The following is a 144,179-nucleotide window of genomic DNA, read 5'->3' on the forward strand; positions in this document are numbered from 1 at the left end:
CGAAGGGATCCTCAGGTATCTGTGAGTCTAAGTCGTCGGCTGCTTCTACTGTAGCAGCTAACGGCAACTGCGGCTGCTGAGCTGAATCACAGACAGGCTCAGCGTCAGGGTCTGAACTAGCCAGAGCTGTATCCTCTAAAGTTAATAAATCAGCCGGTGGAGGCGGAAAATCTGAGTTAGCAAACACTTTATCGGTAGGGAGGAATGTTCTTAACGCCGTATATATGACACACCACGTTACGATATTATCGGGATTAACATCATGATCAATAATTAGTCGCACTTGCAAGCATTCTCCCACTTTCTGCCAGTCAGAAAGATCATAAGACCCATTGGGGGGATACCACGGACAATGATCCCGAATCCATACTAAAAGCTGTACAAGCTTAAGAGGCTGTAACTTTAATCCTTGTTCCTTAATGATTTTCATTAAAAGTGCTTTATGTATCTGCTGCGCTTTCATTGCAGACTGCCCCATTGTAATAATACCTTCCCTGGCCCCTCGCTGTGCTAACCTTATATCGTGCAGCGATGAGTATATAGGAGCTCCTTGGTGATCAATGTCTTCCGTCCGGCTCACGGGGGTACGCCACCGGTCCTTGATCACCATCGTGCTGAATCTTTAACCCTGTTCGGGCGCCATTTGTGGCATATGAAGAAATCACGGACTTGTAGGTCATGCAGTAAGCGAATCCAAATCCGACCTCCTTTATTGCTACACAGAGACACTTATATACACTAAGACACAAACCCACTCCCCTAGTAATGCCCAATCATGGACTTACAAAAATACTTTCTACCTTCTACTGAGCTTATCACAATAACAGTACTCTGCTAACAGGACAAGTTTCGGTTCCCAGGCTGTGTTCCGTTTTTGTCAGGATGAGCTTCAGGATGTGTAACTTATGCTTCTCATCCTCCCCTGCTCTCAAGGTCGCTACTGGCACACACTGTTGCTCCAGATGCACGTAAATCTTAGCTGTGTGAGTGAACTTTAACTGAACCCACAGGGTGCTAGCGTGCTGAGTACATTGGAGCACACAAAGTCTTACAGAGATGAGCCAGCAGCTCCTGAGATAATAGGAGCCAACAGGGAAACACCAGTGAAATACCCCAAAGCAATTAAGGTGTCTAAGAAGGTGACATGGCCAACAGCCCACCTGAAGTGCCTCTACACCAATGTATGCAGCATGGGCAACGAACAGGAGGAGTTGGAAGCCCCCATGCTGCTAGAAAGCTAAGACCTAGTTGCCATTACTGAAAATTGGTGGGACGAATCCCATGACTGGAGTGTGGCTATCAATGGCTACAGACTGTTCAGAAGGGACAGGCAAGGAAGGAGGGGCAGAGGTGTTGCCCTCTACATCAAGAAATGGATAGAGCGTGAAGAGCTCTCTCTGAAGAATAGCCAGGAGCAGGTTGAAAGACTATGGGTAAGGATTAGAGACTGAGGCAACAAAGGGAACCTTGTGGTTGGTGTCTACTACAGGCCAACTGATCAAGGGGAAACTATTGATGAAGCCTTCTTACTCCAGCTAAAGGAGGCATCGCGCTCACAGGCTCTCATCCTGCTCGGGGATTTCAACCACCCAGACATCTGCTGGAAAAGTAGCATGGCAAGCTGTAGGCAATCCAGGAGACTCCTGGAGTGCTTCGAGGATGACTTCTTAAGCCAGGTAATAGACAGCCCTACCAGAGGGGATGCGTTACTGGACCTGATGGTCCCCAACGCAAGTGAGCTCATCCGAGCTGTCAAGATTGGAGGCAGTCTGGGCTGCAGTGATCATGCACTGGTGGAGTTTGCAGTCCTGAGGGATATGGGACAGGTGAAGAGTAAAGCCAGGATCCTGAATTTCAGGAAAGCAAACTTCCAGTTCTTCAAGGAGTTACTCAATACAATCCCCTGGGAAACTGCCTTCAGGGACAAGGGAGAAGAACAGAGCCGGCAGATCTTTAAGGATGCTTTCCATAGAGTGCAAGAGCTCTCGATCCCCAGGGGTAAGAAATCAGGAAAGGAAGGCAAGAGACCAGCATGGCTGAGTCGAGACTTGCTGGTCAAACTAAAGGGCAAGAAGGAACTGCACAGGCAGTGGAAGCAGGGATAGGTATCCTGGGAAGAGTATAGGAACGCTGCCCGGTTGTGTAGGGATGGGGTCAGGAAGGCCAAGGCTCAACTGGAGCTGAACTTGGCAAGGGCCACAAAGAATAAGAAGAAGGGTTTCTATAGCTATGTCAACCAGAAAAGGAAGGTCAAAAAAAGCGGTACCCCCCAATGAACACAACTGACAAACTGCTAACAACGGATGAGGAGAAAGCTGAGGTACTCAACAACCTTTTTGCCTCAGTCTTCACTGGCAACCTCTCTTCCCACATCTCTCGAGTGGATGGACCGCAAGGCAGGGACTGGGGGAACAAAGTCCCTCCCACTGTAAGAGAAGATCAGGTTCGAGACCACCTGAGGAACCTGAACATACACAAGGAGCACCATCCCTGGAGGTATTCAAAAGACGGGTTGACATAGTGCTTAGTGACATGGTTTGTGATGTTTTTTTTTATCAGAGTTAGGTTGATGGTTGGACTAGATGATCTTAAAGGTCCCTTCCAACCTAGACAATTCTATGATTCTAAGTCTTTGGGACCTGACGAGATGCATCCCAGAGTCCTGAGGGAATTGGCTGATGTAGTTGCCAAGCCACTCTCCATGACATTTGAAAAGTCATGGCAGTCAGGTGAAGCCCCCAGTGACTGGAAAAGGGGAAACATTGCACCCATTTTATAATGGGTAGAAAGGAGGACCCTGGCAACTATTGACCTGTCAGCCTCACCTCTGTGCCTGGGAAGATCATGGAACAGATCCTCCTAGAAGCTATACTAAGGCACATGTAGAACAGGGAGGTGATTCAATATAGCCAGCATGGCTTCACCAAGGGCAAGTCCTGCCCAACCAACCTAGTGGCCTTCTGTGATGGAGTGACTACATCAGTGGACAAGGGAAGAGCTACAGATGTTGTTTATCTGGACTTCTGTAAGGCCTTTGACATGGTCTCCCACAACATCCTTCTCTCTAAATCGGAGAGATATAGATTTGATGGATGGACTGGTCAGTGGATAAGGAATTGGCTGGATGGTCTCATCCAGAGAGTAGCAGTCAACAGCTCAATGTCCATATGGAGATCAGTGACGAGTGGTGTGCCTCAGGGATCTGTATTGAGACCAGTACTGCTTAATATCTTCATCAATGATCTAGACAGTGGGATTGAGTGCACCCTCAGCAAATTTGCAGATGACACCAAGCTGAGTGGTGTGGTTGATACACCTGAGGGATGGAATGCCATCCAGAGGGACCTGGACATACTTAAGAAGTAGGCCCATGTGTACCTCATGAAGTTCAACAAGGCCAAGTGTAGGGTCCTGCACCTGGGTCAGGACAACTCCCAGTATCAATACAGGCTGGGGGATGAAGGGATTGAGAGCAGCCCTGTGGAGAAGGACTTGGGGTTACTGGTGGATGAAAAGCTGGACATGAGCTGGCAACGTGCTCTCGCAGCCCAGAAGGCGAACCACATCCTGGGCTTCATCAAAAGAAGTGTGACCAGCAGGTCGAGGTGATTCTTCCCCTCTACTCTGCTCTGGTGAGACCCCACCTGGAAAACTGCATCCAGGTCTCGATTCCCAGAAGACAAGTGTCCTGGCTTGAGGCAGAACATAACCAACCTTCTGTTCAGTAATTTTACTTCTTAGCTAAGCCTCTTCTAACTCTCTGAAATTAACAGCATATTGTGGAGAAAACTGTTTGTTCTCAGTGATAAGACCTGTTATAGATGTTTATAGTTAATACCAAGGAATGGTATGCAGAGAGAGGCCCTTGCTTATACTTATTACTATAACAACCAAGGTCAGCTAATTTTGTTATTTGCCCTGTTGGAGGGTTGGAAACGGAAAAGAGTAGAGGTGTCGTACCTGTGGGGAGGAGCGGACAGGACAGGTGACCCAAACCTGACCAACAGGGTATTCCATCGCATCTTCCCCATGCTCAGTGTAAAAGCTGAGGGATCAAAGGGTCAATCCTCTTTCTTCAATTGCCGATGTCCGAGGAGAACTCTGTCTGTTCTTTCAGCCTTTGATCCCAATCCGTGTGTTCCTGACTCCAGATCTGGAACCCAGTTCCCATCCATTGCTGAGTCTAGTCTGGGACTTCCCAGTGCCTGCCAGTGACATCATCCTGGGAGCTTGATACAGTTTTGTATATATTGTATCTATTTCATTATTTTCTTTTTATTTTATTATTACTATTTCATTAAAGTAGTTTAGTTCCTTCTAAACTCATAAATCTCTTTACATCTCCTCCTCCTCTCCTTGGAACAAGAGGTGGGGGAAGAGCATCTGTCTTCTCGTCATTGGCCAATTCGGCCTAAACCACAAGAAAGACATGGACCTATTGGAGCGGGTCCAGAGGAGGACCACAAAAATGATCAGAGGGATGGAACACCTTTCCTATGAGAAAGTTTGGGTTGTTCAGCCTGGAGAAGAGAAGGTTCCGGGGAGGCCTTATTGCAGCCTTTCAATACTTAAATGGGGCTTATAGGAAAGATGGGGACAGAATTTTTAATAGGGCCTGTAACAATACGACAAGGGGTAATGGTTTTAAACTAAAAGAGGGTGGATTCAGACTAGATATAAGGAATAAATATTCTATGATGAGGATGGTGAAACACTGGAACAGGTTGTCCAGAGAGGTGGTAAATGCTCCATCCCTGGAAACATTCAAGGTCAGGTTGGACAGGGCTCTGAGCAACCTGATCTAGCTGAAGATGTCCCTGCTCATTGCAGGGAGGTTGGACTAGATGACCTTTAAAGGTCCCTTCCAACCCAACCCATTCTATGAATCCAGGAATTTCTAGGAAAGCCAAGTATTTTTCATAAAATTTCTGAGTATTAATGAGAAGCTTATGAACCTTTAAGAAAATTAACAAGGTATAAAACATTTCCTTCCCATACATATGGAAAACCTTATTGATCTGCCACTAACTACCAATTCCAATCGTGGCTTAGCTGAATGAACAGAGAATACATTCATTACATCTGCTGACAACTGGAAGCTGTAAAAAGCTGCAGGCACTTTAGGGTCAAGAGAAAATTCAAAATACTCTGAACAAAATGGAGATACATTTTGAGAAAATGCAATGAAATTAATTACAAATGACAAAATCCAGTATTTAAGAATAATACATAACCACTAGACAAAGAATTGGCTGGGAAGCAACTCCGTAGTGGAGGTTCTGGAGTTTGAGGGGATTAGGACCTGAACACAAATCAATAATGCTAAACTGTAGAGAAAAAAGGGACTGTAATGAGACATGCAAACATTTTACCACTTTACTCAGTAGTGCCAAAAAAGTGGCTTCATATGAGACACTGAATGCACTGTGGGCAGTTGTCATGGGTGGAGCAATTAACTTTTAATGGGAATTATGGAGGGCTCACCCCGCTCCATGGTGTCGATTCCTCCCACCTGATAAGCTACTCAGCTGGTGATAGAATGGGGTGCATCTGTCAGGTCGGGTCCTAAATTTAAGAAAACTCCTGGACCCCAGTAGCCGCTGGCTTCATCCTGACTTAACATTATTCAGTTGCCACCACTTAAGCATACTCGCCAAGTATTCAGTTTCAGTTTCACAGGTATTTCTGTTTTATCTCTCTTGCAAATTTGTCAATTGCAAGGGATCTCAGGGGCTGGTTCTCGTAGTATGTCGCAGATTACCATCCTGAGGTCCCACAGTTATTTCTGTTTTAACAATGGGTCTGGCTTCATATTCAGGAGGATCTGTGGGGAACAAAGGAAAGTCGTATTCTGACTTGCTATCATCAGAATCACCCCAAATGTCTCCGTCCCAATCTTCAGAGGATACTATCAGTTTCCTAATCAGGGGGGCAGGGAGCCTGTATAAGCATCATTTTGAACTTTTCTCCCAATTTTTGCCTTTTCCCCTTTTCTTCCTCTATTTCCTTCTCTAGGTCCCGCTCTCTCCTATTTCTATTCTCTTTGTCTTAGTAAGCAGCTTCTAAACAGGTGTCTAACATCTTGCAGATAACCCTCTTACCTTTTCCATCCTTTGTGTGGGCCCTAATTGCTTTTAAGTGCTCTTCAACGACTTCCCAATTGTGCCAATTATCATGAGCCCATTCCCCTGAGAATCTGGGGCTTGGGTTCACTCCATGCCTCTGTAAATAATCAGTGATAACACCTGCCATCCTGCCGACTACACTAGGTTGTTGGGGGCATAGTGATTAATTTCACTTGTAAGAGAGAAGTAATGAAATATTTATTAATAGAAAACAGTGATTTAACAAAGTTGGCAGTGAATGTGACAGTGTTTTACGAGATCCAATAGCAAGGTACACTTGGTTATTTACTGCATAGAGGACAGGGTCAGACAAGCTGTCAGGGAGACCCTCCTGTTGAGTCACGAGGTTCAGAAAGGACCCCCTTGCTTTCTAAACTCCTTCTCAGAGAGGAGTCTACGTGCAGCTGGATCCAATCCTAGTCCCAGACTTGGTCAACAGTTTATGTCTAAAGGATTATATATGCACAATCAACCCTTTATATAACTTAGCTAAGATTTCAAAGTTTAGCATGCTCTTAGTCACTTACCAAGAATCTGTTGTGGCAAGGAATCTCTCAGCCTCGAGGAGTAACGTAACCTTAAGCAGGTGTCCCCACTCAAGGGGAGATCCTGGCATGCATCCCGCTGCCATACAGGAGAGCTCAAAGGGCTCTTGGGCTGTCCACTATTTATAGAGTAAGATAATTGACCTATAGTCATATTCTCATGGGAACAAAACATCTAGGTCCCCACTCCAGACAGTGTTTTGGCTATGTTGCCAGCCATCCCCCAAAGTCCAGGTGCAACTCATCACAACTCCCACTGATGGTTCTGGCTTGAGCAGGAGCTGGGGGGTAGGGGAAAGCACACCGCCACAGCAGTACACCTCAAGAAATGTGGACAATCAGAACAAGGCAGGGAAAAGCAAATAAATGATGATATGTCAGAAAACCTAAACCATAAAGGAAAACTGGAAAAATAAGAGGAGACAGGAGAAGATAATAAGCTTCAAATATAAAAGAAAGCTGTTGCAAGGGGAAAGGTCATAAACTGACTTCCGTGGCTGCTGGGAACAGGATAGGAAATATTGGGCTTAAATTATTGCAAGAATGTTTTTCTTGGATATTATGGAAATTTTTCTACTGCTAAGAATAAAGCATTGGAACAGATTGTATAGGGAGACTGTGGAATGTCTACCATAAAAGTAAGTCTGAAAAACTGTATTATTTTAGTTATATACTTAAAATCATCGAACACTGTCATGACACAGCATTTGCAAAGTTGGCAGTAATAAAAAACATTTGTCAATATACTGAATCCGCTAGAGTTCTATTTATAAAGAAATACTTTTCACTTCATTCATAAAGTTAAATAACTGACATAGGGAGGAGTTCTTTGCACAATATAATTAATGCCTTATTACAAAATTCAGATGTAGGATTACAATCCATTATAATACAACAATCCCCTTTTACATTGCAGCAAGTTTTATGAAATAATTTATGCTTTCAAATTTTGATCCACTACCCAAAATAAAGAAATAAATGCTGCATTTTGTTTCAAATGCTCTAAAATTATTCTTTAAACCCAACTTCTCAAATTTTACGTTTTTTCCATTGTGGTTTGTCTGTTTCATCATCTTCTGGTTCCGCTTCTGCAAAAGCTAGTTTTGGCTGTGTTCTAGGAAATATTAAAAAGATTAAAATAATGGTCAGGCTATAGTTCTTTATCAGAAACTTTATTAGACATGCACTAGACAGAAATGACATCCTTTCTATACTTAAAAAAAGAGCATCCTAGATTTGCCTGTTTTTCATTTTCAGCATAAACCTATCAAATAACCTTCTAAGAACTGAAGAAACTTGCAGCTCTCAGGCAAAGAACAAGCATAACAAAAATGCATCTTTTGCAAGTGTTATTTCCTCATCAGCTCACAGTCATTTTCTTTGTATTTCATAAATAAAATTTAGATAGAAGAGAGGAAAAAATCAATTTAACATAATGTTAGAAAAATAGTCACAGGTCTTCTTGTTCCATGATTGTAAAAAAGAAACCTCCATTTTGATACACTGTAGTATGACAGCAGCCACTAAGTGAAAACAGAACAGCTAAGCCAGGTTTCTGGCTTAGCCCATACATGAAAAAAACCACTTCTCCTCCAGAGACTTTATACAGCACTACCATAACATAAAAAAACTTATGATCTTCATATGAGAACACAGTGTATCCTACAGTCAAGCTTGATGGTATCTATTCCTCTGCTGTTTACATGTATTTTAAATAACACTGTTGTGGTTTAACCCCAGCCAGCAACTAAGCACCACACAGCCACTCACTCTCTCCCCTCAGTGGGATGAGGGAGAGAATCAGAAGAGTAAAAGTGAGAAAACTCATGAGTTGAGATAAAGACAGTTTAATAGGTAAAGCAAAAGCCTGGGGAAAAAACAGGAGGAAATGGAGCTCCGTCCCCAGTCAGAAAGATATGATATCATAGGAATAACTGAAACATGGTGGGACAACTCACACGACTGGAGGATCGTGATGGATGGCTATAGGCTGTTTCGTAAAGACAGGCAGAGAAGAAGAGGAGGCGGAGTCGCTCTCTGTGTTAAGGAGAACCTTGAATGCATAGAAGCCAACTATGTTGATTGTGGAAGCTCCATCGAATGCCTCTGGGTCAAGATCAGAGGGCTTGTCTCCAGGGGGGATCTTAGAGTAGGCATCTGCTACCAACCTCCAAACCAAGACAAAAAGGCCAACGAAACATTATTTGGGTCACCTAAGCAAGCTTCAAGTCAACAGAACCTGGTTCTTATGGGTGACTTCAAATACCCAGACCTTTGTTGGAAGAAGAATACAGCAGCTCACGTCATCTATCAAGTTCCTGGAATGCATAGAGGACTGCTTCCGCATACAAATGTCAGATGTGCCAACCAGGAACAAGGCACTGCTGGACTTGCTACTCACAAACCAAGAAAACCTGCTTTTTAATGTCTTAGTCAGTGGTAGCCTTGGCTGCAGTGATCACAATATTGTGGAGTTTGGAATCCTGCTAAGCACGCTGAAGGTTAGTACGAAGACAAAGGTTTTATATTTTAGAAGAGCAAACTTCAGCTCACTCTACAGCAGTAGCTGGGACACCTAGGGTGAGTCATATCCCTGACCATTTAAAAGACATAAGCATAGAAAACAGTGTTTTTGTTATAGCAATATCAACATTGATCATTTAATTTAAACACAAATTGTTCTGCTTAGTAACTGCACTGGAGATTCCTAGTGTAGTAGGAGTTTGCTACATGATTAATATTTATACAAAAAATATCAAAACAGGTTTAATACTTAAAAAAATTTTCATTTCTAAGTGCTAAATAATACACGTGGAAAGCAGTATTCTTTTTCCCCATCAAGTCTCTCAATTTTATTTATCCTTGACTTCAGGGGTTGATTTCAGTTTGTTAGGGATCTGCTTGGCAGATCCCATGGGAGATTTCCATGGAGGACAAAGGGGCCAAGGAGAGCTGGTAGATCTTTGAGGATAACCTCCTCAAAACACATTTCATCCTTTGTGCAGAAAGTCAAGGAAGTCTGGCAGAAGCCTAGTATGAATGCACAGGGCTCTCCTGACTGAGATAAACCACAAACAGGAAGAAAACAGACAGAAGAAGCAGGGACAGCCTTTGCTAAGAGGAACAGAGGCATCAAGTAAACATGTAGGAAAGGAGTTAGGAAAGCCAAAGCTCAGATGGAGTGGTGTGGTGGGTTGTCCCCGGCTAGATGCCAGTTGCCCACCAAAGCTGCTCTATCACTCCCCCTCCTCAGCTGGACAGGGGAGAGAAAATATAACAAAAGGCTCATGGGTCAAGATAAGGACAGGGAGATCACTCACCAATTACCATCACTGACAAAACAGACTCGATTTGGGGATAATTAATTTAATTTATTACCAATCAAATCAGAGGAGAATAATGAGAAATAAAAACTAAATCTTAAAACACCTTCCTCCCACTCCTTCCTTCTTCCCAGCCTTAACTTAACTCATGATTTTCTCTACCTCCTCCCCTTGAGCAGCGCAGGGGGACAGGGAATGGGGGTTGTGATCAGTTCATTACACATTGTCTCTGCTGCTCCTTCCTCCTCAGGGAGAGGACTCCTCACACTCTTCCCCTGCTCCAGCATAGGGTCCCTCCCATGGCAGACAGTCCTCCACAAACTTCTCCAACGTGAGTCCTTCCCATGGGCTGCAGTCCTTCATGAACTGCTCCAGCATGGGTCCCTACCATGGGCTGCAGTCCTTTACGAACAGACTGCTCCAGCATGGGGCCCCCACAGGGTCACAAGTCCTGCCAGGAAACCTGCTCCAGCGTGGGGCTCCTCTCTCTGCATAGGTCCACAGGTCCTGCCAGGAGCATGCTCCAGTGTGGGCTCTCCACAGGGTCACAGCCTCTTTCAGGCATCCATCTGCTCCAGGGTGGGGTCCTCCACAGGCTGCAGGTGGATATCTGCTCCACCATGGACCTCCATGGGCTGCAGGGAGACAACCTGCTTCACCATGGTCTTCATCACAGGCTGCAGGGGAATCTCTGCTCTGGTGCCTGGAGCACCTCCTCCCCCTCCTTCTTCACTGACCTTGGTGTCTGCAGAGTTGTTTCTCTCATATCCTCATTCCTCTCTCCCAGCTGTAGTTGTGCAGCAGTATTTTTCCCCCTTCTTAAATATGTTATCACAGAGGTGCTTCCACCATCGCTGATTGGCTCAGCCTTGGCCAGTGGCGAGTCTGTCTTGGAGCCAGCTGGCATTGACTCTATCAGACATAGGGGAATCTTCTGGCATCTTCTCACAGAAGCCACCCCTGTAGCCCCGCCTTGCTACCAAAACTTTGCCACGCAAACCCAATACAAGTTGAAAGTAGAAAGAAATGTAGAAGGCAACACTAAGGGCTTCTACAACTACAGTGATAACCAAAGGAATGCTGTGGAGGAAGAAGAAGCTGTGGATGTGGACCTGGGGAACAGCACTGATGACATCCTCGCACTGGAGGGCAGAAAACCATGGGAAGAGTAAACGGAGCAGCCAGTACACAGCTCCTGAGAGGGACAAGCAGGTGACATCCGCGTGCTGTCTTTGTGTATACCATATATGGAACATGTTGTGAAAACTATGATAAGGTAGTAGGACTGGGAAAGTACTGATGTGTTTTGTGAGACTAGGGAATGGAATAATACTCGCTGTGTGTTGAAAGATATATAAAGAGCTTTGTGATGCTAATAAACGTCTTCGCTTTACCCTCTGGCGGAGTCCGTGCCGTTGATTGCCACAGAATGCTAAGGAAAATATGCTCAATGGGGCAGGTAACCGACTACCTTAGGATATGGAAAAGGCCAAGGCACTCATTGCTTTTTTTGGCTTGGTTTTCCCTGAGAAGATCTCTGAGGACCTCTACACTACCAACAGAGTCTTTGGGAGGGAATGAGACATTACCAACAAAAAAGGAAGACAGAGACAGGGAGTACATAGCTCATTGGACATACTCAAATCCATGAGACCAGATGGGATTGGACCCAAAGGTACTGAGGAAGATGGCCAATGTCATTGCAAGGGCACTCTATCATCTTTGAGAGGTCATGGTCATCAGGGGAGGTTCTTGATGACTAGAAAAGGCAAACATATTCATCTTCATGAAGGGCAAAAGAAGGATTTGGGGAACTACAGGACAGTCTACCTAACCTCATTGCCTGGAAAGGCTATGGAACAAATCCTCATGGAAGGCATTTCCAGGCACACGAAGGACAAGAAGGTGATAGGGACCAGCCAGAATGGATTTAGCAAGGGCATACTGTGCCTGCCAACCTGACTGCTGGAAAAGGCAACCCAGAGAGGTTGTGGAATCTCCATCCTCGAGGATATTCAAACTTGGCTGGGGAAAGTCCCTGAGCAACCGGAGTCTAATTGGACCTGAGCAACCTGATCGAAGTGAACATGCTTTTAGCAGGAGGGAAAATTCACTTTCCCTATGGTACAGAAGAGAGCTATATCTGGGCCTGATTAGGCTCTCAGCGACAATGCTCAGTAATTCCTGCTGATCCTTTAGAGGGATATCTGAAGGCATTACAGTATCTCTGTACAGCTGTGTTAAAATAAACAGCTCACAAATAATGTAATTTTCAAACATTTACAACTGATGTCTCAAGTTCCTTTCCTGTAGTTCTTTATTTGAAATCTTCAATCTGTCCTTCCTTTCCTTTCACTCCACTGGAATGACTCTTGCCAAGGTCTCTAACAAGCTTTTTCCTGAAAATTCTCAAGGTCTTTTCTTTATCCTCATCCATTATGACTTTTCTGCTGCATTGATCACATCTTTTTTTGACACTTTATTCACATTGGGCTTCTGTGATAAGTCATCTTCTGATTCAGCATGTACTTCATGCATCGGTATCCTTTCAGCAGCATGTTTTTTCACCCATCCTTTTGCCACTTACTTTCTTCCCCCTCCTTTCTGTCTCAAATTATAGGAGAAACAGAAAGGTCAGGCTAATGATAACAAGCTTGAAAATAATTTCAAGTGATAAATAATGCAAATTACAATTTGGCTTCAAGAATAAATTTAACCTTTAACTCCAACAAAAAGGAAATATTTTTACATACCATGTATAAACTAAGCAAAATTCATGCCACAGGTATTTCTTAAAAGAAATATTAAAGTGAAAATACAATTAAAAAAAAAAAAAGCGTGAAATCAGTTATCTGATTTAGAATGACCTAATCACTATGAATCAGGACCAGACGAACTCTAACCTAGTCATCACAATCACAAATTTATGAAAACTCTGATCAACCAAAAAATGAGCGTTTCTTAGTCTTCTCAGTCTAAATTTATTTTATAACCATCACTGAAGAAAATTAAGTAACTATGGTTTCCTTAGACATTTTCTTAATAAGGAAAACAAAAAACTGTAAGTGAATAACCATCCATTAGATGACACAAAACCAAAAGCCTTGTCAAACGAGATACATGAAGTGGATACTTTTATACAATATTTAAGTGAAAAGTTACTACAAGAAATGTGAAAAACTGATAGTAGAAAAGTAATAAAAAGGATAAACACTATTGAAAAAACGGAAATATATTGTTTGTATGTTTTCTAGGTCTCAAGACTATGTAATTTTAAGTATGTATCTGAATATCACCTTTCTTAACTCTATATTATATCTTATGCTATAGCTAAAGGAGCCAATTTCCCTAGGTTTGTATATTGCTCATTATTATGAACTCCTGATTTTAACAAGGCCACCAGGGACGCTCTTACAATCCAATATTATGTGATAATTTTACATCAATTACTTGTACTTCGCATATTTTATTAAACATGCATCTGTAAGTGTGACGAAATGGGAAAAAGGACTTCACTGAGAGGTTCAAATTAACAATTTATTTGGACTTCACTCACAGGTCCAATACGTCACTATTGCGAGTTCTATGTGTACAATGGCAATTACACTATTGCAATTTAAAATCAATTCACGGAATACACTATTGCAACCACAAGCACGCTAGATATTAATAGCTTAAAAGAGTGCACAAATCACGATCTTAATAGCATGCCATATACCATACGTATGTTTCTTTATCACTTACCCCTTCTCTCAGGTAAGGTCGCTCAATCCCTGGGAAGTTACCCTGTACAGCGTCCTGGACAAGGTGGGGGATGAATCTCCTACAGGCCAGCTGTATCGTTGGAAGATTACCCCCATTTTCCTCCTCAAACCTTGCGGTTTATATTTCCTGATTCTGTGGGGGTGCAGGATTATGCCTGAGTGGATTACACTATCTGGGATATTTACCTCTGGTGGTGCAATGGCCGAGTCTCTGTTGCCAATTTTGTGATGTCTAGCACTCAAAGTCATGGGACTAGTGGTGGGATGGGACTCAGGGCATTTTATTTGTTAAGGGAGTTAAGGCTCCATTTGGTTTCGGTTCTTATTGTGATGCAATCTTGAGACAACCCCGGGCTGAGCCGTTTTTGCAGCTCCCCCCAAGTTATCTCTGCATAGACAAGGCAAGGCGGAGATGAAGCTGAGTTGGATGACAACCCCCTGCATCTCACCTATTGTGCTCTGAAACCGGTTTGGCTGGGTGCTCCCATACATTCCACCCCGTGACCTGAGTCACAGATCCACCACGGATATGTCATCATCACCCAATGTGTCTGTATAATTTTCATCTGAGTGTTTAAGTAGATCCAGGTATTCCCCAGTTTCCAGGTGGACCCTTACCTGAGAGATAGATTTTACAATAATTCTTTTGACACAACTAACGGCAATGCATACTACAATAATGCAAATTATGATAACAAACAATGTTTGCAACAAGTTAGTAATCCATCCAGTAAATACCCATCCTATTTTAGCGAAAATATTTCCCAACCAAGTGTCCTTCATTTGGTCCTGCAGCTCATGTGTCACTTCAGCTATCTTCTTCATCTTCTGGAGGTTTTCCCGGAGAGGTAGTGACACATTAGGAATTGTGACACAGCATTCTTCTTGTTCGTGGTTTGCCTTTAGGTATCCACACACTCCTTGTTCTTTGAGTAGTATCATGTCTAGCACGAGTCGGTTTTGAAGTGCAACTTTCGAAACAGCTTGCACTTGGGCATTGAGCAATTCAAAGTTGTCATTAGTAAGGTTTGCTAAAGTTTCTACTTGTGCAGTTAAATTGGACAACATAATTCTAGTTCTAAGGTGACCTATTCCTAATCCGAAGAATCCTTCCGCCCATACTGCTAATTTCTGGGATACAGTCCAACCAGTACCATCTGTACTTCATTTGGTACGGGGATGCCACAGTCCTTGAGAAATAAATTTTTCAGAGTAGTAAGAAGGACATAATGATGGTACTCCCAAAGTACATTGCAGACCAGGATGAATAGGGTTTAACATATCTGTAATAGTCCCATCTGAGCATATCCAAGTTAACTGGTGAGGAGCATATATAGGTGAGTCATCGCAATTGCCCATGGTTCGAGGGATCCGACAGGAGGATTTTTCTGAATATTTTAAGTCCTTATAGCTTATGCTGGTGTTACACCCCATTGCTGGAGGATATGGCTTTGTGTAATTTTGACACAAGCAGGCAACACTAATTAAATGCCGTAATGAAGGGATTAACCACACCCAACTGTTTTGTAGATTCCCACCAGTGGTACAATTGATAATATTTGTGCAATTCCACAGTGGGCTTTTTACACTGGGTTGTGTTGAGGTCTTTTGTTGAGACCTCCATGGATAGCAATCCTTCCTGTCATCTCTTTTCTCCTCATGGACGTGAGACCATAAACAATCAGCAGGTGGCCCCTGCATTACATTGAACCATGTACATGAATTACTGGGTGTTGAAGGAAACTCAAAGCACCACTGGGTGTTTACCGGTTCCACATACCTCAGGACTAAACGTTTCCCCCAGTACGGTTTCTCCCCATAACGCGTATCTGCCCAAGGGTGTTTGGAGCACGGCTGTTGGAAGAATTGTGGTTGTTTACCTCTACATCCCACAGTCTTATTGTCCAGACAAAGCGGGGCATAGGAACAGTTTAAACTCCAAACAGAAGTTCGATTTAGTGTATTGTTAAACGGCCACCTCCATTCAAATTCACCCCAAATAATAGACTTATTTTGATTCCAGAGCCAGTCTAAATTTTTACCCATATCCACGGGGAGAGCTGTTATGGGGAGCCCCTGAGTGGGGATATGTGGTAGAGGCAGACAGGTAGTTACATGAGAAAAATTAAGCATGCGGGCAAAGCCTTGTATCATCTTATAGATCACATTGTCTGGTTCAGCGTGATTTATAATTGGGGATCCATCAACATGTTGTTCAAAAGCCCGAGGCTGTCTATTCCATATTCTAGATTGCTTACTTATACTTATGATTATTATGGAGCTAATGACTATTATTACAAAAGGCCTTACAATCACTGCCATGATACAGTATCTAATATTAAAACTTAGGTTAACAAACAACCAAAATTATTCTTATCAAAACAAATATACAAAGATCAGAAAAAAAACCCAACAACTCAGAAAACAACCAAGAACTTCTGGTCCACTTTCAAGTTCTGCACAGTTTGTCCATTCCATGCAAGCACAGTTCATACTTCGGGTCGACGCATCTTAGGTCTCCACCCCGTCGTACTCCTCGTCCCTCCTTTTGTTGAGGCGCACCTGCAAGCAAATGGAAAAGTGCTGCTCGACCGTATATATGATCGACAATGAGTCAGTTAAAAATCTGGTATGATCCACCTACTACTTATTCGACGTATGCGGTCAGAGTTATCTTTTGCTTCCCATGCATGTGATCCCCTTGGATTGGTCAATGTCAGGGGTATAACTCCAGTTTGAGGTATTTTGACCATTACTGGTTGACCAGGATGCAATGGTACAGGGATTTCATCAATTTTTTGTGGTGCCTTGGAGATCATTTCTCTAGTAGGACAAAACGCTTTTATTTTTGCATTTCCATTTTCACCCCATCTGTTATTAACAGTATATACTGCTTCAGATAGTCTCAGGTTCCAATTTGATTCATGGACCTTTGCAAATCTTTTAATTAATCCATTGATCCGTTCTACCATTCCATTTGCCTGGGGGTAATAAGGGGTATGGAAGACCCAGTCAATACCTTCCCCTTTTGCCCATTCCTGGACGATGGCTGCTGTGAAATGCGAACCATTATCACTTTGGATGGCAGAAGGCATAGGTAAAGTACTAAACCATTCCTTTAGCACTCGAACAGTCCATTCTCCAGATGCTGTTGTGGTTGCGGTGGCTTGGGTCAATCCTGACACCACCTCTACACCTACTAGGATATATCTATAATGATTAGATGCTTTAAGTGGCCCAATATAATCAATTTGCCAAGTTTGCCAGAGTGTTTTCCCTGCCCTAATATGTAAAGGTGGGGCCTGATTTGGATGATTCATTTTTAATCGTAGGCGACACTGTGGACAGTGTGTTATTGTCCTTTCACAGTCTGCCAGTGTAGCAGGCCACCCTCTGGCTTGACATTCCTTATACAGATCAGCTTTCCCAGTGTGGCCATGCCTTTCATGTAACCATTCCCTTAACCTTACCCACTCCTGTGCATCTGTACTCTCATCCGCTTCTAATATATGTATGCGGGTGAGATAGTCAACTCTATTGTTCCAGTGGGCAACCTCAGTTATAGCTTTATCATGTGCCTTTACCCAGCCTATTCGCAGTGTCTTTTCCTTCCCCGCTTCTAATAGCTGCTTCCAGTCCTCTATTCTCCACACAGGCACTCGATTGACTTGCCAATCATTAGTTTCCCAATGCCCAATCCATTCGGTTGCCCCTTTGAACACTGCATAGGAGTCGGTATATATAGTTTGAGCTCCATGTTTCACAGCTAACAACACAGCCCGTAGCTCCCCTACTTGGGCACTACCCTCTCCTTTTTCAATCTCAGTTTTTCCTGTTTTTATCTCAAGAGCTACCACTGTGTATTGCCAAATCCGGGTTTTGCGGACTGCAGAAGCATCTGTAAACCATACTCCTGATTGATCCGATTCAGCTGTGAAAGGGGGTGCTTCTAAAATAGGTGATGGTTTGTTAGGTTTGACTAACATAGAAAGGTCGGCGTTAACATCCTTCTGTAATTTAGATATTTTTACCAGCCCTTCAGTAATGGTAACTAACTGACAAATACCTTCCAAATAGGAGTACCATTTCTGGACAGTGGGTTTTTGGGCAATTCCCTCAGGGGGAGGAGTCCCTTTCCTAACTGATTCCAGGAGAAGGAAAGGCCCCCGGACGACCATACCTTGGTTCATGCAAATCCTCTCAGCCTTTTTTATTGCCCGCACTAGTGATAACATACCTTTTTCCCAGTCAGTGTATCTCTGCTCAGTATCATTGAATGAATGAGAAGAGAACTCCAAGGGTCTATCGGGGCCTTCTGGTCCCCGTTGGTATAAATTACAACGAGAACCATGTTCACTGAATCCCCACTCGATCTGTATAGGATCTGTCTGGTGTATAGGGCCTAAAGTCTAATATATGCGAAGTTCATGAATCAGTAAATTCAAGGCTTCCTCATGCTGAAGGGTCCACTGCCACACAGCATTTTTCTTAATCAAATTATACAGGGGTCTAGCAATTATAGAAAATCCAGGGATATGTTTTCGCCAATAACCTAAAGTCCCAAGCATCTGTTGTAGTTCCCTTTTGTTCTCTGGAGCTTTACCAGCTTCTACCTTTTCCAGTGTATCAGCTGGTATAGCCACAGCTCCTCCTGACCACCAAACTCCTAAAAATTTAACCTCTTGACTTGGTTCCTGACATTTAGCAGGAGGGATTTCTAATCCCAGTGAAGTCAGTGTGTCCCAGACCTTACTGGACACTTTTCTGACTGCCTCTTCATTGTCCCCACCTATTAAGATGTCATCAATGTATTGGCACATGCTTACCCTATCTGGTACTTTTATCTCCTTCAATATTTTTGCTAATGCATTATGGGCAATAGTGGGAGAGTGTTTGTATCCCTGTGGGAGCCAATTAAAGGTATATTGCACTCCCTCCCACGTGAATGCAAATTGAGGTTTATCTTCCTCCTGAAGAGGAATCATAAAAAACATGTCCTTAACATCTAATGTGCACATCCATGTGTGGTGGTTAGCTTGAATCTGGGTAACCAAGTCAGCAATGCTAGGAACAGCGGCCGTAAGGGGCATTGCATTGCTATTAAGCCTCCTGTAGTCAACTGTGAGTCGCCATCTACCGTCCGCTTTACGTACGGGCCATACTGGGGAGTTATAGGGTGAGTGTGTCCTGATTATAATGCCACGGGCTTCCAGGTCTTTAATAACTTCCCTGATCCCCGTTTTGGCTGCGGCTGGTAGTGGATATTGATTAACGTTCGTTACCTGGGAAGGAGGCAGTCTAGTGGCTGTCTCCAGTAACCGAACTTCACATGGTGGGGCTCCAAAGCTCCACACTGTCCCGTCTGGCAACCTCCAGACTTTGTTTGCTAATACATCAAATCCCAAAATGTTATTACGATAAGGACCGATGACTACTTTTATCTTAGTCATTCGGTTTTCTCCTGGAAGCCAGACACACACCGTACCAATTGGTCTGATTTCAGGGACTCCAGTTACTCCTATTACATTTATTTTCTTCCGTGTGGGGACTAAACCTAACTTTTTTGCTGTTTTTTCAGTGATTACACTTATTTGAGCTCCAGTATCAATTAGAAAATTTACAGGTATTCGTCTGGGGCCAGTAGCTAAAGTAATATGTGGGTCACTTAAATGGTTAGGCCATTCTAAGTTAGATATTATGCGGGTGGGTTGGCCTAAAATACCCCCCGCACTTTCTAGTTTTTTAGAGCTATTAAATCCTTCCTTAAATCTGAGAAAGGATTCGCAGGAGCAGAGGGTTTATCTCTCTGTGTTTTAGCAGTATCAGTACGTTCTGTAGTCTTGCTAATAGGCTGCTCCACCAGGTTTACCATAATACGAATATTCTCTGTGGACTGCCCATGTAACATTGATCGGGGTATTCCTAATGCTAAAGCCTTTCTCCACAATTCATTACGCTGGGGGTCAAAGCGAGAATTAGTTTGTCGGGGAGGACGAGGATTATTATGCCCAACAAACTGTGCCTGGTGGACCCGGCGCTGTAAATGTGAGTCTTCCTCTAACCAACCCATGTCTCTACCAAAAATCACTATTTCTTGTAATAGTTCCCCCCTGTCGCGACGGAGGGAAGACAGAGACACTCAATATGAGTGATCAGCAAGCTTCGTTTATTGAATAGTACAGCCGTCTTTTATGCTTCGTTATAATTAGCTAATACATATTCTGCAATACATCTTTCTGATTGGCCTGTCCTCCAAACTTCAACCCCGCCCTTAGTTCCTTCTTTACAGTTACTTTCATCCTCTTTTCCCATGCCTGAGCAGCTGCAATCTCCCTGTTATCGTACAACAGTTACAGTCAAGGACAGGGTGTCCTTGCCAGCTCAGCAGTTACAGGAGCTGAGTCCGATGTTTCCCAAGCTCCCGCTCAGCCAGCTGGACCATGTCTACGTGACCCTTCTCAGCTAGCCAGTCTCCCACAATTCCCCCGTTTTTATTTTGGGCAAGCAATACCTTTTCGGTGACTTGTTCAACTTTCCCAACTACACATCCCAGTATTACACGTGCTGCTATCAAAATCAGTATAATGATACCAACCCAACGAAGACCTTCCTTAACAAGTCCTACCACCCATCCAGATAGACCACCAAACATAGACTGGAGCCAGGAATCAAACCAAGTGGTCTGTACCATGATCTTCTGTGTGTGCTGAAAGGGAGGTCCGAAGTAAGGACCATTCCCATTTGCGCCAGGATATCACGTCCTACCAGAGCGTGCACCCCTTCAGGCAATGGGATAATAGAAACACAGCAGTTTACCACCTTGTCCGTTATAGTCCATCGCAAAAGGGGTGACTTGCGAGCAAGAGTCAATCCCCCTACTCCCGCAACTGTGGCATTGGTCGGGTATGTTGGCCATTGAGCCGGCCATTTCCGTGTACCGATTATAGAAACATCGGCACCAGTATCCAAAAGTGCGACAAGTGAGATGGTTTGGTCGCCGTACTGCACCGTAACCGATCGTCGTGGCCGTTGGCGCAGGCCGATAGTTAGCAAGGCCATTTGTCCCGTAGATCCAAAACCACCTTGCCCTCGAAGTTGCTCCTGCAGCGGTTGAAGGGCCCCCGCAAGATGTGGCAGGGGAATCAACTGTGCCACCTTAGTGCCTTTAGCTACGAAAAGTGGTGGGAACAGCGTCTGAGCCATAATTTGAATCTCTCCGTAAAAGTCCTTATCAATCAGTCCCACCAAAACATTAAGTCCCAGCATAGTGGCAGATGAACGCCCTATAAGTAGCGCTCCGACCGCTTGTCCATTAATACAGATTGGTCCCTGTGTGCCGGTAGCAATTCTGACAGGTTTCGAGTCCAGTAGGGTGCAATCTACTGCTGTTGCCAGGTCCAGTCCGAGGCTTCCGCTTGTGGCTGGCCGGAGAGGAAGGGGTTGTGCGCTGCTGGGTAGGCAGCCGCTTTTTGTGTCGGCGCGGGGCGGCTTTTCCCGCTGGGTCATCCGTTTCCCGATCCAGCTCGACGACAGGCAGCTTCGTTGTGAGTGTCTGATCGACAGTTCTTGCACCACACGGAGTTGGCATTGCAGTCCCGCCTCATGTGTCCGGCGACGCCGCAACGGAAGCACCGCAAACGAGGTGGGCCGCGGGCATTTGATCGCCCAGCGGAGGTTTGCAAAGGAGCAAGGGCTGCTAAAACCTGACTCTGCGTAGCCTGCGCGTGTTCCTTTAAACTATTCCCTAGCTCCTTTACTGCCTCAACTAACATTGCCTGTGGCCCCACCGGTACCTGTGCCATTCTTTCTAGTCCTTCCTCGATGGTCCATGTCCCTGGCAATGTAGCCAAGATGTTACGCGTGGCCGGATTACTATTTTGTATAGCACACTGCTTTAGTATAGTGCCTTTGAGATAATCGGGCACCCCGGCCGCCTGTATGGCGTTTGCCACTCGATCGATAAACAAACCAAATGGCTCTTCTCTTCCTTGCTTAATACCCATATATGAAGGGATTCCTCCGGGCTCTCTTATGCGGTCGAGAGCTTGTCTAGCTAATTTCATTGCTTCCTTTGCCTTATCTGGCCCCATCAACGCTTGTGCTTCTGTTCGAAAATAAGGCCCTAGACCCATCAACTCCTGGAGAGTGACCCCGTGTAGCGGGTCCCCTGGTACTCTAACCACCGCTACTGACTCCTACTCTCCACTGGATTTTTATACTCCATTCCCTCGCCTGCCTCCTCATCCCCTAACAGGGGGGCCGAGGGCTCCGGAGGGGGCGGCGGGAAAGGCGGGTGGTCCCACGTCCCCGCCGCTCCCTGTGGAACCATTAGCGTACGCACTGAGGGAGGCAATGGGCAGCCTGAGGGAGAGCCAGAGTCCCCCTGCTGCGGGACAGCTGCAGCCCCGGTCGACACTCCCAACCTTTCGGAGGCTGCGGCAGCGGCTCTCTGCTCAGCTCGGTGTTGCAACAGGGCATTAGCGACTGCCCGCCACGGCTTTATCAACTTTTTGGCTGTTTTATTATCGCATATAACTTCGTCAAGCAATTTATCCCCATATTTACGCCATTCCTCGTGTTCAAAAACCGTATCTGGATTATCAAAGCAACCTCTCGCTACTCCATACGCTAATAAACCAGGCAACTCCCTTTTACAATCTATACCCTGAACGCTCCGCTTTTCTAAAAAGCATTTGAGCAAATTGTACGCCGCTTGTCTATTCATACCTTCGTCAGCGCTGTTGCAGCCTTTGCAAGACCTCGGCGGCGCGTGGCCGGCGGGACCCTCTGTAGGTGCTCCCGGGCGCGGGGATTAATCCCTTTCGCCGGGACCCTCTGTAGGTGCTCCCGGGCGCGGGGATTAGTCCCTTTCGCCGGGACCCTCTGTAGGTGCTCCCGGGCACGGGGATTAGTCCCTTTTGCCTCCTGCGCTGCTTTCAGGACCGGTACCCAGGCTCCGTCGACTCGTGGCTCGCAGGTTCAGCCCTCTCTAGGGTCCCTGTTTCGGGCGCCATTTGTCGCGACGGAGGGAAGACAGGGACACTCAATATGAGTGATCAGCAAGCTTCGTTTATTGAATAGTACAGCCGTCTTTTATGCTTCGTTATAATTAGCTAATACATATTCTGCAATACATCTTTCTGATTGGCCTGTCCTCCAAACTTCAACCCCGCCCTTAGTTCCTTCTTTACAGTTACTTTCATCCTCTTTTCCCATGCCTGAGCAGCTGCAATCTCCCTGTTATCGTACAACAGTTACAGTCAAGGACAGGGTGTCCTTGCCAGCTCAGCAGTTACAGGAGCTGAGTCCGATGTTTCCCAAGCTCCCGCTCAGCCAGCTGGACCATGTCTACGTGACCCTTCTCAGCTAGCCAGTCTCCCACACCCCCCAAGTCAAAACAGGCTGCTGCCGCTGGTGCGGGTTGCGAGTATTATGATTAATTGCCTGTGCAATCTTTTCCTTTAGGTTTTGCACATACATTTTCACGGAATCAGGGAGACCTCTAATAAATGGTTTAAGGTGGACCGGATCTACCGGAGCGGCAAGGGGAATGCCCTGCTCACCACACTAATACATGGCTTGTATACAGGCAGCCTTTTGTACAGACTCAGCTAGCCCAGACAGCCCAGCAGTTTTAATAGCCAGTGGCTCGCCCCGTTCTCTAGAATCTATCCCCCCTGCCCAGTGGGCGACTCTAAGTGTTAAGGGTTGATCCCCTACCGGACCCCTATCCAGAAATACGCCAGGACCCCAGTAACCTCTTGCTTCCTCCTCACTCAGCAAGATACGATCGCCTCCTTTTAGCGAAACATTCCATAAATATTCAGTTGCACTTTCCCCTGGCTTGCGTGAAAATTGTTCTTGCATTCGGGCAAGCTCGGGTCCGGACCATGGGGTGATACGTGTTGTAGTACATCTCCGATCATTTCTATCATTTGACTGCACCTCCGTTTTAATGAGGGGTCGAATTTCAATATTACTTGTCCCCTCGGGCTCCACATCTGGGTCACCCCAGATGTCCCCGTCCCAAGTATCAGGGTCGGCACACATAATTAAGTTCCTGACTTGGGTGGGAGAGGGGGTCGGAGCACTCGACAACAAAAGATCTAATTTTTCCTGTAACCTCCGATTCCTCTCCCTTTCAGCAGCTAATTCGTCTTTCAAAAACATGTTTTCAACTTCCAATTGTCCTTCATGGGCCCTTAAGGCCTCTTTTGTCTTTCGTTCTTCCTCTAAAGCAGCTTTGGTAGCCTCAACTTCAGCTTGCAATTCACACACCTTTTTACTACAATTAGTCAGCGCCTCTGCTTCCGAGTTAGCTACACCCATTTTCTTAACAGCCTCAGATTTCCGTGCCTCCTCCCGTGCACAGACTAAACATGCTCCAAAAACAGTACACAGAACACCTTTACCTTTTCCGTCTTTTTTCTTTTGTTCCTTCTGACACTGCTCTACCCATTCCACCACTTTCCCCTCACTTTTCCACAACCTCTTAGCCTTCTCCCTATCCGCGGGAGAAGGTTTACAACCATGTTTCTGCAATAGCTCGTCCATTATACACCCTGCTCGCTGCGCCATTTTTTGTGACGAAACGGGAAAAAGGACTTCACTGAGAGGTTCAAATTAACAATTTATTTGGACTTCACTCACAGGTCCAATACGTCACTATTGCGAGTTCTATGTGTACAATGGCGATTACACTATTGCAATTTAAAAGCAATTCGCGGAATACACTATTGCAACCTACAAGTGATCCCGAAAAGTAACACCACAAACCACAAGCGCGCTAGATATTAATACCTTAAAAGAGTGCACAAATCACGATCTTAATAGCATGCCATATACCATACGTATGTTTCTTTATCACTTACCCCTTCTCTCAGGTAAGGTCGCTCAATCCCTGGGAAGTTACTGACGTGCGGAAAGCAGACTCCACAGCCTGTGGGGTTGTAAAGTAGGTATGTTTATTCAGCGCCGGGCAGCACAGGGGGGTCGCCCCACCAAAATCGTGCGCACCCACCGCAGCAGTTAGCTTAGGATTTATACAATCAGATCTTACATATTCAAGGGGCGCCTATACATAACCATGACCTTTCCCCGAAAAGGCGGTCTTTATTACAATGAGTTACGAGAAATCATTTCCATGGTCTCCACCTTTAACTCCTCCCCGTTGCACATGCGCAGTGTCTCCTGGTGGTCGTGGGCCGGGGTCTCGGGGATGAAGGCCATGTCTTCCTCGCTGTGTACCTCTTGCTTTTAATGTTAGTGTGTTGCTCCAGGCCACGGGGTTGGGAAACCAGATGATCACTCTGTATACCAATTGTTCCCTTATCTCCCATCGAGGCTGACGTGACCACTTTATGGTTTCAACACATCCTTTCTTTTGCCTAAATACCTTATCAATGGCTTAAGGCGATAGATACACAGCTTAAACCAAGCAATGGCCCTGCCATTAACCCTTGAGTGTTATCTCCCTTATCATTACCCTGTACAGCGTCCTGGACAAGGGGGGGGACGAATCTCCTACAGGCCAGCTGTATCGTTGGAAGATTACCCCCATTTTCCTCCTCAAACCTTGCGGTTTATATTTCCTGATTCTGTGGGGGTGCAGGATTATGCCTGAGTGGATTACACTATCTGGGATATTTACCTCTGGTGGTGCAATGGCCGAGTCTCTGTTGCCAATTTTGTGATGTCTAGCACTCAAAGTCATGGGACTAGTGGTGGGATGGGACTCAGGGCATTTTATTTGTTAAGGGAGTTAAGGCTCCATTCGGTTTCGGTTCTTATTGTGATGCAATCTTGAGACAACCCCGGGCTGAGCCGTTTTTGCAGCTCCCCCCAAGTTATCTCTGCATAGACAAGGCAAGGCGGAGATGAAGCTGAGTTGGATGACAACCCCCTGCATCTCACCTATTGTGCTCTGAAACCGGTTTGGCTGGGTGCTCCCATACAGTAAGACACTTTATATACAAGATAGACATACATGCCCTGCAAAGTCCGATATCGGATATATAATTAATATAGCTCTATTTTATGAGTGTGTGCAGGCAAGCAGCTAATGAAACCTATGACTGCCATTGATCTGCAACTGTTAATATAGACCTCCATTTCTGAAAATTAGGAACATAACATAATTATAATGAAAGTTTTTGCACTTCAGTCCCTTAGCCTTAATTATTATTAATATTATTTAATATATTAATAATTTATTTATTAATAGTAGTAGTTTTAAAATACTCTTTGCATAGGGTACATCTTAAACTCAAGTTTTTAAAGCAAGGATAACGGCAGTTTCACTGGCATGAGATTTATCAACTGACCAAACCATCAAGGCAGCATGGTGTTGGCTGCAGTCCAACCCACCCACATACATATCACTGTCTCGTGTGTAAGTTAATAGCAATCTGGACTTGCATCCTCCCCACTTTTCAGTCAGCTCTCTTCTTCCCCTGTAGCTACATCTTTAAAAAGAAACCATAATATCTGCCCACCTGACACAGTAAGCCTTCTGCAATACAACTATGTTTTAAAACTTTCATGTCTACTACATTGCAGGTGTCAGGGATGAAAATTAATATACAATCAATGAAGTAACTGAGCCAAAAATATACTAAGGTGTCTATCTACCTGATGAAATGTGTGATCATATTTACTTTTGATAATGGATAGATGCATCTCTCAAATAAGACCAGGTACCTACATATTCAAAATTTCATCTCTAACAAACATGAATCCTCAATTAAAAATCAATATTTAGCATATTCATTACAACAACTGTTACAGAATTGGGCTTTCAAATATTTCTTCTCTGATACCAAGGATGATATTGTATAATGCATTGATTTGATGTACTTTACAATAATGCCATACTTATTAATTACCCAGTCAAAGCCAGTCTGGGTCACTGACATTCTCAAGCTGCTTTGGAGCAGCTATTCGGTTATCTTTGTGAATATGTGGGTCAAGTCAGAAAACGAGTGTCACCACTAGAAACAGCTATGATTCTTAATATACTTTGAGTTTCAGGAAAGAGATGATGGGTGTTGCACTAAAGAGCTAAAAACTAATAAAGAATATACAGTAAGTAAAGTACTAATGAAAGTACAGCCTAGGAGATAAAACACTGGGCTGCAAACAAGAAAAAAAAGTTTGTTATTGGCTCTGCCTGTTCTGTACAGACTATTTCATCTCTTCACAACCTTTTCCTTATGCATTTTGAAATTCTGAAATTTTGAATAGTATTTATTCTTAGAAACTAATAAAAAATGTTTGGTAGAAAGCATTAAAGCAGCATATTGCACAATTTTCATTGTAACACATACACACAAATACCACACTCATATATACAATTTAAACTGAGTAAGTTATCATCTGTGGGATTACCAAGATTTTACTACCATAATCTTGATGAAGCTGTTTAATTTATGTAAAAACAACTGAACACTTATTTCTTTATGTTGAATTTTTGGTAGGAGATTTTCATCAGTGCAATTTTTACAATTTCTATACCTGTAAGACCAAGTTAATTCAAGCAGGTACTCGGGTCCTTATGTAGAAAAAATTCAAATAAAAACTAATGACATTTGAGAATTAATATAAAATATGCTGTCATAACACCAATCTTGAAGGTTTAACCTAAGAATTATTCAGAACTAGAGGGCATATTAGAAAACATCATCACAGTCTGTCAATGGGACAATACCTTATTAAAAGGTATATTATGATTTGGAGAAGATTCTAAATTCTAATGAACTTAGAAAGCTTTAAAATAATTTTCTATCACTGACAGGTACATTGTCAAATTTCAACAATTTAACCTCCTGGAAACTCTTATATTCATTTAAGAGTATGACATATTCCTGGCAGCAATACAGAAAAGGCAAAGTATACCATTAAAAATGTGTGTCTTCTGTCTTTACCAAACTCCCACTGGCCTCCAAAAATATTACTTGTATTTTTAATTGTTTCCTTACTTAGCATATGCTGGAGCAACCTGGTACAGATTCTCCTCTACTTCCTTTGCATGACGTAAAATAACCTCTCGAGGGTTGTTATCATCTGTCTTATCCAGTGCAATATTCTTGACTATATATGATGACAAGGTATCTCTGTGAGTTCCAACATGGCCGCCATGACCTGTAGAAAAAAAAAAAAAAAAGAAAAAGATAGTATTTTAGAGAAAAATATTTAAGAAATAAACAGAGAAATGTTGTATTGTGTCTGTAACAGTGATCTGATACAAAGAAGCTATTTAATACTATAGGAAAAGTCTAATTTAGAGCTGCATTCACATAAGTGTTTTACTGATTATATAACTTAAAGTAAATCATTGCAATTATTAATTTATTCCATGCAAGCACTCCAATCAAAGACCAATGTCTTACAGTGCTGGACACTGCCCACACACATAGTAGAGTCACCACCCAAAAATGTTTGAATGCAAATTTGAACGAGTGTAGAACCCAAGCATGATGGTCCCTTTGGCATATGACAGTCTGAAATAATTATGCCTAGACTGCCTGGTCCTGCTACTGGAGGTTCAGGTTTGTGAAACTTCATGGGGTCTAGCCTATCCTTCTCTAGCTGTTTCCTGGTGCTTCACTATCATGGTTCACAGAACATCAGAAGTGCATGGGCTGAAGAGTCACAGTTTGGAGAAAAAGAAATGTTAGATATTCCATTATCTTTTTAAGGTTTTAATTACAATGGCAGACTGGGATTCTTCCATGCAATAGGAAAGGTAGCAGAAGCAAGCAGACTCCCAGTTCTTCTGTATCCAAGCAGTGGTTTACTGAGGTGTATTTTAGAGGGCTTCTTCCTGCTGAATTTTTCAAAGATGAAAGCAGTTAGATTTCCAGGGTTCCTTCAGGCAGCAGTCTTTCATCTGAAATACTGTTTGCAGAGTTTATGCATATTTAATTTATTGTTCTGTCATTCAGTTCTCAGCATTAGCATTGTGATGAACCAGTCGCTCTTTTCTGAACTTTCCATTTTCCTACAACTTTCTAATACTGTAACAGTGTGACAAAACCATAGATGCATTCTTGGATCTGAGACAGAGAGGGGAGGAATCCCCTCAATGATCCAAAAATATGATGTTTCTGCATATGAAGTAATAACCATGTTTTTCTTAAATGATGAGATTAATCAAGGTTGGAATAATAGCCATAACTGAGACAATTTGGCTAAATAATCAGGATTTAAAACTTCTATTTACTCATAAAACTGCTACAGTATCTTCAATCACAGTAATTTATCTATGTGCTTTGTGTAATTTATCAGTCTGCTCAGACAAAGGATGCATTTGTCAGCAACAAAGAAACACCATGTTAAAGAACACAGTTTTCTTGTGGTGAGGTTTAGCTCTCACATTCAGGTCTGCTGATTGCTGCTGTTTCCCAAAATGTGGGAAATTGTGTTAGGGTCAAAAGACCCAAGAAAGACAAAAAACAACCAAACAAATCTTACATTTAGGGGCACCAGCTCTATACTGTGTCGCGACGGAGGGAAGACAGGGCCACTCAATATGAGTGATCACAATACTGAATAAAAAAAAACAGAAGGCAGCATCCAGGGAACTGAAAAAACTTCATTTTTCCATCTTATTTCTGGAAGCCTGCTCAATGTATTAGACTGAGTGAAGTCATAGCCATGTGACACAGCAGTAGATCTTTGGGAATGAATGTTTAGGTTTCATTTTTGCAAATTTCATGAATTATGAAATGCCTGGGACAATTTGCTAGCAAGCACTAAGATTGATTTGTTTGCATGTTAATGCACAGATCCAAGCTTTTATCATTTGTAGAATCAAGGTTGCCCAAGGGAAACCCAAGCTTTGCATTCCTATGTTTTAAAAGTAACACCTAATCCCTCAAACAACATTCTTGCATTCTAAGTAGCCATTACAAGCAATCCTGAGATTAAAAAGCAGCTAGAAGTCTAAAGGCAAAAAAAAAAAAAAAGAGAGAAGGAAAAAGGGGTTGATTCACTTTGGAAAGGACTTCTGAGATCTTTAGTTCTTTTGAATTCTACCTGTAAGCTTAAAAGACAGACATATAACCTCTGAAAAGTTTCCAAAATATGTTTCAAACTTAAAAAAATTGTAAAGCAAATCCTTACAACATTTTTTTGCGTTGCTTTATATGGAAGTATCCTTATTTAGTTTCAAAATTATGTGGAAGAAACAGTTAAACAGCTAAAATTCAGTGATAAAATTTTGAAACTTTGCATAATTGGGACCTAAATCTTTGAATGGCATTTATCAATGCCATTGGATACACAAGTTCCATTGGATTTTAAGCAGAAAGGTTTTTTTCTTTTTTAAAAATCACAAAGGCTCTTTACAGTATAAACATTAAGGACAATGCACACAAAGTATTTAGATAATAGACCGTGTGCTGATATAGCCAAGGCTATAGTAAGGATGGAGTGAGATAAATATCCCTGATCTTTGCAGCTGCTACTTTACCCACTGCTACCCAAAAACGGGAGCTGCACATCTGCAGCAGTGAGGTAAGTAGGAGACAGCTGTGGCTGGAAAGTACCTGAGATAGGAACCCAGAACCAAAGTGCCTTGATATGGGCCTGGTTACCAAGACTGACCAGACTTTTTCATTCTAAACTTTCTTTTTGTTTATTATGCTGCCAAACAACTTCTTTGTTTTAGCTATTTCTAAGACCAAGAGTACTGGAGAACAGAGCTAAATCCAAACACTGTGGAACTGGAAAAGGAAGAGAAGCAGGACAGCACAGCCGTGTGACAGCTCTTACTTCACATGAGGAAACATTACATAGGGCAATGCTAATGGAGAGGGCCAAAATCTCTCAGTTGATCACTTTGTCCCCTTGTAAAATTAGCCCTTGGGAAAAGGCAGGTCACTAAACATTTTATAATAACAATGATAACTATTTCTTATACATCAGAGAGTCTTAATATGAACATGAGGTCTTATACAAGTATAACCCAAGGCTGGAGGATATTTAAGCTATTTAAACCCCCATATATCTCTGGGCAAATTCTAAATCTTGAAAAATCACTTGGAATTTGTTTAAGATCTATCACTAACGTCTCTGATTTTGCCACTGGTATTGTTGATGTTCCCAAGTAATAAAAAGCTTCCTAAACCCATCTATACTCACCAATTTAGTTACGCAAACCTGAAGATTTAAGAAAGGAAAAAGAGAATCTTGAAGCTTAATTTATTTTTGTTTAAAAAAACAACAAAATACTTATGAGGACAGGCCAACTTTTTTAAGACAATTGTCCTTTCAGGTGCATCAGAATCTAGAAACCAGTCATTATTAACAACTACAGAGCATACAGAATGGTTGTGCAAGGCTATAAATAAACTTGTATGAAGCACTAACATCTCACACCAATGCTCAATACTTAATGAAAATTTGCAAATTTTTAGAAGGGAAAATATAAAGCTAAATGATCTGCAAATAATAACATACCCGAGAAAGAGCTAAGGATGCTGCTATAAACATATGTTTAAATTCCTTACATGTTATAATGTAATCCTGCATAAGAGTCTCCGCTTGTCTCTCTTTTCATAATGTTTTGACCACGCATAATTTTGCTCCCCTAAGAGGAAACATACAGCAGTTCAGTTGGTCTGTTTATATCAGACAGCAACCATTTTTTATTCAAGACATAGTCTCAACTAAATTATGTAGTACTTTAAATATTCATGATGTGTGTGTCTTTGCCTGTCCATGCACATATGAAGGAGGGTAGAGAGGTTAGTGTTTCTGTTATAGAGCAGTTTATATGATGTGTAAATAAGGGTAGAAGATTCATTTTACACTTCATATATACACAGTACTTGTAGCATGCACATTGAAAGTGCTCCTCTCCAAACGCAGGCAATGATTTGCTCCTAGTACTCTTCCTAAGTATCAGACGTGGCAGTTATCTAACCAGAGGGGTCTGTAAGACTGCAGTGGGAAAGTCTGCGTAAGCCTGACCGTAGCAAGACTGATTTAAGCTGGTGGTATTTTCCTTCTCACAATAAGTACCAGGAAACAAACTGGGTGCAAAATGTAGCTAGGGCTCTTGTGGTCTGTGCCTAGGAGACTCAGGCATTCATCTGGAGAGAGAGCCAAACAATGATGACCAACCACTCTCTTGTTCTCTGAATTGACAAAGACCAGAAAAATAAAATTTCTTTCTGACAATCTTGTAAACCAGAGTTTATCTTCATATCCAAGTGGCCAGGTTACAGTAAGTATCCAGAAACTGAACTGTAACACAGTATGTTTTTGGATGCCAGTGAAACAAAGATGAGGGCATATAAGGGAACAACATCTTTTTCATACCACTCAGTGTAGATGAAGTGTACATTTTCCCCCTGCTGATAGGAAGGAAGCATGCCCCAGTTCTCCAGCCAATCCAGATGGTAAAAGCAAATTAATTGCAAAAGAAGTATTTATAGACTAGTTAAGTTCTCTTCATTATATGAATCATTACCACCTTTCCATTAGATGTACAGGAAAAATCCACATGTGATAGGAGGGGGTGGGTGAGGAGACAAGCAGAAAGATGGGAATGTGCTTCCTTGCCTTGCCCCCTCTCAAATTGGGTCTTCCAGCATTACTTTACAGACACTGAAGTTTAAGATAATGCTTCTAACCAAGATTTTTACTTCAGAAAAGAAAAGACAAAAAATATGAATAAATACAAAAAATATCCTTTCAATAACACCATATCAGCAACCTTCAAGAGATTAGATGGAAGGCTGGTTATTCTTACTGTAGATTTCATGCAATGCCAGCATACAGCACCATGAAAAGCCCAGAGGAAAACAAACTGCTTTTCTAAACCAAACTGGCTTTGGGTTTACTTTTTTTCTTTCTACTGTAACTAAATAAGTAAAATTCTGCAAAATAAATGTTTCTAAACCAATTTTTCTCATTTCTTAGTATAATTGGAGAATCGGAGAATTAGGCTACATTTGAGAAAAAATCATATTCTTAGTCATTAATCATGATTACATATCTCTGGCTTTTGACAGGATCATAGTACAGTTTTGCCAAACCATTTCCTGTACCAACCATGATCTGGTTCAGCTTGAGATGCCAAAGGCAATGAACAACACTCTGAAATAAAGCAACATATTGATAGTTAGTTGGTCATTCATCTAGATCTTAGAATTAATATTCATATTGTCAAATAGCAGATCAAAGTCACACTGTAGTAGGAACAAGCTTGAATACGTGAATGAATATGTGAATACACGAATGAATAAAAGTTCCTCTCCAGAGAGAATACAACGTAAAAGGAGTGACAACACATGGATATAGGCAGAGAAGGAAGTACAAATTGGTGGCAGTGTGATAACCAGTGGTTTCCATAGGCTAACTGCTCCAGGGTCTTCGTGGGCAAATGGAAATAGAAAGTTAAAGAGGGGTTTGAAGAACTATGAGGTGCTTCAGATATAGCAATGCAGGCCTTCATGACTTTCATATTTTTCTTTTTAACTCTTAATTCTTCCACCCTGCTCTTTTCTTTATCTGTTTTTCCCTTCTCACACAGTACTGACCTTTCACTTGCTGACTGCAGAAACATAGGAGTAGCTGATTTTCACTCTTGGTTCTTTCTTCCCAAGAACACTCAGAAGAACTTTGTATTTGAAGCCAATGTCTCACAGCTCTGTCATGTTTCTAGTCAGCACAGAAACTCATTTTCAGACATTAAAAGTATTGTTCTTTTATACACACAACATAGTTCTCCATGGGACTGATTGCTGTATTCAGTTTACATCAACAGGCCAACACAGAAACTCTGTAAGACTCGAGCTTCAGCAATCTGCCATGAAGGACAACACATCTTAATACAAACACAAAAACTTTATGTGCATCTGACTAACTGGGGGTGGGTGGGTGAGTGGGAAATAATGTATCTACTTTTGAGAGTAAATCTTTAAAAGGATACTGACCGAGACTGAAGACAGGTCTTGACAGTATTTGTGTTACCTGTGTAATAAACGTATCCAGAGCTAGCAGCATGCATCATTATGTTAGTATTTCACTGAATAATGCTCATTTTTCTAGCCCTTTTTTTCTCCAAGCTTACCACTTCTCCTTTCTCAAAAAAATAGGAATAAACTCTTCTTAAAGTGAATTAATAATTCAGTATTCAACCATTAACATCCATCTATCATTAAAGTATCTGTGTATGTATACATATATTTTTTTTTACATAATACAGAGCATGAAATTCACAAAATAGGAACCACTAATGTCTTAACAAGAGAAATACAAAAAAGCTAAAATATAATTAGGGGGGCAAGTGAAATATAGCTCTATAACTCGGGAGCTCTATAACTCTATAGCTCAATAACTAAGGACCTTCAGGCTGTAGCCCTGAGGCATGCTGGGGACACTGCACTGCAGTCAAAGTCTTATGGAGATGAACCAGCAGCTCCTGAGGTAGTTGAAGACAACAGAGAAACACCTGTGAGACATGTAAAGGGGTGTTCCCCTAAGAAGGTGGCACAGCCAACAGCCCAGCTGAAGTGCCTCTACACGAATGCACCCAGCATGGGCAACAAACAGGAAGAGTTGGAAGCTACCGTGCTGCTGGAAAGATATGATATAGCAGCCATTACTGAAACCTGGTGGGATGAATCCTACAATTGGAGTGTGGCTATTGAGGGCTACAGGCTGTTCAGAAGGGACAGGTGAGGAAGGAGGGGTGGAAGTGTCGCCCTCTATGTTAAGAAATGGATAGAGAGTGAGGAGATGTCCCTAAAGTTCTCCCTGGGGTAAGATGAAGAGAGAGTTGAGAGCTTATGGCTGAGGATTAAGGGGCGGGCCAATATGAGAGACACTGTTGTGGGTGTTTATTACAGGCCACCTGATCAGGATGGGGAAGCTGATGAGGCCTTCTACAGTCAGCTCAAAGTAGCCTCACAATCACAGGCCTTGGTTCTCATGGGGGACTTCAATCACTCTGATATCTGCTGGAAGGCTACACAGCCAGGCATGTACAGTCCAGGAGGTTCCTCCAGTGTATTGATGATAACCTTTTGACTCAGGTGGTGGAGGAGCCAACAAGGAGAGGTGTACTACTGGACCTAGTTCTGACAAACAAAGAGGGACTGGTGGAGGGCATTAAGGTTGGGGGCAGCCTTGGCTGCAGTGATCATGAAAAGATAGAGTTCAGGATCATGGGTAGTATGAGCAAAACAATGAGTACTATTGTAACCTTGGACTTCAGGAGGGCTAACTTCAACCTCTTCAAGAAACTGCTTGGAGAAATCCCATGGGTTAGGGCTCTGGAAGGTAGGGGAGCTCAAGAGAGATGGATGATATTCAAATATCGCTTTCTCCAAGCTCAGGATCGGTGCATCCCTAAGAGCAAAAAATCAGGCAAGGGAAGCAGGAGACCTGCATGGTTGAGCAGGGAGCTTCTGAAAAAGCTCAAGTGGAAGAAGGAAGTTTACAGTGTGTGGAAGACGTGACTGACCACCTGGGAAAATTACAAGAATGCCGTTAGAATATGCAGGGATGAAACGAGGAAAGCCAAGGCCTCCTTGGAATTAAAATTGGCAAGGGATGTCAAAGTCAACAAGAAGGGTTTTTTCAAGTATATTGGAGGCAAAAGGAAAACGAGAGAAAATGTGGGCCCGCTGTTGAATTAGACGGGTGCCATGGTGATAGAGGATTCAGAGAAGGCGGAGTCGCTGAATGCCTTCTTGTGTCAGGGATAATAGAGGATGGTCCGAGTGAGACACGATGGAAACTTACTAGTTAAACTAAGTCCAGTATACGTGCCGAGAAAAACAAGGGAACTCGGTATTGTTGTTGCCAAACTGTGTGCGTACCCATGAGAACCTGACCTTCAAAGAAGGAAAACAACCAGAAGAAGATGTGGTCGTGTATCGGGCAGCTGCTGTTAGCCAAGCTGGATCACGAGTCTGGTGAGGCTCACTGCATGCGCTGGCCATGCGTGCAGTGACATTACCTGGTACTTTCCCACTCACTCCAGTGCAGGATATAAGGGGGCTGTCTCGGGTGGAGGGAGAGAGACATGAGCGCACTTTGAAGTTACAGGGGGCACCCTGAAGGCGCTGTGCCTACCTCCCCCCCACTGTATCGATGTGGCTCCTCGCCATCCTGCTGCTCAGTGGTGCTGCTACTATCTTTGAGTTGGTAAGACTGCTGTTTGTTGGTAAAACTCTCCTAAGTAACTTTTGTTTGTTATCAAAACTCTTCTAAGTAACTTTCGGGACATTTGGGAATTGCTTATCAAGGCTTCACAATAAAGCCGAGTTAACATTTTTTCATGTGAGCTCTCGTTTGTACGTTGGAATCTCTCTAAAAGAACTGGTTACACTTCTTTACTTTAGTCTTTACTGCTCAGGTCAGCCCTCAGGAGTCCCACACTTTGGAGGAAACAGAGAAAGTCTGGAAAAAAGACGACTTCCCCTTGGTTGAGGAGGATCAAGTTAGAGAACAGTCAAGTAAACTGGATATCCGCAAGTCCATGGGCCCTGATGGGATGCACGCGCGACTGCTGAGGGAGCTGGCAGAAGTCATTGCTGGGCCGCTCTCCATCATCTGTGGAAGGAGATAAGATCCCCATAGTACATATAAGGAACTTGTTGAGAAAACCAGTCTGGGTTATTCCTTCCTCAGGAAACGATAAACCTATTCATGGGATTGTTTTTGCTTAAGGACCTGGGTGCACTTGGTGGGTAATGCAGAAGGATGGGGGAGTCCAATGTGTACCTCAAGGTGATTTAGTCCTGGGTGAAAATAATCCATGATTTGGGATGCATGTTGTGGGAATTACTACATCAGGAACCCCTTGTTGCTAGCCAGTCTAGGAGCAAGGGGAAGAGTTCATTGTAATGTTGAACCCTATAACCTGGCCCAAAGGGACCAGAGGTGGAGATTGTAATGGATATACCTTTAAATTGTTGTAACCCATGATTTGAGTTGCATGTTATAGGAATTACTATAGCAGGAACCACCTGAACCAATTGAGGACAAGCATCACAAGAAGGCGTGCAAGTGCAGCAGTGACCCAGCCTGAGCTGGCTTTGGTGCCCAATAACTCCATGCAACACACCACCTCTCCTGTCCTGAGTGACCACCATAACAGATGGTGTCCAAAGTCATGTACTAAGTGAACTCAATGGACATTTTGTGGACATTTGTGGACATTTATGGACATTTTACAGACATTGCACAGACATTTCACAGTCCATAGACTAAGGGAACGATACCTGTGTATTCTATCAAAGGATGGGAAGGGGGGTGGCGGTTAATGAAAATGTATTGGATAGTGTGGGACCTGAGCATTACATAAATGGTATGGAATAAGGGGTGGAGAATGTGCTGGTTTTGGCTGGGGTAGAGTTAATTTTCTTCATAGTAGCTAGTATGGGGCTGTGGTTTGGATTTGTGCTGGAAACAGTGTTGATAATACAGGGGTGTTTTTGTTATTGCTGAGCAGCGCTTACACAGAGTCAAGGCCTTTTCTATTTCTCACACTGCCCCAACAGCGAGTAGGCTGGGGATGCACAAGAAGTTGGGAGGAGACACAGCTGGGACAGCTGATCCCAACTGACCAAAGGGATATTCCATACCATATGACATCATGCTTAGCAATAAAACTAGGGGGAAGGTTGACGGGAGGGGCCGCTGCTCAGGAATGGCTGGGCATCGGTCAGTTGGTGGTGAGCATTTTTTTTCATTTGCATCACTTGTCTTTCTTGGGTTTATTTCTCTCTCTTTGTTAATCTCCTTTTCATTATTATTATTATTATTATTATTATTATTATTATATTTTATTTCAATTTTCACTTTTACCCTTCCAATTTTTTTCCCCCATCCTGCTGGGGGGAGAATGAGCGAGCAGCTGTATGGTGCTTTGTTGCCAGCTGGGGTTAAACCACAACACAGGGAAATTGAGGAGAGATGGTAGCCAGGTAAGAAAATCAGGAACAGCACTTTCATAATGTTGAATCTAAGTTGCCAGTTAAACATTCACAAAGTGATGTCAAGATAAACTAAGATGTTCAGCAGATAGAGAATGATGTACCTTTTCTTGGAAGGTAGTTTAATGGCATGAAACTAGTGGTAACCATGGTTGTGAATAAGATTTATAAAAACATATTGTAGAGAGAGAAGCTCAGGGACCAAGGGGATTAAGTAATGGTGAATAGCCAGCAAAACTGGGAGAAAGAGTGTGAATCGCACACCAGAGGGAACCATGAAGAAGGGAGCCAGCATGAGCCAGCCCCTCATTTGCCGAGGAGACCAGCCTCCAGTGTAGGTAAGTCCGCACTGGGGAAGGGAATCGTGGCAAAAAAGGGTCAGCAAGGAGCTCTTTTTGAGAGCTTTTTGAAGTCGGGCAAAGCAGCTAGTCTGTGCTGGAAGCCGGCAGCTCGTGGGCGGGCTGCTGAGGCGGCATGGGCAGAGCCAGCACCACCGGAGGCAGATTTAAACGAGACACCGGAGCACATCTACCGGGTTGCTGCATAGAGCAAGAAAGGAGTAGGTGGGCATCACCTGGGATCACCACAAGGGAGTCTGCACTGGAGAGGGCTGAAGGACTACCAACTTGGCCACAGAATAGCAATGGTATCCACACGGAAGAGGACCATGGCATCTGTGCGCTCTGCATGCACCACTTCTGATGCAGCTTCCCAGATGGAGCTCCTGTGGGAACATGCTGCCACTCAGACATCGGTCTGTGGGGTGTGACCTGCTCTTATGCCGGTGTCAGATAACATTGGTGGGCATGCCTGTGGGAGATGGGCCCAGGTAGAAGAGTTCCTCCACTTAGTGATGGAGCCCAGGGAGGAGGTAAGTAAGTTGAAGAAAATCAGGGAATGCAAGAGGGAGAAGGACTGCCAGAGTTGCACCCTGCCTCCCATAACAGAAACCAAGCAGGCAGGCAGAGCCCCTTCTACAGAGAATTCCCTGTCCTCTCTCTGCCAGGCTGAAGAAGGTAACCTAGAGGACAGGGGGCTGTGGGAACAAGTTCCTGCCCGGCAAAGCAGGCGTGTCTCCCCGGTAACTCCCCTACCTCCCCAGGTACCCTTAAAAAATAAATATGAGGCTCTGCAAAGGGAACCCAATCACGATGGGAAGGGTAATTCACTGTCTACGGAGGTGTGGCCAGTGTTAAGTCATACTAAACCCAGCATTAAGACATGCTCAGTTCAGAAAAAAAGACGGGTCATTGTTGTAGGCCACTCCATCCTGAAGGGAGCAGAGGGCCCGATATGCAGACCTGACCCACTTCTCAGGGAGGTCTGCTGCCTCCCTGGGGCCCGGGTTGAAGACATAAAAAGAAAACTTCCCTCCTTGGTAGGCCCCTCAGATTATTACCCCTTGTTCATTTTTCAGGCAGGCAGAGATGAGCTATTAACAAGAGACCCAAGGGCAATCAAAAGAGACTTCTGGGCCTTGGGACAAGTGGTCAAGGGGTCAGGAGCGCAGTCTCCTCTGTCATCCCAGTCGCAGGGAAGCATGAGGAAAGTAACAAGAAGAGCCAGCAGATCAATACCTGGCTCCAAGCCTGGTGTCAGAGGCACAACTTTGGGTTTTTTGAGCACAGGAAGGTTTACATGACACCAGGCCTACTGGAGACAGATGGTGTGTGAGCCGATGCAGGCAGGACGCAGGAACAACCACAAAACCATGGATTAAGGGCAAAGAACAAATTTAATCTCAATACCTCATGGATCAGGGAACCTCTGAAGCAGCACCTGGGCAGAGGCAGGCAAGCAGGGGACACAGGCACGGCGGAGCAAGAGTTCTTATTAGCAAGAGAGTCCTTGTTAGCAAGGGAGTGAGAGAGCGAGAGAGCTCCCACTTGCTGTTTGGGCCTGTATTTCAAGGATTCTGGCAGGCGTAGTTTTCTGCTGTGCTTTGATCTCTTCAACAGCAGGGCAGGAATCTCAGGTGTGTTCGATAAGGTGCCCCTGAGTCCATCCCAGGCCTGTTATCTAAGTGCAGATGTTCTACATGTTGAGCACACAAAACTAAGCAACAATTAGTGTGATAGATGTGTTTTCCAGCACCCCACATGTGAGTCACTTGGGCGTATTTACAGTCCTCCTCACCAATCTTCTGTTACTTTCCCACAGATAGGGTACACCTGTCTCAAAAGGGGAAGAGGGTCTTTGTACAGGAGTTGGCAGGCCTCATCAAATGGTCTTTAAACTAAGTTTGAAGGGGGGGGATCCATCAGCAGAGACGCAAGGGTCATCCATGGATTAGGAACTGTGGCTGAGCCTGGGAATGGTCAGGTAGAAGTTAGGCCTTCCTACACCAAAAAGGTGGTAGGACCGGTAGCCCAGCTGAAGTGCTTTTACACTAATGCGCGCAGCATGGGCAACAAACAGGAGGAGCTGGAAGCCATTGTGCAGCAGGAAAGCAATGATGTAGTCACCATCATGGAAACGTGGTGGGATGACTCACATGACGGGAGTGCTGCAATGGATGGCTACAAACTCTTCAGAAGGGACAGGCAAGGAAGGAGAGGAGGAGGGGTGGCCCTGTATGTTAGGGAGGGTTATGAATGTCAAGAACTAATTGAGGGTAATAGTAGGGTTGAGTGTTTATGGGTAAGAATCAGGGGGAGAGCCAGTAAGGCTGATATTGTGGTGGGAGTCTCTTACAGACTGCCCAATCAGGATGTAGAGGTAGATGAAATATTCTATAAGCAGCTGGGAGAGGTCTCAAGCTCGCTTGCCCTTGTCCTGGTGGGAGACTTCAACCTACCAGATATCAGCTGGGCACACAATACAGCTGAGAGGGAACAGTCTAGGAGGTTCCTGGAGTGTGTCAGGGATAGCTTCCTGACACAACTAGGGAGGGAGCCCTGCTGGATCTGCTGTTTGTAAATAGAGAAGGACTTGTGGGGGATGTGATGGTTGGAGGCCGTCTTGGGCACAGTGACCATGAAATGATAGAGTTCTCGATTCTCATGGAAGCAAGGAGGGGAGCCAGCAGGACTGCCACCATGGACTTGCGAAGGGCAGACTTTGGTCTTTTCAAGAGCCTGGTTGACAGAGTCCCTTGGGAGGCATCCCTGAAGGGCAAAGGAGTCCAGGAAGGCTGGATGTTTTTCAAGGAGGAAGTCTTAAAAGCGCAGGAGCAGGCCGTCCCTGTGTGCTGTAAAGCGAGCCGTCGGGGGAAAAGACCGGCCTGGCTGAACAAAGAGATATGGTCATAACTCGGAGAAAAAACGGAGAGTTTATGGCCTTTGGAAAACTGTATGGGTTTTTCCTGCCTTAGGCAAAGGCAAACCCATTCATGGGACTGTTTTTGCTCAAGGACCTGGATGTACTTGATGAGTGATGCTGAAGAATGGAGAAGTTCAATGTGTACCTCAAGGAAATTTGACCCTGTGTGAGAATGCTTAATTCTGAGATGTATGGTGTTAATTGTTATATAATACTAACAGTGTCCTATAAGTGATTTTCAGGATAACACAGCAATGATGAAACCTGAGCCGGATTCATCAAGTAGTTAGTGTCCAGTAAAACTTCTCCAAGATGGACATGCTACCCATGGGCACAGACCACAATGGATTTCATCTTTCCTGTCCTGAGAATTTGATATCATAGATGAAAACCTGCAGTTACAAACTAAATTGACTTAGCGAACCTTTGTATATAAAAATAAATCATGAGTGACCTGCATGTATCTATCTATATATGCGTGTGTATAGATCTGATAGTTAAAAGTATTAGTGATCTGACCATGATGCAAATGGTATGGAATAAGGGGTGGAACGTCCTGATTTGAGGTGAAAAGAACCAACTTTCTGTTCAGTAATTTTACTTCTTAGCTGGGCCTCTTCTAACTCTCTGAAATTAACGGCATGTTGTGGAGAAAACTGCTGTTCTCAGAGTGATAAGACCAATGTTTGTGCTACATGCCAAGGAATGGTATGCAGAGAGGCTTTTGCTTATAATTATTGCTATAACAACCAAGGTCAGCTAATTTCGTTATTTGCCCCGCTGGAGGGTCGGAAATGGAAAAGCATGGAGGGGTCCCACCTGCGGGGAGGAGTGGACAGGACAGGTGACCCAAACCTGACCAACTGGGGTATTCCATCCCATCTGCCCCATGCTCAGTATAAAAGCTGAGGGATCAAAGGGTCAGCCTTTCTTCAATGGCCGACGTCCGAGGAGAACCCTGTCTGTTCATCTGCCTTTGATCCCAATCTGTGTGTTCCTGACTCCAGATTTGGAACCCAGTTCCCATCCGTTGCTGAGTCCAGTCTGGGCCTTCCCCAGTGCCTGCTGGTGACATCATCTTGATATGCTTGATATGGTTTTGTATATTTTTTATCTCTTTCATTATTTTCTTTTAATTTTAATATTAATATTTCATTAAAGTAGTTTAGTTCCTTCTAAACTCATAAATCTCCTTATCTCTCCTACTCTCCTTGGAGCGAGAGGTGGGGCAGAGCATCTGTCATCTCGTCATTAGCCCATCCAGCCTAAACCATGACACCCATATGTACTTCTTCAGTCTAACAAAATTGGGTTTGATAATGGCTGTATTCCTGTGCAGCTGAAAAGTCTTTGATCTCAGAAAAAATTTCCCAAGCTGCATGAGAGTCTTTCCAGAAACCTGATTAATTTTCCCGTTGCCTTGCTTGTGCAGTGTAATATGAGTTACTGTTACCAATGAAACTTCAGGGATATATATTATTTCTTTTCCTCCTGACATTTTTGATACATAGGTGGGTATGAGAATGAATACATAGTCATAGGTGTTCTGAACAGTGTGCTTTCTAATATCTCATATCACAGCTTCTCCTTTCTATAGTAGTTATTGTAGAATAGAATACTTGATTCTGTTAACTGAATGTGTGATTAATCTGGAGATGCCCAGTTTTTCTGCATGTTAGTAATCATGAATGAAATGAATGGGGTTCAAAACTTCCATTTAAATTATAAAAGGGGTAAGTTTTTTGGAAACACATAAGAGGTTGCATCTGTTTAATTCATAAATCAAATATGTCACAGTGACATAATCGGTAAGTGGAGTTTAATTAGATTTAACTAGTTTTAGCGAGGGAAGGGGGGAGCGCGAGAGAATAGCCAGGGGTTGCTGAGAAATTAGGAAGCAACAGGGAAAAACTTGTGAATTGCCTCAAGGGAATTAGGGCAATCTCCTCTAAAAAGGGGTTGTGGCCAATAGCCCAGCTGAAGTGCATCTATACCAATGCATGCAGCATGGGAAACAAACAGAAAGAGGTGGTAGCTGCTGCCCAGATGGAAAACTATGACCTGATTGCTATCACAGAAACTTGGTGGGATGATTCGCACAATTGGAGTGCTGTGATTGATGACCATAAACTATTCAGAATGGACAGGCAAGGAAGGAGAAGTGGAGGAGTTGCCCTATATGCCAAAATCAGGATTGATTGCACAGAGCTATCTTTGAAGAACAGCAATGTGCAAGTCGAGAGCTTATGGTTGAAAATTAGAGACCAAGCCAACAAAGGCTGGCTGGTGATTGGTGTCTACTACAGGCCACCCTATCAAGGAGAGTTGGTGGATGAAAAGTTCTTTCTTCAACTGCAGGAAGCATCACGCTCACAGACCTTGATCCTGAACCACACGGACATCTGCTGGAAAAGCAGCACAGTGAACTGCAAGCAGTCTAGGAAACTAATAGAGTGCACTGAGGACCAGTGACTGAGGACTGAAAACTTACAGGAAAGGTAAAGATTGGAGATAGCTTGGGCTGCAGCAATCATGCCCTGGTGGAATTCTAAATATTGAGGGGTACAGGACAGGTAAAAAGTAGAGTCAGGTCCCTAAACCTCAGAAGGGCAAACTTCTGGCTGTTTAGGGTGCTAGTGTGTGGGATCCCTTGGGAAACTGCCCTCAGAGATAAAGGAGCAAACAAGAGCTGGGAGATATTTAAAGACGTTTTTCTTAGGGCACAAGAGCTCTCAATCCTGATGTGCAAGAAGTCAGGCAGGGGAGGCAGGAGGCCAGCTTGGATAAGTCAAGACCTCTTAGCCAAACTAAAACAGAAAACCAAAATGCATAGGCAGTGGAGGCAGGGATACACATCCTGGGGAGGTTATAGGGATATGGTCCAAGAGTGCAGGGAGGGGATCAGGAAAGCTAAGGCACAGCTGGAGCTGAACTTGGCTAGGGATGTGAAAAATAACAAGAATGGTTTCTTCAGCTACACAGGACAAAAAAGGAAGATGAAAGAAACATCTTTCAATGAGCAAATGGGGAGACCGGGCCACAACTGACATGGAGAAGGCTGAGGTACTCAAGAACTTTTTTGCCTCTGTCTTTTGCCTCTTGCCACTCTCCATCATATTTGAAAAGCTATGGCAGACTGGTAAAGTTCCCGGTGACTCAAAAAGGGGAAACATAATCCCCATTTTTAAAAAGGGAAAAAAGGAAGACCCAGGGAACTACAGGCCAGTCAGCCTCACCTCTGTGCCTGGCAAGATCATGGAGCAGATCCTCCTGGAAACTCTATTAAGGTACATGGAAAATAAGGAGGTGATTTGAGACAGCCAACATGGCTTCACCAAGGGCAAGTCATGCCTGACAAATTTGGTGGCCTTCTATGATGAGGTTACAGCGTTGGTGGATAAGGGAGGAGCGACCAGTGTCATCTACCTGGACTTGTGCAAAGCATTTGACAGTGTCCCACATGACATCTTTGTCTCTAAAATGGAGATACATGGATTTAACGGATGGACCACTCGTTGGATAAGGAATTGGCTGGAATGGTCACACTCAAAGAGTTGCAGTCAACGGTTCAATGTCTGGGTGGAGACCAGTGACGAGTGGGGTCCCTCAGGGGCCTATATTGGGACCAATATTATTTAACATCATTGTTGGGGACACGGACAGTGGGGTTGAGTGCAACCTAAGTGAGTTTGCGGATGACACAAAGCTGTGTGGTGTGGTTGATACTCTAGAGGGAAGGGATGCCATCCAGAGGGACCTGGACAGGCTTGAGAAGTGAGCCCATGCAAACCTCATGAAGTTCAACCAGGCCAAGTGCAGGGTCCTACACCTGGGTCGTGGCACTCCCAGGCACAAATACAGGCTGGGTGGAGAATGGATTGAGAGCAGCCCTGCTGAGAGGGACTTGGGGGTACTGGTGGAGGAAAAACTGGATGTGAGCCAGCAATGTGTGCTTGCAGCCCAGAAAGAAACACAAGCTTTCCTAGGTGTCATGGGTTTTTTGTAGAATGCATAAGTTATAGTGATTGTAATCCCTCTCTATCGAGTGACTCAGAAGAACAACTTTGAATGGGGCCCTGGGCAGCAGCAAGCCTTTGAACAAATTAAACAGGACATAGTTCGTGCAGTGGCACTTGGGCCAGTCCAGACAGGACAAGATGTGAAAAATGTGCTTTACACCTCACCGGGGGATAATGGCCCCACCCGGAGGGTGGAGTCAGGGACCTTTGGCTGGATCTCAAGAACAAAAGGAGAGTCTATGACCTTTGGAAGAGGGGGCAGGTCTCTCATGAAGACTATAAAGATGTAGTGAAGCTATGCAGGGAGAAAATTAGGAGAGCCAAAGCGCAGCTAGAGCTCAACCTAGCTACAGCTGTTAAGGATAATAAAAAATGTTTCTATAAATGCATTAACAACAAAAGGAGGATTAGGGAAAATCTCCCTCCCTTATTGGATGCAGAGGGAAACATAGTCACAAAGGATGAGGAAAAGGATGAGGTGCTCAACGCCTACTTTGCCTCAGTCTTTAGCAGTGGAACTAGCTGTTCCCTGGACACCCAGCCTCATGAGCTAGGAGACAGGGAGGGGAAGCAGAATGAGGTCATCACAATTAAAGAGGAAGTGATCAGTGACCTGCTACACCGCTTGGATGCACACAAGTCTATGGGACCGGATGGGTTACACCCAAGAGTGCTAAAAGAGTTGGAAGACGTGCTTGCCAAGCCACTTCCCATTATTTACCTGAAGTCATGGCTAACTGGGGAGGTCCCAATGGACTGGAGGGTAGCAAATGTAACACCCATCTACAAGAAAGGGAAAAAGGAGGATCCGGGAAACTGTAGACCTGTCAGTATGACCTCGGTACCAGGGATGGTCATGGAGCAGATCATCTTGAGTGCTATCACAAGCCAAATAATGGGCAACCAGGGGGTCAGGCCTAGTCAGCATGGGTTTATGAAAGGCAGGTCCTGCCAGACGAACCTGATCTCCTTCTATGACAAGATGACCCGATTATTGGATGAAGGAAAGGCTGTGGATGTTGTTTACCTGGACTTTCGAAAAGCATTTGACACTGTTCCCCATAGAATTCTCATGGAAAAACTGGCTGCTCATGGCCTGGATGAGCATACGATCTGCTGGATCAAGCACTGGCTGGCTGGATGGTCCCAAAGAGTGGTGGTCAATGGAGTTAAATCCAGCTGGCGGACGGTCACAAGTGGTGTTCCTCAGGGCTCAGTGTTGGGACCATTTCTGTTTAACATCTTTATTGATGATCTTGATAAGGACATAGAGTGTATCATCAGTAAGTTCGCAGATGACACCAAGTTAAGCGGGAGTGTTGATCTGCATGAGGATAGGGAGGCTCTACAGAGAGACTTGGATAGATGGGATCGATGGGCCAACATTAATGGTACGAGCTTCAACAAGGCCAAGTGCCAGGTCCTGCACTTGGGCCACAACAAGTGTGGCTGGAAAGCTGCCTGGCAGAAAAGGACCTGGCGGTTCTAATTGACAAGCGGCTGAATATGAGCCAGCAGTGTGCCCAGGTGGCCAAGAAAGCCAATGGCATCCTGGCTTGTATTAGAAATAGTGTGACCAGCAGAAGTAGGGAGGTGATTGTCCCCCTGTACTCAGCACTGGTGAGGCTACACCTGGAGTATTGTGTCCAGTTTTGGGCACCTCAATACAAGAGAGATATCGAGGTGCTGGAGCAAGTGCAGAGGAGGGCAACAAAGCTGGTGAAGGGCCTGGAGAATAAATCTTATGAAGAGTGATTGAAGGAGCTGGGACTGTTTAGTTTGAGGAAGAGGAGGCTGAGGGGAGACCTCATCACTCTCTACAACTACTTGAAAGGACATTGTAGAGAGGTTGGTGCTGGTCTCTTCTCACAGGTAATTAGCGATAGAACAAGAGGGAATGGCTTCAAGCTGCAACAGGGTAGGTTTAGACTGGACATTAGGAAAAAATTCTTCACAGAAAGAGTGGTCAGACATTGGAATAGGCTGCCCAGGGAGGTGGTTGAGTCACTATCCCTGAATGTGTTTAAGAGTCGTTTAGATGTGGTGTTGGGGGATATGGTGTAGGGGAGAACTTTGTAGAGTGTGGTTGATGGTTGGACTCGATGATCCCAAGGGTCTTTTCCAACCTGAATGATTCTATGATTCTGACGCAGTGAAAGACTCAATAACCGGAGTTATTAAGCAGGCATTCTTTATTTGCGGCGCCGGACACGTAGGGGATATTTTCTCCAAATACGCATACCAATGGTCAAGGGGTTCAGGCTTATATTTCAGCAGTACATGCATATTCATATTACTTCCCATAGCTGTTTAACATATTTGTTATCTTTATGAGAACTCATTATCATAGGTATTCACCCATATTCACATGTGTTGCGATGTCTAGGGTCGTCATGTACTCTGGTGGTCTTTGTAGTCTTGCTCCACGAGATTCGGCCTAAAGCGATTTTGCTCAACTGTGTCAGCTTTAGCAAGCTGCTACTTCCCTTATCTCTCAGGATGTTGTATTCTCTGCGATTGTGGCTCTTGCTCGCCCCAGCCCTCCCTGTCTAGCAAGCACAATTGCCTATCTGATCCTCCACTAAGGCCCCTGCTCTACGCCAGTTTCCCACATCAATTCTATGATTAATAAATTAATAAAATAATAAAAAAAGAAAACAATGAAAAATATACAATATGTACAAAAACGTATCAAGCTCCCAGGATAACGATCACGTCACCAACAGGCACAAGGAAAGTCACAGACTGGTCTCGGCGACGCCAACCATTGAAGAAAGAGAGCTGACCCTTTGATCCCTCAGATTTTATACTGAGCATGATGCAGATGGGATGGAATACCCTGTTGGTCAGTTTTAGGACACCTGTCCTGTCCGCCCCTCCCTGCAGGTGCGACCCCTCTACGCTTTTTCTGCTTCCAACCCTCCAGTGGGGCAAATAACAAAGTTAACTGACCTTGGTTGTTATAGCAATAAGTATAAGCAGGAGCCTCTCTGCGTACCATTCCTTGGCATAAATTACAAATAATCAGATCTTATCACTCTGAGAACGAACAGCTTCCTGACACAACTAGTGAGGGAGCCCTGCTGGATCTGCTGTTTGTAAATAGAGAAGGACTTGGGGGGGATGTGATGGTTGGAGGCCGTCTTGGGCACAGTGACCATGAAATGATAGAGTTCTCGATTCTCATGGAAGCAAGGAGGGGAGCCAGCAGGACTGCCACCATGGACTTGCGAAGGGCAGACTTTGGTCTTTTCAAGAGCCTGGTTGACGGAGTCCCTTGGGAGGCATCCCTGAAGGGCAAAGGAGTCCAGGAAGGCTGGATGTTTTTCAAGGAGGAAGTCTTAAAAGCGCAGGAGCAGGCCGTCCCTGTGTGCTATAAAGCGAGCCGTCGGGGGAAAAGACCGGCCTGGCTGAACAAAGAGATATGGTCATAACTCGGAGAAAAAACGGAGAGTTTGTGGCCTTTGGAAAAAGGGGCAGGCCACTCAGGAAGATTACAAAGGTGTTGTGAGGCTATGTAGGGAAAAGATTAGAAAGGCCAAAGCCCAACTAGAACTTAACCTGGCCTTGGATGTTAAAAACAATAAAAAGAATTTCTATAAATAGATTAGTAACAAGAGGAGGACTCAGGAGAATCTCCATCCTCTATTGGATGTGGGAGGTAACATAGTGACAGAGGATGAGGAGAAGGCTGAGGTACTTAATGCCTTCTTTGCCTCTGTCTTTAGTAGTAGAGTAGGTTGTTCCCTGAGTACCCAGACCCCTGAGCTAGCAGATCGGGGCGGGGACCAGAATGAAGCCCCCATAATCCAAAGGGAGGTGGTGAGGGACCTGCTCCAGCACCTGGATATAAACAAGTCTATGGGGCCAGATGGGATCCACCCGAGGGTACTGAGGGAGCTGGTGGAAGTGCTCACTGAGCCACTTTCCATCATTTACCAGCAGTCCTGGCAAACTGGGGAGGTCCCGGCTGACTGGCGTCTAGCAAATGTGACGCCCATCCACAAGAAGGGTTGGAAGGATGATCCGGGGAACTACAGGCCTGTCAGTCTGACCTTGGTGCCTGGGAAGATCATGGAACAGATTATCCTGAGTGGCATTATGCAGAGCATGAAGGACGCCCAGGTGATCAGGCCCAGCCAGCGCGGGTTCATGAGGGGCAGGTCCTGCTTGACAAACCTGACCTCCTTCTATGACAAAGCGACCTGCTTGGTGGATGAGGGAAAGGCTGTGGATGTTGTTTACCTGGACTTTAGTAAGGCCTTTGCTACAGTCTCCCACAGTATCCTCCTGGAGAAACTGGCTGCCCATGGCTTGGATGGGAGTACCCTCCGCTGGGTTAAAAACTGGCTGGTGGGCCGGGCCCAGAGAGTGGTGGTGAATGGAGTTAAATCCAGTTGGCGGCCAGTCACGAGTGGTGTCCCCCAGGGCTCGGTACTGGGGCCGGTTCTCTTTAAAATCTTTATCAATGATCTGGACGAGGGGATCGAGTGCACCCTCAGTAAGTTTGCAGTTAGGTGGGAGTGTCAACCTGCTTGAGGGTAGAAAGGCTTTGCAGAGGGACCTGGACAGGCTGGATCGATGGGCCGAGGCCAATGGGATGAGGTTCAACAAGGCCAAGTGCCGGGTCCTGCACTTGGGTCACAACAACCCCAGGCAGCGCTACAGGCTTGGGGAAGAGTGGCTGGAGAGCTGCCCTGCAGAAAAGGACCTGTGGGTGTTGGTCGACCGTCAGCTGAACATGAGCCAGCAGTGTGCCCAGGTGGCCAAGAAGGCCAACAGCATCCTGGCCTGTATCAGGAACAGTGTGGTGAGTAGGACTCGGGAGGCGATCGACCCCCTCTACTCGGCACTGGTGAGGCCCCACCTTGACTACTGTGTCCAGTTTTGGGCCCCTTACCACAAAAAAGACATTGAGGTGCTGGAGTGGGTCCAGAGAAGGGCAACGAAGCTGGTGAGGGGTCTGGAGAACAAGTCTTATGAGGAGAGGCTGAGGGAGCTGGGGTTTTTCAGCCTGGAGAAAAGGAGGCTGAGGGGAGACCTTATTGCTCTCTACAACTACCTGAAAGGAGGTTGTAGAGAGGCAGGGGTCAGTCTCTTCTCCCAAGTCACAGGTGATAGGACAAGAGGAAATGGCCTCAAGTTGTGCCAGGGGAGGTTCAGATTGGATATTAGGAAAAATTTTTACACTGAAAGCATTGGAATGGGCTGCCCAGGGAAGTGGTTGAGGCACCATCCCTGGAGGTATTTGAAAGATGGGTTGACATAGTGCTTAGTGACATGGTTTAGTGATGTTTTTTTATCAGTTAGGTTGATGTTTGGACTAGATGATCTTAAAGGTCCCTTCCAACCTAGACAATTCTATGATTCTATGATAACTACTTTTATTCAGTGCTAGCGGGAGTTTTCCAAGAGCACTAATGCTATGTAAATGTGGAGTATATAATTAATTCTATGAAAAAGTTAAATTTTGCATTCAGTCTCATTATGAAAGCCTATTCTGAAGCTTGTATGACATTTTTAAAAGGCTGTAGAAATATTTAGCTTCTTTACCTGTTAAATGTTAAAATGCAGGGTTCTCTATTTAAGTTTAGGAGTAGCAGCAGAATGCACAAAATGCTATAAAGAAATGTTTGCCTGGTCTTGAAATAAGCAAATTTTCTAATGTTTTGTTTGACGAACATCGACACACAAAGTTCCACTACAGGAAGCCCATGCTCCAGGCACTGACACTTCATGCTTGACATTTTCCTATGATGGTACTGTCCTTGCCAGTCAGCAAGGTAGATGATTAAAAGAACCCTTTGATGTGTTAAATCTTAGACAATTTTAACTTTAGTAAGTGAAATGGTTCAGTAAAAAAACCATTTAAATCGTATCATAATTGTTCATGATGGAGATAAGATAGTTAAATCAGATTTTACGGATTCAAACCTGAAGTGTTTTACAATTTACATCTTCTGTTTAGATACACCCTGCAATACTGTTCATGAAAGTACATTTTACAGCAGTTAAGCAATATTTTAAGAGAACTTTTCTGGTTATATTATGCAGTTCCTGATCTGTCTTCTTGTCTAGCATTAATAATACACTGAAAAGGAAATTATTAGCTTAAGTAAAAATAAAATAAGACCAATTCAATTATTTAGTTCTTTCCAGGAAGGTTACTGCCTCTCAGTAAGAGCATCTCTGTTCTGGAGTTATCAATTCCTCAAGCAGCTTTCTTATGCAATGTGCTTTTTTTGTTCTAATTGGAATTTTTATCTAATTTCTGTTATAAACATCAAGAGGTGATGACTGGAAGTGAGTTACCAAGATGTACTTGAATGGAAAAAAAATAGAAATGTCTACAGGACAGGAAATAAAAACTTTTTCAAACTTCAGATAAAACTTTTATTAAAAAAGTCTTCGAGAACAGAGCAAGTCTTGAGAAGGCAAAGACATATTTGAAGACTCATTCACTCCAGTATTAGATGTATTGGATAGGACAGTGTCTGCTTAAGACAGCTTTTCATATAGAGATATTTTTACCCACTATTTTGCAGGCAGGTGCAGGCATACAATCTGAGCTGTCTGGATGGAAACCAGCTGTAACCAGAAGCTATGTGTATGCATTAGTATGGCCCCAAGGCCAAATAAACAGGCCTAGGGAGAAGCATTGTATGTTAATGTCAGCTTGTCCTGGTTTGAGGTAAAACAGAACCAATTTTCCGTTCAGTAATTTTACTTTTTAGCTGAGCCTCTTCTATCTAACTGAACTCTGAAATTAACAGCATATTGTTCAGAAACTGTTCACTCTCAGAGTGATAAGACCTGATTATACCAAGGAATGGTATGCAGAGAGGCTCTTGCTTATACGTATTGCTATAACAACCAAGGTCAGCTAACTTTGTTATTTGCCCCGTTGGAGGGTTGGAAGTGGAAAAAGCATAGAGGGGTCATGTCGGAGTGGGAGACGGACCCGGAGTAACGATGAGTCTCAATATGAGTATGGTCGTTCTCTCTTTATTCAAGTTCACACAGAGTATATAAAGACAGACAAGCAGAGCACGCGCTAGCAACAGCTATACGATTGGCTTACAGTCTCTGTTCACGCGCCTAGAGCGCTCACACAATTAGTGCAGACCTCTTGTCCACGCGCAGCAGATGTTTCTCTATCTCCCGGAGGCAGTACTGCTTATCTCTTGCTTATCATGTAGCTACTTCTTCATACTTCTGTTTCTCAAGGAGAGTTCACAGCCTCCTCCGGGCTTTCATCCCTATCAAAGACTGGGTTGCTCATTGTAATCAAGTCGTGCCCTTTTTCACTCAGCCATTCCTCCACAATTCCCCCTTCTTGTTTTTGAGCAATCCAGGCTTGGTTTACTACTTTTAACACAGCTCTCTTAATACAACTAAGCACTAAACATAAGCATAGACCTATAATCATAAGGGTTATTATAATGCGCAAGCCTTCAACAAGCAAGCCTACTAACCATTGTGGCATATTCCCAAACAAGTTAGTCAGCCACCCATCTAAAAACCCATGGTTTTGATGAATTTTGTTTGCATGCTCTTTTAACCACTGCAATTGTTTATGAATTGATTCGCTGTGATCGGACAAATTCATACAGCACATGCCTTCAAAATCCTCGCAACCATGACCTTGAGCTAATAGCAAAAAGTCAATTGCCGCTCTATTCTGCAAAATTGCGTGGCGTAAGCTATTTTGATCTCCTAACAGAGTTTCTATTACCTCAGTGGTGACTTTAGCTTGTTTTTTCAGCCCAACAAGCTAATCGTCCTATCTCCTTCAAAGCTCTGCCTGCTGCTGCCCCAGGTACAAACAGGGATAAAAACACTCTCTCAGTGGGATTGAGTAAGGTAACTTCATCATTGCAATTTGGTGGGAGACCCGTGACCGCCCGTTTTGTACGTGTGGCGTTTTCTCCCTTGGTCACATTTTTCCACCAGTTTTGATTTGGGGCCAACAACGTTAATTTGCCAAGATAACATGGACCACCTATCGCATTTTTCGGAATTCCCTGCCATGCCCTGTCACCACATATCAAAAACACGTCTGGCGGCAAGGCTTTTGGGGTGCCATTGTTCCAAATTTGCTGTTCCCCTTTCGTTCCAACCCCAAGGGCTCCCAGTCCTTGTTTTGATGTGTCATTTGTGCCACAAAATGCGCCTTTATATCTATAGTCATAGTAGTTTGCTTTCGGAATGACGTTTGTCCACCCCGTCCAATTAAATGATCGATAATAATTTACGCCAGTAAAGGCAGGTCCTCCAAAAAATATGCAGGTTTGAGTCCAGTTCTGGGAGACATTTCCAATTCTCATTGATCCTAACAGTTCTAATTCTTGAGGGTCCCAAGGCAGCGTAACATTCAAGCTATTAAGGAGCGTGGCACTACAATTACTAACGCTCTGGGAATTAGTGCAGTTCTGCTTACTATACTTGCTAAAGTCTTCTACCTTAAAACCAGGTACTCCTATCAAACATGTCCGAAAAGGCTCTGTAGCAGAAGCAAGCGATAGACAAAAGGCTTGTTGTCCTGTCTTATTCGCCCAGGTAACCCACGTGTTTTCCCTAGGTTCAATCTTGTGGAGGGTCATTACCGCCGGGATCAATATCCCCAGGGTCAGGATCTTGAACATCTTGATTGTCAGGCGGATCATGTCGAGTCAGAGCAGGTTTTACAGCTCGACTGGGCACCCACACTGGACCGCAATCTGTGGAGACACACATATAACCTCGACCATTAAATATAACAGGAACAGGCCCCATCCAAATTCCAGAGACTGGATCTCTATACATCACTTTGAGTTGCGGGAGTATTGTTGAACTATTGAACTTAAGGTTTTGATGGTGAATCATCACTGGCGGTTCCTCTCGATCACCCATGAGACAGAGAAAGTTCAACGTAAAGAGCACACGATGTAGCCTTTGCTGGGCATCTGTCTCTACTCCCTTTTGTTTACCTAGATAGTCCTTCAATACTTGATGAGTGCGTTCCACTAATCCTTGTCCCGTAGGCGAATGTGGGATCCCTGTCGTGTGATCGACCCCCCATCTTAGCCAGAACTTTCTAACCTTTTGACTAACATAAGCAGGCCCATTATCAGTTTTAATGCATTCAGGCACTCCTAATACAGCAAAGCAAGCAAGCGTTTACAGACATGATGTGCCTTTTCTCCGGGCAATGCGGTTGTCCAGATCATTTTTGAAAAGGTGTCAATGGTCACATGTACATACTTCAAGCGACCAAACTCTGGGATATGTGTGACATCCATCTGCCATAACTCTAATGCCTTTAGTCCTTTTGGGTTCACTCCTAACCCTATTCCTGGGCCATGGCTCCCACATTTCGGGCAGTCTTGGATAATGCCTCGAGCCTCATTTTCTGTTAAATTAAATTGTCTTTTTAGCCCTTTTGCATTTTGGTGAAAATTCTCATGACTCTGCCTAGCTTGTTGAAATTTATCCATAGGGGGCACATGACACACTGAGCTAACCAGGCTGTCAGCAAGTTGATTGCCCTGGCCTAATCCAAGGTCTAGCTGATGACTACGAATATGGATAACACAACAGGCGGCTGTTCTTTGGTCAAGTACAGATCGCAACCGAATAAATAAACTCCCCAGCCTAGGATTAGCTGTCTCTCTAAGTAGAGCGTCTTCCAGGCGTGGCACTATTCCAGCCACATATAATGAGTCTGTTACTACATTCAAGGGAGTGTTTAGCCAATTGTTCAAGGCCCATACTACTGCGATTAGTTCCAATGTTTGAAGGGAATCTCGAGGTTGTCCCTCTATGATATGCTGACACCATTGACCTTTTTCCTGCCAAACACAGGCTGCACGCCGCAAGCGTTTGCCTGCATCTGTATACACAGTGATACCATCTGACAATGGGTCTCTCTGTACCTTGGGTCTTTCTAGCCACTGATTTCTTTTTAGAACTTGCCACAATTTCCCTTGTGGCTGTTGTGAATGCACTCTCCCACTGTAGCCTAACAAGGCCTTTTGCATAGCAGCGTCATTGCGCAGCCACCATTCTAAATCTACAGCGTTAACAGGTATGCTAATATCCTCTGGTTCTTTACCACTGATTTCTATGATTCGTGATCTTCCTTTTCGTATCAATTCACCTACTGCTTCAGTTCGCGTTTGAATGCTCGTTTTTGGTTGTACACTTAAGAACACCCATTCTAAGACATTGAACACATTCTCTTTTGTTACCTTCCCTTCGCATTTGTCAGTGGCATCACCAAAGGAGGAGAAGGGAGTAGCAAGTTCCCCCTTTTTGTTTTGCCATTGACAAATGACTGCATATGGTGAATCTTTCCCATTACATATTATCAGAGACACTGGCAACATTAAAATGCGTCGAGATGACCACGTCGATTGCAGTTTTTGTGCAATTTGTTGTAGCGCTGCTTGCTGCATCGCCGTCAGAGTAACGCCGTCGGCTGGATGATTGCTTCTCAATAATTCTGTTAAGGGTGCAATGTCGGTATTGGAGATGCCAACACAGTTCCGCACCCATTGAATGTCTCCAAGCAGGGTTTGGACGTCAGTCAGTGTGCGCAATGGAGTTGCGAGCTCGGTTTTTTGTGGTCGAATTTTGGAGTCTATGATGGACCATCCGAGATATTTCCAGGGAGCTGTGCGCTGCACCTTTTCGGGTGCGATAACAAGCCCTTTTCTTGATAATATGTCAGTTAATTGCTGCAAAGACTCTTCAGAGAAAGGCTCCTTTTGACAACAGAGAATATCATCCATATAATGATAGATTATTGTGTTCGGCCATTGGTTCCGAAGTGGTTGCAGTGCCCATGCTACGTAAAGTTGGCATAGCGTGGGTGAATTTTTCATCCCTTGTGGTAAAACAACCCATTCATAGCGGTCTGCAGGTGAGGCTTCATTTACTGCTGGTATAGAAAAGGCAAATCGCTGTGTATCTTGAGGGTGTAAGGGAATGGTAAAGAAACAGTCTTTCAAGTCCACTATCAATATATGCCATCCATCTGGTAACATATTAGGGGAAGGCATTCCAGGTTGTAATGCACCCATAGATTGCATTTGTGCATTAACCTTTCGTAGGTCATGGAGAAGTCGCCATTTCCCACTCTTTTTTGGGATTACAAAGATGGGCGTATTCCATGGGCTAACAGAAGGTTTTATGTGGCCAGCTGCAAGTTGCTCGGCAACTAGCTGTCTAGCGATCTGCAGTCGCTCTTCGGTCATGGGCCACTGGTCAACCCACACGGGTTCATTGGAGGTCCAAGTTAACGGTGGGTTGGGCGACTGCTCTCCAGTGCCCATGACTAAAAATGGCTTGTAGTTAAAACTGCTCCAATTTGGCTTAGAACATCATGGCCGATTAAGGCTTCTAATGTTCCAGGTAAGGGTAGCACGAATACCTTGAGACTTACTTGTTGGCCTTCTGGAAATTGCAAATGTATTGGCTGTTTACTGACATAAGGTGTAGACTGTCCTCCAACGCCTGCAATGGATGACGGTGGTAGCTCTACTGACCAACTTACAGGCCATATAGCTCGGCTTATAATTGTAACATTGGCTCCGGTATCTAGCATTGCCATAATTCGCTTAGACATGCCATGTTGTGAAATGGTTACACTCATCGTGGGGCGCTGGTCCATTTTCGTGGTAAAACACACCGCAGGCCCAGTGGACCCAAAGCCACGATCACCACGATAGACATCTGATTCTGGCAGATAACCCAATGGATTGTCAATAGCGACTATTTGTGCCATTCTGCTACCTTTTGGAATAAATAAAGACGGACAAACAGTGTAGGCCATAATGTGGACGCGACCAGTATAATCTGCGTCAATCACTCCGGGCAGTACAATCAGTCCCTTGATTCCTGCTGACGACCGGCCTAGTAACAGTCCTCCAATAGCACTGTTTTGATGAAATAAAGGCCCTACAGCGTTGCTAGGAACTTTCTGGACATTAGAGTCAATGAGGGTAACATCTATTGTGGTTTCCACGTCGATTCCCATGCTCCCTCGGGTTGGTGGTTGGTGCTGTTGTAGAAAACCTTTGTCTTGTTTTGAGGGTTTATTTGTTTCTGCACGCGGCCTCTCCCCGCGCTCGGCTTCCAGTTTCCCGTACAGACTTTCGTAGCATGAGTATTCTTTTGACACTTGTCGCACCATACGGCACCGCGACAGTTGGTTCTAACAACTCGCCGGTCGGCGAGGCGGCGGCAGCAGCACCGGCAGCACCGGCGACGAGGACTGAGGTGAGCACGCGGGGAGGGTTGGATCGCGCTGTACGGAGGGGTTTCCGAGCTCAGGGACCCCCCACTCACAGCCCGAGCCCCAGCCGGAACCCGGAAGTCCGCGTCAGCCAATCAGGCGCGGAGGGGGCGTGGCCGCGGGGATTTAAACGCGGTCAGAGCAGACACTCGGTCGGTCGGCGAGGCGGCGGCAGCCGACCGGTCTGGCAGGCGGCGCGCGACAGAAAAAAAAAAAAAAAAGAAAGTAGTCACTTGGCAGAAGAGATTTTTTGAATCATGGTTGGAACTCGGCCGAAGGCTATTAAAAAAACTGTGAGTACCCAAACTGAGGCCCCACACAAACATGCAGGCACCCAGGCAACTGGCTGCAGTGAGTGCTGGAACCTTGCAACAGAGGGTGGCAGAGACACCATCTGTGTTAGGTGTGAGCAGATCAGCGATCTGCTTAACATGGTGGCTGAACTAAGGGAAGAAGTCAATAGACTAAGATCCATAAGGGAATGCGAACAAGAACTAGATGTGTGGTATCAGGCACTGCAGACCCCTGTAGCAGAGGGAGGTGACCCAAGGAAGAAGGAGGAATGGATACAAGTGCCTGTTAGAAGAGGCAAAGGAAAACCCTCACAGCCCCCCTCTTCTCTCCATTTACCTCTGCACAACAAGTATGGGGCACTGGAGGTTGAGGGTGAGGCAAATGAGAAGGTAGAAGAAGCACCATCTGGGGAGTCACCTAAAGCAAATCAGTCTCCCCCTCGCATCAGAACCTCTACACTACAAAAAAAGAGGAAGGTTATTGTTATTGGTGACTCCCTTCTGAAGGGAACAGAGGGTCCCATATGTCGGCCGGATCCTTCCCACAGGGAAGTCTGCTGCCTCCCTGGGGCCCGGGTCAGAGACGTTACCAGAAGGCTGCCAAGTCTGGTACAGCCCTCTGACTACTATCCGTTAGTAGTTATTCAGGTGGGTAGCGATGAAGTCAACACTGGAAATTCAAAAACAATCAAAAAGGACTTTAAGACACTGGGGAAACTGGTTGAGGGATCAGGGGCACAGATAATTTTCTCGTCAGTACCCTTAGTCGCAGGTAGGAACACCGAGAGGAATAAAAAAATATGCATGATTAACAAGTGGCTCAGAAACTGGTGCCACCAACAAAATTTTGGGTTTTTTAATCTTGGGGAACTTTATACGGCACCAGGTCTCCTAGCAACGGATGGAATACATCTTTCTCAGAGGGGGAAAAAGATACTGGCATGTGAGTTGGCAGGGCTTGTTGAAAGGGCTTTAAACTAGGCTCGAAGGGGGAAGGGGTTAAACACAAGTCCAGCAGAAATAAGCCTAAGGAGAGCCTTCAGCCTGCCATCTCACTTGAAGTGGGAGATGCTGTAAATACTGTAACAAAGGCATGGTCTTGCAGAGAGGGACCGAGATCCCCTGAGACAATAGGGGACGGAAGTGTATTTGGCACAAAACATGTTGGGGGATCAGTGGAGTGCCCCTCTAAGAAGGAGACACAGCCAGCAGACCGACTAAAGTGTCTCTACACCAATGCACGCAGCATGGGAAACAAACAGGAAGAGTTGGAAGCCATCCTGCTACAGGAAAGCTACGACATAGTAGCAATTACGGAAACTTGGTGGGACGAGTCCTACGACTGGAGTGTGGCCATTGATGGCTACAAACTATTCAGAAGGGACAGGAGAGGAAGAAGGGGTGGAGGTGTTGCCCTCTATGTGAAGAAATGGCTAGAGTGTGAAGAGTTGTTGCTAAAGAATAGCCATGAGCAGGTAGAAAGCTTGTGGGTAGGAATTAGAGATCGGGACAACAATGGGAACCTTGTGGTAGGAGTCTACTACAGGCCCCCTGACCAGGCAGAGACTGTCGACGATGCCTTCTTACTCCAGCTGGAAGAGGCATCACGATCACAGGCTCTCATCCTGCTGGGTGACTTTAACCACCCTGACATCTGTTGGAAAAGCAACACGGCTGGCTGCAGGCACTCCAGGAAGCTTCTAGAGTGCCTAGACGACAACTTCTTGAGACAAGAAATCACCAGCCCTACTCGAGGAGATGCATTGTTGGACTTGTTGGTCACAAATGCAAGTGAGGCCATCAGGGATATCAAAGTTGAAGGCAGTCTGGGCTGCAGTGATCATGCTCTGGTGCAGTTCACTCTCTTAAGAAGTTTGAAGCCCAAGAGGAACACCATCAGGACGCTAAATTTTAAGAAAGCGAACTTCCAACTCTTCAAGGAGTTAGTAAATAGGACCCCATGGGAAACTGCCCTTAGGGACAAGGGAGCAGAACAAAGCTGGCAGATCTTTAAGGATGCTCTCCATAGAGCACAAAAGATCTCAATCCCAACATGTAGGAAATTGGGTAAGGAAGGCAAGAAACCACCATGGTTGAGCCGGGACCTGCTGGTCAAACTAAGGGGTAAGATGGGGCTACACAGGAAATGGAAGAAGGGACAGGCAACCTGGGAAGAGTATAGGGATGTTGCCCGGCTGTGTAGGGATGAGGTCAGGGAGGCCAAGGCACAGCTAGAATTGGACTTGGCAAGGGACATAAAGAAAAACAAGAAAGGCTTCTACAGGTACATTAACCAGAAAAGGAAGGTTAAAGAAAATGTACCCCCCCTAATGAGCAGCAATGGGGAACTTGTATCAATGGAGGAAGAGAAGGCGGAAGTTCTCAATAATTTTTTTGCCTCAGTCTTCACTGGCAACCCCTCTCCTCCTAGCTCTTGTATTGATGGCCCACAAGTTGAGGATCCAGGTGACAAAGTCCATCCCACTATAACTGAAGGCATGGTACGTGATCACCTAAGGAATCTAAAGATATACAAGTCCATGGGACCTGATGAAATCCATCCCAGAGTCCTGAAGGAACTGGCTGATGAAGTTGCAAAACCACTTTCCATGATATTCGAAAAGTCATGGCAGTCAGGTGAAGTCCCTGCAGACTGGAAGAAAGGAAACATCACACCCATTTTTAAAAAGGGAAGAAAGGAGGACCCTGGGAACTACCGACCTGTCAGCCTCACCTCTGTGCCTGGGAAGATCATGGAGCAGATCCTTCTGGACGCCATGCTTGGGCACATGGAGGACAGGGGGATGATTCAGGACAGCCAACATGGCTTTACTAGGGGCAAGTCCTGCCTGACTAACCTAGTGGCCTTCTATGATGAAGTGACTAGGTCAGTAGACAAGGGGCGACCTATGGATGTAATCTATCTGGACTTCTGTAAGGCCTTTGACACAGTTCCTCACAACATCCTGCTTGCCAAATTGGAGGGATACGGATTTGATGGGTGGACGGTTCGGTGGATAAGGAATTGGCTGAATGGTCGCACCCAGAGGGTGGTACTCAATGGCTTTAAGTCCAGATGGAGAGCAGTGACTAGTGGTGTCCCTCAAGGGTCCGTCCTGGGACCGGTACTGTTTAACATTTTTATCATAGACATAGACAGAGGGATTGAGAGCACCATCAGCAAGTTTGCAGATGACACCAAGCTGTGTGGTGTTGTCGATACACCGGAGGGACGGGATGTCATTCAGAGGGACCTGGACAGGCTGGAGAGGTGGGCCCAGATGAACCTCATGAGGTTCAACAAAAGCAAGTGCAGGATTCTGCACCTGGGAAGAAACAATCCTCAGTATAAATACAGCCTGGGGGATGAGGTATTAGAAAGCAGCCCTGAGGAAAGGGACTTGGGGGTGCTGATTGACGAGAAGCTGGACATGAGCAGGCAATGTGCTCTCGCAGCCCAGAAGGCCAATCACATCCTGGGCTGCATCAAAAGAAGTGTTGCCAGCAGATCCAGAGAGGTGATTCTGCCACTTTACTCTGCTCTGGTGAGACCTCACCTGGAGTACTGTGTGCAGGTCTGGAGCCCTCAATATAGAAAGGACATGGACCTGATGGAGCGGGTCCAGAGGAGGGCCACCAAAATGATCAGGGGGCTGGAGCACCTCTCCTATGAGGACAGACTGAGGGAGCTGGGGTTGTTTAGCTTGGAGAAGAGGAGGCTCCGGGGAGACCTCATAGCGGCCTTCCAGTACCTGAGGGGGGCCTACAGGAAGGCTGGGGAGGGTCTGTTTACAAAGGCCTGCAGTGACAGGACGAGGGGCAATGGTTTTAAGTTGGAGAAGGGGAGATTTAGATTGGATATTAGGAAAAAGTTCTTTACCATGAGGGTGGTGGAACACTGGAACAGGTTGCCCGGGGAGGTGGTTGAGGCCCCTTCCCTTGAGATATTCAAGGTGAAGCTCGACGAGGCCCTGGGCAGCCTGGTCTAGTTGGGGGTGTCCCTGCTGACTGTGGGGAGGTCGGACTAGATGACCTTTGGAGGTCCCTTCCGGCCTGGACCAATCTATGAATCTATGAACATGGCCAGACTCACCACAGCGGAAACAACTTCCACGGAAGGGTTGTTCAGGCGGCCGTACTTGCTTCTGCTGGACGATTGCGGCCAAGGGCTGCATGACTTCTCGGACAGCTCCTTGAACTGCTGCAGCGACTGTGGTGCTTTGTTTTTGAGCTTCAGCCCTTTCTACTCTCAATAACATTTCTTCAGCGCCTGCTCCTTTTGGTAGACTGGCTAGAATTTGTTTGGTGGTCTTATTGGCATTGTCAAAAGCCAATACTTTGAACATCTGTTGTTTACCGCTGTCATCTAAATCAGGGTGATTCATGATTGCTTCCCACAGTCGGTCAACAAAGTTACTATTTTTTTCTGTAGTTCCTTGCATCATGGTACCAAATGACGGAATAGTAGATCCTGGGAGGCCGAGAAACGCCTCCAGGGCAAGTTGCGCCGATCGCTGTAATAGGTTTGCTGGAAACGTCAACTGTACTTGCAAGTCACTAAATTTTCCGTGCCCTGCGAACATCTCTGCCGTGACTCCACGGAGGGGGTCTCCCTCCCCTTGTCTTCGAGCTGCTTCATTCATAGCTCGTTGTTGCCAGGAGGACTCCCACAACAAATATTGTGTTGGAGTAAGCAACAGTCTCATTAGGTTACGACAATCATATGGACACATCAGATCAGCAGAAAAAATCCAGCTGACAATTTGTCGGGTAGCCTCAGATTTTACTCCATAAGTTGAGATGGTGGTGCGAGCTTGTTGTAAAATTTTCCAATCATGTGGTTCCCGTTTGCCAGTATTGTTTACATGTACGACGGGACACGCGAGAGGTGGAGTTCCGCCCAGACTAGCGGCTGCTCCCCACTGTCCTTCTAATATAGCGTCTCTAATAATGCCATTCCAGCGTGCAGTTCTCGGAGGTGTTGAGGGATTCACTAGCCATGGAGGCATGTTATCATCCTTCCTCGCCACACGTAAATCTAACTCGTCGAGGCGCCTTAAAACTGTCTGTAACATTTTGTCTGTGGACAGTTTACGACTTGTCGGCAGGTGGAGTTGGCGGACCAGACGAATCACTGGAGGAGGGTAGCGGTGGATACAAGAGAGGCGGAGTTGCTGGAGGCGGTGCTGTGGGCGGAGGCCAACACGCTGCTCCTCCCAAATCGATGAGATCAGTAGACGTTTCAGGCCCCTCTCCTGCTGGAGTTTTCTGAGGAGGCACTTCCGCATGTGCATTACTTTTCTGTTTTGGTTTCGCATCACTCACTTCCGCTTTTCCCGAGTTTTGCAAGGGGTTCAGCGGTAAGTCTTTACTTTTCTCAGGAGGGTCAGAGTCCTCATTAGCTCGAATTTCAGCAACAGTTTTACACACAGTCCCGGTCATTCCCTTTACCGCGGGCAGCCCAAAGAACCGCGCAATAGGTCCAGGCTTACTTTGAGGTTTTAAGGCGGCCGCTCCTGGACCTAACATTTGAGCAGCTGCACAGGCTACTTCCCGCTCCGCTTTCATCGCTTTTAAAGTCTCTAGCACAGTATGCCACAGCTCGCGGACGGCCTTTATCTCCTTCTCCTCTTTTTCATCCCCCTCGATTGTTTTTTGCCACATCGTCCCTCCAAAATCCCACCATTCCGAAACAGAAAACAGCATAGGTGTGTCAGAAAAATGACCCCATCGCTGTCCTAATTTAATTAACTTTATCAACAGTTTCGCCGGTACTTCATTCCCTCTCTTAGAGAGGATTCCAGCGAGTAGCGTGGCCGCAGCTTCTACTTGCATCACTGCGCCTGGGAGGCGAGAGGCCACCTCGCACCGTTGTCTGCTCCCGCCTTTGCGCCCGAGCAGCACTTCTCCCAGCCGTGGTTTCCCACTCCCCTCCTCTAGCTGCTTACCGCAGACTCGGAGAACTCAGTCCCGCTGAGCTATCGATCTCTGGGCATCCTCTGCTACCAGATGTCGGAGTGGGAGACGGACCCGGAGTAACGATGAGTCTCAATATGAGTATGGTCGTTCTCTCTTTATTCAAGTTCACACAGAGTATATAAAGACAGACAAGCAGAGCACGCGCTAGCAACAGCTATACGATTGGCTTACAGTCTCTGTTCACGCGCCTAGAGCGCTCACACAATTAGTGCAGACCTCTTGTCCACGCGCAGCAGATGTTTCTCTATCTCCCGGAGGCAGTACCGCTTATCTCTTGCTTATCATGTAGCTACTTCTTCATACTTCTGTTTCTCAAGGAGAGTTCACAGCCTCCTCCGGGCTTTCATCCCTATCAAAGACTGGGTTGCTCATTGTAATCAAGTCGTGCCCTTTTTCACTCAGCCATTCCTCCACAGGGTCACACCTGTAGGGAGGAGCGGACAAGACAGGTGACCCATAACTGACCAATAGGGTATTCCATCCCATCTGCATCACGCTCAGTATAAAATCTGAGGGATCAAAGGGTCAACTTTCTTTCTTCAATGGCTGATGTCTGAGGAGGATCCTGTCTCTTTGTCTGCCTTTGATCCTGATCTGAGCATTCCTGACTCCATATCCAGAATCCAGCTCCTGTCTGTCACTGACTCCAGTCTGGGACTTTCCCTGTGCCTGCTGGTGACGAGATCGTGATCCTGGGAGCTTGATACTGTTTTCTATATATTGTATATATTTCATTGTGGCTTTTAAAAATTATTTTATTAATTTATTAATATTTTCATTAAAGTAGTTTAGTTTTTTTTGTAAACTCATAAGTCTCTCTCTCTTCCTCCTCTCTTTGGAGGGGGGGGTGGGAGGGTCCATCTGTGATTCTGATTGGCCAATTCAGCCAAAACCACAGCACAGCTCAATATTGTGCCTAACATATGTACAGGACATCTGATCGGTTTGGTACATAGACAGAATGAGATTACATATACAAAATACCACGATAGAGGTATTCATAGACTACAAACTTTCTGAAGTAGGAGCTGTGTCAAGCCGAGTGGTATAGCCTGTAATTGCTTTGTGTCCTTCCCCTCATTCTGTCTCTGATGAGTAGAGTGGCAGTGGTGGCTTTTACAGCGATGTGCAGATGCTATTACATGCTACCTCTCCAACTTCTTTGTATGTCTTACCACATTTCTAAGATTCCAAACATTATGTTCCCCAGATCACATCTTTTGGAGTAAGATGATGGTGGTCTTGTCCTTGACAGCCTTAGGCTTACTAGGGCATGCTAATTGCACTTGGATTTTTTCTTAATTGCTGTTCGGGCTCCTGGAGCTCTACTGCCACTCTACTCATCATGAATGAATCCTAAGTGAGTGAGGTAAAAACTCTCAACCTTGCTGGTCCTTACTGAACTGGACACTTACTTACTATGTGAGAATCTTCTCCTCTTTGGAAAGTAGGCGAACCATCTGTCTTTCTGTTCTGGTCTAAGTAAAATGCTGCAACTGTCTGCCAGTGGTGTTGCCCCCGAAAAATCCACACAGGCATATTTGATATGATTTAAAGAGAAATCTCAGTGTGCCTTTAAATATCAGCAGCAAACAAGGTTAATACTAATGTGAGGAATATTCAGTAGTGCTGTCTTGAAACCTTCATTTATGTAAATTCTCTTCTGTTTTGCATTTATGAATGTAGATTGCATATATGACTTCTGCTTATTTTAATTGTATGTGGCACTTTTCCTTGCCTGCTCTTCCTCCACTGTCTCCAGATTTTGTTTTGTGTTAAATAGACTTTCACTTACTTATGCTTTATCTATGACACTCTGCTCTAAGCTATATAAAATGATTGATTGTTTGCAGAATGTAAGACTGTACAGAAATTTGGCCCTCAGTGTGGTTAAAAGTGCTACCTTTTTCTAGTGTATTAAAAAAAAGAAAAGATCTCTGTGTGCTATGCTAAAGAATATATGCCATCTATCTGGTAACATATTTTTACACTGAAAGGGTTATTAAGCATTGGAATGGGCTGCCCAGGGAAGTGGTTGAGGCACCATCCCTGGAGGTATTTGAAAGATGGGTTGACATAGTGCTTAGTGACATGGTTTAGTCATGGGTTTTTATCAGAGTTAGGTTGATGTTTGGACTAGATGATCTTAAAGGTCCCTTCCAACCTAGACGATTCTATGTAAAAGGTGTACAGGAGATACTGGACCTCAAAAAACAATGAAGAAGGGGAATAGAAAATAGGCACTTTTTTAAAGGCTGATGAGAATGAGGATGAAATAGTGTCATCCAACTAATAGCATCGTTGGATTTGTCAGGGATAAATCTGTTGACTCAGGAAGGAATTTACGTAGATTTGCCAAGGAATGAAGGTGGAGGAGAAGGCAGTAATGGATGAAAAGGCCAAAGGTGAAGAAGAGCAATGGAAAGAGAGAGAAAGAAACACAGAGATATTTGGTGGAAAGTGGAACATGCAAATGAGATTTCTGAGATATGATCTTCACAAACAGCAATTTACATATGTCCCTGTGCTCTGAAGATGGCACTGCTGATGCAGAAGAAATATGAAGTTGCCAGGTATGAGTGTGAAATATTGGCAGGCTAGGATGAGAAATCGGAAGGAATCATTCCTTTTGTTGGATGGAGAAGAATTTAGGGATGCTAGTAGTGAAAGAGAATTATAGTCAGGAGAGGTACTACAGAGTGTCATAAAAAATGGAAGTAGGAAGACAAGAGAAAAGAGGGTTTTGAAGCAACATTAACAGTAGAGGAGAAACTAATTGCAGAATGAAAAATTCTGTAAGGATTCTGTACTCCTCAGAGACAAATGGGGACGGAGATATTGCAGTCCGTTTGAGGGAGTCTTGGATATCGATTAGGACATTTTTACATGTCCATACTTCTAATAATCAGATTATTATTTATATGATATGAAACAGAAGAGATTAATTTAAGGATGTTAATTCCAAACAAAGGAATGATATCCTCTCATATTTAAACAGTAATCTGTTGTTAATATCTCTTAAAAATGAAATTAATTTTAAAAGTCATCCACGATTCAAAGATATTCAGGAATCTCACTGTAGAACAGCAAGCCACATTTTTCTAAAAGGTATTACAAGTTTTTTTGCTCTACCTAATGCTTAGGTACTTGACTGCTGGTCTGTAGGCTAGCTTGGAAACTTGATATGACAGGGTGTTGTGCAGTGTAGACAGACAAATGCACAGTGTGTCTTAAAACTGAAACATTCATTATTAAGTCATTTCAACACTGAGTGTCAAAAATCAAATACAAGTACACCAGAGCATCATCTTGCAGAAGCAGTGAAATCTTGGTTTTAAATTTAACTTATTTTACAAAGTGCCTTTAATCATGAACTGGCAGACGAAGTTGCTAAGCCGCTTTCCATTATATTTGAAAAGTCGTGGCAGTCTGGAAAAGGGGAAACGTAACCCCCATTTTCAAAAAGGGAAAAAAGGAAGACCCGGGGAACTACAGGCCAGTCAGTCTCACCTCTGTGCCTGGCAGGATCATGGAGCAGATCCTCCTGGAAACTCTGCTAAGGTACATGGAAAATAAGGAGGTGATCGGTGACAGCCAACATGGCTTCACCAAGGGCAAGTCGTGCCTGACAAATCTGGTGGCCTTCTATGACAGGGTTACAGCGTTGGTGGATAAGGGGAGAGCAACAGACGTCATTACCTGGATTTATGCAAGGCATTTGACACTGTCCTACACGACATCCTGGTCTCTAAATTGGAGAGACACGGATTTGATGGATGGACCACTCGATGGATAAGGAGCTGGATGGATGGTCACATTCAAAGAGTTGCGGTCAACGGCTTGGTGTCCAAGTGGGAACGAGTGGCATTCTTCAGGGGCTGTTACTGGCACCGGTACTATTTAACATATTTGTTGGTGACATGGATTGAGTGCACCCTCAGCAAGTTTGCCAACAACACCAAACTGTGTGGCGTGGTCGATACGCTGGAGGGAAGGGATGCCATCCAGAGGGACCTGGACAGGCTTGAGAAGTGAGCCCATGCAAATCGCATGAAGTTCAGCTGGGCCAAGTGCAAGGTCCTGCACCTGGGTTGTGGCAATCCCAAGCACAAATACAGGCTGGGCGGAGAACAGATTGAGAACAGCCATGAGGAGAAGGACTTGGGGGTGTTGGTGGACAAGAAGCTCAACATGAGCCGACAATGGGTGCTTGCAGACCAGAAAGCCAACCGCATCCTGGGCTGCATCAAAAGAAGTGTGGACAGCAGGTCGCGGGAGGTGATTCTGCCCCTCCACTCCGCTCTCGTGAGACCCCACCTGGAGTACTGTGTCCAGCTCTGGAGCCCCCAACAGAAGAAGGACATGGACCTGTTGGAGCAGGTCCAGAGGAGGGCCACGAAGATGATCAGGGGGCTGGAGCACCTCTCCTATGAAGACAGGCTGAGAGAGTTGGGGTTGTTCAGCCTGGAGAAGAGAAGGCTCCGGGGAGACCTTATAGTGGCCTTCCAGTACCTGAGGGGGGCCTACAAGAAAGCTGGAGAGGGACTTTTTACAAGGGCATGTAGTGATAGGACAAGGGATAATGGCTTCAAACTCGAGGAGGGTGGATTTAGATTAGACATAAGGAAGCAATTCTTTACTGTGAGGGTGGTGAGGCACTGGAACAGGTTGCCCAGAGAAGTTGTGGATGCCCCATTCCTGGAAGCGTTCAAGGCCAGGTTGGATGAGACTTTGAGCAGCCTGGTCTAGTGGGAGGTGTCCCTGCCCATGGCAGGGGGGGGGTTGGAACTAGATGATCTTTAAGGTCCCTTCCAACTCTAACCATTCTATGATTCTATGATTTTAAGGTTGTGCCCTGCAATGGAACCCAAAATGAACAAGGTGGTACTTAAGTTTTAATTGCCACCTGAGGCAAGGGCTCAGGCTGGAAGCAATAACCTCAGCAGTTAAAAGCAAACTGTAAACTCTCACTCCACTTACCAAGGTAGTTTCATGCTTTTTCAGAGAAGTAAAAGAGGAACAGGGAATTAAATTGCCTAACAGTGCTTTATGGAAACCTATCACAAAAAAACTCAACTAACCATTAGTACTGGTTGTATGGATATTCTGTGGATGACAGCTTCAAGACTCGGAAAATAGAAACACCAGAACAACAAAGAACTTCAGTTAACTAATTCTAGATTCAGGCATTCAACACAGAAAGACTTAACCTGTTTCCTGCAACATTTAAAGCTGAAACAAGACAAATCTATGTAGATTCTTAAATCTGTAAAATTGTAGGTCATATCTCAGCTTTGCAAACGGAAAATAATGTTGTCTTATAACAAATATGTGATGATACATTCTGCATTTTATCATTCTTGAACATCTTCAACATTTAAAAAAAAATTTCTGTAATGGCCGGATGTTTTGGACAGCATATCTCTGGAGCATGAAGTCCTGGAAGACTGTCATAAAAGTCCTGAAAATAATTTTATCCATGGAACTGATGTGGCCAGCTTCGTGACCGTAAGATCTGAAAATACAGCACTTACAAAAGACAATTATTAGTAATGATTTAAAAGCTGTTTGCTGTTTTTGCTGTTGCAAAAGTATTAAGTTCTTCAAATAAAATCAATCTGAAAAGCCTTTGTCAAGGTCTGTTGCATATACAGAGTAGCCTGCACTGGGAAAAGATTATGAAAATATTTTTGTGAAGTCAGGCAGGGAGAATATTAAAGATGTTAACAGAAAAAAAAAAACACACACTCCAAATTTACCTCCTTCATCATCTCTGTGAAAGAAGTTAGGACAGATTCAGTGAGTGGTATTGATAGTAGGCCTTTGGCATTATTTTCAGGTAACAGATTATCTTCTTACCAGGTTGGTGCTGGTCTCTTCGCACAGGTAACTAATGACAGAACAAGAGGGAATGGCTTCAAGCTCCAACAGGGTAGGTTTAGACTGAACATTAGGAAAGAATTTTTCACAGAAAGAGTGGTCGGGCATTGGAATAGGCTGCCCAGGGAGGTGGTTGAGTCACCATCCCTGGATGTGTTTAAGAGACGTTTAGATGTGGTGTTGGGGGATATGATATAGGGGAGAACTTTGTAGTGTAGGGTAGATGGTTGGACTCGATGATCCCAAGGGTCTCTTCCAACCTGGATGATTCTATGATTCTATGATTCTATGATTCTAATACTGACTTAAACTGAAAATTGACAGAAAATTATCTATACAATTTTGAAGACATCTTTTTTTTCAATCTGGATGAAAATGCTTACCTTCTTAAATAACTGCCTAATAAAATAAGAACAGATTAGTGATTGTTCCTGAAACTAGCCATACCTTTTTCTAAAGTTGCTATACTATTATATTAAATAGGAAATATGAATTATCCATGAGGATAGTTGTTAGGGGAATGGGAACTTTCCCAGAATCACAGAATTGTAGGGATTGGAAGGGACCTTCAGAGATCATCTAGTCCAACCCCCCTGCCAAAGCAGATTCACCTAGAGCAGGTTGCACAGGAACATGTCCAGGTGGGTTTTGAATGTCTCCAGAGAAGGAGACTCCACAACCTCTCTGGGCAGCCTGTCCCAGTGCTCTGCCACCCTCAAAGTAAAGAAGTTTTTCCTCATGTTCAGATGGAACTTCCTGTGTTCTAGCTTGTGCCTGTTGCCCCTTGTCCTGTCACCGGGCACCACTGAGAAGAGTCTGGCCCCATCCTTTTGACACCCGCCCTTTAAATATTGATAAGCTTTGGTGAGATCCCCTCTCAGTCTTCTCCAGGCTAAACAGACCCAGGTCTCTCAGCCTTTCCTCATAACAGAGGTGCTCCATTCCCTTGATCATCTTCATAGACCTCCGCTGGACTCTCTCCAGTAGTTCCCTGTCCTTCTTGAACTGGGGGGCCCAGAACCGAACACAGTACTCCAGATGGGGCCTCAGCAGGGCAGAGTAGAGGGGGAGGGTGACCTCCCTCGACCTGCTGGTCACACTCTTTTTAATGTGCTTCAGGAGACCGTTGGCCTTCTTGGCCACAAGAGCACATTGCTGCCTCATGGTCAACTTGTCCACCAGGACTCCCAGGTCCCTCTCTACAGAGCTGCTTTCCAGCAGGTCAGCCCCTAACCTGTATCAGTGCATGGGGTTATTCCTCTCTAGGTTCAGGACCCTATGCTTGCCCTTGTTGAATTTTATTAGGTTCCTCAGTTTTCATTAGGTTCCTCAATTTTCCTTTCATTGAAAGCCTGATTGACTCTCCTGTATCTGATGTAGATTCTGCATTGGATAGGAGAGAGATGAGGCAGGGCTCAGCTGCAAGCACAAGGGAAAATGTGCTAAATTAAAGATAAAATAAGCAGTTAAGAAGCTGCTTGAGTGTTCCCAGTCTTACTCTTGTTGGGTATTATGTAGTAACTTGACAGAAACACAAGAAAGTGATATTTTTACACACTTGTAACTATGAAAGTAATTTTTTTCTAAATACAGTGAAGATAGTATTTGGGGAACATTTTCTTTGTTCAGCAGTGAAGAGGTAGGCATTAGGACTGAACTTAGGGTCCTATTATAAAAATTAAAAAAAAAAAAATTACTCCTGCTATGTACAGAATTTATGGAGGATTTTTTTGTCATAATATGAAACAATGATTTTATTAATTCTATGAATCTCATGATAATTGTTGGATGGTTCATTTATTTTCTTTGGCATGAATAGTATGCACACAGTGAAATCTCAATCAGTAAATGTATATAGGAAAATCAGTTCACCATAGTTAAACTCAGTAAAAAATATTCACCTCTAAGCCTGTAAGATAGCTTATGCAGATACATGCTTTCTTTTGACTTAAAAAATGAAGTTTTTCTGTTTCCTTTTGGTAAGGGTTTTTTTTGAGTTTTAGCTGTATTTCTCTATTTAAAATGTTCTTGAGGAAAAATAAAACATTTAATTTTGAAGTTGGTTTAAAAAGTAGAAACACCTTGAATACAGCTTTCTGTATATGCAAGGATTCTGCAGTAACATGTATAGTGACTACCTATTTTGTATAGCGTAATATATATTGCTCTTTATGGTAAATACAAATATTAGCATTTTAAAAATCAAATGGGTTTAAGTCAAGTAATACTTCTCAAGAGTTGAACACTGATGTTAATTTCAAACAATGCTAAAAATGCATTCATTAGCTTTAATAGGTATGATCATCTATTTGTAAAACTTGGAGCTGAAATGGTTTTCTCAAAGCCTTCCAGTATCCTTCGCTTCCATATGTGTAGAGAGGATGATATACTTAAATATTTGACCAGGCTGGTATGGATGCAGGTGATGGTGAGAGCTGTTCCAAGTATAAGTGCAGAATCCCTGATTTGTACCTTTCCCTCCCAAGGCCTTTGGCTCCAGGTGAGTGTGATACCAACCTGCAGTGCCTCAGAAGGCAATTCTTAAACTGTTGCGGCTCCTCTTGCAGAACCAGTGCAGAATGCAGAAGCATAGACCTTGTTCTGTAAGGTGTCTCTCATCACATGAGCCTTCACAGAAAGGCTCAGAGTTTATAAACAATGTATTCTGATGTTCCCTCATGTTAAGCCTTGTTATGCTGTGCCTTCCCTATGCTGTACTTTCTTTTTTAAAATCTCATTTCTTATATTTCTTTGCTTTCACCAATGATCTTCCCGAATTTTTGTTCTAGAGCTTTGCTTTCAACACAGGACTCCCTCTTAAAATAGAAGCTTCTTGACGGGTGTTGCTGATTTTGGACTTTTTGAGTTTCTGGCAACACTATTTTGGCAGCACTTTTGCTTCTTTTGGGCCTATTTGCATCCACGTATAGAATCATAGAATGTGTTGGGTTGGAAGGGACCTTTAAAGGTCATCTAGTTGAACCCTCCTGCAGTAAGCAGGGAGATACTTAACTAGAGCAGGTCGCTCAGAGCCTCATCAAGCCTGGCCTTGAATGTCTCCAACGATGGGGCCTCCACCACCTCTCTGGGCAACCTGTTCTGGTGTCTCACCACCCTCACAGTAAAGAACTTCTTCCTAATGTCTAATCTAAACCTACCCTGCTCTAGTTTAAAACCATTTCCCCTCATCCTATCACTACATGCCCTTGCAAACGGTCCCTCCCTAGCTTTTTTGTAGGCCCCCTTCAGGTATTAGAAGGCTGCTATAAGGTCTTCCCGGAGCCTTCTCATCCTCAGGCTGAACAACCCCAACTCTCCCAGCCCGTCTTCATAGGAGAGGGGCTCCGGCCCTCTGATCATCTTCGTGACCCTCCTCTGGACCCATTCCAACAGGTCCATGTCCTTCTTCTGTTGGGGGCTCCAGAGCTGGACACAGTACTAAAGGTGGAGTCTCATGAGAGCAGAGTAGAAGAGGAGAATCACCTCTCTCAATCTGCTGGCCATGCTTCTTTTGATGCAGCCCAGGATGCAATTGGCCTTTTGGGCTGTGAGCGCACATTGCTGGCTCACGTACAGCTTCTCATCCACCAACACCCCCAAGTCACAGAATCACAGAATCACAGAATCTTAGTGGTTGGAAGGGACCTTTGAGATCATCGAGTCCAACCACATTAAAATAAAAAAAAATAAAAAAAAAAAAAATAAAAAAAAAAAAAAACACAAAAACACACAAACAAACAAAAAAACACAACACAAAACCAAACAAACAACAACACCCCCCCCAAAAAAAAAAAAAAAAAAAAGCAAGCAGCATCCATCAACTAAACCCCACACACAACACCCCACCACAAACCAACAATCCCGGGCACTAGAGCATGCCCTGAAGAGCCACGTCTACACGTTTCTTAAATACCTCCAGGGATGGTGACTCCACCACCTCCCTGGGCAGGCTGTTCCAGTGCTTGACCACTCTCTCAGTAAAGTAATTCTTCCTAATATCTAATCTAAACCTCCCCTGCCGCAACTTCAGACCATTTCCTCTGGTCCTGTCGTTATTCCCTTGGGAGAAGAGGCCAACCCCCGCCTCTCTACAGTTTCCTTTCAGGTAGTTGTAGAGGGCAATGAGGTCTCCCCTCAGCCTCCTCTTCTCCAAACTAAACATGCCCAGTTCCCTCAGCCTCTCCTCATAGGACTTGTTCTCCAGACCCCTCACCAGCTTGGTGGCTCTCCTCTGGACACGCTCCAGCGCTTCAATGTCTTTCCTGTAGTGAGGGGCCCAAAACTGAACACAGTACTCTAGGTGAGGCCTCACCAGTGCCGAGTACAGAGGCACGATGACTTCCCTGCTCCTGCTGGCCACGCTATTCCTGATACAGGCCAGGATGCCGTTGGCCTTCTTGGCTGCCTGGGCACACTGCTGGCTCATGTTAAGCCGGCTGTCCACTAACACTCCCAGGTCCTTTTCTGCCAGGCAGCTTTCCAGCCACTCTTCCCCAAGCCTGTAGCATTGCCTGGGGTTGTTGTGGCCGAAATGCAGAACCCGGCACTTGGCCTTATTAAACCTCATCCCATTGGCCTTGGCCCATTGGTCCAACCTGTCCAGGTCCCTCTGTAGAGCCTGCCGACCCTCAAGCAGATCAACACTCCCACCTAGTTTGGTGTCATCCGCAAACTTACTGAGGGTGCACTCAATCCCCTTATCTAGATCATCAATGAAGATATTGAACAAGACTGGCCCCAAAACTGAGCCCTGAGGGACACCACTGATGACCGGCCGCCAACCAGATTTTGCTCCATTAATCACAACTCGCTGAGCACGGCCATCCAGCCAGTTTTTTATCCAGCGGAGGGTACACTTGTCTATGCCATGATTCTCCAGTTTCTCCAGGAGAATGCCATGAGGGACGGTGTCAAAGGCCTTACCAAAGTCCAGGTAGACAACGTCCACAGCCTTCCCCTCATCGAGAAAGCGGGTCACATGGTCATAGAAAGAGATCAAGTTGGTCAGGCAGGACCTCCCTCTCATAAACCCATGCTGGCTGGCCCTGATCCCTTGGCTGCCCTGCACATGCCTTGAGAGCTTGCACATGCCTTCTCCTCATGGCTGTTCTCAGTCTGTTCTCTGCCCAGCCTGTATTTGTGCTTGGGATTGCCGTGACCCAGGTGCAGGACCTTGCACTTGGCCTTGTTGAACTTCATGAGGTTTGCACAGGTCCACCTCTCTAGCTTGTCCAGGTCAATGTACTTGTCTTCCTGGTCAGAAAAGAAAAAAAATTAGATAAAATCTTTGTAGTATCAGTGCACTCACCTTATTTTGATTAAAAACTATTAGTAAAATGCCTATCCTTGTTCACCAGACTGTTTTTCTAGGACCTAATTGTTACCGCTTGATAAATCCAATGCTCAATACCATTGGCATAACAGTGTCTGACCTGATCATAGACTAGACCCTGTTTATTGGTATCCTTCTTATTAAAATGGCAAAGAATAGTTTGAAATGCTATTAAAAATGCTATAAAATATTTTAAAAATAGGCTTTGGAGAAGTCTGCTATCAAGAAAAATATTGAATGATCCCAATGGGCTATTTTGAGGACTTCATATTTAACTGCACAACTTTTGACTTTCTTTTTATGGTTTTGTTTAAGGGTAGCTATTTTGTTCACGTATGACGTAATTAAAAATAGATCAGTACTGCTACAGCTCTTGTAAAGAAGCCCCTTAAGAATCGATGGAAGGATGCTACTGGAAAAAATCCTTGATGTTGTGCAATGTTAATATATCTGTTTTCTTAGTGACAGTGATTTCAACTCCAAATGCAGATTAGAATCAGGAACTAATTTGCAACTCAGAAAATTTTAATTAAAAAGTTAATTTGGGCAAATCTTGTATTATTCTTAAAGATGATAAGAATTTCACAGCATTGGCCAGTTCATTCTACTAGCATTTCTCCATTTTCTTAATCAACTATTTCTGCACTATGTAAGACAGTGTTGATTTGAAACCAACCACAGCTTCTTGAGTCTTTCTAGAGTCTTCTTATTTTTTTAACCAGTCGATTACATTTTCTTGTTAGCAGAAGAGCTATATCTAAATGCCTGACTGCATCTCTCTTGCTAAAGCCTGGCAGGACTACAGCCTGAAGATCGTTTCAAGGTTCATTCCACTGGGAACAGAACAGCCTTGACTGCTAGCCTTAGATCTGTCCCCATCCATGAGATTTGCAGAGTGGCCAAATGTTATCCTTTGCATACATTTATAAAGTGATGGTGCTTTGGATCTAAAATTTAGACAATAAGTGGTTTTTGTTGGTGTTTTGGTTTTATTTTGTTGGGAGGGAAAAGGGTTGGTTCATATTACAAGACCAAATGCTTTGAAGTGCTTGGGATGGAGTCTACTGGGAATCAATAAGAAAACAGATATTCCCAAAATAGGGACTGAACACTTTTTCTTTCTTGTCATTTTTTAGCTTCTCAATAAACAGAAATATACTCTGTTCTAGATATCATTTATTTAAGTTGTTCACCTCTTAAAAATATTTTGTAGTAAGGAGTTATCCTAGTCTTTAATATAAACATACATGATGCAAGATGCCACACAGTACCCTGTAAAGAGTACTGCTGGCCTTGATTTTTTTTGTTACAGCATGTTACAATTTAATATTTTTTTTTTAACATTTTATTTCCAAGGCCTCCTTTGAGCTCTTAATCTCAAAGGCTGTGAATCTACAAAATACTTTTAGACATAAAAAATTACTTCCCTGCAAGGTTTGTGCTTTGGAAGGAAGCAGGTCTGTGGATTACCAGTCACTTGCCTACTTCTCCTCCTCGGTCAGGAAGATTTTTGTAACTCTTTGTCTAAAATTAATCTCTGGATATTTTTAAAGAGGATTGTTGTTTGAAAGTCCTTCTTTTCACCCTTGAAAGCCCTGAGGCACTTGTGTCAAATGCAAGGAGAGGTCTAGGTGCCTGAGTGAGGTACTTCAGGGCTCAAATTCTGTAGCTTGTCTCAGGATGAAAATATGTATCCCAGAGGAATGATCAGCAGAGATGTAAATCTCTCTGAGAATAACTAATCAATCTCTTTTTTCTTTTGTTCTCACTTTGTCATAACCTTTCAAAAGGGAATAAACTTTTACTGGCCTACAGTCACACCATGTTTATCAAACACAGATGAGAATTGTTATAAATGTCTTGCTGTAACCTCTATTTTGGCTTTTATGGCCAAAGGTATTGTGAAGGGGTGTGAAAAGGTTTTGTTATAGCAAGCGTGGTTTCATTTGCTTCCCTCCTCCCCCCTTCCCCTAGGATTTCCAGAACCTGTTCTCTGAACTGAGATTGCATTTTGTTACTGTTTACTTATTGAAGAAGGGGGAAGATTTCATGTGCCTTCCACTCTTCCTGATAATTTTTTCAGGGCAGGTAGAATACAGACACACAAAACTTGTTTAGCTTTTGATCTAGTCCATCCACAGTAACGTTTTAATTTTTTTTGATATCTTCAGCAAAAGTTACATTTACTCCTAATAGCAAAGCACCAATGCTAACACAGAATAAATTAGTGTTTGGGGAATCCGATTCTGCTGTGGATAATGGTTCTTGGTAGGAGGAATTGCCGTGATGGAGTTGAGCAACTGAGCAGAAGTTTCTGATCTACTGGAGTGCAGCAGGTGGAACTTCTCATCCTTGTGCTTTCATAGTCATTTAGAGACAAAAAACTTCCAAACCATCCCTATTCAGAATACTTCTACCGTATCATTCTGTTATTTTTGTGTCTGAATTAGAGGATGAAATTTTCTGCAAATGTCTAAATTCTTTAATTCTTTATTGCTAACTTTTGTCCCTTTTGTTTCATAGGAGATGACACTTTAAAGATATGGGATATTAGACAATTTAAAAAGCCTCTTAATTCAGTGGAAAGACTGCCTAGCTTCTTTCCAATGTAAGTAATTTATTACAGCTAGTAGAAATAGCAGTAGTTGTGCTGAGCAGGAGGGAGTCTACTGCAGTTTTCCTTCTCGGTTCTCACTAGATCCAGAACTGTGCAGAAAGAACTGCGCACAAGGAGGATTCTTGGCTACTTTAGGACTTCACATTGCTTTAAAATATCTCATTCTTTTTGATGATAATTCATAGTTAGCTTTGCTTGTTTTATGCAGTTTTTCAGTCTCATATATCATATGTCTAACTGGATTAGAAACTTTTCAGGAGGAGGCCAGTTCATTGCCTTATGTTTGTGCAATGAGATATATAAGTAAGCCTCATTCCTATTTGGTCTATGATTAATAAAAAAAAAGAGCTGGTTGAAAAGTAGACATAACATAAAGGTGCATGATATGAATTCAAGTTATGATGTTAGAAGTGCTAATGACTGTTCTTTGGTACTAAAATTTACTTTATTGTACTGTATAGAGCTAAGTATTGTATTTCATATTTTTATTTATTTTATTACCTGCGTTTCTATAGCTGTAGCATAGGCAAATCAAACTCTAAGGAAAATTTATACTTTTGAAATAAGATTTTAGAAAGGCAGGTTATGGACAGCTCAATTTTGACTGCATTTTGTAGCACAGAGGAAAAGTAAACAGACAAATATTTTTGGCCACCATAAAATCACACTGCTGTGCAGCACTGAAGGATATATCATCAGCAAAAACAGATTTCTTTCTTTTTTTTTTTTTACTGACTATTTTTTACTAACTATAGTAATAGATGACAGGTGACAAAAGATTGTTTTAAAGCTTTGTCTTAAAATTATTAACAAATATAAAGTATTATTTTTAAGGAGTGTAATTTATAAATGTTTCCTACACATTAATCATTCATTTGCTTAGTATGATGATTTGTCACAGGCACCTCTGTTAAGAAAGGTGATGGCAGTGGGAAGTTTTTTTTCTTTTATTGGGAGACATTCCAGAAGTTGTATGAGACAGAAGTTATGGATGCTGTATGTATTTTAGTTTTCTTTTATCCAATATTCAAAAAAAAATGAATGAAATCATATTCCTATGCTTTTTTCTGTTATACAGGTAATGACTTACACTACTGTAATTTTTATACTCCATATTTAAGAGAAGTATGACTAGAGGTAGAGTGGCCTGAATAGATGCTATTCTCCTTTCAATTAAAAAAATTAAAAGAAAATCTAAGGACAAGGTGTTTAAGCACTAGGAGAACCCTGCTTTGGCATTACCGTTGTGTTTCTCAAGGCTTTCTGTGAACCCTTCTGGAACTGTGAAGTGAGGCATAAATCCTAAAATTCTTATATGTTTATGCTGTTTACTCCACCAGTTCTCATGATGAAATGCTTTATTGTGACAAAACTCCTACTTGTCCCTGAAATCGGATTTGTGGTAACTATAGAATGTATTTCAGTGGACTCTAGCTTGTGTAAATGCAACAATTTTGTGGCAAAAAAGAAGGCATCATTAGGAATCCCTCCATCAAAAAATACCATTCTCACCAGTAATATAAAAACCTAAAATTGTGAATCTGTAATACAGAACAGTCTGTGTATGAGTTGAACTGCTTACCTATTCCCTTGTACAGAAGGAAAAAGCTAAATATCATAGTTGAAAAAAGATCCTTTCACTCTTATGGTGTACAGAAGTAAGCTTGTAGATTCTAAAAAACAGGAGTGGGAGAAATTCAAACAGAATTACAATTACTTAAGTATGAGACCTTCCCATTAGTTGTTGCAGTCTGTCAACTAGCAACTTTGTCACACTAGTGTTTCAGGATATTGTTTTCTTCTTCCGCACTTTTCTAGTCTTTCCTAGCACAGTAGACCAAAACTGCTTGTGCTGGAGTTTATGTATACAGAATTTGCATTTATATTTACTTTTCTTTTCAAATCCCACTTTTTTCTTCTAAATTCATCCTAAACCAAAATCTGCTCATGGATGAATTTGTTATATCTATCATTTCTGTTGCAGCAGTCTTGCAAATCAAAACTGCAGAATTCATGTTAAAGCAGAAAGCATGTGTTTTTCTGGAGGGGAAAAAAACCCCACCCTGTTTTTATTTTAAACATATTCTAAATACAGTTTTTATGACATTGGAAGTTTTATTTAGTGCTAAAGAATTTCTCCACGGATAACATAAATTGGATTTTAAATTTCCTGCCTATGGAACGTACCAAACCTCAACTTAACTCATAAGGATGTCTGGTGGATTTTTATTTTTTTCTGATACAAGTATTACAACCAAGTATTTATAACCTTTTTCTGAGACAAAACATGAATGCTTCAGTATCCCCTCTGAAACTTCATGACAGAGAAAAGGAAACCAGCTACATAAGATAAAGTGAGAGAAGCAGATTTTTATAGGAGTTCTTCTGTTCTTGGGCACAGGAAGCAAAATAGCTTAGCGGTTCCATTCACAATGAATATGGACTCCTTAGAGCTAAGGGTCTGGATGTGGTCATGGTGACATCTCCATTTACTGGTGGTGAAGTCAGTAACAGTGTACAGAAACTTCCCTTGAGCTTTAAGACTGCAAGAATGAGAAGCTTGAGAGGGATCCTGTATCTCCAAAAGAAATTAAAGAGTGAGAATTGCTGCTCACCAACCTACCTGTTTTGTGTTCAAAGGAAATATAATTTTGATTGGCCAACTTAGTCTCTTAGGTTCTTTAATCCTCTGAAATAGAGGGTCTGTTTACCTGCTGAGGTAGATAATGCTACATGAGAGTCCAGAAGAGATTGCTTCACTATCATGTTTTCTCAGAATTGAGAGCTAAAGTTCTGTTGCTTCAAAATGCAGAAGAGACATGGAGCTGAGAGCCAACAGTAGGAAATTGGGGGAAAAACAAAATCCATACCTTTTTCTAAAGTTGCTATACTATTATATTAAATAGGAAATATGAATTATCCAAACAATACATATTTTTCACTTTATTTTTAACATAAGCTTTAGACTCCCATTTCTTTTGAAATCAACTTCAAAGCTTAATAATATGGGGTAATCTTAAACCATAAAGCTCATAAATACGTAGAAAGGTGGCAGGCAAAGGTGATGATATCACTTTTCCCTCGAGTGCTATTCCACCTGCATTTCTTCTGAGACGTGCTCATCTGTTGATGACAGACATCTGATGATCCTTTGCATTCTTTAAAAGAATGTGGGTTTAGATCTTCTCTAAAAGATTTTGGCAAGTGAATGCCTCTAAAACAAAGCAGTACAATTATATTAAGAAGGAATCAGTTGCCTGGTGAAGGGCAGCATCATTTCTGCAGCATCTTGGTTTTCCTGAAAGTACTTTTTTTCAAACTGTTGCCTATATCATGGCACTATATGTTTGAAATATAGTGAGGTACCAGCATGAGGAGCAGTGTGAGCCTGAAGAGACGATGACTAGGAATGAGTCTTTGATAAAATAAGGAATATCTAAGTGAACCTTTTCTACATGAAACTGGAAAAAGAAAACTCAAAAGAAGACCGTACTCTTTCATATAACAAAACCTTAATTTTAGCAAAACAAATTGTCCATCTTAAACTTTGTCGTGGTTTGGGCCGAACTGGCTACTGAAATGAACGACAGATGCTCTCTGACCTCTCTCCCTTCAGAGAAGGGAGAGCATCTCCCTTCAGGGGTCTTTCTAAAATGCCATCTTTCTAAAATGGTTTCCCAATTTTTTTCTTGATGAATTAACTTAAGTAAGAAGAAATTGTTTCTGTGGTCAACAATATTCTTAGACATTGAAAGCTGTAAGTGGTGAAGGAAGGATGGGCAGATAGGAAGGACTTTCTCATCAATCCAGAGTGGTTCAGAGACATCTTTAAGGCAAGTCAGCCTGCTCGCTTCCTTGTTTGATCTAAAACCACATATAGTCAAATGTATCGGGTACTTTGCCTCATTGCCTTCCATGTAGATGTTAGAGGGTTTTTATTTATTTAGAAAAGTCAAGTTTTTATATCAATTGCAATTAACAAAATGCTAAATCATTTTTCACCTTGACCGGCTACGCTGCTGTAGGGCTTCTTTTCGAAGAATGCTGTTTTCCATAATATCCCAACATTTTCCAAGTAAGCATTTCACACGTGTGTTTTTATTTTGGTTCATAGTTTCATGATATAATGCATGATTCAAGGGACTAAAGATTTTATAGACTTTAAAAATAGTTTAGAGTTGTTATCTTTTCTAACTTATTTTTCTGGTTATGTAGGGGTTTTCATTGCAATACAATTGTTCAAGAAAAGCTGTAGAATATTAAAAAAAAAAAAAGCCAAGTCTCTTGTTTGTTCAGCAATTGCAAATAGCTAGGAAAACTTCTATATGAAATACATGTGAAAGATTATTGGAGGATATTGAACCACAGCTGAGTGTGAGAGAGAGGTAAACAAAGAAATCCCAGAGACTTGCTTTTCCCCAGAATATCAGCCCTCCACCTAGAAAAAGGCCTCAATTGCAACAGATGAGAATGTAACGGACACACAGGACAGTTAAATACAATTGCCAGTCAGATGTCCTGGTTATGGAAAATAAAGTTAGGTTACTGTATTCATAATTAGTTGATTAGGATTGAGAGAAATGAAGGAGTGTTTCAGGTCTGCTAATGATACATGAAAATGTCACTGAGTTTGAAAATCCCAGAGAAGAGCAAATCATGTAACAGTGTAATCATGTAAACACTAAAACCTCAACTTTCACAAGTTAATCTTTTTGTTTTGCGTCAATATGGTCATTACCGAAACAGCATCCATTTCTACACCATGGAAAGTGGTACTGAAGAGTTGTCAGATAAATTGAAAGCCCAGGGATCACGTTTATGGAGACTTAAGGAAAGCACCTGATGATAGTCTGTAACTACCTACTAAGGTAAAAAAATTGAGGAATTCCTGAATTCAGCTGGCATATGTAGACCTGATAATTTGTAAGTGATATACTCTACCCAGAAAGTACAGTTACATTTCTTTTCTGGATTATAACTGCAAGCAAAGCAAATATGCTTCGTTCAGTAGAGACGACTGAATGGGGATGGGGAAATAGCCATTTGGATAGTGTAACTCTTGCCCTGGGAACGTCTGTCTGGTCAGTTGTGAACACAGCTCTGATATTGCTGGCTGTTTCTGATGGGATCACCTTCAACACAGACCCAGACAGCTTTGCTCAGTTGTGACTAATAAGAAGGTCTCTGTTTTGGTGGTTGTGGTTTTTTTTCGGGGTGGTGGTTTCCTCCTTGCAGCTTTATAGCCTTTGCCACCTTGAAACTGGCCTATGATAATATATTTTCTTGGAAGGCTTTTATGCTTATTAAAAAATATCTTTTTTACAGTTGAATATTGTCAGTGTCAGTTAATTTATTTTGCTGAAAGTATCTTAGTCGGGTGAAATCAACGGTTTAAATCACCAGTTTAAAGCCATACGTGGCCTGGGACTTGCCTTTCTGGCATCTCTGCCCAGCTAGTCCTGCCCTTCTTCGTCATGTTTGAAACCAGCGTAAATCCTGATTTCCAGCTCTCTCAAGGAGCATTGGAAACTCTTCTTGATGTGAGAGGCGATAGCTGGTACACGAGCATGGGAGGCATCTCTAGAGATAGATGAGCTTCCCTGTTCAGAATAAACCTTCCCGGCGCTGCAATAAATTGGAGTAGATTGCATGCTGCTAATGGCATGCTAAGTATTGGATAGAGTTTCTTTTGCTGCAGACAGGATTGTAGTTGCATGGTTGATTGTGTTCACAGTAATAAAGGAGTAAAATTTTGTTACATGTCTGTAATAGAGAGAAAGATTGATATAGCAGAACAGTGAATCAGCAGAATCATGTAACAGTGTAATCATGTAAAACACTAAAGCCTCAACTTTCACAAGTTAATCTTTTTTTTGCATCAGTATGGTCATTACTGATACAGCATCCATTTCTACACCATGGAAAGTGTTATTCTAGGGGTTAAAACCTAAGCATGAATTCTGTGTGAGTTTTATCTTCTCATGAAAGCTTTATCAGTCATTTTAACATTTCCAGGTTGGGTTTAATTTTGAGTAATTCTAAAAATATTCTTGTTTTCTTTTACAGTTTTTGACATCACTTTTCAACACTATCTCATGTTGACGACAATTTTGGAGAGTTAGGCTCTTGACTTGCAAATTAGTTTAGCCTATTGTCTAGCTAATCTTGTATTGATACTTGAAATCACAGGAGTAGATAATATTTTCACAAATGTGAAAAAAGAAATCTTTTTGAAGGTAAATGTAAGGATTTTTAGTCGGTGAGATGCTTTCTGTTACTATCATTTTTGCATATAGCAATATACTCTTGTGTTTAACAGGCAAAGTGAAGAATAACCAAAGCAGATTTCTCAGCAAGCAAAAGCTAATTACCTCAACTGAAACTGTCCAGAGCACTTGGGTAACACCCTGACAGGAGTATGCAATGGAGAGAGGGTATTTTACAAGGTCAGCAAGAAAAGATTAAAATGATTTGTTGCACAGGAATGGAAAATTTACCCCTAAGATGAAACCATGCAGCTAGTAAGATCATAAAACTATAGACTGATGTCAAGGATTGAAAGAATTATCTTGGATCTTTGCTTATAAAGATGGTTCAAGACTGCAGCAGTAAAGGCAAAATTCAGTTCCCTGGCCCATGCTTCAGGTAAAAACATTGTTTTACAGCATGGATAGAGTGGATAAAGGATGGGAAGAGCAGTCTTAGGGGGGGTCAGTGCAGGTTGGAGGGAGGAAGGCAAGGACAAGTTAATAAATTCCAGCAAGAGGGACTAGGAAGGGTCAAAGAGGTTTCACATTGGAAAGAGGGACTGGCAGAGATTATGGGGGTTGTGAGAAGCTTCAGAGGGGAGGCACTATGGAAAACATAAATAAAGCATATTAAGAAAAAAAACTTGAGCAAATACAGCAAGAGTTCCCAGTTCCTACATATTATAGAATATGTATAGCCTTTACATAAATGTTAATTCTTATGCCTGAAATATTTTCCTGCCACATTCCAGAGCCTGAGCAGTTGTCGCGACGGAGGGAAGACAGGGCCACTCAATATGAGTGATCAGCAAGCTTCGTTTATTGATTCACACAGTGCCCTTTTATGTTCTAACATAATTAGCTCATACATATTACAAAAGTTAAGCTCATGATTGGTTAGTTCTTAGAAAGATCAACTCCACCCTTGGTTCCTCCTTTACAGTTACTTTCATCCTCTTTTCCCATGCCTGAGCAGCTGCAACCTCTCTGTTATCTTACAACAATTATAGTCAAGGACGAGGTGTCTTTACCAGCCCAGTAGTTACGGGGGCTGAATCCGATGTTTCTCAAGCTTTTGCTCGGCCAGCTGGATCATGTCTACGTGACCCTTCTCAGCTAGCCATTCTCCCACAATTCCCCCGTTTTTATTTTGAATGACATAGGCTTGGTTAAACATCCGTAACACAAGGGTTTTCATACAAGACAACACACAACTCACACAAAGCAATGCTATTAGTACAATGATTAAGACTAGCAATCCCGTCTGTAAAAGGTTTCTCAGCCATCCGGACAGACCCAACCAGTCTCCAAGAGCACCCCTATAAGGCACGTAGTATATGGGGAGCGGGGTGTTGCTAGGCTTGCACAAAAGCTGGTCGTGTTGAGTGATCGAGCTAAAGTTATCCACACATTTTCTCGTGGGTCAAACATCTCGCTATATGGGATGGCTCTTATGCTTACAACTAAGGCAACTACTATAAAGCTTTCTATACCTAAATTAACCATTTTCTCTGTTTCAACTTCTAAGCAAATAGCATGCACATAATACCTAGGGGTTACAGACCCCACAGACTATACAATTAATTTCTGTCTTTGCGACCTCGTGGTTCACACTCAGGCGCAGCGGTCTCAGTCCGTTGGTTTATGGTGATTAGTCGGGTCACCTTCAGCGGCGACTTCAGGGTGGTTGATGGCGGGCCTTACCCAACGGCTGGGAACCCAGATGATACTTTGTCCCCTATGGTCCATCGTAGAAGGGGTGATTTGCGAGCAAGGGTCAATCCTCCTACTCCCGCGACCGTGGCGCTGCTCGCGTAGGTCGGCCATTGAGCTGGCCACTTATGCGTGCTGATTATGGAAATGTCAGCGCCAGTGTCTAGAAGAGCAACAAGTGATATAGTTAGGTTGGTGTATTGCACAGCAACCGGGCGTTGTGGCCTTTGGCGCAAGCCGACAGTTAGTAAGGCCATTTGTCCTGTAGATCCAAAGGCTCCTTGCCCTCGTGGCTGCTCTTGCAGCGGTGGAAGGGCTCCCGCAAGATGTGGTAGGGGAATTAATTGCGCCACCTTGGTGCCTTTAGCGATGAAGAGCGGTGGAAATAACGTGTGGGCCATGATCTGGATCTCACCGTGGTAATCCTTATCAATCAGTCCCACCAACACATTAAGTCCCAGCATGGTGGCTGATGAACGGCCTATAAGTAGTGCTCCGACAGCTTGTCCATTGATACAGATTGGTCCCTGTGTGCCGGTAGCAATGCTGACAGGCTTTGAGTCCAACAGGGTACAATCTACTGCTGTTGCCAGGTCCAAGCCGAGGCTTCCGCTTGTGGCTGGTCTGAGCTGAAGGGATTGAGTGCTGCCGGATATGCAGCCGCTTTTTGTGTCGGCGCGGGGCGGCTCTTCCCGCTGAATCGTCCGTTTCCCGGTTTGGAAGCGCGACATGCAGTCTCATTGTGGTTGTCCGACCGGCAGTTTCTGCACCATACTGAGCCGGCGTCGCAGTTCCGTCTGATGTGTCCAGCAGCGCCGCAACGGTAGCATCGTGGGCGAGGTGATCCAGTAGCATTTAATCGATGAACGGAGGCTTGCAAAGGAGCAAGGGCTGCAAGAACTTGACTCTGCGTAGCCTGCGCGTGTTCCTTTAAACTATTCCCTAGTTCCTTTACTGCCTCAACTAACATTGCCTGTGGCCCTACCGGTACCTGAGCCATCCTTTCTAGTCCTTCCTCGATAGTCCATGTCCCTGGCAATGTAGCCAAGATGTTGCGTGTGGCCGGATTACTATTTTGTATAGCACACTGCTTTAGTATAGTGCCTCTGAGATAATCGGGCACCCCGGCCGCCTGTATGGCGTCTGCTACTCGATCTATAAATAGGCCAAATGGTTCCTCCCTTCCCTGCTTAATACCCATATATGAAGGCACACCTCCAGGTTCCTTAAGACGATCAAAAGCCTGTCTTGCCAATGTCATTGATTCTTTTACTTTATCCGGTCCCATAAGTGCCTGTGCTTCTGGCCGCAGATACAGTCCCACCCCCAATAGCTCATCAAGGGTGACTCCGTGTAACGGATCTCCCGGTTGCCTTACTGTGGCAACTGATTGCTGACAAGCAGCTTGCCAATGCGCATTAAACAACAGCTGCTGGTGTTGTGTCAAAATCAACTTCATAATACTACGTACATCCCCCGGGAGTAATATATTGGTGCCCCAGATAAAGTCTAGCATTTGCCTTGTGGGCTCTCCTTTGATCCCTGAGTCACTCACCGTGGATCGCAACTGAGTTAATAACTTCCAATCTAGGTTCTGAATTGTGGCAGTTATTCGCCCTTGGTCATTTAGCTGGTAAGTTACCGGGAACGCCTCATGTACAATGCTCGAGGCAAATTCTCTATCTCCGGAGGCCATCGCCTCCTCTGCAATTTGCTGCCACATCCTCTGTCTTTCTGTGATAATACTCTGCCCCTCCGTGGAAGGATTATGGCTCATTCCTTTCCCTGCATAACTTTCTTCTGACTTCTCTCCTTTTTCTGTTTCCATCGGGGGGGCCGATGGGTCCTCACTATCTCCAGGTGACTCGGGAGGAGATGGAACAAAGACCGAGTGCTCCCACGTTCCCGCTACCCCTTCAGGGACGACTATAGTGCGAACCGAGGGAGGCAACGGGCAACCCGAGGGAGGGGGAGCTGGCTTTTGTTGCGAGGCAGTTGCACCCGTCCCAGTTAATCCCCCTAACCTTTCAGACGCAGCAGCAGCAGCTCTCTGCTCTGCTTTATGCATCACCAGAGCGTTCATAACTGCACGCCAAGGCTTCATCAGTTTCTTGGCTAACTTCTCATCATTTATTACTTCATCAAATATTTTATCCCCATATCTCCGCCACTCCTCTTCCTCAAAAACTGTATCGGGATTGGCAAAGAATCCTCTAGCTGCCCCGTAAGCTAATAACTCTGGTAATTCCTTTTTACAATGTAAACCTTCTATGCTCCGCTTTTCTAAAAAGCATTTGAGCAGATCATACGCCGCTTGTCTATTCATACCTTCGTCAGCGCGCTGTTGCAGCCTTCCAGACTTCGGCGGCGCGTAGCCGGCAGGACACTCTCTATAGGTGCTCCAGGGCGCGGGGACCTTTTCCTTTAATCCCTTTCGCTCTCGGGCGCGGGGACCTTTTCCTTTAATCCCTTTCGCCTCCTGCGCTGCTTACAGGACCAGCACTGAGACTCCGTTGACCGTGGCTCGCAGGTTCAGCCCTCTGTAGGGTCCCTGTTCGGGCGCCATTTGTCGCGACGGAGGGAAGACAGGGCCACTCAATATGAGTGATCAGCAAGCTTCGTTTATTGATTCACACAGTGCCCTTTTATGTTCTAACATAATTAGCTCATACATATTACAAAAGTTAAGCTCATGATTGGTTAGTTCTTAGAAAGATCAACTCCACCCTTGGTTCCTCCTTTACAGTTACTTTCATCCTCTTTTCCCATGCCTGAGCAGCTGCAACCTCTCTGTTATCTTACAACAATTATAGTCAAGGACGAGGTGTCTTTACCAGCCCAGTAGTTACGGGGGCTGAATCCGATGTTTCTCAAGCTTTTGCTCGGCCAGCTGGATCATGTCTACGTGACCCTTCTCAGCTAGCCATTCTCCCACAAGCAGTCAACCTAATCTCGCTAGTATCTTTTGAATCTACCAAAATGTAAGGTTGCCTGTTATGTAACAAAATAAGGAGACCATATATAAAGAACGCCTCTTAAAAGTATTATTCACCTCTATCCTCTTTCATTCTCCTGCAAGAGAGCTAGGGAAAATTAAGGTTTCCCTCCATCACTGTGTTCTTGTATTCCTATACTAACATTTTACGTGTCTGTGAGCTGAAGCTGTACAAAAGCATTGATTTCTTAGTTTTTGCATTTGAGTTGAAAATTTGACTGGTATCCAACAGAATGTAACTACTTTTATATGTGTACAAACCCCAAGATAATAGCTAATCTTTTGTTGGTAGCAAAATTTTATTAAACAGACATCTATGCATATATGCATATACTGATCTAATGGAATATGGAGGTCTTAATTTGCTGCAAGACTGGCATAATATCAAGTTTCACCATTTTCCAAAAAATTCCAAGGACCTTTATATTTTTGGCTCAAATAGGAATCACCATACACTTCTGAAGCACTTAGGTCAATGGGGGGGCTATATTCTTTCCTTGCTACTGCAAAATGAAAAGTAAGTTAGATGGGGCTATATTTTACAATGATGTTTTAATTTCTTTTCCCTCCTTCAGGAGGTCTTACTGCTTCTCAATCAGGCATTGTTTTCTTTGGAATCAACCACTTCTCCCTAAAGACAGTTAGGTTTTAAGGTTAAATACCATGCATTTGTCTTGAAACAACATTTCATGTGAAGTGTATTTTCAGATAATGCATGATAATGTATGCGCTTTCTTAAGTTCACTAGTAAAGCTCCTCCTGCCATATAGGGAAGAGGAAAGAAAAACATGCTTCCACATGAATTATGCCCTGTTAGGATAAACCTTTCCAATTTTTCTTTCTCTCACTTCAGGTACAGCCTTTCATTCTTCTCTGATAGTTCTTGACTCTCAGCCTGCTTATACAGTTGCTCAAAAATTCCAGAACTGATTATTCAGTTATCTATAGCTATCAAACTTTTAGGCTAAGTTCACTAAAATAATGTCTGCTCCCATGGCTATTAGCAAAAACTGTTTAAATGAAAGTACAGACAAGCAAAATGGGTAAATGGAGAAGTTGCATTTAATTTCACACCTACAGAAAGCTACCCTCAGAGGGTGGAAATATCTGCTGAATGATGCTGACATACAGCTGATATTTGTACTGTCCCTGTGGTGAGCGTGAAGTCAACATCCCACTTGCAAACTGGAAAGAGCAAAAGTGATTTCCTTGCAAGTTACCACTGGAAAAAAATAGTGTTAATTATAGATTAATACTGAAAATGGAAAGGGAACATGCTAATCCCTAGACTTTCACACATCTCTAACTGTTGAAGCAAGAATTCATGGGGTTTTTTATGTTTCGTTCACATGATGGTTCCACTGATTATTTTTTTTTAAGTGTGTTAAAATTTAGATAATGTTCTGTAACCCTAAAGTGAAGTTGCTGACATTTTGACAGTTATGTCTGGAAGTCAGGTGCAAGTAAGAGAGATTACACTTGACTCTCAGCTAGCACAATCCTTTCATAGAGCGGCAGGCTTTTCTCCTGTAAATTGCCTACAGTCATAAATCCTTAAATCACTAGAAATGAGTGCAAAAGTAACCCATTGTCTCCTACTTTGCTATTGGCAAGGTCAGAGCATGAGAAATGAAATGTTCCAGTGCTTTAGCAGGAGAGAATCAACACCAGTGGAGAGAAGTGAAGATCTTATGTGGGTCTTATCTCACCAAACTTAAGACGTTTACACCTCTAATTTTTAGAGGTCTACTTCTTAAATGCCTACAACGTTTCACTTCCCTTTATAGTTAATGGAGAGAAATAAGCATTTTACAGTGGCCTTCATCTAACCTATTTTAGATATCTATTTTAGGATGAAATAAAATCACAGTCTGGCTGTGTTTATTTTTCTCTGCTGATTAGAAAAGGAGCCTAGGGTGACTGGATCAGCTGTAGACATCTCTATTTGGTCAGGTGAATCCCTGCAGCCTGCAATGGCCAAAATAACTATATAAGAAAAACAGAAAACTAAATGGAGCAACACAACGAGGATCTATGTTACAGCATGTTGTGCTACTTACATAAAACCCTCCAGTTCAAGGATAAAGGATTCTGGAAGCCAAATTAAATATTCCTAATGCAGAAAGAATACAGCAGATACAAACTCCTAAAACCGTCCAACAAATCTTTAGAATCTTATTTTGAAAGATGAGGTCTAGCTCTGGAGAGGCTTAAAAACTGAATGGGAATAAAACAGAAACAAACACACCCTATGTTCTCCCCTGCTGATTCCCTGTATCCTAACCCATAATCTATTAAATAATTCCTTCAGAATCTGTTCTGAAGCTATACAATAAAAAAGTGACAGCAAGAGTTGCTGCTCTAAGAAAATATTTTCAGTTAGGAAAAGAAAAACTTAAACAAACCTTCTCTCCTATGTGCAAGGTTTGCTTCAGTGGCCATGACGGTATGCTCGGATTTGCTGCACTTGGCTGTCCAGACAGCTAGATAAGAGGCATGTCAGCAGAGAAGATAGTGAACATGTAAAATGACATTCTGACCGTGGTTGTGGACTCTCTAAGTACAGGTCACTACAGCAGTGGCCAAATGGGGCTTTTCTGACTGAACTGAATAGTTATCTTAAATGTAATTTTTACAAATTCCAACATTGCTGAAAAAACCCCAGTCTGTCAAAATCAGTGTAAATATGCATGCAAACTAATTTATTTAGCACATCTGCCTTTACTCCTATAACAACCTACATGGTGAAGAACTGCTTGTGCAATGCAATATCTTTTTGCAGTCCTGAGTAATGTGCTCTAGGCAATCCTGCTTTAGCAGGGGAGTTGGACTAGATGATCTCTAGAGGTCCCTTCCAACTCTGAGAATTCCGTGATTCCGTGATCCGTGATCTTTTAAACATGTAGGAGCTTAAAACATAATTAAGCAATACTACTTAAGAAGCCTTACTGCTTCTTATCAGTATTTTTTAAGAAACAGTAATTAACTTTCAAATTAACATTATGCGTTACCTAAGCCTATAGTTATATTACATTATCTGTATATTTGAGAAAGGTAAGCAATTTCAAGCTTGTGCTGGAGTGAGGGATCAAATCTCAGTGGGCCTTCCTGCCAAATCTTCTGGAACTTGCACAACATTTAGTCCATCTGTCTTTAGTGATACATCTTCCCAGAAGAGAGGGGAAACGTACAAAGTTATTTCAGAAAACCTTTACTTATTCCAAAGGATTTCTATGTCTTTAAATAAAACATTAAAATATTTGGATGCTAACACCTTGGGTTTGCGCGAGGGGAGGCTTCTGTGAGAAGATGCTAGAAGCTTCCCCCATGTGCAATAGAGCCAATGCCAGCCAGCTCCAAGATGGACCTGTCGTTGGCCAAGGCTGAGCCAATCAGTGACAGTGGAAGCGCCTCTGTGATGACATATTTAAGAAGGGGGGAAAAAACCTGCTGCGCAATAGCAGCTGGGAGACAGGAGTGAGAATATGAGAGAAACAACTCTGCAGACACCAGGCTGTCTCTGCAGGCTGTCCCCCTACAGCCCATGGAGGTTAACAATGGAGCAGATATCCACCTGCAGCCTGTGGAGGACCCCACCCTGGAGCAGGTGCATGTGCCCAAAGGAGGCTATGACCCCATGGAGAGCCCAGGCTAGAGCAGGCTTCTGGCAGGACCTGTGGACCCATGGAGAGAGAGGAGTACAGGCTGAAGCAGGTTTGCTAACAGGACTTGTGACCCTGTGGGGGACCCACACTGGAGAAGTCTGTTCCTGAAGGACTGCACCCCATGGAAGAGACCCATGCTGGAGCAGTTCATGAAGAACTGCAGTCTGTGGGAAGGACCCATGTTGGAGAAGTTTGTTGAGGACTGTCTCCCATGGGAGGGGAGGGTGGGGGGAAGGTGTTTTAAGATTTGGGTAATAAATTAAATTAATTTCCCCAAGTTGAGTCTGTTTTGCCTGTGACAGTAATTGGTGAGTGATCTTTTCCTGTCCTTAGCTCGACACACAAGCTTTTAATTATATTTTTCTCTCCCCTGTCCAGCTGAGTGATAGAGCAGCTTGGTGGGCACCTGGTGTTCAGCCAAGGTCAAACCACCACAAGGATATATGAAGGGAGCGACCATGTTATCTTTATATATATGAAAGCAGAGAATAAAAATTGAGAAGTGACCTGACTATAAAAGAGAACACATTGTTGTGATTCACGTTTTATACTAGATTTTTGGTTTTTTACTTTAATCAGCATAAAAGTTTACTGAACCTTAAATATTGCATTTACTTTATGTAAAAATGTGGATTTTCTTTTCAAATAAAAGAAATGGCTTAACACAAAAAGTAGCATGCTGATCTCTTCCAGAAGTTAAAATATTTTTTTTTTCTTAAATTCAAAAGCTTTAAATTTCAGTGAAATGGACCACAGTGGAAAAGTCCTTTACTATATTACTGCACCTTATAAATAGTAAATGATATTGATTGAGGTCAAGGAAAGAAATACTGCAATCCTATATGAACTGTGCATAAAGGATGCTGGAAGTTTCATACTCCTTATTCCTTTTCTTTTCACTCTTTAATCTTAAAAGAAGCTTTAGTGATAGCTTGTCTCAGAAGACCTTCCTGAAACATACCTTAGAGTTATTTTCAGAAGTATTTAATAGTTTAACTTTTGCTTATACTTGAGAAACTAAGAAAATATTGAAGAATCCTCCTAACAGAAATGGGTTTCCCAAAACAACCATAAATGTATGTTCTTGGACTTTTGCTTATCTACAAAAACCTGTGGGATATTTTAAAAACATGCACATCTCATTTTCTAATGTACACAATCTCATCACCTTTGCTCATTTTTAAAATTAAATTATTACTTACGTTTTCATTTTAAAATAGCAGTTTCTGTAATTGTACAACTTTTTTTATTAGTGCCCACTCTTGTCTGGCCCTAACAGGGTGTACTTCATCTCCTTTCCCTATAGGGAAAATGACTGCTCTACTGCTGCCAAAATCAATCATCTCGTCTGTAATAAGGCTAACTACTGGTTGATCTGTTTGAATTATCCAAACATATGATAGAAATACGGGAGCGATTCACGTGGCTATCCACAGCTATTTTAAATTAATTTAACATTGGGGGAAATGTTGTGTACCCAATTCTGTTTCCCCGTACGCTAGGTATTTATAACTGGTTCCCATGAAGATCTCATACCTGTATAACCAAACCAAGAATTAGGAATAAACCCTCCCTGATCTGCATCTGACAGTGAAACCTGCCTTCTATTCCAAAAAGAGGGTCCAGTTACAGACATCCCAAAAGATGAGACTTCAGTCCAATGTGGCTACAGGTCTTCCTTCCTCTCATACTACCTGAGGAAAGGGAAATGGCCTCTGGGTTTCCATGCATACACTTTGTACTCCTCTTTTGGCAGTTATATTTCCTGACATCTGTTTAAGGCTCCTCATCCATGTAGATGGAGTGAAGAAACATTATGCATGGAATTTTAAATCTTTCACATAGAATGAGCCTCAAATGCTCAAATTCAGAAAGTTTAATGTTTTCTTGTGGATATTTGAGGTGAGGGCAAAAGAACCATTTGCAGATAAGAGGGTCAAGATAGAAGAAACGGAGACAGAAAGCTACCAAATTACAAAAAAGCTGCAGGTTCATAGCAGCATGAAGACTTGTTTATTAAAGCTCAGTTCTTGTTAAAAAGAGAGGAATTTTATCTAGTTTAGCATACATAACTATGGTCACAATATAAAGCTCTTGTTATTTCCAGTCACACCTGTAGACACTAAGCCAGAGTAAGGCTGAAATACTGCATGCAGAGCATCAGCTTCCTTATGAAATTGGTAGAGGCAAGAGCTCTGACCCCCAGGTTTTGATCTAATCTGCAGTAAGTAAATGACCCTGCCAGTAACCTGCAATATAGTTATTTCGCTCCTTGATAAACTCATGTAAGAAAAATTCACTGAGTGCTATAAATTGTAAAATTCCTATGGCTGCATCAAGAGATCTCTAAGTCACAGATCAACAGAGGCAGAACAGGATAGTCAGAGAAGCATCATTGTGTATTTATTTGCCCTCTTCACACCCCCTTCTGCAGGCATACTGCTACTGGCAAGAGATGGAGCCCATGGTCTGCACCCCTTCATTTACCAGTATATTTATCCAAGAAGCTTGAGTTCTCGAGAAGTCCCAGTGCCTTCATGGTGGGATGGCGTCATGGTTTAGCCTCAGATGGCAACAAAGAACCACGTGGCAGCCACTCTCTCAGGGCCCCCACCACAGCCACGAGGGGAGAATCGGAAGAAAAAGGCAAGACTCGTGGATTGAGACAAAGGCAGTTTAACAGAACAGCAAAGGGACCAAGAAAACAACAACAATAACACTGACAGAGGAATATACAACCACGATTATGATACCAGATACCACCGCTTGCCCACCGGACCCAGGACGCCCCAGCCCGCTCCCCATCGGGGACTTCCTGCCCCCTCCCCCGACCAGCTACAGACTACCCCCTGGGCATGGTTCATATGGGATGGAATACCTGTGTCCCTGCTAGATCCCGGGGAGAATTAACCCTGTCCCCACTGGAGCCAGGACATTATCCACCCCTTATTCCATACCATCTATGCCATGCCCAGATCTTACAGTTTCCAATTAAATGTCATCACTTTCCCCTGTCATATATATATATATGTACATATATATCCATACAGATATAATGTCCTTAGTCTATGGGCCATCACTCTAAAATGTCGACTGAGTTCATTTAATCCATGACTTTGGGCTCCATTTATTAGAACGGTCTCTCAGGGCAGGCAAGATGGTGTGTGGCGCTGGACTTTTGCAGGCTGTATTTTCGGGGCTTGCAGATGATGTATCCAGTGTGGCTCATGCCCACGGTCCATGGGTTGAAGATGTCGATCTCGATGAAGTTGCTGGGCGCCAGCTGCTGAAGTCGGTTTTTCATCAGAGTCCATCTGTCATTAGTTTGGGTGATTCTTACCATAATACATCTAATAGCAGTTATAGAAAGGAGGATGTACAGTGGCAGGGTCATTTAGCAATTAACATCATACAGTTTCATTCATTGGCTAGTCTCACCCAACATCAGATCCCCACGAGGTACACATTGAACTTCCCCATCCTTCCGCATCACCCACCAAGTGCACCCGGGTCCTTGAGTAAAGGCAATCTCATGGATGGGTTTGCTTTTGCCTGAGGCAGGACTAACCCAGACTGTCTTCCCTAACATATTCTTCATGTGCACTATAGGGACTTTATCTCCTTCCACAGTACAAGGAAGTTTTGACTGGGCAGGGCCAGCTCGGTTGGTAGATCCCCTGGTGTTAACTAGCCAGGTAGCTTTTGCTAAATGTGCATCCCAATGTTTGAAGGTCCCACCACCCATTGCTCTCAGTGCAGTTTTTAACAGTCCATTGTACCGTTTTATCTTCCCAGAGGCTGGTGCATGATAGGGAGCATGACAGGGAGCGTGACGTCATTCAGGCCACAATAGTCCACTGCACTGGCCCTATGGGACTGTTAAAGGGTGAGCGAGTCTTGCTGATGACTCCTTGAGTCTCTAGTTGACGAAACAGCTTATGGAGGGGAATCAGAGAGTCTCAGTTGGTGCAATATCGCTGCCGATGCACCGTTGTGGTAGCTATCGGCAGCTGTTGTTCTTTGACCCTCAACAACCCCACAACAGAAGGGTCCTCCAAGAGACCAGGCAAGGGAGACAACTGTTTAATTTCCTCTGTCTCCAAGGCAGCTATGCCAAAAGCCCACCGGTACCCTTTTGGGTCCTTAAAATACCCTCTCCTGAGGTAATCTATACCAAGGATGCATGGAGTGTCTGGACCAGACACAATGGGATTTTTCCACTCATTCCCAGTTGGGCTCACTTCAGCCTCCAGTACAGTCAACTCTTGGGATCCCCCTGTCACTCCAGAAATGCAAATGGGTTCTGTCCCTCTTTAGCTTGATGGTATTAGGGTACATTGTGCACTGGTGTCCACTAGCACCTTATACTCCTGTGGGTCTGATGTGCCAGGCCATCGAATCCACACAGTCCAATAAACCTGGTTGTCCCTTTCTCACACCTGGCTGGAGGCAAGGCCCCTCTAATCCTGGTCATAGTATCCGTTACTCACTTCTTGCAGAAATGACTTGGAAGTTCCTTCAAGTGGATCTAAAGTAAGCTCAGGCCTTCTACTCTGTCTGGGGAACTGCCCACTGGAAACTGGGGCAGAACTTTTCCTGGAGGGTTCCCCTTTAGTGGTTGTTCTCCCTTGCAACTCCTGTACCTGTGCCCGTAGGATCCAAGTAGGTTGTCCATCCCACTTCCTCATGTCCTCTCCGTGGTCATAAATATTTGTTAAAAATCTAATTTTTAAAATATTTTTAATTATAGATTAATACTGAAAATGGAAAGGGAACATGCTAATCCCTAGACTTTCACACATCTCTAACTGTTGAAGCAAGAATTCATATTGCTCCTCTGGGATCCATCCAGATTGTTGTACAAAGGATATTCATTACTGATGCTCCAGCCATGTAGCTTTCCTTTTTTCTTTTCCCCCTCTACCCAGTCATTTCTGGCTTCCTTTTATCTTCTGGTTCTTATCCTTTCTACGAGAATTGCGGCAATATTGCAAACTCTCACATTTATCTGTTAACCTAGGACATATTCTCTTCAAGTTGCTGGACCTTCCGGGACAGTTTCTCCACAGCTGAGATGAGGGGAGAAGAGAGACTTTCTTCATATCACTGGAGTCAGGCAGCCACCTCATCCACCATTGGTCCCTCTTCGCCTTTCCATTCCATCACTGCCAATGAGTTGGCATATGACGATGGGGCGCTCCGTACAAACTTCCGCCACATGGACCTTGTGCATTGGACCTCGTCAGGATCTGTGGGTTGTCCAGGTCATTATAAATCATCTCCCGCACGGCTAATTCTCTCAGGTACTGGATACCTCTTTCCATGGTGGTCCATTTGCTTGGATGACATACAACATCTTCACTGAAGGGGCACCTTTTCCTCATGCCTGACAGGAGTCGCCTCCAGAGGCTGAGGGCTTGTCTTTTTCCCAATTGCCTTGTCAATGCCCCCTTCCCTATACAGAGATCCCAGCTGCCTGGCTTCCCTACCCTCCAATTCCAAGCTACTGGCCCTGCTATCCCAGCATCAGAGCAGCCAGGTGACAATGTGCTCGCCTGTGATGGCAGCTGAAATCTTTTCACATATCCCGTGGCTCTCTCGGGGATAGGGATCGAGTGAACATCTCTGGTTCTGCCTCTTCCTCTTGTTCTCGTGATGACCCTGGTTCATTGTCATCCCTCACTAAGCGAACTGATTTCTTGGTGTATTTCTTCTTCTGGATAGGGGCAACTGATATGGGCATGGGTTGGTTTACTGGTTCAGTTGCAGTGCCTGCCACTGGGGTTGGAGTAGCTGCAGCGCCTGCCGCAGGAGTGGCAGTAGCCACACTGCCTGTTGGCCTGGTTTCCATCTCTTTCTCCTGAGGATGCTGCACAATATTGAGCAATGCTTGGTAGATACCGGCCAGGGCCCAGCACAGTGCAGTAAATTGTGCCTCTCTGGAATAGCCACAGCATTTTCCTTTCAAGTATTCTATCACTTTATCAGGGTCCTGTAATTGTTCGGGGGTGAAATCCCAGACCATTGGAGATGAAAAGCTCTCTAGATACCCGCCCATATTCTCCCACATGCCATACCACCCATGACTATCCAGCCTTGGGACTGACCTCTGGTCTTAAATATTTGCTTAACCCTAAACAAGAACTGAAACACATTCAGGAGGCCTAGCAATAGGACCAAGCTGGTTTGCATGTCCCAAGAGTATTCAAAATTCTCAAAAACTGGCATACCCGGCATGAAAGAGAAAAGGGAGGTGAAAGAGCTGGGGAAAGTATCCCCCCCTACTTCCCCCATAGACTGAGTTTTATTATTAATAAATTCAGAGAAACGGTGTCCGAGGCAGGACAGCAGTGCCGCATAAACGCCCCAACATAACCATCTGAACAGTGATGCTATCATATCATAGAATCATAGAATTGTCTAGGTTGGAAGGGACCTTTAAGATCATCTAGTCCAACCATCAACCTAACTTTGATAAAAATACCCCATCACTATACCATGTCACTAAGCACTATGTCAACCCGTCTTTTGAATACCTATAGGGACGATGCCTCAACCTCTTCCTTGGGCAGCCCATTCCAATGCTTAATAACACTTTCATTGTAAAAATATTTCCTAATATCCAATCTGAACCTCCCCTGGCACAACTTGAGGCCGTTTCCTCTTGTCCTATTGCCTGTGACTTGGGAGAAGAGACTGACCCCTGCCTCTCTACAACCTCCTTTCAGGTAGTTGTAGAGAGCGATAAGGTCTCCCCTCAAAAATTGATATCACGCAGGACAGCAAAATTACAATCCTGATGTCTCTCCCAGAGGTGATAAACATCATCACAGAGAGTACATAGAGCATGTAAGTATTTACATAACACAGCCATGAGAACAAACGAAGCAACATTGTGACCAGCAACTATTTACTAATATAATAAATGCATATAACAAATTTATTTCAACACATTCTTGTCAGATCTGTCGTTATCTCAGCCCTCCGAGTCCCCCACGTTGGGTGCCAAAAGGACCGTCCTGGTTTATCCTCAGACAGCAACAAAGAACCACGTGGCAGCCGCTCTCTCAGGCCCCCCCACCACAGCCATGAGGGGAGTGATAAGATAGGGATAAGAGTCTCTTCACAAACAGGTGATAAAATACAGATAAGAGTGTCTCCACAAACAGGTAAGTTTACTGAAACTGCAGGAGTGAGATAACCGGAAAAAATAGGAGAGTTAATTGAAACTGCAAAAGTTAGACAACTGAAAAACCGCAAAAGTTAAACTTTTATGTAATAGGCGGATCGAGAAGTCTGTACCTTCCAATTACCTCAGCCAATGGGGAAAGGAAGAGGGCTACATGCGGCTGGGGGATTAGGATAAAATGGAGGCTGCGTCCTCCGGCAAATTGAGAGACCCCACAGGGGAATGCCCCAGTGGACTCTCCCTTTATTCAAATAAAGTCTTTCCAGGATTCCTCTGTCTCCTTTGTGAACATCGACCTCTGGCTACGGGATTTTCTGCACAAATGGGGGCTCGTCTAGGATCCTTCCACCTTCCAGGGATGACGGGCGATGAATGGAGCTGATGGTGAACCTCACCAGAATTTTGGTGATCAGTTCCCTTCGATGGCTGCTGGCACTGGACGACTGATTGGGTACCCGAGACTGTTCAGGAGATAGACGAGCAACGGACCGCAGGGGTCCATGAAGAGGTCTGCAGGGAGAGACCATTGGAAACCTCACTGGTGAGTACTATGGGAAATTCAGGGAGTAAAAGAGGGAGGACGCCCAGGGAGGGCAGTAAGGTAAAGTCGAGAATGGGTCTCGACAACTGGGATGACGATCCCGAAATACCCCCAGAGAGTCCCTTGGGGAGAACGTTAAGATCTTGGGGAGATCTACACATTCACCCAGAAGTAACTAAGGATACAATGGTAAAGTTTTGTTGCTTTATCTGGCCTGAATATAATTTGCAAAAAGGTTTTACATGGCCTCCTCTTGGGTCAGATGATGCTAGTCTTTGTCAGTGTTTATGCTTGTACTTGAACGACACTGAGAAAGGACTTATTGAAAAAGAATGTGGGGAAATATGGTTAAGAGTGCCACCAACAGGAATTTGTGTAGTTAGAGGGAGAAGAAATAAGGGAGTCAGAAAATGGGGAGAGAAAGGGAACAGAGAAGGAGACATGGGATGTTAGGATTGGCAGAACAGGTCTTTGGACGAGTTGGTTAGAAAGGCGCAGCAGGTGTATGTAAGAAGGGATGAAGAGAGGGCAAAGACGGAGGCAAGAGTGATGGCACAGCTTTTACAGCCTCCAAAGGGAAAAATGCGGAGACCTCCAGGATCGAAGGGGAGGGGACAACTGTCAGGATTTAACAGAAACGTGTCTGCCTCAGTGGGGAGGGGCCAACCCAGGCCTCAGTTGGGAAGAAATCAGTGTGCTATTTGTAAGAAAGAAGGGCATTGGGAGAGAGAGTGTCTGCAGAGGCAGGTGGATCCTAATGAGGAGGAAGTCCACCGGTTGTTGGAAATGGATTGTTACAATATTTTGCCTTTGAGTGGGAACAAGAAGCAGCAGGGAAAATAGTGAAGCAGCAATTGGCATGGATTAGGTTGTTGTCTATTTTTCTAAAATGTTGGATCCGGTGGCAAGGAGGTGGCCTCGTTTACAAAATTGTGCAGCCACAGCTTTAATTGTAACCGAGGTTCGAAAACTGACAGCAGGGAGGAGCTCTCATTGTTAAAGCTTTATTAACTGAAAGAGCTTCTAAATGGATGACCAGTGCTAGGTTATTACAGTATGGAACTTGTTTAATGGAACAAGAGGATTTAGAATTAAGAAGCGGGGAAGGGTTTAATCCGGCCTCCTGTTCAGCTGGTCCTGAGGGAGGAGATCCAGAGGAAATTCATGACTGTGTTCAAGTAATAGATCTTCAAACACGGGCTAGGAAAGAACTAAGGGATACCCCTTGGCCAAATGGGGAAAATGTGTTTATTGACAGGTCTTCAAGGGTAATAGAAGGAAAACAAGTTACAGGATATGCTGTGGTAAAAGGAAGAGAACTGCAAGAAGGAGGGAAGCTACCTTCCACATGGTCAGCACAGACTGCAGAATTGTATGCCTTAATAAGAGCCTGTGAATTGTATCAAGGAAAAACAGTAAACATATTTACAGATTCAAAGTATGCATATGGAGTGGCTCATGCATTTGGAAAATTATGGGAGGAAAGAGGGTTATTAACCTGTAGAGGAAAAACATTAGCTCTCGAAGGTTTAATTACTCGCCTATTGGAGGTGGTGAGTTTACCAGAGAAAGTGGCTATAATACATGTCAGGGGACATCAGACAGGATACTCGGAGGAGGCAATAGGCAATAGACTGGCAGATGAAGAAGCTCGGAAAGCAGCACTTTTGCCAGAGGTATCTAGGATCCTGCCTTTGCTCCCAGTGACTCCACCACTGCCAGAGAAGATGTTTTCCACCAGAGGAGTTGGAGAGAATTAAAAATAGTGGAGCAGAAAAAAAAGAGAGAATAATTGGTTTACAAAGAATGGTAAAAAATGGGTACCGAAGGCCTTGGCCCTGCAAATATTAAAACAACTCCATGAGGGGAGTCATTGGGGTTCTCGAGGATTAGCAGAAGCCTTCCTCAAAATGTACACTGCCTTGGGTCTTTTTGTTTTAGCAAAAAGAGCAATTGAGGGTTGTTTAATTTGTGCTAAGGTCAATAATCGGGTTACAAGGGAAGCTGCTAGAGAAGGGTGACCCTGGGCTGTACGCCCATTCCAACGATGTCAGGTGGATTTTACTGAAACGCCCCAAGCAGGAAGACTTAAGTATCTTTTGGTGGTAATATGCCAGCTAACTCGGTGGCCAGAAGCATTTCCAGTTGCTTCAGCAACTACAGGATCAGTTATTGAAGTGCTTTTAGAACAAATAATTCCTAGATATGGAATAGTAGAGGCAAGAGACTCAGAGGAACTCATTTTACCAGAAAAATTCTTCAAGGGGTTATGGTGGCCTTAGGAATACAATGGGATTTACATACTCCTTGGCATCCTCAGAGTTCAGGGAAAGCAGAGAAGATGAATGGGGAAATTAAGAAGCATCTTTTAAAATTAGTTTTGCAACCCAAAATGCCATGGATATGTCTTCTACCATTAGGGCCAAGGCTCAAGCTGAACTCATCTTGGCCACTACAGTTAAGAACAACAAAAAGGGTTTTTTCCAGTACGTAAACAGAAAAAGGAAGATTAGGGATAATGTGGGCCCACTGATGAATGAGATGGGCACCCTAGTGGTGGAAGATACGGAGAAGGAAGAGTTGCTGAATGCCTTCTTTTCTTCAGTCTTCACTACTAAGGCTGCCCCTCATGAACCTCTGGCCTTGGAGGCCAGGGGGAGGGTATGGAGAGAGGAAGTTTTTCCTCCAGTAGAGGAGGACCAGGTTCGGGACCACTTGGCCAAACTGGACATTCATAAGTCCATCTGATAGCTTTCTATGATGCCATAACTGGTTGGCTGGATGAGGGGAGGGCAGCAGATATCATCTACCTTGACTTCAGCAAGGCTTTTGACACTGTCTCCCATAACATCCTCATTGGGAAACTAAGGAAGTGTGGGCTGGATGAGGGGACAGTGAGGTGGATTGATAACTGGCTATGTGACAGGACCCAAAGGGTAATGGTTAATGGAACAGGCTCAAGCTGGAGGCCTGTAACCAGTGGTGTCCCCCAGGGGTCAATACTTGGTCCAGTCCTGTTCAACATATTCATCAGTGACCTGGACGAGGGGACAGAGTGTATCCTCAGCAAGTTTGCTGATGATACCAAGTTGGGTGGGGTGGCTGACACCCCGGAGGGCCGTGCTGCCATCCAGAGAGACCTGGACAGGCTGGAGAGCTGGGCAAGGAAGAACCTCATGAGGTTCAACAAGGAAAAGTGTAAGGTGCTACACCTGGGCAAGAAGAATGTCAGGCACCAATACAGGTTAGGCGTGGTCCTGCTGGAGTCAAGCTCCGAAGAGAAAGATCTGGGAGTCCTGGTAGACAGCAAAATGACAATGAGCAAGCAATGTGCTCTTGTGGCCAGGAAGGCCAACGGAATCCTGGGCTGCATAGGGAAGAGTGTGGCTAGTAGGTCGAGGGAAGTCATTCTCCCCCTCTACTCTGCACTGGTGAGGCCACAACTGGAGTATTGCATCCAGTTCTGGGCTCCCCAACTCAAGAGGGATAGGGAACTACTGGAAAGAGTCCAGCGAAGGGCAACAAAGATGATTAAGGGATTGGAGCATCTCCCTTATGAGGAAAGGCTGAGAGAGCTGGGACTCTTTAGCCTGGAGAAGAGAAGGCTGAGGGGAGACCTTATTAACGCCTATAAGTATCTCAAGGGTGGGTTGAAGGAGGAGGGAGCCAGACTCTTTTCAGTGGTTCCCAGTGACAGGACAAGGGGCAACGGGCACAAGTTGGAACATAGGAGGTTCCACTCGAATATGAGGAAGAATTTCTTCACGGTGAGGGTGACAGAGCCCTGGAACAGGCTGCCCAGGGAGGTTGTGGAGTCCCCTTCTTTGGAGATTTTTCAAGACCCGCCTGGATGCAGTCCTGAGTAGCATTCTCTAAGCAATCCTGCTTCAGCAGGGGAGTTGGACTAGATGATCTATATGGTCCCTTCCAACTCTAAAAAAATTCAGTGAAATTCAGTGAAAATTCAGCTTTAGCTAGAATACGGGCCAAACCCAGAGGAGACATTCAATTATCCCCCTTTGAATTAATGTTTGGAATCCGGGATTTTCTGCACAGGAGAATCGGAAGAAAAAGGCAAAACTCGTGGATTGAGACAAAGGCAGTTTAACAGAACAGCAAAGGGACCAAGAAAACAACAACAACACTGAGAGAGGAATATACAACCACGATTACGATACCACAGGTCGCCGACTGGACCCAGGATGCCCCAGCCCGCTCCCCAGCAGCAACTTCCTGCCCCCTCCCCCGGCCAGCTCCCGGCTACCCCTGGACATGGCTCACATGGGATGGAATACCTGTGTCCCTGCTAGATCCTGAGGAGAATTAACCCTATCCCCGCTGGAACCAGGACAGATGGCATTCAGGAGTGGACACAATAATAGTCACTAGTTTAGGCGCAGATTGTGACTAAAAAAAAAAAGAAAAAGGAAGAAGAATAATAAAAATTACTAATATGTGGAATGAAAAGCAAATTAATATTCTATACGCAGCCACAATAGCAGAGACTATTCATTTGTAAAACCACAAGGTTTCACTCCAGCAGCTCTGAAGCAGTAATGGGTTTTCCCATGAAAAACTGAAAGAAAAGTTGAAAAAGAATGGTTTGTGTGGTATAATGGAAAGGAATTTCAGACACAGCTTTGGTCAAACATTCCCATTACATATTTTCCCATTACCCCATAGGTTCATCCACAGGCCAATTGCACTCGCTATTTATCAAGTAGTTTAAGATAATGTTTACTGCTCTTTAGTGGTTTTCAGTTTCCTTTTTAAAAAAATCAACACATTAACAGTTCAATTTATCTGACAACTCTTCAGTACCACTTTCCATGGTGTAGAAATGGATGCTGTTTCGGTAATGACCATATTGACGCAAAAAAAAAAGATTAACTTGTGAAAGTTGAGGTTTTAGTGTTTACATGATTACACTGTTACATGATTTGCTCTTCTCTGGGATTTTCAAACTCAGTGACATTTTCATGTATCATTAGCAGACCTGAAACACTCCTTCATTTCTCTCAATCCTAATCAACTAATTATGAATACAGTAACCTAACTTTATTTTCCATAACCAGGACATCTGACTGGCAATTGTATTTAACTGTCCTGTGTGTCCGTTACATTCTCATCTGTTGCAATTGAGGCCTTTTTCTAGGTGGAGGGCTGATATTCTGGGGAAAAGCAAGTCTCTGGGATTTCTTTGTTTACCTCTCTCTCACACTCAGCTGTGGTTCAATATCCTCCAATAATCTTTCACATGTATTTCATATAGAAGTTTTCCTAGCTATTTGCAATTGCTGAACAAACAAGAGACTTGGCTTTTTTTTTTTTTAATATTCTACAGCTTTTCTTGAACAATTGTATTGCAATGAAAACCCCTACATAACCAGAAAAATAAGTTAGAAAAGATAACAACTCTAAACTATTTTTAAAGTCTATAAAATCTTTAGTCCCTTGAATCATGCATTATATCATGAAACTATGAACCAAAATAAAAACACACGTGTGAAATGCTTACTTGGAAAATGTTGGGATATTATGGAAAACAGCATTCTTCGAAAAGAAGCCCTACAGCAGCGTAGCCGGTCAAGGTGAAAAATGATTTAGCATTTTGTTAATTGCAATTGATATAAAAACTTGACTTTTCTAAATAAATAAAAACCCTCTAACATCTACATGGAAGGCAATGAGGCAAAGTACCCGATACATTTGACTATATGTGGTTTTAGATCAAACAAGGAAGCGAGCAGGCTGACTTGCCTTAAAGATGTCTCTGAACCACTCTGGATTGATGAGAAAGTCCTTCCTATCTGCCCATCCTTCCTTCACCACTTACAGCTTTCAATGTCTAAGAATATTGTTGACCACAGAAACAATTTCTTCTTACTTAAGTTAATTCATCAAGAAAAAAATTGGGAAACCATTTTAGAAAGATGGCATTTTAGAAAGACCCCTGAAGGGAGATGCTCTCCCTTCTCTGAAGGGAGAGAGGTCAGAGAGCATCTGTCGTTCATTTCAGTAGCCAGTTCGGCCCAAACCACGACAAAGTTTAAGATGGACAATTTGTTTTGCTAAAATTAAGGTTTTGTTATATGAAAGAGTACGGTCTTCTTTTGAGTTTTCTTTTTCCAGTTTCATGTAGAAAAGGTTCACTTAGATATTCCTTATTTTATCAAAGACTCATTCCTAGTCATCGTCTCTTCAGGCTCACACTGCTCCTCATGCTGGTACCTCACTATATTTCAAACATATAGTGCCATGATATAGGCAACAGTTTGAAAAAAAGTACTTTCAGGAAAACCAAGATGCTGCAGAAATGATGCTGCCCTTCACCAGGCAACTGATTCCTTCTTAATATAATTGTACTGCTTTGTTTTAGAGGCATTCACTTGCCAAAATCTTTTAGAGAAGATCTAAACCCACATTCTTTTAAAGAATGCAAAGGATCATCAGATGTCTGTCATCAACAGATGAGCACGTCTCAGAAGAAATGCAGGTGGAATAGCACTCGAGGGAAAAGTGATATCATCACCTTTGCCTGCCACCTTTCTACGTATTTATGAGCTTTATGGTTTAAGATTACCCCATATTATTAAGCTTTGAAGTTGATTTCAAAAGAAATGGGAGTCTAAAGCTTATGTTAAAAATAAAGTGAAAAATATGTATTGTTTGGATAATTCATATTTCCTATTTAATATAATAGTATAGCAACTTTAGAAAAAGGTATGGATTTTGTTTTTCCCCCAATTTCCTACTGTTGGCTCTCAGCTCCATGTCTCTTCTGCATTTTGAAGCAACAGAACTTTAGCTCTCAATTCTGAGAAAACATGATAGTGAAGCAATCTCTTCTGGACTCTCATGTAGCATTATCTACCTCAGCAGGTAAACAGACCCTCTATTTCAGAGGATTAAAGAACCTAAGAGACTAAGTTGGCCAATCAAAATTATATTTCCTTTGAACACAAAACAGGTAGGTTGGTGAGCAGCAATTCTCACTCTTTAATTTCTTTTGGAGATACAGGATCCCTCTCAAGCTTCTCATTCTTGCAGTCTTAAAGCTCAAGGGAAGTTTCTGTACACTGTTACTGACTTCACCACCAGTAAATGGAGATGTCACCATGACCACATCCAGACCCTTAGCTCTAAGGAGTCCATATTCATTGTGAATGGAACCGCTAAGCTATTTTGCTTCCTGTGCCCAAGAACAGAAGAACTCCTATAAAAATCTGCTTCTCTCACTTTATCTTATGTAGCTGGTTTCCTTTTCTCTGTCATGAAGTTTCAGAGGGGATACTGAAGCATTCATGTTTTGTCTCAGAAAAAGGTTATAAATACTTGGTTGTAATACTTGTATCAGAAAAAAATAAAAATCCACCAGACATCCTTATGAGTTAAGTTGAGGTTTGGTACGTTCCATAGGCAGGAAATTTAAAATCCAATTTATGTTATCCGTGGAGAAATTCTTTAGCACTAAATAAAACTTCCAATGTCATAAAAACTGTATTTAGAATATGTTTAAAATAAAAACAGGGTGGGGTTTTTTTCCCCTCCAGAAAAACACATGCTTTCTGCTTTAACATGAATTCTGCAGTTTTGATTTGCAAGACTGCTGCAACAGAAATGATAGATATAACAAATTCATCCATGAGCAGATTTTGGTTTAGGATGAATTTAGAAGAAAAAAGTGGGATTTGAAAAGAAAAGTAAATATAAATGCAAATTCTGTATACATAAACTCCAGCACAAGCAGTTTTGGTCTACTGTGCTAGGAAAGACTAGAAAAGTGCGGAAGAAGAAAACAATATCCTGAAACACTAGTGTGACAAAGTTGCTAGTTGACAGACTGCAACAACTAATGGGAAGGTCTCATACTTAAGTAATTGTAATTCTGTTTGAATTTCTCCCACTCCTGTTTTTTAGAATCTACAAGCTTACTTCTGTACACCATAAGAGTGAAAGGATCTTTTTTCAACTATGATATTTAGCTTTTTCCTTCTGTACAAGGGAATAGGTAAGCAGTTCAACTCATACACAGACTGTTCTGTATTACAGATTCACAATTTTAGGTTTTTATATTACTGGTGAGAATGGTATTTTTTGATGGAGGGATTCCTAATGATGCCTTCTTTTTTGCCACAAAATTGTTGCATTTACACAAGCTAGAGTCCACTGAAATACATTCTATAGTTACCACAAATCCGATTTCAGGGACAAGTAGGAGTTTTGTCACAATAAAGCATTTCATCATGAGAACTGGTGGAGTAAACAGCATAAACATATAAGAATTTTAGGATTTATGCCTCACTTCACAGTTCCAGAAGGGTTCACAGAAAGCCTTGAGAAACACAACGGTAATGCCAAAGCAGGGTTCTCCTAGTGCTTAAACACCTTGTCCTTAGATTTTCTTTTAATTTTTTTAATTGAAAGGAGAATAGCATCTATTCAGGCCACTCTACCTCTAGTCATACTTCTCTTAAATATGGAGTATAAAAATTACAGTAGTGTAAGTCATTACCTGTATAACAGAAAAAAGCATAGGAATATGATTTCATTCATTTTTTTTTGAATATTGGATAAAAGAAAACTAAAATACATACAGCATCCATAACTTCTGTCTCATACAACTTCTGGAATGTCTCCCAATAAAAGAAAAAAAACTTCCCACTGCCATCACCTTTCTTAACAGAGGTGCCTGTGACAAATCATCATACTAAGCAAATGAATGATTAATGTGTAGGAAACATTTATAAATTACACTCCTTAAAAATAATACTTTATATTTGTTAATAATTTTAAGACAAAGCTTTAAAACAATCTTTTGTCACCTGTCATCTATTACTATAGTTAGTAAAAAATAGTCAGTAAAAAAAAAAAAAGAAAGAAATCTGTTTTTGCTGATGATATATCCTTCAGTGCTGCACAGCAGTGTGATTTTATGGTGGCCAAAAATATTTGTCTGTTTACTTTTCCTCTGTGCTACAAAATGCAGTCAAAATTGAGCTGTCCATAACCTGCCTTTCTAAAATCTTATTTCAAAAGTATAAATTTTCCTTAGAGTTTGATTTGCCTATGCTACAGCTATAGAAACGCAGGTAATAAAATAAATAAAAATATGAAATACAATACTTAGCTCTATACAGTACAATAAAGTAAATTTTAGTACCAAAGAACAGTCATTAGCACTTCTAACATCATAACTTGAATTCATACCATGCACCTTTATGTTATGTCTACTTTTCAACCAGCTCTTTTTTTTTATTAATCATAGACCAAATAGGAATGAGGCTTACTTATATATCTCATTGCACAAACATAAGGCAATGAACTGGCCTCCTCCTGAAAAGTTTCTAATCCAGTTAGACATATGATATATGAGACTGAAAAACTGCATAAAACAAGCAAAGCTAACTATGAATTATCATCAAAAAGAATGAGATATTTTAAAGCAATGTGAAGTCCTAAAGTAGCCAAGAATCCTCCTTGTGCGCAGTTCTTTCTGCACAGTTCTGGATCTAGTGAGAACCGAGAAGGAAAACTGCAGTAGACTCCCTCCTGCTCAGCACAACTACTGCTATTTCTACTAGCTGTAATAAATTACTTACATTGGAAAGAAGCTAGGCAGTCTTTCCACTGAATTAAGAGGCTTTTTAAATTGTCTAATATCCCATATCTTTAAAGTGTCATCTCCTATGAAACAAAAGGGACAAAAGTTAGCAATAAAGAATTAAAGAATTTAGACATTTGCAGAAAATTTCATCCTCTAATTCAGACACAAAAATAACAGAATGATACGGTAGAAGTATTCTGAATAGGGATGGTTTGGAAGTTTTTTGTCTCTAAATGACTATGAAAGCACAAGGATGAGAAGTTCCACCTGCTGCACTCCAGTAGATCAGAAACTTCTGCTCAGTTGCTCAACTCCATCACGGCAATTCCTCCTACCAAGAACCATTATCCACAGCAGAATCGGATTCCCCAAACACTAATTTATTCTGTGTTAGCATTGGTGCTTTGCTATTAGGAGTAAATGTAACTTTTGCTGAAGATATCAAAAAAAATTAAAACGTTACTGTGGATGGACTAGATCAAAAGCTAAACAAGTTTTGTGTGTCTGTATTCTACCTGCCCTGAAAAAATTATCAGGAAGAGTGGAAGGCACATGAAATCTTCCCCCTTCTTCAATAAGTAAACAGTAACAAAATGCAATCTCAGTTCAGAGAACAGGTTCTGGAAATCCTAGGGGAAGGGGGGAGGAGGGAAGCAAATGAAACCACGCTTGCTATAACAAAACCTTTTCACACCCCTTCACAATACCTTTGGCCATAAAAGCCAAAATAGAGGTTACAGCAAGACATTTATAACAATTCTCATCTGTGTTTGATAAACATGGTGTGACTGTAGGCCAGTAAAAGTTTATTCCCTTTTGAAAGGTTATGACAAAGTGAGAACAAAAGAAAAAAGAGATTGATTAGTTATTCTCAGAGAGATTTACATCTCTGCTGATCATTCCTCTGGGATACATATTTTCATCCTGAGACAAGCTACAGAATTTGAGCCCTGAAGTACCTCACTCAGGCACCTAGACCTCTCCTTGCATTTGACACAAGTGCCTCAGGGCTTTCAAGGGTGAAAAGAAGGACTTTCAAACAACAATCCTCTTTAAAAATATCCAGAGATTAATTTTAGACAAAGAGTTACAAAAATCTTCCTGACCGAGGAGGAGAAGTAGGCAAGTGACTGGTAATCCACAGACCTGCTTCCTTCCAAAGCACAAACCTTGCAGGGAAGTAATTTTTTATGTCTAAAAGTATTTTGTAGATTCACAGCCTTTGAGATTAAGAGCTCAAAGGAGGCCTTGGAAATAAAATGTTAAAAAAAAAATATTAAATTGTAACATGCTGTAACAAAAAAAATCAAGGCCAGCAGTACTCTTTACAGGGTACTGTGTGGCATCTTGCATCATGTATGTTTATATTAAAGACTAGGATAACTCCTTACTACAAAATATTTTTAAGAGGTGAACAACTTAAATAAATGATATCTAGAACAGAGTATATTTCTGTTTATTGAGAAGCTAAAAAATGACAAGAAAGAAAAAGTGTTCAGTCCCTATTTTGGGAATATCTGTTTTCTTATTGATTCCCAGTAGACTCCATCCCAAGCACTTCAAAGCATTTGGTCTTGTAATATGAACCAACCCTTTTCCCTCCCAACAAAATAAAACCAAAACACCAACAAAAACCACTTATTGTCTAAATTTTAGATCCAAAGCACCATCACTTTATAAATGTATGCAAAGGATAACATTTGGCCACTCTGCAAATCTCATGGATGGGGACAGATCTAAGGCTAGCAGTCAAGGCTGTTCTGTTCCCAGTGGAATGAACCTTGAAACGATCTTCAGGCTGTAGTCCTGCCAGGCTTTAGCAAGAGAGATGCAGTCAGGCATTTAGATATAGCTCTTCTGCTAACAAGAAAATGTAATCGACTGGTTAAAAAAATAAGAAGACTCTAGAAAGACTCAAGAAGCTGTGGTTGGTTTCAAATCAACACTGTCTTACATAGTGCAGAAATAGTTGATTAAGAAAATGGAGAAATGCTAGTAGAATGAACTGGCCAATGCTGTGAAATTCTTATCATCTTTAAGAATAATACAAGATTTGCCCAAATTAACTTTTTAATTAAAATTTTCTGAGTTGCAAATTAGTTCCTGATTCTAATCTGCATTTGGAGTTGAAATCACTGTCACTAAGAAAACAGATATATTAACATTGCACAACATCAAGGATTTTTTCCAGTAGCATCCTTCCATCGATTCTTAAGGGGCTTCTTTACAAGAGCTGTAGCAGTACTGATCTATTTTTAATTACGTCATACGTGAACAAAATAGCTACCCTTAAACAAAACCATAAAAAGAAAGTCAAAAGTTGTGCAGTTAAATATGAAGTCCTCAAAATAGCCCATTGGGATCATTCAATATTTTTCTTGATAGCAGACTTCTCCAAAGCCTATTTTTAAAATATTTTATAGCATTTTTAATAGCATTTCAAACTATTCTTTGCCATTTTAATAAGAAGGATACCAATAAACAGGGTCTAGTCTATGATCAGGTCAGACACTGTTATGCCAATGGTATTGAGCATTGGATTTATCAAGCGGTAACAATTAGGTCCTAGAAAAACAGTCTGGTGAACAAGGATAGGCATTTTACTAATAGTTTTTAATCAAAATAAGGTGAGTGCACTGATACTACAAAGATTTTATCTAACTTTTTTTCTTTTCTGACCAGGAAGACAAGTACATTGACCTGGACAAGCTAGAGAGGTGGACCTGTGCAAACCTCATGAAGTTCAACAAGGCCAAGTGCAAGGTCCTGCACCTGGGTCACGGCAATCCCAAGCACAAATACAGGCTGGGCAGAGAACAGACTGAGAACAGCCATGAGGAGAAGGACTTGGGGGTGTTGGTGGATGAGAAGCTGTACGTGAGCCAGCAATGTGCGCTCACAGCCCAAAAGGCCAATTGCATCCTGGGCTGCATCAAAAGAAGCATGGCCAGCAGATTGAGAGAGGTGATTCTCCTCTTCTACTCTGCTCTCATGAGACTCCACCTTTAGTACTGTGTCCAGCTCTGGAGCCCCCAACAGAAGAAGGACATGGACCTGTTGGAATGGGTCCAGAGGAGGGTCACGAAGATGATCAGAGGGCCGGAGCCCCTCTCCTATGAAGACGGGCTGGGAGAGTTGGGGTTGTTCAGCCTGAGGATGAGAAGGCTCCGGGAAGACCTTATAGCAGCCTTCTAATACCTGAAGGGGGCCTACAAAAAAGCTAGGGAGGGACCGTTTGCAAGGGCATGTAGTGATAGGATGAGGGGAAATGGTTTTAAACTAGAGCAGGGTAGGTTTAGATTAGACATTAGGAAGAAGTTCTTTACTGTGAGGGTGGTGAGACACCAGAACAGGTTGCCCAGAGAGGTGGTGGAGGCCCCATCGTTGGAGACATTCAAGGCCAGGCTTGATGAGGCTCTGAGCGACCTGCTCTAGTTAAGTATCTCCCTGCTTACTGCAGGAGGGTTCAACTAGATGACCTTTAAAGGTCCCTTCCAACCCAACACATTCTATGATTCTATACGTGGATGCAAATAGGCCCAAAAGAAGTAAAAGTGCTGCCAAAATAGTGTTGCCAGAAACTCAAAAAGTCCAAAATCAGCAACACCCGTCAAGAAGCTTCTATTTTAAGAGGGAGTCCTGTGTTGAAAGCAAAGCTCTAGAACAAAAATTCGGGAAGATCATTGGTGAAAGCAAAGAAATATAAGAAATGAGATTTTAAAAAAGAAAGTACAGCATAGGGAAGGCACAGCATAACAAGGCTTAACATGAGGGAACATCAGAATACATTGTTTATAAACTCTGAGCCTTTCTGTGAAGGCTCATGTGATGAGAGACACCTTACAGAACAAGGTCTATGCTTCTGCATTCTGCACTGGTTCTGCAAGAGGAGCCGCAACAGTTTAAGAATTGCCTTCTGAGGCACTGCAGGTTGGTATCACACTCACCTGGAGCCAAAGGCCTTGGGAGGGAAAGGTACAAATCAGGGATTCTGCACTTATACTTGGAACAGCTCTCACCATCACCTGCATCCATACCAGCCTGGTCAAATATTTAAGTATATCATCCTCTCTACACATATGGAAGCGAAGGATACTGGAAGGCTTTGAGAAAACCATTTCAGCTCCAAGTTTTACAAATAGATGATCATACCTATTAAAGCTAATGAATGCATTTTTAGCATTGTTTGAAATTAACATCAGTGTTCAACTCTTGAGAAGTATTACTTGACTTAAACCCATTTGATTTTTAAAATGCTAATATTTGTATTTACCATAAAGAGCAATATATATTACGCTATACAAAATAGGTAGTCACTATACATGTTACTGCAGAATCCTTGCATATACAGAAAGCTGTATTCAAGGTGTTTCTACTTTTTAAACCAACTTCAAAATTAAATGTTTTATTTTTCCTCAAGAACATTTTAAATAGAGAAATACAGCTAAAACTCAAAAAAAACCCTTACCAAAAGGAAACAGAAAAACTTCATTTTTTAAGTCAAAAGAAAGCATGTATCTGCATAAGCTATCTTACAGGCTTAGAGGTGAATATTTTTTACTGAGTTTAACTATGGTGAACTGATTTTCCTATATACATTTACTGATTGAGATTTCACTGTGTGCATACTATTCATGCCAAAGAAAATAAATGAACCATCCAACAATTATCATGAGATTCATAGAATTAATAAAATCATTGTTTCATATTATGACAAAAAAATCCTCCATAAATTCTGTACATAGCAGGAGTAATTTTTTTTTTTTTAATTTTTATAATAGGACCCTAAGTTCAGTCCTAATGCCTACCTCTTCACTGCTGAACAAAGAAAATGTTCCCCAAATACTATCTTCACTGTATTTAGAAAAAAATTACTTTCATAGTTACAAGTGTGTAAAAATATCACTTTCTTGTGTTTCTGTCAAGTTACTACATAATACCCAACAAGAGTAAGACTGGGAACACTCAAGCAGCTTCTTAACTGCTTATTTTATCTTTAATTTAGCACATTTTCCCTTGTGCTTGCAGCTGAGCCCTGCCTCATCTCTCTCCTATCCAATGCAGAATCTACATCAGATACAGGAGAGTCAATCAGGCTTTCAATGAAAGGAAAATTGAGGAACCTAATGAAAACTGAGGAACCTAATAAAATTCAACAAGGGCAAGCATAGGGTCCTGAACCTAGAGAGGAATAACCCCATGCACTGATACAGGTTAGGGGCTGACCTGCTGGAAAGCAGCTCTGTAGAGAGGGACCTGGGAGTCCTGGTGGACAAGTTGACCATGAGGCAGCAATGTGCTCTTGTGGCCAAGAAGGCCAACGGTCTCCTGAAGCACATTAAAAAGAGTGTGACCAGCAGGTCGAGGGAGGTCACCCTCCCCCTCTACTCTGCCCTGCTGAGGCCCCATCTGGAGTACTGTGTTCGGTTCTGGGCCCCCCAGTTCAAGAAGGACAGGGAACTACTGGAGAGAGTCCAGCGGAGGTCTATGAAGATGATCAAGGGAATGGAGCACCTCTGTTATGAGGAAAGGCTGAGAGACCTGGGTCTGTTTAGCCTGGAGAAGACTGAGAGGGGATCTCACCAAAGCTTATCAATATTTAAAGGGCGGGTGTCAAAAGGATGGGGCCAGACTCTTCTCAGTGGTGCCCGGTGACAGGACAAGGGGCAACAGGCACAAGCTAGAACACAGGAAGTTCCATCTGAACATGAGGAAAAACTTCTTTACTTTGAGGGTGGCAGAGCACTGGGACAGGCTGCCCAGAGAGGTTGTGGAGTCTCCTTCTCTGGAGACATTCAAAACCCACCTGGACATGTTCCTGTGCAACCTGCTCTAGGTGAATCTGCTTTGGCAGGGGGGTTGGACTAGATGATCTCTGAAGGTCCCTTCCAATCCCTACAATTCTGTGATTCTGGGAAAGTTCCCATTCCCCTAACAACTATCCTCATGGATAATTCATATTTCCTATTTAATATAATAGTATAGCAACTTTAGAAAAAGGTATGGCTAGTTTCAGGAACAATCACTAATCTGTTCTTATTTTATTAGGCAGTTATTTAAGAAGGTAAGCATTTTCATCCAGATTGAAAAAAAAGATGTCTTCAAAATTGTATAGATAATTTTCTGTCAATTTTCAGTTTAAGTCAGTATTAGAATCATAGAATCATAGAATCATAGAATCATCCAGGTTGGAAGAGACCCTTGGGATCATCGAGTCCAACCATCTACCCTACACTACAAAGTTCTCCCCTATATCATATCCCCCAACACCACATCTAAACGTCTCTTAAACACATCCAGGGATGGTGACTCAACCACCTCCCTGGGCAGCCTATTCCAATGCCCGACCACTCTTTCTGTGAAAAATTCTTTCCTAATGTTCAGTCTAAACCTACCCTGTTGGAGCTTGAAGCCATTCCCTCTTGTTCTGTCATTAGTTACCTGTGCGAAGAGACCAGCACCAACCTGGTAAGAAGATAATCTGTTACCTGAAAATAATGCCAAAGGCCTACTATCAATACCACTCACTGAATCTGTCCTAACTTCTTTCACAGAGATGATGAAGGAGGTAAATTTGGAGTGTGTGTTTTTTTTTTTCTGTTAACATCTTTAATATTCTCCCTGCCTGACTTCACAAAAATATTTTCATAATCTTTTCCCAGTGCAGGCTACTCTGTATATGCAACAGACCTTGACAAAGGCTTTTCAGATTGATTTTATTTGAAGAACTTAATACTTTTGCAACAGCAAAAACAGCAAACAGCTTTTAAATCATTACTAATAATTGTCTTTTGTAAGTGCTGTATTTTCAGATCTTACGGTCACGAAGCTGGCCACATCAGTTCCATGGATAAAATTATTTTCAGGACTTTTATGACAGTCTTCCAGGACTTCATGCTCCAGAGATATGCTGTCCAAAACATCCGGCCATTACAGAAATTTTTTTTTAAATGTTGAAGATGTTCAAGAATGATAAAATGCAGAATGTATCATCACATATTTGTTATAAGACAACATTATTTTCCGTTTGCAAAGCTGAGATATGACCTACAATTTTACAGATTTAAGAATCTACATAGATTTGTCTTGTTTCAGCTTTAAATGTTGCAGGAAACAGGTTAAGTCTTTCTGTGTTGAATGCCTGAATCTAGAATTAGTTAACTGAAGTTCTTTGTTGTTCTGGTGTTTCTATTTTCCGAGTCTTGAAGCTGTCATCCACAGAATATCCATACAACCAGTACTAATGGTTAGTTGAGTTTTTTTGTGATAGGTTTCCATAAAGCACTGTTAGGCAATTTAATTCCCTGTTCCTCTTTTACTTCTCTGAAAAAGCATGAAACTACCTTGGTAAGTGGAGTGAGAGTTTACAGTTTGCTTTTAACTGCTGAGGTTATTGCTTCCAGCCTGAGCCCTTGCCTCAGGTGGCAATTAAAACTTAAGTACCACCTTGTTCATTTTGGGTTCCATTGCAGGGCACAACCTTAAAATCATAGAATCATAGAATGGTTAGAGTTGGAAGGGACCTTAAAGATCATCTAGTTCCAACCCCCCCCCTGCCATGGGCAGGGACACCTCCCACTAGACCAGGCTGCTCAAAGTCTCATCCAACCTGGCCTTGAACGCTTCCAGGAATGGGGCATCCACAACTTCTCTGGGCAACCTGTTCCAGTGCCTCACCACCCTCACAGTAAAGAATTGCTTCCTTATGTCTAATCTAAATCCACCCTCCTCGAGTTTGAAGCCATTATCCCTTGTCCTATCACTACATGCCCTTGTAAAAAGTCCCTCTCCAGCTTTCTTGTAGGCCCCCCTCAGGTACTGGAAGGCCACTATAAGGTCTCCCCGGAGCCTTCTCTTCTCCAGGCTGAACAACCCCAACTCTCTCAGCCTGTCTTCATAGGAGAGGTGCTCCAGCCCCCTGATCATCTTCGTGGCCCTCCTCTGGACCTGCTCCAACAGGTCCATGTCCTTCTTCTGTTGGGGGCTCCAGAGCTGGACACAGTACTCCAGGTGGGGTCTCACGAGAGCGGAGTGGAGGGGCAGAATCACCTCCCGCGACCTGCTGTCCACACTTCTTTTGATGCAGCCCAGGATGCGGTTGGCTTTCTGGTCTGCAAGCACCCATTGTCGGCTCATGTTGAGCTTCTTGTCCACCAACACCCCCAAGTCCTTCTCCTCATGGCTGTTCTCAATCTGTTCTCCGCCCAGCCTGTATTTGTGCTTGGGATTGCCACAACCCAGGTGCAGGACCTTGCACTTGGCCCAGCTGAACTTCATGCGATTTGCATGGGCTCACTTCTCAAGCCTGTCCAGGTCCCTCTGGATGGCATCCCTTCCCTCCAGCGTATCGACCACGCCACACAGTTTGGTGTTGTTGGCAAACTTGCTGAGGGTGCACTCAATCCATGTCACCAACAAATATGTTAAATAGTACCGGTGCCAGTAACAGCCCCTGAAGAATGCCACTCGTTCCCACTTGGACACCAAGCCGTTGACCGCAACTCTTTGAATGTGACCATCCATCCAGCTCCTTATCCATCGAGTGGTCCATCCATCAAATCCGTGTCTCTCCAATTTAGAGACCAGGATGTCGTGTAGGACAGTGTCAAATGCCTTGCATAAATCCAGGTAATGACGTCTGTTGCTCTCCCCTTATCCACCAACGCTGTAACCCTGTCATAGAAGGCCACCAGATTTGTCAGGCACGACTTGCCCTTGGTGAAGCCATGTTGGCTGTCACCGATCACCTCCTTATTTTCCATGTACCTTAGCAGAGTTTCCAGGAGGATCTGCTCCATGATCCTGCCAGGCACAGAGGTGAGACTGACTGGCCTGTAGTTCCCCGGGTCTTCCTTTTTTCCCTTTTTGAAAATGGGGGTTACGTTTCCCCTTTTCCAGACTGCCACGACTTTTCAAATATAATGGAAAGCGGCTTAGCAACTTCGTCTGCCAGTTCATGATTAAAGGCACTTTGTAAAATAAGTTAAATTTAAAACCAAGATTTCACTGCTTCTGCAAGATGATGCTCTGGTGTACTTGTATTTGATTTTTGACACTCAGTGTTGAAATGACTTAATAATGAATGTTTCAGTTTTAAGACACACTGTGCATTTGTCTGTCTACACTGCACAACACCCTGTCATATCAAGTTTCCAAGCTAGCCTACAGACCAGCAGTCAAGTACCTAAGCATTAGGTAGAGCAAAAAAACTTGTAATACCTTTTAGAAAAATGTGGCTTGCTGTTCTACAGTGAGATTCCTGAATATCTTTGAATCGTGGATGACTTTTAAAATTAATTTCATTTTTAAGAGATATTAACAACAGATTACTGTTTAAATATGAGAGGATATCATTCCTTTGTTTGGAATTAACATCCTTAAATTAATCTCTTCTGTTTCATATCATATAAATAATAATCTGATTATTAGAAGTATGGACATGTAAAAATGTCCTAATCGATATCCAAGACTCCCTCAAACGGACTGCAATATCTCCGTCCCCATTTGTCTCTGAGGAGTACAGAATCCTTACAGAATTTTTCATTCTGCAATTAGTTTCTCCTCTACTGTTAATGTTGCTTCAAAACCCTCTTTTCTCTTGTCTTCCTACTTCCATTTTTTATGACACTCTGTAGTACCTCTCCTGACTATAATTCTCTTTCACTACTAGCATCCCTAAATTCTTCTCCATCCAACAAAAGGAATGATTCCTTCCGATTTCTCATCCTAGCCTGCCAATATTTCACACTCATACCTGGCAACTTCATATTTCTTCTGCATCAGCAGTGCCATCTTCAGAGCACAGGGACATATGTAAATTGCTGTTTGTGAAGATCATATCTCAGAAATCTCATTTGCATGTTCCACTTTCCACCAAATATCTCTGTGTTTCTTTCTCTCTCTTTCCATTGCTCTTCTTCACCTTTGGCCTTTTCATCCATTACTGCCTTCTCCTCCACCTTCATTCCTTGGCAAATCTACGTAAATTCCTTCCTGAGTCAACAGATTTATCCCTGACAAATCCAACGATGCTATTAGTTGGATGACACTATTTCATCCTCATTCTCATCAGCCTTTAAAAAAGTGCCTATTTTCTATTCCCCTTCTTCATTGTTTTTTGAGGTCCAGTATCTCCTGTACACCTTTTACATAGAATCGTCTAGGTTGGAAGGGACCTTTAAGATCATCTAGTCCAAACATCAACCTAACTCTGATAAAAACCCATGACTAAACCATGTCACTAAGCACTATGTCAACCCATCTTTCAAATACCTCCAGGGATGGTGCCTCAACCACTTCCCTGGGCAGCCCATTCCAATGCTTAATAACCCTTTCAGTGTAAAAATATGTTACCAGATAGATGGCATATATTCTTTAGCATAGCACACAGAGATCTTTTCTTTTTTTTAATACACTAGAAAAAGGTAGCACTTTTAACCACACTGAGGGCCAAATTTCTGTACAGTCTTACATTCTGCAAACAATCAATCATTTTATATAGCTTAGAGCAGAGTGTCATAGATAAAGCATAAGTAAGTGAAAGTCTATTTAACACAAAACAAAATCTGGAGACAGTGGAGGAAGAGCAGGCAAGGAAAAGTGCCACATACAATTAAAATAAGCAGAAGTCATATATGCAATCTACATTCATAAATGCAAAACAGAAGAGAATTTACATAAATGAAGGTTTCAAGACAGCACTACTGAATATTCCTCACATTAGTATTAACCTTGTTTGCTGCTGATATTTAAAGGCACACTGAGATTTCTCTTTAAATCATATCAAATATGCCTGTGTGGATTTTTCGGGGGCAACACCACTGGCAGACAGTTGCAGCATTTTACTTAGACCAGAACAGAAAGACAGATGGTTCGCCTACTTTCCAAAGAGGAGAAGATTCTCACATAGTAAGTAAGTGTCCAGTTCAGTAAGGACCAGCAAGGTTGAGAGTTTTTACCTCACTCACTTAGGATTCATTCATGATGAGTAGAGTGGCAGTAGAGCTCCAGGAGCCCGAACAGCAATTAAGAAAAAATCCAAGTGCAATTAGCATGCCCTAGTAAGCCTAAGGCTGTCAAGGACAAGACCACCATCATCTTACTCCAAAAGATGTGATCTGGGGAACATAATGTTTGGAATCTTAGAAATGTGGTAAGACATACAAAGAAGTTGGAGAGGTAGCATGTAATAGCATCTGCACATCGCTGTAAAAGCCACCACTGCCACTCTACTCATCAGAGACAGAATGAGGGGAAGGACACAAAGCAATTACAGGCTATACCACTCGGCTTGACACAGCTCCTACTTCAGAAAGTTTGTAGTCTATGAATACCTCTATCGTGGTATTTTGTATATGTAATCTCATTCTGTCTATGTACCAAACCGATCAGATGTCCTGTACATATGTTAGGCACAATATTGAGCTGTGCTGTGGTTTTGGCTGAATTGGCCAATCAGAATCACAGATGGACCCTCCCACCCCCCCCTCCAAAGAGAGGAGGAAGAGAGAGAGACTTATGAGTTTACAAAAAAAACTAAACTACTTTAATGAAAATATTAATAAATTAATAAAATAATTTTTAAAAGCCACAATGAAATATATACAATATATAGAAAACAGTATCAAGCTCCCAGGATCACGATCTCGTCACCAGCAGGCACAGGGAAAGTCCCAGACTGGAGTCAGTGACAGACAGGAGCTGGATTCTGGATATGGAGTCAGGAATGCTCAGATCAGGATCAAAGGCAGACAAAGAGACAGGATCCTCCTCAGACATCAGCCATTGAAGAAAGAAAGTTGACCCTTTGATCCCTCAGATTTTATACTGAGCGTGATGCAGATGGGATGGAATACCCTATTGGTCAGTTATGGGTCACCTGTCTTGTCCGCTCCTCCCTACAGGTGTGACCCTGTGGAGGAATGGCTGAGTGAAAAAGGGCACGACTTGATTACAATGAGCAACCCAGTCTTTGATAGGGATGAAAGCCCGGAGGAGGCTGTGAACTCTCCTTGAGAAACAGAAGTATGAAGAAGTAGCTACATGATAAGCAAGAGATAAGCGGTACTGCCTCCGGGAGATAGAGAAACATCTGCTGCGCGTGGACAAGAGGTCTGCACTAATTGTGTGAGCGCTCTAGGCGCGTGAACAGAGACTGTAAGCCAATCGTATAGCTGTTGCTAGCGCGTGCTCTGCTTGTCTGTCTTTATATACTCTGTGTGAACTTGAATAAAGAGAGAACGACCATACTCATATTGAGACTCATCGTTACTCCGGGTCCGTCTCCCACTCCGACATCTGGTAGCAGAGGATGCCCAGAGATCGATAGCTCAGCGGGACTGAGTTCTCCGAGTCTGCGGTAAGCAGCTAGAGGAGGGGAGTGGGAAACCACGGCTGGGAGAAGTGCTGCTCGGGCGCAAAGGCGGGAGCAGACAACGGTGCGAGGTGGCCTCTCGCCTCCCAGGCGCAGTGATGCAAGTAGAAGCTGCGGCCACGCTACTCGCTGGAATCCTCTCTAAGAGAGGGAATGAAGTACCGGCGAAACTGTTGATAAAGTTAATTAAATTAGGACAGCGATGGGGTCATTTTTCTGACACACCTATGCTGTTTTCTGTTTCGGAATGGTGGGATTTTGGAGGGACGATGTGGCAAAAAACAATCGAGGGGGATGAAAAAGAGGAGAAGGAGATAAAGGCCGTCCGCGAGCTGTGGCATACTGTGCTAGAGACTTTAAAAGCGATGAAAGCGGAGCGGGAAGTAGCCTGTGCAGCTGCTCAAATGTTAGGTCCAGGAGCGGCCGCCTTAAAACCTCAAAGTAAGCCTGGACCTATTGCGCGGTTCTTTGGGCTGCCCGCAGTAAAGGGAATGACCGGGACTGTGTGTAAAACTGTTGCTGAAATTCGAGCTAATGAGGACTCTGACCCTCCTGAGAAAAGTAAAGACTTACCGCTGAACCCCTTGCAAAACTCGGGAAAAGCGGAAGTGAGTGATGCGAAACCAAAACAGAAAAGTAATGCACATGCGGAAGTGCCTCCTCAGAAAACTCCAGCAGGAGAGGGGCCTGAAACGTCTACTGATCTCATCGATTTGGGAGGAGCAGCGTGTTGGCCTCCGCCCACAGCACCGCCTCCAGCAACTCCGCCTCTCTTGTATCCACCGCTACCCTCCTCCAGTGATTCGTCTGGTCCGCCAACTCCACCTGCCGACAAGTCGTAAACTGTCCACAGACAAAATGTTACAGACAGTTTTAAGGCGCCTCGACGAGTTAGATTTACGTGTGGCGAGGAAGGATGATAACATGCCTCCATGGCTAGTGAATCCCTCAACACCTCCGAGAACTGCACGCTGGAATGGCATTATTAGAGACGCTATATTAGAAGGACAGTGGGGAGCAGCCGCTAGTCTGGGCGGAACTCCACCTCTCGCGTGTCCCGTCGTACATGTAAACAATACTGGCAAACGGGAACCACATGATTGGAAAATTTTACAACAAGCTCGCACCACCATCTCAACTTATGGAGTAAAATCTGAGGCTACCCGACAAATTGTCAGCTGGATTTTTTCTGCTGATCTGATGTGTCCATATGATTGTCGTAACCTAATGAGACTGTTGCTTACTCCAACACAATATTTGTTGTGGGAGTCCTCCTGGCAACAACGAGCTATGAATGAAGCAGCTCGAAGACAAGGGGAGGGAGACCCCCTCCGTGGAGTCACGGCAGAGATGTTCGCAGGGCACGGAAAATTTAGTGACTTGCAAGTACAGTTGACGTTTCCAGCAAACCTATTACAGCGATCGGCGCAACTTGCCCTGGAGGCGTTTCTCGGCCTCCCAGGATCTACTATTCCGTCATTTGGTACCATGATGCAAGGAACTACAGAAAAATATAGTAACTTTGTTGACCGACTGTGGGAAGCAATCATGAATCACCCTGATTTAGATGACAGCGGTAAACAACAGATGTTCAAAGTATTGGCTTTTGACAATGCCAATAAGACCACCAAACAAATTCTAGCCAGTCTACCAAAAGGAGCAGGCGCTGAAGAAATGTTATTGAGAGTAGAAAGGGCTGAAGCTCAAAAACAAAGCACCACAGTCGCTGCAGCAGTTCAAGGAGCTGTCCGAGAAGTCATGCAGCCCTTGGCCGCAATCGTCCAGCAGAAGCAAGTACGGCCGCCTGAACAACCCTTCCGTGGAAGTTGTTTCCGCTGTGGTGAGTCTGGCCATGTTCATAGATTCATAGATTGGTCCAGGCCGGAAGGGACCTCCAAAGGTCATCTAGTCCGACCTCCCCACAGTCAGCAGGGACACCCCCAACTAGACCAGGCTGCCCAGGGCCTCGTCGAGCTTCACCTTGAATATCTCAAGGGAAGGGGCCTCAACCACCTCCCCGGGCAACCTGTTCCAGTGTTCCACCACCCTCATGGTAAAGAACTTTTTCCTAATATCCAATCTAAATCTCCCCTTCTCCAACTTAAAACCATTGCCCCTCGTCCTGTCACTGCAGGCCTTTGTAAACAGACCCTCCCCAGCCTTCCTGTAGGCCCCCCTCAGGTACTGGAAGGCCGCTATGAGGTCTCCCCGGAGCCTCCTCTTCTCCAAGCTAAACAACCCCAGCTCCCTCAGTCTGTCCTCATAGGAGAGGTGCTCCAGCCCCCTGATCATTTTGGTGGCCCTCCTCTGGACCCGCTCCATCAGGTCCATGTCCTTTCTATATTGAGGGCTCCAGACCTGCACACAGTACTCCAGGTGAGGTCTCACCAGAGCAGAGTAAAGTGGCAGAATCACCTCTCTGGATCTGCTGGCAACACTTCTTTTGATGCAGCCCAGGATGTGATTGGCCTTCTGGGCTGCGAGAGCACATTGCCTGCTCATGTCCAGCTTCTCGTCAATCAGCACCCCCAAGTCCCTTTCCTCAGGGCTGCTTTCTAATACCTCATCCCCCAGGCTGTATTTATACTGAGGATTGTTTCTTCCCAGGTGCAGAATCCTGCACTTGCTTTTGTTGAACCTCATGAGGTTCATCTGGGCCCACCTCTCCAGCCTGTCCAGGTCCCTCTGAATGACATCCCGTCCCTCCGGTGTATCGACAACACCACACAGCTTGGTGTCATCTGCAAACTTGCTGATGGTGCTCTCAATCCCTCTGTCTATGTCTATGATAAAAATGTTAAACAGTACCGGTCCCAGGACGGACCCTTGAGGGACACCACTAGTCACTGCTCTCCATCTGGACTTAAAGCCATTGAGTACCACCCTCTGGGTGCGACCATTCAGCCAATTCCTTATCCACCGAACCGTCCACCCATCAAATCCGTATCCCTCCAATTTGGCAAGCAGGATGTTGTGAGGAACTGTGTCAAAGGCCTTACAGAAGTCCAGATAGATTACATCCATAGGTCGCCCCTTGTCTACTGACCTAGTCACTTCATCATAGAAGGCCACTAGGTTAGTCAGGCAGGACTTGCCCCTAGTAAAGCCATGTTGGCTGTCCTGAATCATCCCCCTGTCCTCCATGTGCCCAAGCATGGCGTCCAGAAGGATCTGCTCCATGATCTTCCCAGGCACAGAGGTGAGGCTGACAGGTCGGTAGTTCCCAGGGTCCTCCTTTCTTCCCTTTTTAAAAATGGGTGTGATGTTTCCTTTCTTCCAGTCTGCAGGGACTTCACCTGACTGCCATGACTTTTCGAATATCATGGAAAGTGGTTTTGCAACTTCATCAGCCAGTTCCTTCAGGACTCTGGGATGGATTTCATCAGGTCCCATGGACTTGTATATCTTTAGATTCCTTAGGTGATCACGTACCATGCCTTCAGTTATAGTGGGATGGACTTTGTCACCTGGATCCTCAACTTGTGGGCCATCAATACAAGAGCTAGGAGGAGAGGGGTTGCCAGTGAAGACTGAGGCAAAAAAATTATTGAGAACTTCCGCCTTCTCTTCCTCCATTGATACAAGTTCCCCATTGCTGCTCATTAGGGGGGGTACATTTTCTTTAACCTTCCTTTTCTGGTTAATGTACCTGTAGAAGCCTTTCTTGTTTTTCTTTATGTCCCTTGCCAAGTCCAATTCTAGCTGTGCCTTGGCCTCCCTGACCTCATCCCTACACAGCCGGGCAACATCCCTATACTCTTCCCAGGTTGCCTGTCCCTTCTTCCATTTCCTGTGTAGCCCCATCTTACCCCTTAGTTTGACCAGCAGGTCCCGGCTCAACCATGGTGGTTTCTTGCCTTCCTTACCCAATTTCCTACATGTTGGGATTGAGATCTTTTGTGCTCTATGGAGAGCATCCTTAAAGATCTGCCAGCTTTGTTCTGCTCCCTTGTCCCTAAGGGCAGTTTCCCATGGGGTCCTATTTACTAACTCCTTGAAGAGTTGGAAGTTCGCTTTCTTAAAATTTAGCGTCCTGATGGTGTTCCTCTTGGGCTTCAAACTTCTTAAGAGAGTGAACTGCACCAGAGCATGATCACTGCAGCCCAGACTGCCTTCAACTTTGATATCCCTGATGGCCTCACTTGCATTTGTGACCAACAAGTCCAACAATGCATCTCCTCGAGTAGGGCTGGTGATTTCTTGTCTCAAGAAGTTGTCGTCTAGGCACTCTAGAAGCTTCCTGGAGTGCCTGCAGCCAGCCGTGTTGCTTTTCCAACAGATGTCAGGGTGGTTAAAGTCACCCAGCAGGATGAGAGCCTGTGATCGTGATGCCTCTTCCAGCTGGAGTAAGAAGGCATCGTCGACAGTCTCTGCCTGGTCAGGGGGCCTGTAGTAGACTCCTACCACAAGGTTCCCATTGTTGTCCCGATCTCTAATTCCTACCCACAAGCTTTCTACCTGCTCATGGCTATTCTTTAGCAACAACTCTTCACACTCTAGCCATTTCTTCACATAGAGGGCAACACCTCCACCCCTTCTTCCTCTCCTGTCCCTTCTGAATAGTTTGTAGCCATCAATGGCCACACTCCAGTCGTAGGACTCGTCCCACCAAGTTTCCGTAATTGCTACTATGTCGTAGCTTTCCTGTAGCAGGATGGCTTCCAACTCTTCCTGTTTGTTTCCCATGCTGCGTGCATTGGTGTAGAGACACTTTAGTCGGTCTGCTGGCTGTGTCTCCTTCTTAGAGGGGCACTCCACTGATCCCCCAACATGTTTTGTGCCAAATACACTTCCGTCCCCTATTGTCTCAGGGGATCTCGGTCCCTCTCTGCAAGACCATGCCTTTGTTACAGTATTTACAGCATCTCCCACTTCAAGTGAGATGGCAGGCTGAAGGCTCTCCTTAGGCTTATTTCTGCTGGACTTGTGTTTAACCCCTTCCCCCTTCGAGCCTAGTTTAAAGCCCTTTCAACAAGCCCTGCCAACTCACATGCCAGTATCTTTTTCCCCCTCTGAGAAAGATGTATTCCATCCGTTGCTAGGAGACCTGGTGCCGTATAAAGTTCCCCAAGATTAAAAAACCCAAAATTTTGTTGGTGGCACCAGTTTCTGAGCCACTTGTTAATCATGCATATTTTTTTATTCCTCTCGGTGTTCCTACCTGCGACTAAGGGTACTGACGAGAAAATTATCTGTGCCCCTGATCCCTCAACCAGTTTCCCCAGTGTCTTAAAGTCCTTTTTGATTGTTTTTGAATTTCCAGTGTTGACTTCATCGCTACCCACCTGAATAACTACTAACGGATAGTAGTCAGAGGGCTGTACCAGACTTGGCAGCCTTCTGGTAACGTCTCTGACCCGGGCCCCAGGGAGGCAGCAGACTTCCCTGTGGGAAGGATCCGGCCGACATATGGGACCCTCTGTTCCCTTCAGAAGGGAGTCACCAATAACAATAACCTTCCTCTTTTTTTGTAGTGTAGAGGTTCTGATGCGAGGGGGAGACTGATTTGCTTTAGGTGACTCCCCAGATGGTGCTTCTTCTACCTTCTCATTTGCCTCACCCTCAACCTCCAGTGCCCCATACTTGTTGTGCAGAGGTAAATGGAGAGAAGAGGGGGGCTGTGAGGGTTTTCCTTTGCCTCTTCTAACAGGCACTTGTATCCATTCCTCCTTCTTCCTTGGGTCACCTCCCTCTGCTACAGGGGTCTGCAGTGCCTGATACCACACATCTAGTTCTTGTTCGCATTCCCTTATGGATCTTAGTCTATTGACTTCTTCCCTTAGTTCAGCCACCATGTTAAGCAGATCGCTGATCTGCTCACACCTAACACAGATGGTGTCTCTGCCACCCTCTGTTGCAAGGTTCCAGCACTCACTGCAGCCAGTTGCCTGGGTGCCTGCATGTTTGTGTGGGGCCTCAGTTTGGGTACTCACAGTTTTTTTAATAGCCTTCGGCCGAGTTCCAACCATGATTCAAAAAATCTCTTCTGCCAAGTGACTACTTTCTTTTTTTTTTTTTTTTCTGTCGCGCGCCGCCTGCCAGACCGGTCGGCTGCCGCCGCCTCGCCGACCGACCGAGTGTCTGCTCTGACCGCGTTTAAATCCCCGCGGCCACGCCCCCTCCGCGCCTGATTGGCTGACGCGGACTTCCGGGTTCCGGCTGGGGCTCGGGCTGTGAGTGGGGGGTCCCTGAGCTCGGAAACCCCTCCGTACAGCGCGATCCAACCCTCCCCGCGTGCTCACCTCAGTCCTCGTCGCCGGTGCTGCCGGTGCTGCTGCCGCCGCCTCGCCGACCGGCGAGTTGTTAGAACCAACTGTCGCGGTGCCGTATGGTGCGACAAGTGTCAAAAGAATACTCATGCTACGAAAGTCTGTACGGGAAACTGGAAGCCGAGCGCGGGGAGAGGCCGCGTGCAGAAACAAATAAACCCTCAAAACAAGACAAAGGTTTTCTACAACAGCACCAACCACCAACCCGAGGGAGCATGGGAATCGACGTGGAAACCACAATAGATGTTACCCTCATTGACTCTAATGTCCAGAAAGTTCCTAGCAACGCTGTAGGGCCTTTATTTCATCAAAACAGTGCTATTGGAGGACTGTTACTAGGCCGGTCGTCAGCAGGAATCAAGGGACTGATTGTACTGCCCGGAGTGATTGACGCAGATTATACTGGTCGCGTCCACATTATGGCCTACACTGTTTGTCCGTCTTTATTTATTCCAAAAGGTAGCAGAATGGCACAAATAGTCGCTATTGACAATCCATTGGGTTATCTGCCAGAATCAGATGTCTATCGTGGTGATCGTGGCTTTGGGTCCACTGGGCCTGCGGTGTGTTTTACCACGAAAATGGACCAGCGCCCCACGATGAGTGTAACCATTTCACAACATGGCATGTCTAAGCGAATTATGGCAATGCTAGATACCGGAGCCAATGTTACAATTATAAGCCGAGCTATATGGCCTGTAAGTTGGTCAGTAGAGCTACCACCGTCATCCATTGCAGGCGTTGGAGGACAGTCTACACCTTATGTCAGTAAACAGCCAATACATTTGCAATTTCCAGAAGGCCAACAAGTAAGTCTCAAGGTATTCGTGCTACCCTTACCTGGAACATTAGAAGCCTTAATCGGCCATGATGTTCTAAGCCAAATTGGAGCAGTTTTAACTACAAGCCATTTTTAGTCATGGGCACTGGAGAGCAGTCGCCCAACCCACCGTTAACTTGGACCTCCAATGAACCCGTGTGGGTTGACCAGTGGCCCATGACCGAAGAGCGACTGCAGATCGCTAGACAGCTAGTTGCCGAGCAACTTGCAGCTGGCCACATAAAACCTTCTGTTAGCCCATGGAATACGCCCATCTTTGTAATCCCAAAAAAGAGTGGGAAATGGCGACTTCTCCATGACCTACGAAAGGTTAATGCACAAATGCAATCTATGGGTGCATTACAACCTGGAATGCCTTCCCCTAATATGTTACCAGATGGATGGCATATATTGATAGTGGACTTGAAAGACTGTTTCTTTACCATTCCCTTACACCCTCAAGATACACAGCGATTTGCCTTTTCTATACCAGCAGTAAATGAAGCCTCACCTGCAGACCGCTATGAATGGGTTGTTTTACCACAAGGGATGAAAAATTCACCCACGCTATGCCAACTTTACGTAGCATGGGCACTGCAACCACTTCGGAACCAATGGCCGAACACAATAATCTATCATTATATGGATGATATTCTCTGTTGTCAAAAGGAGCCTTTCTCTGAAGAGTCTTTGCAGCAATTAACTGACATATTATCAAGAAAAGGGCTTGTTATCGCACCCGAAAAGGTGCAGCGCACAGCTCCCTGGAAATATCTCGGATGGTCCATCATAGACTCCAAAATTCGACCACAAAAAACCGAGCTCGCAACTCCATTGCGCACACTGACTGACGTCCAAACCCTGCTTGGAGACATTCAATGGGTGCGGAACTGTGTTGGCATCTCCAATACCGACATTGCACCCTTAACAGAATTATTGAGAAGCAATCATCCAGCCGACGGCGTTACTCTGACGGCGATGCAGCAAGCAGCGCTACAACAAATTGCACAAAAACTGCAATCGACGTGGTCATCTCGACGCATTTTAATGTTGCCAGTGTCTCTGATAATATGTAATGGGAAAGATTCACCATATGCAGTCATTTGTCAATGGCAAAACAAAAAGGGGGAACTTGCTACTCCCTTCTCCTCCTTTGGTGATGCCACTGACAAATGCGAAGGGAAGGTAACAAAAGAGAATGTGTTCAATGTCTTAGAATGGGTGTTCTTAAGTGTACAACCAAAAACGAGCATTCAAACGCGAACTGAAGCAGTAGGTGAATTGATACGAAAAGGAAGATCACGAATCATAGAAATCAGTGGTAAAGAACCAGAGGATATTAGCATACCTGTTAACGCTGTAGATTTAGAATGGTGGCTGCGCAATGACGCTGCTATGCAAAAGGCCTTGTTAGGCTACAGTGGGAGAGTGCATTCACAACAGCCACAAGGGAAATTGTGGCAAGTTCTAAAAAGAAATCAGTGGCTAGAAAGACCCAAGGTACAGAGAGACCCATTGTCAGATGGTATCACTGTGTATACAGATGCAGGCAAACGCTTGCGGCGTGCAGCCTGTGTTTGGCAGGAAAAAGGTCAATGGTGTCAGCATATCATAGAGGGACAACCTCGAGATTCCCTTCAAACATTGGAACTAATCGCAGTAGTATGGGCCTTGAACAATTGGCTAAACACTCCCTTGAATGTAGTAACAGACTCATTATATGTGGCTGGAATAGTGCCACGCCTGGAAGACGCTCTACTTAGAGAGACAGCTAATCCTAGGCTGGGGAGTTTATTTATTCGGTTGCGATCTGTACTTGACCAAAGAACAGCCGCCTGTTGTGTTATCCATATTCGTAGTCATCAGCTAGACCTTGGATTAGGCCAGGGCAATCAACTTGCTGACAGCCTGGTTAGCTCAGTGTGTCATGTGCCCCCTATGGATAAATTTCAACAAGCTAGGCAGAGTCATGAGAATTTTCACCAAAATGCAAAAGGGCTAAAAAGACAATTTAATTTAACAGAAAATGAGGCTCGAGGCATTATCCAAGACTGCCCGAAATGTGGGAGCCATGGCCCAGGAATAGGGTTAGGAGTGAACCCAAAAGGACTAAAGGCATTAGAGTTATGGCAGATGGATGTCACACATATCCCAGAGTTTGGTCGCTTGAAGTATGTACATGTGACCATTGACACCTTTTCAAAAATGATCTGGACAACCGCATTGCCCGGAGAAAAGGCACATCATGTCTGTAAACGCTTGCTTGCTTTGCTGTATTAGGAGTGCCTGAATGCATTAAAACTGATAATGGGCCTGCTTATGTTAGTCAAAAGGTTAGAAAGTTCTGGCTAAGATGGGGGGTCGATCACACGACAGGGATCCCACATTCGCCTACGGGACAAGGATTAGTGGAACGCACTCATCAAGTATTGAAGGACTATCTAGGTAAACAAAAGGGAGTAGAGACAGATGCCCAGCAAAGGCTACATCGTGTGCTCTTTACGTTGAACTTTCTCTGTCTCATGGGTGATCGAGAGGAACCGCCAGTGATGATTCACCATCAAAACCTTAAGTTCAATAGTTCAACAATACTCCCGCAACTCAAAGTGATGTATAGAGATCCAGTCTCTGGAATTTGGATGGGGCCTGTTCCTGTTATATTTAATGGTCGAGGTTATATGTGTGTCTCCACAGATTGCGGTCCAGTGTGGGTGCCCAGTCGAGCTGTAAAACCTGCTCTGACTCGACATGATCCGCCTGACAATCAAGATGTTCAAGATCCTGACCCTGGGGATATTGATCCCGGCGGTAATGACCCTCCACAAGATTGAACCTAGGGAAAACACGTGGGTTACCTGGGCGAATAAGACAGGACAACAAGCCTTTTGTCTATCGCTTGCTTCTGCTACAGAGCCTTTTCGGACATGTTTGATAGGAGTACCTGGTTTTAAGGTAGAAGACTTTAGCAAGTATAGTAAGCAGAACTGCACTAATTCCCAGAGCGTTAGTAATTGTAGTGCCACGCTCCTTAATAGCTTGAATGTTACGCTGCCTTGGGACCCTCAAGAATTAGAACTGTTAGGATCAATGAGAATTGGAAATGTCTCCCAGAACTGGACTCAAACCTGCATATTTTTTGGAGGACCTGCCTTTACTGGCGTAAATTATTATCGATCATTTAATTGGACGGGGTGGACAAACGTCATTCCGAAAGCAAACTACTATGACTATAGATATAAAGGCGCATTTTGTGGCACAAATGACACATCAAAACAAGGACTGGGAGCCCTTGGGGTTGGAACGAAAGGGGAACAGCAAATTTGGAACAATGGCACCCCAAAAGCCTTGCCGCCAGACGTGTTTTTGATATGTGGTGACAGGGCATGGCAGGGAATTCCGAAAAATGCGATAGGTGGTCCATGTTATCTTGGCAAATTAACGTTGTTGGCCCCAAATCAAAACTGGTGGAAAAATGTGACCAAGGGAGAAAACGCCACACGTACAAAACGGGCGGTCACGGGTCTCCCACCAAATTGCAATGATGAAGTTACCTTACTCAATCCCACTGAGAGAGTGTTTTTATCCCTGTTTGTACCTGGGGCAGCAGCAGGCAGAGCTTTGAAGGAGATAGGACGATTAGCTTGTTGGGCTGAAAAAACAAGCTAAAGTCACCACTGAGGTAATAGAAACTCTGTTAGGAGATCAAAATAGCTTACGCCACGCAATTTTGCAGAATAGAGCGGCAATTGACTTTTTGCTATTAGCTCAAGGTCATGGTTGCGAGGATTTTGAAGGCATGTGCTGTATGAATTTGTCCGATCACAGCGAATCAATTCATAAACAATTGCAGTGGTTAAAAGAGCATGCAAACAAAATTCATCAAAACCATGGGTTTTTAGATGGGTGGCTGACTAACTTGTTTGGGAATATGCCACAATGGTTAGTAGGCTTGCTTGTTGAAGGCTTGCGCATTATAATAACCCTTATGATTATAGGTCTATGCTTATGTTTAGTGCTTAGTTGTATTAAGAGAGCTGTGTTAAAAGTAGTAAACCAAGCCTGGATTGCTCAAAAACAAGAAGGGGGAATTGTGGAGGAATGGCTGAGTGAAAAAGGGCACGACTTGATTACAATGAGCAACCCAGTCTTTGATAGGGATGAAAGCCCGGAGGAGGCTGTGAACTCTCCTTGAGAAACAGAAGTATGAAGAAGTAGCTACATGATAAGCAAGAGATAAGCAGTACTGCCTCCGGGAGATAGAGAAACATCTGCTGCGCGTGGACAAGAGGTCTGCACTAATTGTGTGAGCGCTCTAGGCGCGTGAACAGAGACTGTAAGCCAATCGTATAGCTGTTGCTAGCGCGTGCTCTGCTTGTCTGTCTTTATATACTCTGTGTGAACTTGAATAAAGAGAGAACGACCATACTCATATTGAGACTCATCGTTACTCCGGGTCCGTCTCCCACTCCGACATGACCCCTCTATGCTTTTTCCACTTCCAACCCTCCAACGGGGCAAATAACAAAGTTAGCTGACCTTGGTTGTTATAGCAATACGTATAAGCAAGAGCCTCTCTGCATACCATTCCTTGGTATAATCAGGTCTTATCACTCTGAGAGTGAACAGTTTCTGAACAATATGCTGTTAATTTCAGAGTTCAGTTAGATAGAAGAGGCTCAGCTAAAAAGTAAAATTACTGAACGGAAAATTGGTTCTGTTTTACCTCAAACCAGGACAAGCTGACATTAACATACAATGCTTCTCCCTAGGCCTGTTTATTTGGCCTTGGGGCCATACTAATGCATACACATAGCTTCTGGTTACAGCTGGTTTCCATCCAGACAGCTCAGATTGTATGCCTGCACCTGCCTGCAAAATAGTGGGTAAAAATATCTCTATATGAAAAGCTGTCTTAAGCAGACACTGTCCTATCCAATACATCTAATACTGGAGTGAATGAGTCTTCAAATATGTCTTTGCCTTCTCAAGACTTGCTCTGTTCTCGAAGACTTTTTTAATAAAAGTTTTATCTGAAGTTTGAAAAAGTTTTTATTTCCTGTCCTGTAGACATTTCTATTTTTTTTCCATTCAAGTACATCTTGGTAACTCACTTCCAGTCATCACCTCTTGATGTTTATAACAGAAATTAGATAAAAATTCCAATTAGAACAAAAAAAGCACATTGCATAAGAAAGCTGCTTGAGGAATTGATAACTCCAGAACAGAGATGCTCTTACTGAGAGGCAGTAACCTTCCTGGAAAGAACTAAATAATTGAATTGGTCTTATTTTATTTTTACTTAAGCTAATAATTTCCTTTTCAGTGTATTATTAATGCTAGACAAGAAGACAGATCAGGAACTGCATAATATAACCAGAAAAGTTCTCTTAAAATATTGCTTAACTGCTGTAAAATGTACTTTCATGAACAGTATTGCAGGGTGTATCTAAACAGAAGATGTAAATTGTAAAACACTTCAGGTTTGAATCCGTAAAATCTGATTTAACTATCTTATCTCCATCATGAACAATTATGATACGATTTAAATGGTTTTTTTACTGAACCATTTCACTTACTAAAGTTAAAATTGTCTAAGATTTAACACATCAAAGGGTTCTTTTAATCATCTACCTTGCTGACTGGCAAGGACAGTACCATCATAGGAAAATGTCAAGCATGAAGTGTCAGTGCCTGGAGCATGGGCTTCCTGTAGTGGAACTTTGTGTGTCGATGTTCGTCAAACAAAACATTAGAAAATTTGCTTATTTCAAGACCAGGCAAACATTTCTTTATAGCATTTTGTGCATTCTGCTGCTACTCCTAAACTTAAATAGAGAACCCTGCATTTTAACATTTAACAGGTAAAGAAGCTAAATATTTCTACAGCCTTTTAAAAATGTCATACAAGCTTCAGAATAGGCTTTCATAATGAGACTGAATGCAAAATTTAACTTTTTCATAGAATTAATTATATACTCCACATTTACATAGCATTAGTGCTCTTGGAAAACTCCCGCTAGCACTGAATAAAAGTAGTTATCATAGAATCATAGAATTGTCTAGGTTGGAAGGGACCTTTAAGATCATCTAGTCCAAACATCAACCTAACTGATAAAAAAACATCACTAAACCATGTCACTAAGCACTATGTCAACCCATCTTTCAAATACCTCCAGGGATGGTGCCTCAACCACTTCCCTGGGCAGCCCATTCCAATGCTTTCAGTGTAAAAATTTTTCCTAATATCCAATCTGAACCTCCCCTGGCACAACTTGAGGCCATTTCCTCTTGTCCTATCACCTGTGACTTGGGAGAAGAGACTGACCCCTGCCTCTCTACAACCTCCTTTCAGGTAGTTGTAGAGAGCAATAAGGTCTCCCCTCAGCCTCCTTTTCTCCAGGCTGAAAAACCCCAGCTCCCTCAGCCTCTCCTCATAAGACTTGTTCTCCAGACCCCTCACCAGCTTCGTTGCCCTTCTCTGGACCCACTCCAGCACCTCAATGTCTTTTTTGTGGTAAGGGGCCCAAAACTGGACACAGTAGTCAAGGTGGGGCCTCACCAGTGCCGAGTAGAGGGGGTCGATCGCTGTGGGACAGGATTTGGCTGGTCTCAGCAAAACCCCCAGCACTGCTCAGTTGATAAAAGAAAATGTGCTGGAACTTGTGGGCCACAGGCCCTGGGAAAGATAAGATAAAAACTTTCAGAATAGGGAGTACTGACATCCTACAGGGACAGCTGGTGAGACTGTAAAACAATTATCCTGTTGTCCTTGCTCAAGACAGATTTATAGGTGTTTAGAAAAGTACTTTTTGCATTAGCATCAGCATTAGCCAATCTGTGAGTGCCTAATGTGGAATGTGAACCAATTAGCTTAGAACACGCTACCTTAGGACTAGTATAAATGTATGTAAAGAATTATAATAAAATCGACATCTTGCTTGCATCAAGCTGCGTCCCGTCTCTCCATCGCGGCAAATTGGTGACCCCGACGTGATGGGTTTATGAATCGCCTAGCTGAGCGACTTGCTGCGAGTCCCACAGAACTTTGAATGAGCTGCTGAAAGGAAGCAGGAGCCGGCCGGCAATCAATCCCTCCGGAGTAGAGAGGTGAGCTGTGGGAAACATGGGGAATCAAGCGTCTTCCCCTGAGAGAGACGTATATGAGCTTATGAAAGCTCTCCTTAAAAAGCATGGAAAGCATATCTCTGGGCATGATCTTAAAACGATACTTAAATGGGTGCAAGTGAAAATACCCACTGTGACTGCATCCACTATTTTTACGCGAGAACTTTGGGACGATGTGGGAGTGAAATTATGGGATGCAGCGACTACGGGGAATGCTGAAGCACAGCATATGCTTCCGTGGTGGAGAAGTATTTTTGAAACTTTAAAAGCCCAGGAAAAAAGTCACAAAGATGAAGCAGAGAGAGAGGAAGACTCTCCTGCGATACCTCCGTTATCGTCGGAGGGTAAAAAATCCATTGCACCACTAGAGGTGTGTGCTGCGGGGTATCCCCCAGAGGAGGATCCCTTTGATCCGGGACCAGTGGACCCTGAAAAGGAGCCAGACCTCTACCCCCCCGACCCACACGATGTGTGGGCTAACATAAGGCGCCAAGCCTTAAAGGAAGGAGAACTAGAGATTGCTAAAATGATAGTAGCTCCGGTGATTTATCAAGGTCGGGGGGCACAGTGGGAAGCTCTATCTTTTCCGGTAGTTAAGGAGTTGCGCCGTACTGTCACTGAACATGGACTTTCCTCGCCGTATTTTGCAAGCTTGTTATCCTCTGTTTTTGATACATATGTTATGACTCCACATGATTTAAAATCCTTAGCGCAATTGCTTTTGACACCGACTCAATACGCTTTGTGGGAGGCTCATTGGAGAGGGGGACTCCAAGCACTCCTTTTAACTTATGTAGGTCATAATAATAACGCTATTGCTGCACTGACCTTGGAGCACCTCACAGGCACAGGTCAGCACACTAACCCTGTAAATCAAGCTCGAATTCCACGGGAGGCCCTCGAGGCAACTCGTGAAGAAGCGAAAAAGGCCTTTTTTTTAAAGTTCCCGATTCTCAGAAACCGCAAAAGGCTTTTACTACTATCACCCCAGAACCCCGAGAGCCTTATATGCAGTTTATTGACAGACTAAAACAAGCCTTGGAACGCCAAATAGATAACACAGAGGCACGTGAAATTTTGTTGCTAAAACTGGCTGTTGAAAATGCTAACGCGGATTGCAAAAAATTGTTAAAATCCCTCCCAAACCCGAACCCTACATTGGTTGAAATGGTGGAGGCTTGTAATAGAATTGGTACTATGGATCATAAGTTTGAGGCCATGGCCGCTGCTTTCGCAGCCATGCGTGGTCCAACAGGACCGGGGAACTGTTATAGTTGTGGCAAACCCGGGGATCTAAAGAAAAATTGTCTAAATGCTAATACCAGTGCTAGACCCCAAGCCTCTGGGATTTGTCCCAGGTGCCGAAAAGGGCGTCATTATGCTAATCAATGTCAGTCCAAGTATGATTTTCAGGGACAACCGATACAGGGAAACCGGCTACGGAGCGCGGAGCAGCGACGCGTGCAGACACAAATACCACAGCCGACGCTTCAACCCCCTCGGAGGGATGCAGCAGTGCCTCAGGTCTTCGCCCAGCAACAACAGGCAGCGCCGGACTGGACCTGGCAACCGCTCACACAGTAACGTTACTCGATTCCTCGGTTCACCTATTGTCAACAAATGTCTCGGGACCTTTACCCCCTAAAACACAAGCCTTATTATTAGGAAGATCATCTACAACATTGTCAGGGCTTTTTGTGTTACCAGGTGTTATTGACTCTGATAGCACTGATGAAATTAAGATTATGGCATGGACCCCGTTTCCTCCTTGCACTGTACCGAAAGATAGCCGTATAGCGCAATTGATACTGATTCCCACAGGCACAAGTTGCCCAATTTCTAGTCAGATCCAACAAAGGCAGGGTGGGTTCGGATCTACGGGGAGCCCACAAATCTTATGGGTACAGTCTCTCTCCCAAAAACGGCCTATATGCCAATGCACCCTCATTCGCGGAGGGCAGCAGGTGGTGTTAAACGGAATTATTGACACCGGGGCTGATGTTACAGTAATATCTCAAGCTAAATGGCCCCCACAGTGGCCCCTAGCCAATATTTCCCAGGCGTTAGCTGGGATCGGTGGAACCGGCAGCAGCTACCAAAGCTTGGAATTAATCCAAATTCAAGGCCCAGAAGGACGTATAGCCTCTGTCAAACCTTTTGTATTACCTGTTCCCATGATTTTATGGGGGCGTGACGTACTATCACAATGGGGAATGTCCATTCAAACCCATTTTTAGGTGGGGCCATTGAAATGCGCGACACCCTAAAATTAACCTGGAAAACCGATGTCCCCATTTGGGTAGATCAATGGCCCCTACCTTTAGAAAAGCTTCGCGCCCTTCAAGAATTAGTTACGGAGCAACTAATGAAAGGACATATTGTACCTTCTACTAGTCCATGGAACTCACCGGTTTTTGTTATTAAAAAACAGACCGGCAAGTGGCGCTTGCTCCATGACCTTAGAAAAATTAATGATGCTATGGAAGACATGGGAGCCCTACAACCCGGACTCCCGTCCCCTACTATGATTCCTCGAGATTGGCACTTGACTGTTATTGACCTCAAAGACTGTTTTTTTAATATTCCTCTGCATCCAAATGATGCTCCTAAATTTGCTTTTTCAGTTCCAAGCGTCAACATGCAAGCTCCGTTACAAAGATACCAGTGGGTTGTGCTGCCACAAGGAATGAAAAATAGCCCCACGATATGCCAATGGTATGTAGCCAAAGTGCTTAGTCCAGTCAGGACTGCAATGTCTAGTGTCTTATTGTACCACTATATGGATGATATCCTGGTGGCTGCACAACATCACGAGGTCATGGAGGAAGCTGTAGCCCTTGTCACGGCTGCCGTTAATTCGGCAGGCCTCTGTATCGCGCCGGAAAAAATTCAGAAAACGCCGTGGAAATATTTAGGCTGGCACATAAGGGCTCAAACTATAGTTCCTCAACCTTTACAGATACAGACAGATATAAAAAACTTGCATGATGTGCAAAAATTGCTGGGAACAATCAATTGGGTCCGACCGCTGTTGGGAATTTCTAATGCGGACTTAGGTCCTTTATTCGAACTGCTTAAAGGAGATACTGACTTGCGTTCCCACCGCAGTCTTGATCCTGAGGCCATTGATTCCTTACAAAAGGTTGCTACCGCAATCACTCTTAAACAAGCACACCGGTGGGCTCCCGAACTACCTTTTTATCTAATTATTTTAAACCCCGCTCGACAGCCTCATGCACTAATATTTCAATGGGACTCTCAGAAATCAGACCCACTGCTGATTATCGAATGGGTTTTTTTGTCGAATCAATCTACAAAAACCATTTCGACGCAGCATGAGATGTTTGCTTCTTTGATAATTAAAGCCAGGCAACGCTTGTTAACGTTATCAGGAGTAGACTTTGCTTGTATTTGCTTACCTGTGACAAATATGTATCTACAATGGCTTTATCAGCAGTCAGACACCTTTATTATGGCGTTGGCAGACTATACGGGCCAACTCACATCCCACCCACCTTCGCATAAGCTGCTTAATGTCGATTTTCGCTTGATACCCAAGCCGAAAAGGAGTGATCAGCCATTACAAGCCCTTACTGTATTTACAGACGGGTCTGGAAAATCGCACAAATCAGTCATTTTATGGTGGGACAACCAGCATGAACGCTGGGACTCGGACATAGAGACTGTTCCTGGTTCTCCCCAGATAGTGGAGTTAACTGCGGTTGTTCGAGTTTTTCAGAGGTGGTCCACACCACTTAATCTCATCACTGATTCAGCCTATGTTGCGGGGATTGTTGAGCGAGCTGAAGCATCTGTGTTACGCAACGTCCCACATTCTGACCTATTTGCTTTATTACAAGAACTTATCTTTCTCTTGGACTCTCGTCCTCACCCCTATTTTGTTATGCATGTCAGATCACACACTTCTCTACCTGGTTTTATTGCAGAAGGGAATCGACGAGCCGATTTGCTGACATTACCAGTACAGGTGTTGCCGGATCGCGTGGCACAGGCTAAACTCAGCCATTCCTTTTTTCACCAGAATGCTGGAGGTCTCAAACGGCAGTTTGGGCTTACCTCTCAACAAGCGTCTAACATTATTGCTCTATGTCCTGACTGCCAAAGGCATTCTTTCCCGTCAGTCGCAGGAGGAGTTAATCCCAGAGGACTGCAGAGTCTACAGCTATGGCAAACAGACGTTACGCATTATCCGGAGTTTGGTAAATTGAAATATGTCCATTCCTCCATTGACACCTTTTCAGGTGCTTTATTTGCTTCTTGCCACACAGGAGAGAAGGCACGTGATGTCCCCAAACACTTGATGCGCGCTTTTGCTACTTTAGGTATACCTTCACAAATAAAGACGGACAACGGTCCTGCTTATGTCTCTACGGCAACAAAAGCATTTTTTGACTCCTGGGGTGTGACTCACATTACTGGTATTCCTTATTCCCCTACAGGTCAATCTCTAATTGAACGCTCTCACCAATCTTTGAAGCGTTTGTTACAACAACAAAAAGGGGGAGTAGGAACTGCTACTCCTGAGGAACGTCTGCAGAAAGCTTTGTATGTTTTTAACTTTTTGAATTGCTCTTTGTTAGATAGCAACCCTCCAATAGTCCGACATTTTAACACGAATGCTTCACTTGAGGTGCGAGTCAAAGCCCCCGTGTTGGTTCGTGATCCGGAAACAGGTAAGATCATGGGACCGTATCCCCTTATCACATGGGGCAGAGGCTATGCTTGTGTCTCCACAGAGAAAGGCCCCCGATGGATCCCGGCAAAGAGTGTACGACCCTTCCGTGAATCCCTACCACAATCATCCAGTAACGACCCTGATCGTCTCTTTGATCAACAAATTCCTGAACCTTCGGTCTCAAAATCGCAGGACACATAGCAGAAGATAACAAAGGAAATTATATTAATTACCGCCAGTGGGCCTGTTTACTGTATAAGTAATAATCATTAGCATAAAATGTAATAAGAAGTTTAGTTAAAACGATTGTGTATATTTTAGTTGTTTTTGTCCTTTTGTTGCTTTGTTTGCCTTGTTTGTTGCAATGCTTACAAGGATTGATAGCACGCTCCATAAAAAGAGTTCTTACTGTGCAACAAGAAGGGGGAGATGTGGGACAGGATTCAGCTGGTCTCAGCAAAACCCCCAGCACTGCTCAGTTGATAAAAGAAAATGTGCTGGAACTTGTGGGCCACAGGCCCTGGGAAAGATAAGATAAAAACTTTCAGAATAGGGAGTACTGACATCCTACAGGGACAGCTGGTGAGACTGTAAAACAATTATCCTGTTGTCCTTGCTCAAGACAGATTTATAGGTGTTTAGAAAAGTACTTTTTGCATTAGCATCAGCATTAGCCAATCTGTGAGTGCCTAATGTGGAATGTGAACCAATTAGCTTAGAACACGCTACCTTAGGACTAGTATAAATGTATGTAAAGAATTATAATAAAATCGACATCTTGCTTGCATCAAGCTGCGTCCCGTCTCTCCATCGCGGCAGTTCGCCTCCCGAGTCCTACTCACCATGCTGTTCCTGATACAGGCCAGGATGCTGTTGGCCTTCTTGGCCACCTGGGCACACTGCTGGCTCATGTTCAGCTGACGGTCGACCAACACCCACAGGTCCTTTTCTGCAGGGCAGCTCTCCAGCCACTCTTCCCCAAGCCTGTAGCGCTGCCTGGGGTTGTTGTGACCCAAGTGCAGGACCCGGCACTTGGCCTTGTTGAACCTCATCCCATTGGCCTCGGCCCATCGATCCAGCCTGTCCCGGTCCCTCTGCAAAGCCTTTCTACCCTCAAGCAGGTTGACACTCCCACCTAACTGCAAACTTACTGAGGGTGCACTCGATCCCCTCGTCCAGATCATTGATAAAGATTTTAAAGAGAACCGGCCCCAGTACCGAGCCCTGGGGGACACCACTCGTGACTGGCCGCCAACTGGATTTAACTCCATTCACCACCACTCTCTGGGCCCGGCCCACCAGCCAGTTTTTAACCCAGCGGAGGGTACTCCCATCCAAGCCATGGGCAGCCAGTTTCTCCAGGAGGATACTGTGGGAGACTGTAGCAAAGGCCTTACTAAAGTCCAGGTAAACAACATCCACAGCCTTTCCCTCATCCACCAAGCAGGTCGCTTTGTCATAGAAGGAGGTCAGGTTTGTCAAGCAGGACCTGCCCCTCATGAACCCGCGCTGGCTGGGCCTGATCACCTGGGCGTCCTTCATGCTCTGCATAATGCCACTCAGGATAATCTGTTCCATGATCTTCCCAGGCACCAAGGTCAGACTGACAGGCCTGTAGTTCCCCGGATCATCCTTCCAACCCTTCTTGTGGATGGGCGTCACATTTGCTAGACGCCAGTCAGCCGGGACCTCCCCAGTTTGCCAGGACTGCTGGTAAATGATGGAAAGTGGCTCAGTGAGCACTTCCACCAGCTCCCTCAGTACCCTCGGGTGGATCCCATCTGGCCCCATAGACTTGTTTATATCCAGGTGCTGGAGCAGGTCCCTCACCACCTCCCTTTGGATTATGGGGGCTTCATTCTGGTCCCCGCCCCGATCTGCTAGCTCAGGGGTCTGGGTACTCAGGGAACAACCTACTCTACTACTAAAGACAGAGGCAAAGAAGGCATTAAGTACCTCAGCCTTCTCCTCATCCTCTGTCACTATGTTACCTCCCACATCCAATAGAGGATGGAGATTCTCCTGAGTCCTCCTCTTGTTACTAATCTATTTATAGAAATTCTTTTTATTGTTTTTAACATCCAAGGCCAGGTTAAGTTCTAGTTGGGCTTTGGCCTTTCTAATCTTTTCCCTACATAGCCTCACAACACCTTTGTAATCTTCCTGAGTGGCCTGCCCCTTTTTCCAAAGGCCACAAACTCTCCGTTTTTTCTCCGAGTTATGACCATATCTCTTTGTTCAGCCAGGCCGGTCTTTTCCCCCGACGGCTCGCTTTATAGCACACAGGGACGGCCTGCTCCTGCGCTTTTAAGACTTCCTCCTTGAAAAACATCCAGCCTTCCTGGACTCCTTTGCCCTTCAGGGATGCCTCCCAAGGGACTCCGTCAACCAGGCTCTTGAAAAGACCAAAGTCTGCCCTTCGCAAGTCCATGGTGGCAGTCCTGCTGGCTCCCCTCCTTGCTTCCATGAGAATCGAGAACTCTATCATTTCATGGTCACTGTGCCCAAGACGGCCTCCAACCATCACATCCCCCCCAAGTCCTTCTCTATTTACAAACAGCAGATCCAGCAGGGCTCCCTCACTAGTTGTGTCAGGAAGCTGTTCGTTCTCAGAGTGATAAGATCTGATTATTTGTAATTTATGCCAAGGAATGGTACGCAGAGAGGCTCCTGCTTATACTTATTGCTATAACAACCAAGGTCAGTTAACTTTGTTATTTGCCCCACTGGAGGGTTGGAAGCAGAAAAAGCGTAGAGGGGTCGCACCTGCAGGGAGGGGTGGACAGGACAGGTGTCCTAAAACTGACCAACAGGGTATTCCATCCCATCTGCATCATGCTCAGTATAAAATCTGAGGGATCAAAGGGTCAGCTCTCTTTCTTCAATGGTTGGCGTCGCCGAGACCAGTCTGTGACTTTCCTTGTGCCTGTTGGTGACGTGATCGTTATCCTGGGAGCTTGATACGTTTTTGTACATATTGTATATTTTTCATTGTTTTCTTTTTTTATTATTTTATTAATTTATTAATCATAGAATTGATGTGGGAAACTGGCGTAGAGCAGGGGCCTTAGTGGAGGATCAGATAGGCAATTGTGCTTGCTAGACAGGGAGGGCTGGGGCGAGCAAGAGCCACAATCGCAGAGAATACAACATCCTGAGAGATAAGGGAAGTAGCAGCTTGCTAAAGCTGACACAGTTGAGCAAAATCGCTTTAGGCCGAATCTCGTGGAGCAAGACTACAAAGACCACCAGAGTACATGACGACCCTAGACATCGCAACACATGTGAATATGGGTGAATACCTATGATAATGAGTTCTCATAAAGATAACAAATATGTTAAACAGCTATGGGAAGTAATATGAATATGCATGTACTGCTGAAATATAAGCCTGAACCCCTTGACCATTGGTATGCGTATTTGGAGAAAATATCCCCTACGTGTCCGGCGCCGCAAATAAAGAATGCCTGCTTAATAACTCCGGTTATTGAGTCTTTCACTGCGTCAGAATCATAGAATCATTCAGGTTGGAAAAGACCCTTGGGATCATCGAGTCCAACCATCAACCA

General features: G+C 43.8%; 1 pseudogene; it reads right to left on the reverse strand.

Annotated features, from left to right (window-relative positions):
- Positions 1–7,699: 7,699 nt before the first annotated feature.
- Positions 7,700–108,413, reverse strand: LOC141476708 (WD repeat-containing protein 70-like; annotated as a pseudogene).
- Between the last annotated feature and the right edge of the window lie 35,766 nt (positions 108,414–144,179).

The sequence above is a fragment of the Numenius arquata genome, chromosome W, assembly GCF_964106895.1.
Source record: "Numenius arquata chromosome W, bNumArq3.hap1.1, whole genome shotgun sequence".
In the NCBI taxonomy this organism is placed as follows: domain Eukaryota; kingdom Metazoa; phylum Chordata; class Aves; order Charadriiformes; family Scolopacidae; genus Numenius; species Numenius arquata.